Source organism: Esox lucius, chromosome 10 (assembly GCF_011004845.1).
Source record: "Esox lucius isolate fEsoLuc1 chromosome 10, fEsoLuc1.pri, whole genome shotgun sequence".
NCBI lineage: Eukaryota > Metazoa > Chordata > Actinopteri > Esociformes > Esocidae > Esox > Esox lucius.
Genome location: NC_047578.1, coordinates 22223713 through 22360880, shown reverse-complemented (window position 1 = coordinate 22360880; position 137168 = coordinate 22223713). Strand labels below are relative to the sequence as shown.

The following is a 137168-nucleotide window of genomic DNA, read 5'->3' as shown; positions in this document are numbered from 1 at the left end:
TGCCTGGTGTCTGCTGTGTTCAGCCGCCCCCTTACAACTCTTGGGTTGCATGTAATCTATGGCAGTTGCATGTAATCTATGCTCTTTTCTGCACATTGGGAAAAATACCAACTATTTGCCATCCAACTAGTTATTAACTTGAAAAAAAGAAATAATAATACAAAACAGTAATGTTAAAAATATTTAAAATGTTACTGCAATAGATGAAATAAGACATGTATCAACAGGAGAAACCACCAAGAGTGTTCAACACTCTAAAACAACATGACATTCTTGAGCTCTACTTGCATCTCATTACACTCCTGTAGGGCATTGTAACTAACAGCATTGAAGTCATCCTGGTGTATCAAGCATCAATCGGTATTTTGTTCTTACGCTGTAATTTATTGTTTTAGTCTTGATCAGTGATGACAGCCATGCTGATTGTTTCCAAATGTGGGCTTTTTCTAAACAGAATAGCAAGTTGTGTTCTTACTTAACGAGAGGCCTGGCCTACCCTACATTTCATATAAAATACAATGCAATGAAACTAAGAGCACAGTGGTATAAAATAGGTTTGACACCAAATGCACGTCATATCATCTGGCACGCCTAGCCATTCTATTGTGTAAAACTGTGCAAGCTCAAAAATAATCTGGAGCCTAATGGAATTCCACTTTTGTGGATGGTACATCACTGCACAATTGCATGAAAGGACCACTGAAGTATCAAATTGGCCCTTAAAATCTTCATATTTTACACTCTCTCAGCTATGGGACACTTGGTGGAGGGGCCATTGCTCATGCAAAAGAAAAGCTAAGTGTGGATTGGTTTCAGGGAGTGGTCCATTTGAGATTCATCCTTACATTGCTGGTCCCATGCTTCATGAGCTAATATAATTAAAAAAGTTCTGTATGCATTTTGTGCACAAACTTGTTTAAATTGTCAGTGAGCATTTCTCCTTTGCCAAAATAATCAATCCACCTGACAGGTGTGACATATCAAGAAGCTGAAACAGTATGGTAAAGCTTGGGACAAAACCAGCAACTCTCAAATGTGCTGTATTGTCACACAACGCAGTGCCATAAACGACTCAGATTTTGGGGGACATGCAAATTGTCATACTCCAGGTATGTCCAACAAAGCTGTTGCAGGAGAATTCAATGTTCATTTCTCAACCATAAGCCTCACAACCTCAGACTGTGTAACCACGCCAGCCTAGGTGTTCCATATCAGGCCAACAGGATGGGTCTGAAACCAGCCACCCAGACAGGTGAAGAAACAGTATGTTTGCACAACTGAAAAATGTCTTAACCAGCTGTCAGAAACACAGGAACGTGTCCTTGTCATCCTCAACAGGTACTTGAGCTGACAGCAGTCAGCACCTTAACCAATATTGGTGTGCAAATACACACCTTTGAAGGCCACTAGTAACATGCTTTCAAGTATCTCGTAAATAAGGTTGCAAGGTCTGCATGAATAAATGTTTAAATACATTTAAAATCAATACAATTAGGCATTAGTACATTTGTGAATATTCTTAGTCAAAATGCAATTAGATAACCTATGAAAAGAATGACGCCCTATTATGTAAATAAAACTGGGCGGAGATACGCAGGCGCAATAGTTATGCATTTCTTTGAAATTCAGTGGAGTACGACGACATTCCCAGTCGCCATTTTAGAACAGAAGAAGCACTGCTGAAACAATAGCATTCGGTTAACGTGAGCGATCCACATACTTCAATTGTTCGATTACTTGTATATTTCATATTTTTACTTTATCCTGTGATCTTGCATCGCATAAATGTCTCGGGACAGATTTAGAGGAAATAACCGTGGAGGATTTCAACGGCGTGGAGGTCCTGGCGGTCCAATGCGCGGTGGAATGGGTAACCTGAACAATTTTAGGCAAAACCAACACCCCTTTCAAAGAGGGCCTCATCCCGGTAACTTTGGAAAACCACCTAATCAGGTACCTCAGATGACCCCTCAGAAGCCAGTTCAACAGCATCTTGCCCAGCCAGGCGCTCAACCGATTCGACCACCACCTACTCCTGGCCCTGCACTAACCATGAAGGGCCCGGTACAACAGCAGCAGGCCGCGGCGGCTGCAGCAGCTGCAGCATCGCCGCCGGCAGCGCAGCCGAAAATCCAGGCGCCGCCACCGAAAATCCAGGCGCCGCCACCGAAAATCCAGGCGCCGCCACCGAAAATCCAGTCTCCGCCACCAAAAATCCAGTCTCCGCCACCGAAAATTCCGACCCCACCACCGAAAATTCAGTCTCCACCACCGAAGCCTGTTCTTCCCAAACCGGAGATCTCGTCGCCCCCCCCAAACCAAATGAATAATAGGAACCAACAAAGACCAGGACCCAGCAACAATAACAATGGTAATGGTCATAAACCTGCCCAGTTTAACAAAAAACCCGAACCACAGAAGGAAATTCAGAATACTGAAAAGGCCGAAGTCGAAGACCAGCATCCCAAGGTGAGTAGCTAGTTTGCTAAACGGGTTTCGTTACTGTACGTTATTTACTGCCAACGTTCGGTAAATCGATATAGATAGTTATATATTTCGGAATTTCCTCTCTTGTTGGTAGCGTTCCATTCGAACTGTAACGTTTACGCCATGCCAACAATAGCGACTTTACCTGGCAACATTTGAAATACGTCGGCCATTTTAAGTAAAAAGCTATCAAGCTAGCCAATACTAGCTATGCAAGCTTTTGTTAATGGCTTGCTAACCCCACACTCGGCTCTTTCTCTAAGTGATTGTTACAGTTTGACTTTAATAATGAGATTTTTTTGTTTGCATTGAAAAGATGCTGATTAAAATAGGCGTTAAGCAGAAACCTACAAAACAGGCCCAACATCTACGTCTCAATTTCCCCCTATATGAACCAGATTGGGGGATGGTAAAGCCGTCGATTTCTGTTAGCTGTTTGATACTTACGGTGTTAGCACTAACTGCATATTTAATTACCATCATTTATTACGAACTAAGCTGTGACTGTTCATTCGTTTTTCATTAGACTATTTTCTGCGGTATGTTACTTTTAATTGATGGTTTATTTCAGTGGTACTTGCTGCATTTTTCATTGACAACGTAACTACAGTGAGTGATATTTGAACCTAAACTAGTTTTTACGTTTCCATAGGAGTTGAGGGCGACTTTGTCCTTGCTGCGGAGACCAGGCGAGAAGACATACACACAACGATGCCGCCTTTTCATTGGAAATCTGCCCAGCGATATCTCGGATGACGAATTCAAGAAACTGTTTGCAAAATATGGAGAACCCAGTGAGATTTTCATAAATAAAAACAAAGGTTTTGGCTTTATACGTCTGGTAAGTACTTTGTGGTAGGGCTTCTTATGGTTCTTTTCGTGTTAAGGTTGTGTTCTTGGTTTTGATGTTAAGACCAAATTTAATTTCCTATATTTTAGGAATCCCGTGCTTTGGCAGAGATTGCCAAAGCTGAACTGGATGATGTACCCATGAAAGGCAGACAGCTTCGGGTGCGTTTCGCGACACACTCTGCTGCGCTATCTGTGAAGAACCTGTCACCTTTTGTTTCCAATGAGCTACTGGATGAGGCCTTCTCCCAGTTTGGAGTGGTAGAGCGGGCTGTTGTCATTGTAGATGATCGTGGGCGCTCCACTGGCAAAGGCATTGTTGAATTTGCATCAAAGCCTGCTGCACGAAAGGCCCTGGATCGGTGCAACGATGGAGTCTTCTTGCTTACCTCGTACGGTTATATACATTTTACATTTAACTCTTAACTAGAATGTTAAATGCAAATGCTTTCTCATCATGGCTCAAATGCTTCTAACACTTATTGATATTATTTAGGTCTCCTCGTCCAATTGTTGTTGAGCCTCTTGAACAATATGATGATGAAGATGGTTTACCAGAGAAACTCGCTCAGAAGAACCCCAACTATCAGAAGTAAGCCTAATCCCCGTATAAAAAACAAAGTTGCTGTGGACAGTTTTGGCTACTTAGTGTTTCAGACTATCGATCCTGAATGTTCTACCTATTTGTTGCTACTTCTCATTTCATTCCATTTCAGAGCCCGCAGTGATGGGTAATCATTTTGAACAGCAAACTTGAAATATATTGTATAATTACCTGTCTACAATTTGCCTTTTTGATATGTTCATTTCTGTGTGAAATGGTAATCTTGATGTGGAGAAGCTGCCAAACCAAGTGTTTGAGCATGCCATTTTAACTGCTAGTGTGTACCAGATGGTACTGAAAACAGTCAGTGGCTTGGTCAGCAGATGTCACAGCTATTAAAAAGCCAATCTGGCTTTTGTCCTTTACTGTTTGAATTTCCTGTATTGAATCATTGGCTTTTGTATGTTAAGAGTACAAATTTGGTTTTTACTAATGTAATTTACATTTTCAGGGAACGGGAGGAGCCACCCAGGTTTGCTCGTCCTGGCACGTTTGAGTTTGAATACTCTCAGCGCTGGAAGTCACTGGACGACATGGAGAAGCAGCAGCGCCAGCAGGTGGAGAAGAACATCCGTGAAGCCCGTGAAAAACTGGAAGGGGAAATGGAAGATGCTTTCCATGAGCACCAGGCCAATATGCTCCGCCAAGGTAAGTCTAGTTGGAGTGACCACCACTCATGTGAATGGCAGAGTAGAAATTATTTCACACAATAGACATTTGACCCTGGTTATGATCAGTTTTGGGTCACCAGAATTTGGATTTGCACTCAACTGTGTATACATAGAATTTGTTAGTTCATTGTCATCAAAGGTATAAACAAATGTTTTAGAATCCCCGTTTCCAAAAATGTTGGGACACCCTGTAAAATGCAAATAAAAACAGAATGCGATGTGCAAATCATTCATCCCTATATTTAATTGAAAGTAGTACAAAGACAAGTCAAATGTTGAAATTGAGAAATGTTATGGTTTTTGAAAAACACATGCCTGTTTTGAATTTGCGTTTGTTGCTCCAAAACCTCTATATATTGTTTCAGTGAGTATTTTCCAGGATCAGTGGTCTGAAATCTACTTGCCTGTACTGTTTATTTGCCCAAACTGGATAAAAAAAAACATGTATGCAGATATATAGTATGTAAATATCATATCAAGATTTGCATGTGATAAGAGACACGAGAGCTGATAAGCCATTGCTGTTAACATAAATATGATTACTTTTTAATAACGTAAATTATTATTACACTTTTCATCAAGATGTTTTATTTTATTTGACCCAAGCATGAAAATAAATTTGAGTTAATATCTTTATGGTAACAGAAATATAGCGCAATACAGTACTTAGCACTAGTTGGTTCTCTGGCTTCTTGTGTCACTGCTAGCTAGCGTTTAGGCGTCTTTAACCCTAAGTGGTCAGTGGGGATTTTGGCCGGATTTCACTACTTGGACATTTTGGGTCCCAGATTCATTTCTGTGAAAGATAAGACCTATTATGATGTATCCTGGTAATCACAACCCCCATGGCTACAATAAAAATAGACTTCTGGGTCACCATTTTAAAAACTCATCTATTGGAAAGGCAAAAAATAAAAATGTCGGTTAACATTTCTGCCATTCAGCATAAGGTTTTATTTTTTTTGAAAGCATTATAAAGTTGTCAATGGTATTCCCTCATATTTTCATGCCTTTACTATCAAATTACACTGATGGGTTGAAAATAATAGAAGGTAAAAAATATAAGCACCCACAAAAAATGTGGTTCTTCTACCTAGAAATAAAACACAATAAAATGAGAATTTTTATATCCCTTATTTTGGGGTGTAATGACACTAGATCACTAGTTACATTTGGACTTAAACTCAGAAAAATGACCAACTTCTTCCCAACCCAAAGTATACACTGAACGCTTCAAGAAAGTGGCTACAAATATGCCATTGAAATCGGACGATTATAGCAATATCTATTTTTATAAATATTTATGCAAATGAGCACTGTCCTTGGATGTCAACCAGACTGGGTTAACATGACAATTACTGTCGACAAGCCATGTTCGTTTGGTTTCTCTAGCCGTATTCAACGGACTCTTCACAACATGATAGGCGGTCGCAATTAGTTTTTCAATGGATATGCACCACCTCATTTATTGCAGACAGATGTTCTTTGGTTCAGCAGTAGGGTTGTAAACGGCACGTTTGGCTGCAACACACGCAACATGCTGCATGGACAGGTTTTTGGTAGTTCATTCCGGGGAGAAGCGCCACCTTTTAATGCAAATGTTTCAATACAATGCTATGAATTTCAATGGGGAATTTTAGCACTGGCCTGTATGGAGTTCTGTGGTATAGTGCCTAAAGACACAGCTTCTCTTATGGGCGACCCCTGTTCAAAATCCAGTGCGGGCAACAACATTCATCACTTTCAATTGTGTGCCAGCTGAACTAGGCTTGCCTGGTTTATTTTTCTGGTTTATACATCTTAACAAATTTCAAGTGGGCTTGTTTAGAACACCATGAGTTTAAAGGTTACTTTAGTTACCCATTAAACCCATACTGGATGTGGAACATAATTTGACCAATAAAAAAAAACACACATTAGAAATTGGTATAATTGTTAGTTAAATCTTAAATTGCGGCAGGGTATACAGGTGTGCTGGTCAAAAAAATGTGAATAAAAAAGTTGATTTTATTTCAGTAATTCCATTCAAATAGTGAAACTTGTATGTTATATTCATTACACACAGACTGATATATTTCAAATGTTTATTTATTTTATTTGTGATGATTATAACTGACAACTAATGAAAATCCCATAGATTTCCACTGAACAGGTGAGTTTTCTGGCCAATTACAAACAGGGATACCATGGTCCTTAAACCAGGTACTGTTAGCTTTGGCACTGTGCTGGGTCTGTCAAAATTCCTCAATGACGTTCGAATATTCCCTCTTAAAAAAACACATAATATTCGAACATCTGGTTGCGCATGCGCATTTTGTCAATGACGCACATTACGTAAATAACAGGACAAATTAATACAAAGACATAAATAGACTACCTATACAAGTAGTTACGTTTAAACATATTTGACAATGTATTACCTACACAAACAGGTAAATCAAATGATGACCAAGGCCGCAGACCTCACGCTCGCTCGCTCAAGCACTTTCTCTCTCGCCCTCATGCTCTCTGTGCAATAACTGTTTAAAATGAACAACAATACACACATTTTGAATACTGATCAAGAGTTTTGTGCAAGCAATATAACGTTGCGACTCTTTTTAACATTAATTGAAGTTTCACAGTTGTAGAAGTAGACGAATATCTTTCAAACTAACTTTTGTTGAGCTGAAATGAAGACAGATTCCGCAACTGCATGGCCTATTTCTCGCTTAAAATGTTTTCAGAAACACGTTTCAGTGAACTATTTTGGTAAAATACGAGATCGTATTCTCAACGAGCCGCCATGCCACTGAAATTCTCGAGTAGCCAGACCCACATCACGCGTTCATCCAATCAGCTGCTGGTCAGGGGCGTGGAGCATCAACCATGGCTGTATGTCGCGACACCACGCTTCAGTTGTCGGACATATGGATCTGTACCGCCAAGCGCGCTAGCGCACCCACTCGCAAAGCAGACAGCCAGACAACCTCTGCTACCGCGAATGTTTTTTTCCACTTTTTTTTTTATATATATTCGAATTTAGAATATTCGTTGACAGCCCTACTGTGTGCAGGTGCCAAGTCCTGTTGGAAAATGAAATCTGCATCTCCATAAAGTTGGTCAGCAGCAGGAAGCATGAAGTGCTCTAAAACTTCCTGGTAGACTGCTGCATTGACCTTGGACCTCAAACACAATGGACCAACACCAGCAGATAACATGGCACCCCAAACCATCACTGACTGGAAACTTTACAATGGACTTCAAGCAATGTGGATTCTGTGCGCCTCCTCTCTTCCTCCAGACTCTGGGACATGGATTTCCAAAGGAAATGCAAAATGTACTTTAATCCGACAACTCCGCAGCAGTCCAGTCCTTTTTGTCTTTAGCCCAGGCGAGACGCTTCTGGCTCTGTCTTGTTCAGGAGTGGCTTGACACAAGGAATGCGACATCTGAAACCCATGTCTTCCATACGTCTGTGCGTGGTGGTTCTTGAAGCACTGACTCCAGCTACAGTCCACTCTTTGTGAATCTTTCTTTTTTTCACAATCCTCTCCAGGGTGCGATTTTCCCTATTGCTTGTACAATTTTTTTTTCTGCCACGTCTTTTCCTTCCTTTCGCCGCTCTATTAATGTGCTTGGACACAGAGCTCTGTGAACAGCCAGCCTCTTTAGCAATGACCTTTTGTGTCTTGCCCTCCTTGTGCAAGGTGTCAATGGTTTTCTTTCGGACAGCTGTCATCAGTCTTCCCCATGATTGTGTAGCCTACAGAACTAGACTGAAAGACCATTTAATGGCTGAATTAGCTGATTAGTGTGGCCCCAGGTATCTTCAATATTGAACCTTTTCACAATTCAAATTTTCTGAGATACTGTATTTGGGGTTTTCATTAGTTGTCCTTTATTATTATCCTAATTAAGAAATAAATATATCATTCTGTGTGGAATGAATGTATACATTATACAAGTTTCACCTTTTGAATGGAATTACTGATATCAACTTATTGATATTCTAATTTTGTGACCAGCACCTGTAAACAAGAAACCTGGCACGCCTAGTTCAGCCGGTCCTGCGCTGTCTTTCAGTAGTGAACCCCTCCCTTTCTTTACTTAAGACTAATCCTTTCTGTGCTTTTTAACACATCTTTCCTAATTTGTTGCTTATTAAAATAATTTGTTGTTTCTCTCGATTAAATTTTATCAACACAACTTTCCTGTTATTTATTTCTCCTGTCCCAGCTTTTTTAAAACCTGTTTTTGGCATCTCAGCTCACACAGTGGCAGAAATTCCAACACTCAGGAACTGATGCGCTTGACGTTTCAAAAAAGAGCTGAGGCAGAAATAAGCTAGTGACTACTCAGTTTGTGGATCAGGCAGCAAGACAATTTTTAAAAAAAAAAGGAAGATCAAAAGAAAGCAAATCCGCCAAAAGGCAGATACCGTTCAAAAACAGGAGTGAACATTGGTGCAGCTGGATGCAATTGGGTGGTCTGCAGCTGGATGCCATTGGCCTATCCACCAGGGTCGGCTGGCAAGAATTGTTTCACGCGATAGGCATGCCGGCATTCCACCCTGCCTCCAATAACATCTGCATTCAATGCAGGGCCCTCAACAAACATTAGCATGAGGACTGTGTAACGTTCCCTCCGGGGTTTGGCCTTTGGAGCCGACGTCCGGCTCGTGTACCCCTGATGAATATTTGACATTCGGCTATGCTCCTCGCCTGGGCTGAGGAACACAGTCACTTGGGCCCTTGAGCGTAAACGAGTAGCCTGGTCTGATTTGTTTCCATCAGTTACGGGCAGATGAAAGGGTCCTTGTGGCGAGAACCCCATGGATCATGTCAACATGGCATTTTACAGGCAGGTGGGGGCTCTGTAAAGCTATGGGGTTGGTTTAGCTGGCATTCAATGGGACCCCTAGTATGTCTACAAACCTCTCTGACCGGTGAATGCGGTGTGTTGGTTTTGACCAGTTCATGTCCTGTGTCCATGTCTAGACACACCAGATTATGGTTAGAGGAGCACATCTGAGTTTTGGGTCTTGCCATTCCCACCAGATCTGTTATCGCACACGTCTGGCATGCCATGCAACGCGCTGTGGAACACAGAAATCCTACACTTCGGAATACAGCAGAAATGTGGACTGCTCTGCCGGAAGTATGGTGTTCGTTACCTATTTCTGCAGTTCTCAACTCCAGTGGGAGGCCTACCAAGTATTAGACTGGTGTACCTGTTTTTCTGGCATGTCAGCGTATATAGTGCTCTCCATTAATATTGGCACCGTTGGTGTACAGAAACAAAAAAGGCTGTACAAAAATCCTATTGATCTTTCAAAATATTAATCAAAATTTTAACCTGAGGCGGTATGTAACATTCTGGCTGTACTCCCAGCATAGAAATGAACCAAAAAGAGTAATGATTTTCGGAAATGCTTCAAATCTTTTAATGACACTCCCCATTTAAACTTTCTTTTCGGGCCGTCTCTGTTTGCAGTGACTTGTAATCTCCTTTTATTCACTTTAGACACTCGCAGTATTATCTCCCCTAAACCACCCTGGACTAGGTAGTACTATTCCTCCATATAGAATCTCCAGGTCCTTCCCTTGTGGATCTCAGAATCTTCAGCTCATCCTACAGGTTTCTACAGGGTTTAGGTCAGGGAACAGATTGCCATGGCAAAACCTTGATTCTGTGGACTGTAATGGTTTTGATCACTGTCCTACTGGAAGACCTGTCTTACATGTGTTCTTACCTTTTAGATCTGCTGAGGAGGCAGGAGGAGCTTCGACGCATGGAGGAGATGCACAGTGCAGAGATGCAGAAGAGGAAAGAGATGCAATTAAGGTATTCAAACTCGTTTGAATAATAGTTTAATCCAAACTCCATTTATTAATTGGAATATGTTTACTGACTCATGGTAATGTGCATAACAGGCAGGAGGAAGAGCGTCGCATGCGTGAGGAGGAGATGCTCCGCCAGAGGGAAGTTGAAGAGCAAATGCGTCGCAAGCGTGAGGAGTCCTACAGAATGGGCAACTTCATGGATACGGTAAGGGAAAATAAAGCTAATCAGTTGATTTTTACTCCTTGAAATTAGCATTTGAGTTTATGAATGTTGTTCTTTTTTGTCAGAGGGATATGCGAATGGGTCAGGGTGGAGCCATGGGTGGTAAGTAGCAATTTTTGTATCTTTAAGGAATAATCAAATGTGGGTAGACTTAAGATACAAGTAACATTTTAGATTTATCAAAGATTAAATGATCGTTTCCATAGAATTTGCATTTCCATTGGCAAGTCTGGGACGTACCACACAGGATTGTGGTTGTTAATCAAGGGAAATCAAACCTTTTGCGTGCACACTACACAAATTTGTTCGAGTTCCAACCAAATTTCTTAACTATGCTCACGTCTGCAGAATCTAGATCGAAAATGTGGCACACTACCTTGTGTTTACACAATAAAATGGTATCTTGAGTCTTTGATATATCTTGGAAAATGCATCAATGTAAACCACTCCTTTTGTTTTTGCGAACCATCAGCTTTTCCCAGAAATGTCTTGAACTGAGTCATGTTTTAAGGCAGCTTGGAGTTTTAACCTTTTCCCTAAAAGGGCTGGTTCAACCGTGTCTGTTTTTAGTGTGTAACATGTGCTTCATTTGTCACTGCTAGACAATCCTTTTGGCTCACCCAACCAAAAGTTTCCCATGGGACATCAAGGCATGGGGGGACCTAATGCTGGGGGCGCCATGATGCCCAATGAAATGGTAAGGTATCCAAACTAGTACCACGTATAACAGTCAGTGGTGGGTTTGTCCACTGGTTTTGGTACTTGGCTATGTTTACACTACTCAGCCACCCCCATTGGTGTTTTGACCAGGCACATTTCTTTGCATCTGATCAATGTCAGAGTGTCTGGTTAACATATCAGAATTTTCCTGCCTGTGTAAACACGGCCAGTGCGTCATTAGTGAAGTGGTTGGTTTTGCCCCAGTTGGCACAGTTCGGAAGTGTATGGCAGGAAGAAATGCAGGTTGTGTGCTGCAAATTTCTTCTGAGGTGTCTGCCAAGTCGAGGTAGAATTGTCTTCTATCGTTTTCAGCAGCTGCATTTCTCCTCAGTTCTTCAACTGTCACAGGCTGTAATTTCAACTTAAAAGATCCAACCTGTACTAAACCCAGTGAATTGCTTTTCATTGCTTTCGCAAAGCTCATTTGCCTAATGGACCGCTGTTGCAAGCCCTGTCTTGTCTGAGCTTGACAGGCACATTTTCTTGGCAAGAGGAAACACTTCAGCCGGCGGCAGCATTTGTTTTGTTTCATTGGCAGTTCGTGGAAATTTAGTCGTAGCAGTTTCCTACACTGTCATTACACTTCATGCTATAACATGAAAGGGTACGAATGTGATCTCCGTGGAACAAAGTTGTGAACGTTGTCCGTGACATAAATTAGCTACCTAGTTGTTGTAACTTTCCCCAGCCCCCCTGTGTCCAAGCAATTCAAATGAAGGGTTTTAGTGCAGGTTGACTTTTTGAAACAAACTTGTCATTTGACAAAACTTGCAACAAATAAGGATGCTCCTTTGCTCAATTTGCGCAACACAATTAGAAGAACTGAGTGTGACATGCTTTGCCTTTGGATGCTACAGGCGAGGGCCCATGATGTGATGTAGGCTTCAGCCTGTATCAGCTGTCAATGTAATTTCTGAATATCCTATACAATTAATGAATAAGCCTGTGATTTGCGTCAACAGTTTTTGTGCTGTCAACTCTATCAATTTTCTTTGACTTTAGGGTGATGAATACACTAGTCTGCTGCTAATGTATTGTATCGCTGGAAATGAATTCCAGGTGGTATAGTTGTTAGGATTGTACATTTAGATTTCCCGTGTTCTGTGCACGCAATGCACAGTCCATACTTTCATAGTGGTCCTTTATTTTGAGGTTATTCTTTTTGTTAAAATATTAGTTATTGGATAGGTGGACCACTGCAAACATCTCACTACACACTTGGAATTGCCTAAAACACAACTGCAAGTTAACACTAGTAAAGTTGAAATTTGGCTACAATGAAGTAGGCAAATTCCTATCAAATACAAAAAAATATTGAATTAAGTGCATTTAGTCACTTTACACTTATTTTAATAATGATAAACATTTTGGGCATTTGTTTTCTATGCCTTTACATATCTTTATCCAAACTGAAACACTGAGATGGTGTCATCAGTCGAGCAAATTAAGACTGCATCACTTGTAGTGCATTCTTTGTGTCAGGATGACTTGGCCTGCAGTGCTGTAAGTAGAAAAGCAAACTTAACCATGGTAACTTATGTTGCCCACAAAGCACAATTTTACCGCTCACTAGAGCAGGTTGGCTATGTATGTATGCATACTCAAATGTGTCCTTTTCAGCCAGGGCAATCTAAATTTGCCACAACATTTGACAGGGTTGACTTAACTGCTTGGTCCCCTACACACCCACCCTTGGCCTGTATATTTCCTAACAGCTGAATTATTGTAGGTGGTGTGGTTGGAAAGAGCCCTGCAGACTTCAAGTTACCTCAACTTTGTTTTGGTCTGTAACATGTGGACTTGTAGATTACATGAGATGTATAACAAATGTATTCCCGTTCTGTTCATCAAAGATGTGCATGGCAGGTGTTGGCAAATTGAAAATTATCCCTATTTTAACCTGCATTTTTACAGTGCCAACCATTCACTACAGAATTTAGTAGTTTTATCAAAATCAAAGTTTATCAAAGTTCCTGCTTGTGTAAGACAAGAATAACCAAGTTGATGCGAGACAATATACTGAAGCGTTAGTGATTTTGGAACGATAGACCTGGTAGACACCCTTTATTATTTGAAAGGTGTGGAACTGAAGCATGTTGAATTTTATTACCTGGTCAGTCTGGACTAGTCATGACTTTTGGCATCAACCTCACCTTCCTTCAACCCATAGCAAATTGACAGGTTTCCTCGAAGCTTTCCACCTGATGCCAGTAGAGATAAAGCCCAGCCTTTGGCATGAAATGCACACAACGGTAGGACCTAACTAACGAAAACATTACCCTTTTTTCCTTCTCCGTATGTAACCTGTGGCACCTGTGGATCTGCGTATTGGAACTATTTCAACGAACGTTTCCCTTGGACATGTCTCCTGCTGTTTTATTTGATCAAATGGCTCTCAAACAAAAACCCCTCTCTACCCCTCTCCTCATTTCCCCTGCATATGGACTTGAACTGCGTGCCATCGCACTGCCCACTTGTTGTGGCCATTAAACCCCATAGCCACGCAATGAGCGAAACTTCCCTCAGGGAGGCCCTAGGGGAATGGGTCCTAACAACCCAGGGTTTGGCAGGGTCCGTGAGGAGTTTGATGGGCCTGCCAAGAAGCCCCGCTTTTAAGTCTGTTCAGTGTCACTCATAGCAATTTTTGTGTAGATTCTCTGAACTTCTTGACAGTCTTGAGTCATTGTTGTATTTAAGTTGAAATAATTTTTGCATTTTACCCTGAAGACTCATTCATTTTATGGCAGGTTAGGTTTTGCTTTTCTTTTTTTTGTATTTGGAGTAGTGTGAAGTTGATAAATTGGTCACCCTCAGTGAACATATAGCTCTATTCAACCAATGTATAACTTCCTTTCCAGTTGTATCATGCTCTGTGACTCGTGTCGTAAATGGTGGTAATTGTAACGTTTTCTCACCTTCCTATGGCTGTGTTTTGTGCCATTTAAAATTTGAAGTAGAAACATGTAACTTTACAATAAAGACTTCAATTGGTTCTATCTAAACCCTCTTACATTTTATTTTAGCCCAATTAGATTTTATCACCTAAATAAGCCCAGCAAGCATTTTACAAGCCTTATTTTAGTAGTTAAAGTTGGTTGCTCAAAACCTGCATATAAATTGCCACAATGTAGATTTATTTACTGAGGGTGAACTGCAAATTTATAATTGAACTGATCAGCGTATTCTGATCTGACTTAAATGGGACCGCATAAGCAGGTGTCTATTCAGAATTTTAGGTCTATTTAGAATAGACATTTTTCTACAGGACTGAGTCTAAAGATTATGCTACTTCAGATGGGAGGTAGGTGTGTGGTTGACTTTGTACCACCAAGAAAGTGCAGTGATTTGGATTAATTCCCCATAACATGTAGAAAGGTTCTCGACAGTAATCCAGCCCATACAGTACCTCAGCTGTTGCCTAGAGCTGGTCCCATAACCGTTTATTGCAACATTTATTTAAAAAAAAACAGATTGTTTTTTGGTACACTTAAAGTACCGTATATAAACAACGTAATCATGCACTGCATTTTATACACTAAATCAGTTTTCTAATTTCACTGGATGGGGAAATATGCATACTTTAGGATTCACATGGTTTTCAAATTGAATGGAAAACTATATGGTTTGTTTTAAATATTAGGGTAATTTAAGTTCATTAGGCCTAGTAGATATTGTAGTTTTGGGCCTAATTTTGGGAGTTGTCAGTGTTCGTGTTAAACGTTACTAATTCTAGTGATGTTTGTTTATACACTAATATTTTGGAATGCCCGTGGAAAGGGAAATTTCAATGCACACTGGTGCAGTTGAGCCTCTTGCATTAAAGGGGTACATCACCTTTTTTTCACATGGCCTTATTTCCTGTGCTGATCTTTTAATCGTTCTAATTTTCTCTGTAAAGGTTTGGAATGCAACAACACAGTGAAAATAAGGCTTCATGTAAAAAGGGTTGAGTGGTTCTCTTAATTTCAAACATGCCAATTTGGCTAATTCAAGTGATAAGGTCTCTGACGTGCTGTTTTGTGTTGACAAGGACTCCAGCCAGCTACATAACATTGAATGGAGGTTGAAGGTCTTTGACCAGTTAATGTCGCAAAGCATTACATCATACATCATCTCATGACATTACATAATGTGTTCTGTTTCATTCCAGTGTATGAATTTATGTAATGTATCATACTACAATGTTTTGGGAAAATATCAAGAATGTGACCCTGAAGAATTCCAGTTCTGGGAAACCGTAGCCTGTGTATTAACCCTTCAAGCGGATATTGAATATGTAGCTAACACCTTCAGCCTACTTCAACACCTTTTGCTATTTTTAATTGGCATTTTTAGATTTAGAGGCTGATTAACAGTGTTGTGAACTGATTAATTTCACTAGTGAATACCACTAGCAATTTTCAGTTTCACACGAGCAGAGTTGGTAATGTCAGAAACAATCATTGGAACACCACTTTTAGAGATGGGTGTTTCTAACCATTATCTTTCCAAAATGAAGATGAGTGATATATCAGCCCCTTGCAATGCATTTAGGCTGTTAGAACAAATCTATTACAGTATTAAAGTTAGGACTTGAGAACATGGCAGTCAGAAGACGGTTAGTCTATTTTTCACCAAGTACGTTATAAGGAACAGAACTTCTTTGCTATTGGAATGTTTTTTTATTCCAGATTTTCGGTTCCTAACTTCGCAATATTTTTATTAATCTGGAAATTGCACCATTCCCTATGTACTTGGAACTCAATTCAATTTCATCTGAATTTCAACCGTTATAGCACAATGATTGGTCATGATTGTGCTGTATGTTGCTCAAATTACTAAAAGAGTTGGCTATACATTGAGTACCTTGATTGGATACAATGACAAAGTTATGTAAACCATAAAACTTTCAATGTTATTCCTGTGTGTTTGTTTTCTGTACGTTCCTCCTTTGACAGGTTTGGTCTCTTAAGGTGGCAAAGACATTTATAAACCACGGCATAGGCCTTAATGAGTGGACCTTGATACAGTTCATTCCTTTGACCTGTCCTAAACAGGACAAGCCAATTAAGACTAATGTCTTTGTGAAGATTTGCCAGTTACATTCAATTGCCTTTTTCGTAATGTTACAGGATGTCTGTGTAATGGCTACATTAACAGAACTTTAAGTGGTGTCCCACTGTCAGTGATTGGGTGAAATCCTATCTCATCGTAACATGCTGTTATTGCAAGTCTAACTCATTTGTATGACTGGCTAAATCCAGTTGGACATAATGGCTGATAACCAGGGGTGGGTAGAGTACTGAAAATCTGTCCTAAAGTAAAAGTACTGTTACTCATCCTAAAATGTGCTCAAAAATACTACTCCAGGAATAGTATGAGTACTATTGGTCAAAAAAAGTACTTGAGTACTAGTTACATATTTTGATCAAGTCATTATAACGCCATATTAACAAGGAAAAATGATTTAAAGAAAAAATGCAAACTGCATTTTTAGTGTTTGAGTTAGCATGTGTTTTCCAGAGTCCATAGCATTGCAGAATAGAAAGTTAATTGCAAAATAAATAATACTGTTTGTATTGTGTTGCAAATTAAGGCCATCATACATGTTACTGGTAAAAATATATATTCATCTTGTGTAGTAATGCTCTGTCTTGTCAATCAAATATTTGTTAGTAAGTTAGGTCTTGGGTGGAATTACTGACTGCATTGCAACTAAGCCACCTGGTTAGCAGCAATTGCTATCAACTAAAATCAAGCTAGCTAGATTGGATGCTAACTAAAGTGCATTACTAAATAAAGTTCAAGTCAAGCCCAATGAACCAATACAAATGTATACTAACAAGTTGTATTGTTATTATATATTGTAGGTTAGCCAGAATATTACATTATCAATAGGATATATTCCACTTCGTTATATTGTACGTGTTTGTTCAATGACAAAGTTGAATAAAAAAGGGCTATAATAGGGTTTAGCTGGCTAAACAGCACGCGCTTACCTCTGTGCTTGTGGAGCTATGATGAGTTTTTGAAAGCATAGATGGTTCCGTCTTTGGGAATAGACTTTCATGATGACTATTTGCCTATTTCAAATTTAAATCGAAACATTTCGTGCAACTGTGGCCATGAATTGGAATTTCCCCTCGTCAACGTCCTCCAATTGACAACTTTCCCTGTCGGTGTCTGTCATTTAATTAGCTACGTCTGTGCTCGCACTTCGATGCAAATTTTAAGGAGCGGGAGGCAACACCCAAACTCAAATCGCAAAACAAAAAAACAATATTTCACGAATGACTAAAGTCAAAATTGTTACGAAAGTAGATCAAAAGTAACTGAGTAAAGAGTACAATTTATTAAAAAAAAACAACTTGAGTAAGGCTAAAAAGTACAGCCACCAGAAAGTAACTAGAAAGGTACTTGTTCATCTGAAACAGTACTCTTTTACTCATTTGCGTTACTTGTAACGCATTTCTACCCATCCCTGCTGAAAACCAAGATTACCAATAAGATCTTGGTGTCTTGGTATGTTTTAGAGCTATGCTTGTTTTAGTCATATCTTCCTGGAATACTTAGTGTCAATTTGCCTTTCAAATGTAGAGTTATGGGCAACCTGTTGTGATGAAGGCCTTTATCTAAGTAATTTTTATAAGGTTTATAAAGTTTTATAAAATGTCTCAGATTCTATGATAAAGGAAGGATTCACTGCTGCTATGTTACTTCCTAACTATGGTGCATGAACTGAGCAGGCCAATGTCGAGTATTCCAGTCCCCCTTCCTTGCCAATAATGACCCATCCTTAAAGCTTTGTTAAAGATGCACTCTGCTGCTTTTGTATAATTTCAGCCATTCATTTGAAGTGGTGCTCATAAGCTAAGTTATATTTGTAAGTTATAGTTCGTTACTAAGGTTTTAAAGTATGATAGAATCTCAAGACAAATAATATCAAAACCTTAATTTTTCCAATTTTTCATGCAATATAACATTAATTCATTAATACTGAGGAAAGTCCTCTGAATTTTAGCTAGTTTTAGCATGGCTTATTACTATAGAGTTTTGGTAGCTAACGATAACATTGCAACCTGGCAAAATGTGACATAGGTGCAATCCTTGAAAAGGGTTATCAAGTTGTAGTGTCAAACAAAGTGAGCTGATGTTTGGGTGTCGATTTAGATGTCATTTTAATTAGTTTAAACCCTGTACTTCATGGTAATGTACTATATTCCTTCAATAATCACCTTTCTTACGTTTTCTGGCATTTTTAGCTTGCAATCCCCTGGCCATGGAAAATCGTTAGCTAATGTTTTCTGTTCTAGTGAGCAGTTCACTTGGTTCTTTAATGTAAGTATGATATATGATTCCTTAAATGTTGAAAACTTTAAGGTTCTTAGACACTTTGCGTGTAGTTCATTTTTAAAATTCAGATTTCCTTAACACAGATTGGTAGATGGTTGTGGTTATGGTCCTCAACATAAAGGTTAACATAGTAGGGGGTACTATGCTCCATCAGTTGTATATGTATTAAAATGTATTATGATCAAATCTACAGTCCTTTACAAGAGGGTCCACTTAAAAACATGATTATGACCATGTGAAGGGCATTGATAACTCTTAGACAATCAACCTGAAATTGGCTTTTGTTAGCTGTGGGAGTTTAAACCCCTGTGCCTTTTTTTGTTTGAAATAAATCTAATATTGCCCCAATGTGCTTAACATCCCAGAGTGCATCTTTAACAACTTTCCAGAGGTTTGTATTTGAGCCTCTTGGTTTCGTACTGTTTGCAGATAGAATAACCGATGAGACGAGAAATGAATGGTCCAGATGCAAGTCGTTTTTGCTCATTACGCACCTTTTAGTAGCAATGTAGACCACCCTTTAGTTAGTATCTCATTGCTGTCCTGACTCCACATAGACCATAAGTATTTCAAAATAGCTTTGCCTCAATGACATGTACATCCTCTGGAAGTCTACAGTAGAAAATCCACATATTCCTCGTCACCCTTCAGCAGACTCAGGAGACCTGCATACCTATGAGGAGCGAGAGGCTTGTCTTTGTAATGTGTCTTGAGTGCATGGTGGTGCAGTAGCTGTACAATAAAGTCCATCAGCCAGCCCGCCCCATTCCACAGTAGAGGCTCCAGCAGTTGGTTGCGTTGAGGATGAGTAGTTCTGCAGAAGTCAGTGGACAATAGAACCTGGACTTGTGTGCAGCGAGAGGTATGCTTGCAAAGACGCAGAAAAGGTAAGTGTTCCCGTTTATGATTTCTTTGAATGTCAAAACTGTTAACCGCTCTGCCTTCCTCTCACCTGATATGGCGCACAGGGGTCCTGGCATCACACTTCTGAAAAATGGAATCACAGTGCAGAACTTGTTCCTCCCTCTGTATGTGAACGTGTGGCAATGTGTGCGTGTTAGCCTGTGCAGTATCTGGCATTTTCCGTTTTGACTGAAGCGGATCTCTGTATGGAACGATGTATACGGACGGCTGTGTCACTGGCTCAACAGTAAGTAGTGTATGATGGCGTATCTCCAACTATACTTCAGTTCAGTCAAAGCAACTGCTTTTGCAAATGCTTATCTTCAAACTGTAACAATCAGAAACCAAGTGCAAAGACCTCGTAGATGTGCTTGGGGCTAATGTTTTTGGTGGATTTTGACGAGATTGTGGCACTGTAGGGGACCAGTTTGTAGTTAGAATAAATTCCATTTGGATGTTGGGTGGGGGTGGGGGGGCTGCTTAGTGGTGATCATGAGTTACATCAAGTAATGCGTGCAATTTGTCTGGTGTGTATATATACAAATATTAAAGTAGCATTCACTTTGTCTATACAGCAAGCCATGATGCATAATCATAAATCATGTAGATCTAGCCCTAAATGCCACAGGTAATGTGTATTGTGCAGCAGAATATGGCTTTGATCCAAACCGTATTTACCACAATGTGTCCCTGGTTTTTTATTTTTTTTATAGGGCAGTGTGAATCCTGATAACTTGATGTGCCCTTGAACATACCATGGACTGTTTTGACAGTTGGGGGTATTTGTCCAGTCTTCATTACCTCATTGGCAGCACTTCAGACCCTATGAAGTTACTGGCAGTGTATTTTGTAAGATATTCAGACTGCTTTCCCAGTGCACCAGCACTGCAGCAGTGAGTTTTATTAGTGATTGTTTTTGGCATGGCATTATTTATGCTTCTACTATACTAGCACCATTTGCCTTGTTACGATGAATACATGGCGGCTGGGTGTTTTTTTTTTTTTTTGTTGATGCACGTTTCCTGAATTTATGTGATTAAGATATAGGTAGTGGTTCCATTTTAACAAAGGACTTAAAAGTTCTATATTTTAAGGATCCTCCTCTAAATCCTTGCCTGATACAGATATTTGCTGTAGATTTATTTTATTTCAACAGATGCTAATTCCATATCTTGCAATCTATTTTAATTAAACTCTGACTGGAGAATGTTTAAACTAAATGATTCACATTCTGTAATTGTATATTTTAAAATGCCTGCATCAGACTGTAGTAAGATTTTAGACTCCAACCAATGAAAACAGAATTATGATACAATGGGACACTAGCAACAAAAATTGACTATAGCCTATTGAATGCATATTTAGATGAAAGAACAATCTGTCTGATTTAATTGTCGGAATTTAAAGCAATGGATACATACTTTTTTTTTTTAAACCATGCATTCTCATGTCCATGATTGCAAACTTTAGATGTTCAACTTATCGTGTCTCTATAGGCTATTTAATGTAATGTTATTACACTGAAGGCCTGACGCTGTATTTTATGGTTAATAGCATTGTTAATATTCCCAGCTCAAACATAGTTTCCTGAGGATGATCCTTATGTTGATTTTAGAAACTCCTTTGCTCCTCTGTAATTTAGGAAGATTATTAAAAAATTTTTACTGACTTCTAGACAAGGTTATGTGCAGTAGTGATGGGAATAACAGGATATTGAATTCTGATGAAGAAAGGGTGGTTATACTTGGCAATGTTTTAGTCAAGACTGGAAATGGCAACTTGTCAAATGAAACTTGTGAATTTCCAAGTTCAACTGCAAAATGTTCTTGTGTTAATCCATTGAAATGGACTAGACGGGGACTGGGTTGGGTTTGATCTGATGCATTCACTACCTAGCCATGATTAAAAAGCAAGTAGGCACTTGTCTCCAGTGTGGCATCTATCATGCAGCAATAGTGCTGTTTCTGTGATTCCAAAAGATCTGTGGCACTGTCCAAAAAAAATGGCAGCCCGTTTGTCCTCCCTTGTGCTGTTTGTCCTCTCAAGCCAGTGACCAGCCAGCCATTTGTAAAGTGTTATGTACAGTTCATGAGGACTGTGCCAACCATCTTTGTGTAGCAGCTTGTATGTAAACCGTGTCTCATGCGGCAAACGTGAGTGTTTTTCATTTTGGACTAAGCGTCTTGTGTAGAGCGCTACCATGAGTCGTGGAATCAGCCCCAAGGCTGTCGACTGTCTGCACTGTGATCCATTTCCCCTCGGAAGTCTCCTTTGAGTCGCCAGTCTTGTCCATATCATCTTCAGAGTGTGATGCCAGAACTACCCTTCAGGGCCTCGGGCCAATCCTGGAAGGGCACTACCCTTCCCAAACTCGTTCTGCAAGACTGCTGTCACAAATGCCCCTCATGATGTGTAAGGTGACCGCGTCATAGATGCAAATCCTGGGGGGGGGGGGTTCTGCAATAATATGCCAGTGTTGACCAAGTCAAGCTTACCTTGCTTTAAGTTCTCAGTCCTCACATTCCCATAAGTGTCATGGCTGTTATGTATTTGCCTGTTTTCCTCAGGAAATTGAAACATGACTTGAATGATGTAGTGTACATACTGTCTATATGCAGCCTTATTGGGGCTGACTCAATGTGTTAAATCTATCAAATTAATTGGATCATGCATTATTTTAGTGTGTCGGTTATTTACGTACAGTGCAGTATATTGTAATAAACAAATAGCCGTTGACTTTTAGACCGAAAATAGTTGTGTAGTTTAGCCTTCATCCAGTAATTAGTGTCTTGATCACTTTCCTCTGTTCCTAGCTGCAAGCTCATTTGCTCATTTGTCACTGCAGGGACTTGGATTGATTGAAGGAGGCTGAGGAGCTTCCCTGGTCTAACATGGTAAGCGATCTGCATAGAGGCTAGGTTAAACATTTGTCGTTGCAATGGGGAAATGCTTAGGAAATTCATGTTATGGTAAACATGTTATTTTAACTAGAACTAATTGTAACTATCATTCTTGCAGTTTAACAGAAGAGGCAGTCTGTACACACCTAAGCAAAGAGCCCCCCCATCCTAAAGCATGGATAGGGTCTATCCTAAAGCAAGGATGAAGATCTGCAGGTAAGTTTAACTAACCTGAAACATGATGGTATGATGTGTTTGCTTATCAACTGCAATATTTTAGTGACTTGTTTTGTTTCTTACTAACTTTCCTAAACAGAGCTGGACAGGAGGGATCTCTGATGCTGAACCAGTATCTAACCTGCAGAAGCACTGGACTTCAATGGGCAGATTTGACATTTTTTTATAATAAATGTTTAAACTAAGATGTTTCCATTTTATTTAAGTGCATATTGACTTATCTAATGGGGTATTTTGGCTTAATAGCAGTTTCATTGATGGTAGTGTTTCCATTTAATCTTTACTAGCAAAGTGTTACATTTGAAAATGTAATGTTGCCCCCTAAGCTTGTTAAAATCTTCAAATAGCTGAGTGGATGAGTTAAAGTAATGTAAAATAAATTACAGCCTTTATAAATTCTATGTAATCCTGTTTAAAAGTTGATTAAGCAGACTAAACATTGTAAGGTGTAAACCAACAGTACAAAGTATGATAGCGTAGTTTAAGATCTAACAGTAAAACAATGTCTTGAAAATCACCCGTCTTGGATGCGTAAGATTATGGCCTGTGTTTGCTGTGCTGGATCGCTGTTGTCCTGGTAGTTGGCTGTCAGTGTTGGAGTTGGTCCAGACACCCGTCTGCAAGCTGAGACGGAAGGGAATCAAAGGCATGGAGGATATGGGTCTGTTTTGTCTGACCTGCATTGCACTGTGGCTGACTGGTGCCGGTCTCCTGTAAGGTTATATGGTTAGTTTGTCAGAAATGCTGCCCCTACATGTTCTCAGTGCCCTTTGCTCCAGGACTGATTTCAATGTTATCCTTAATGCCAAATTATTTTTGGGATGATATAGACACATTATTTTAATGTTTATTCTTTATCATGAACTAAGAACAAAGCGTGGAAATTACTAACGTTCACATTAGAACACATTTAAGAGCCTTTGTTTAGCCTTTCCATTTACTTGAGTTATTCCACATTTCTGTTATTTGACATCTATCAAAAATCAACCTAAGAAAATGTCACCCCATTCCAGCAATTTATTTCCAGCCTGTTTAAAGTGTTGCTCATGTGCTATTGCTCTACTGAAATCATACTAACCCATAAAGTAGCCATTAAGTGTGGAAAGTAAGTTGTCTTAAAGCCTGAAATTCAAGTAGGCTTATGTTTTGTGGCGATGTTTACAGGTATACTTTAAAAACCACAGTTTTGGAATGGTATGCTAAACTTAAATTGCAACCTGTTATGGCTGAATGAACAATAGCATGAAAAGAACAGGGTCTGGTAGAAGAGTAAATCAACCCTATTGTTTTCAAGAGGTCCAAAAACCACTTGCCCCTGCCTGTGATCAACCTGTTCCCGGATACCGGCAGTGTAAGCTGAACCTAGACAGCCAGAGAGGGAGGGGGTATACAGTAGGGGGTGTCCACCTGGCTGGTCTTACCAATGTATCTTTAATGGGCATGCATGATTAATCAGCCTCAGCTGGCTACATGCGCCCCCAGGAGTGCCTAGTACACGCACTGAGACAGTGCTTTATAGTCTGCTGTTTCTACGGTAGGCATGAGCACCACAGGAGCCCCTGCTAGCTTTAGCCTAGACACCAGCGTGCTATGGCACCAAAGAGCTATGCACAGGAGCAGATCTCTTGTCCGAACCTACCTCCAGTCTACCTCTGTGCCCCCTTGCCCACATGCTAATGAGACCCGGCTCAGGGATGTTGTCCGGCTGCCTTCACTGGCTGCTGTCAATGCCAAGCACAGGCAGACCACCACAACTCCACTCAGGTAAGCCGATCCCAATAGTCGTAGGATATCCATGTGACCAATATTGGATTTGCAGGACTTGGGAACACTCATGTTTGTTGCGGTGTTCAATTCTTAGGTACAGTGTTATAAAGAAATGCATTGCATGAGTGTTTATTTTCTATCTCAATGGTTGTCTTTGTATCTGTGTTTATTGATATGGCTTCTTAACATTTTGATGTGATATGTGTGACCTAAGGGTCAGCTCTGTATATTGCTTCTAACAGTTTTATAATTGTTTTTCTATAATATTTTTCAATCACTTGTTCAAAAAACCTGTTAGCTAACCCATTAGTTTTGTTAAATACTATTACTGTGCTACTTAATCTGTTTTACAACGATCAGAGGTTATTTGCTCAACAACATTTGCTTTGGCAACAAGTCTTTCAGAAATGTCAGGTGTAAGGATATCTTAACTGTATGTGTAATTGTAATGTGGGTCAAGTACATTGGTTACACTCCATTCATTTTGGCCCTAGCTTGTGTTACACTCCATTCAAATTTGCTCTAGCTTTTGCATGGTGTGAGTAAGTTCATTCCCCAAATTTAACTGGGAACACATTCTTATTTTCAACAACCTGGGAGAAATAAAGGTTAACTGCCTTGCTATAGGACAGAATGAAAATGTTCTAACATCTGGGCCACCCTCCCACCTATTATTGTCCCTTTAAAGGTTGGACTCAGGAAGGTGTGTATTCTACACACACAGTAAACATAAGTGCTACAGATGTGGATACTAAAATGATGGCAGTAGCCTAAAAGCCATTTTGAAAGTTGTATCACAATTGTTTCCATCACCTAAATGTGTGGACAAGCATCAACCAATTGCTGTTTTTCAGAAAACATCTTTAATGATTTTCTTTTACTTAAACTGTCCCGATAAAGCAACAAGGCAAAGTTTTGCTGATTCCATGCACGAAAACGTTGGAGAATAGCCACACATGATCACATCACTTTCCATAGTTTGTTCAAAAAATGTAACTATTAATCAACCTGCTATTAAATTAAGCAAATGGACTGCATACAGTATGTTATTTAAATACTTTTATTAAACTCTTTAGGAGTAGTACTAAAACGCTTGTTTGAAAGGGCCAATTATATTACAGGGTATGTTTAAAAAAAAAAAAAAAAAGATTCCTTTGTTTTCTTTCATAAGCTGTATCTTATTTCCCTTGAAAATGTGTAACTTACTCAAATCCTCCGTCTCTGTCCGCCTCTGTAACTCTTTGCAGCATCAGTGAGCCCTCGCTCTACACTCTGGGGGAACGAGTGGCGTGCGGAGGGTTTTCCTGCAACCGCCAGCCACCTGTCGGAAAACGACCCCCGCCTCTGCCTCACTACAAATCGCATGACCCATCAGTGGGAAAGGGCCAGAGCGGCAGCAGACCAGCGTACACCCACTTTTCCTACCCCCTCAGACCCCACCCAAAGGTGGTGAAGCCTCGGTCACGAAGCCTGGCCCTGACAACTGATCAAAACAAGCTGCGTCCTCTGGTGATGCAGTACCGTCTGGCGTCTCAATGTGAAGGTCTAACAGTGAGAGGAAAGCCCTGCCTGAGTCTACCTAGCAAACCACCAACACCCATGGCAGCACGCACACAGCTTCACATATTCTTACCAAAAGAAGGAGCTGGGGAGGGTGATGAGGGTGACAATGAATCTGTGGATGAAGGGTTTATGGAAGAGCTGGATAATAAGATCACTTCCTTAAAAATCCAGCAGAAGGCCAAGATTCATGCGTACCCCAAATGACATAGTCATTTCAGCTAGTCAATTAATGGTTTCAAACAACTGGACTTTGCCTTTGAAAGAGTGGCTTTCCCGGATATTCTATAGAAGTTGACTGGGTTTCCTCAGGCAAATTATGTCAGACTACTTACTGTTATGCAAGACACTCTGGATAGTGTTCTTATAATTGAATCCAGCATTTCTCCTGAAGAGCATTGCATCATTCTGCCTTTTCACCAACAAATCACTTAGAATACTTTAGGTAGAAAAGTTTCCAAATTAGTGCAGTGGGATCACTGGCCAATGATATGTGGCCTCAGAATAGTTGAATGTGAAAAGTGCATATCAGAATAAAAACTCTATCATAATCTTTATATGTATATTGGGCTTTCATGTAAATCATTGTTAAATCTTCATATTCTTTCAACACCATTATTTTATTTGAATGTTAGTGGTATAATCCGTAAGGTTTATTTCAATAATGTATATACATAACACAATGTATGTGGTGCTTAGATGCATAGGGTAGACGAAGTGGAGTTTGCTGTGACAGCCTTACCTACAGCAGGTTGTTTTCAAAAAATACCATGCCGTAAGAAATTTACCTGGCTATAAGAGCAGTGGTAATTGTGACCTCCTTTAAACTAGGCAGATATTAAAAAGTCAGATATTTCCAAAAATGTATAAGGATGGTTTCAATCCATATTGCATAGCCACACAATATCTACTGCTGAGAAAATACATTTGAAAAAAACCTATGAAGAAAAATGAACACTGAACAATCTGAGTGAAATTTTATACCATTTATACTCTGCTCAAAAAAATGTCATCGTCATAGTCATCAAAGTATAACACCAAGTCAATTAAACTTCAGGGATATCAATCTGTCCAGTTAGGATGCATAAGTGATTGTGAATCAGTAACACCGGTTTTGGTGCAAATGAAAGTGACAACAGGTGCAATTGAGAGGCAGCAGAAAGACAAGACAACCCCCAAAAAGGGAATGGTTTTGCAGGTACTGGTCACAGTCAATTGCTCTCTCCTTATCCTTCCTGATGGATGAGATAACAGATGATGGGTCGTTACACCAGGAAAGCTGGACAGGGCCGTAGAAGGGCATCAACCCAGTAGTAGGACCGGTATCAGCTGCTGCTCCTTTGTGCGAGAAGGAACAGGAGGAGCACTGCCTGAGCCCTGCAAAATGACCTCTAGTGGGCTACTGATGTGCATGTTTCTAACCAAACTGTTAAAAACAGGCTCGATGAGGGTGGCATGAGGGCCCGACGTCCTCTAGTGGGGCCTGTGCTCACAGCCCAGCACCATGCAGCACGATTGGAATCTGCCTGCACATCATCCAGCATGACTGGTTTGGCAGTGGGTCAGTGAAGATCTGGGGAGGCATACCCTTGGAGGGTCGCACAGACCTCCATGTGCTAGCCAACAGTATCCTGACTGCTGTTAAATACTGGGATGAAATCCTCAGACCCATCGTCTGATCTTAAGTTGGTGCAGTGGGCCCTGGGTTCCTCCTGGTGCTGGACAATGCCCGGCCGCATGTGGCCAGAGTGTGTAGGTAGTTACTGGATGACAAAGGCATTGATGCCATTGACTGGCCCTCACATTCCCCAGACCTGAATCCAACTGAGAACCTCTGGGACGTTATGTATTGGTGCATTCGACGCTGCCAAGTAGTGCCACAGAATGTCCAGGATATTCCCCAGGACACCATATCGCTGTCTCATCAGGAGCATGCCCAGATGTTGTCGGCAGTGCATACAGGCACGTGGGGGGCAGTACATACTACTGAGTAACATTCTGAGTTGCCATGATGAAATTAACGCAGTTTGGAACAACCTGTGATTTCAATTGTTTACTTTGATTTTCGGTGTCTGAAAACTGCCCTCAATCGGTTGGTGATTTTGGTTTCCATTGACCATTTTATTCTCAACGATTTACACAATGTACAGTAAAGACTTTAATACATTTCGTTAATCGAGAGCCAATGTGTGATTTAAACAATCCCTTAATTTTTTTTGAGCAGTGTACATGCAGAAGTATACTTTGAACTAAAGTATTAAGTATGCACTATAACACAGAAATTGTGTGTATAAGATAAGACCAAAATATAATCCAGAGCATCAGAAACTGGCTTTGTAATTCGAAAACGGCATACAGTGATCTTGTAACAAAAGCAGTCAGCAATCTCTGGCAACATACGATGTGAGTGGTTCTGCTAATAGTTAAGTGATGAATAAAAGTCTGAAGAGCTTATTAATAAGTAAAAATAAGTAGATTAAAAGAATGAATTGCAGTAGCTAAGAGAAATATTAGAAAATAAGGGTACACAAACCATAAAAATAAAGGGTTTCATTTAGGATTCACAAATGACTCCTTTAAGGTTATATATACACTCACCGGCCACTTCATAAGGTACGCCTTTTCAACTGCTTGTTAATGCAAATATCTAATCAGCCAATCATGTTGCAGCAACACAATGCATTTAGGCATGTAAACGGGGTCAAGATGATCTGCTAAATTTCAAACCAAGCATCAGAATGGGGAAGATCATTTAAGTGACTTTGAACATGGCATGGTTTTTGGTGCCAGACAGGCTGGTTTGAGTATTTCAGAAAGTGCTGATCTACTGGGATTTTCCCACACAGCCATCTCTAGGGTTTAGAGAGAATGGTCAGAAAGAGAAAAAATATCCAGTGAGTGGCAGTTCTCTGGACAAATGCTTTGAAGGCAGAGGTCAGAGGAAAATTGCCAGACTTCGTTTGAGCTGAGAGGAAGGCAACATTAACTCAAACAACCACTCGTTACAACCAAGGTATGCAGAAGAGCATCTTTGAATGCACAACATGTCAAACCTTGAAGCAGATGGGCTACAGCAGGAGAAAACCACAGCAGATACCACTCCTGTCAGCTAAGAACAGGAAACTGAGGCTACAATCTGCACAGGATCAATGAAAAAGGAACAATAGAAGATTGGAAAAACGTTGCCTGGTCTGATGAGTCTCCATTTCTGTTGTTACATTCAGATGGTAGGGTCAGAATTTGGCATAAACAACATGAAAGCATGGATCCATCCTGCCTTGTATCAATGGTTAAGGCTGGTGGTGGTGTAATGGGGTGGGGGATATTTTCTTGGCACACCTAGTACCAATTGAGCATCGTTTAAACCCCACAGCCCACCTGAGTATTGTCGCTGACCATGTCCATCCCTTTATGACCACAGTGAACACATCTTCTAATGGCTTCTTCCAGCACGATAATGTGCTTTGTCACAAAGCTCACATAATCACGATTAAGCATAGCACTGCTTTCTGGGATGCTACTGGTGGTATAATCACGTCTAAAGTGAAGATGAAGAAACCTTTGCTTCATTATATTGCGGTGTCTAACTATTCAAAGCCATTTATTTCAGAGGTCTCAAACCGGTTCCACGGAGGGTCGAGTGTCTGCAGGTTTTCGCTCTCACCTTGTACTTAACTGACTAATTAGGTCACTAATTGGTTCGTTTCTACCCCCACCTGGTTGTTTAGGTCTGAACTGGGAACCAATTTAAAGGAAAACCCAAAAACCTGCAGACACATGGCCCTCCGTGGAACCGGTTTGAGACCTCTGATTTATTTCAATAGGGCAACAAATGCTAACCAGTCTCTTCTGAACTGACAGAAGATCTACTGTGGCATTAGTCACTAGTGTGTAAACAGACCGGTTAGAGTGCCTACGATGACCCATGTCCACTGTTGAAAGCGCATACAATGGGCACAAGAGCACTGGAACTGGACCTTGGAGCAGTGGAAGGAAGTCACCTGATCCATGTTCTGCTGGGAAACCCTGGATCCGAGCATTCATGTGGATGTCAATTTGGCACGAGCCACCTACCTAAACAAGGTTGCAGACCAGGTGCAACCTGGTGCAAACCCTTCATATCAATGGTATTCCCTGATGGCAGTGGCCTTTTTCAAAACACAGACCTTATTTGAAAAAGGAAAAAAAAAGGATTAAGGGCTGAATAATTAAGAATGGTCCGTTACCAGTTAAAAACATTTTTACTAGAGAATTATCAATTAGTGTTTGATTCAGCAGTGTTCTTTGGACATGTGAGACTTATGATATGTGAGATTTGTTGATATGGAAATCATTGAGTCACTTTGATTGAACTGACCTCTAAAGGAAGCAGACATTTTTAAATCAGCAGTGAGACTGTAAATGCTTTGGGACTCCACTTGTTGTTCCCAGGGATTACCTGCATCTGATTGGGGCAGAATACAACTGTTGTCCACACCGAAGTATAGATCTTGATTAGATTAGATCAGTACAACGAAATGCAGTTAGCATCTAACCAGAAGTGCAAACAGAAGAGGGCAGGAAATGTACAAGCATTAAGTATAATGTATATTACAAATGGGATGTATAAATGTGCAATGAAGACAAATGCAAGTATAAATGGCAATTCTAAATGTGCAATGAAGGCAAATGAAGGTAGCATGTGCAACTGAAATGCAGGGATAGCAACAATGAGGTTCTCGAGGTAGAATGTACATGTAGCAACTTAAAACATCCTTATCAGACTTTGAAGGCAGTGTCAGAGTCCAGTAGTGCAACAAGGTCCCTGAGAGTCAGCACTAAGCGGTGGCCGGGTGGTTATGGTGATGAGTTCAGCAGGGTTACAGTAGCTGGGAAGAAGTTGTTCTTGAGCCTGCTGGTGCAGGAACGAAGGGACCTGTACTGCCTGCCTGATGGTAGGAGGGCAAACAGTTTATGGCATGGATGGGAAGGGTCCCTGATGATGCCAAGCCCATTATGCAGACACTGCTTGCACTGGAAGTTGGCTGGGAGCTGGGCACCAGTGATGTGCTGGGTGGTTTTCCACACCCGTTGCAGGGCCTTCCGGTGGGACATGGAGCATCCACCAAACCACACTGTGGCCCAGTTATTCAGAATGGTCTTGATTGTGCCGCGGTAAAAGTTCACAAGTATCTTGGAAGACAGGCAGGCTTTCCTCAGCCTCCACAAAAAGTACAGGCACTGCAGCTCCTTTTTGACCAGGGTTGAGAGTCTAGGAGAGGTCCTCTGAGATGTGGACACCCAGGAATTTGAAGCTGGGCACGCACTCCTCCTCAGTGCCACTGATGAAGACTGGGGTGGGATTGCCGCCTTTAGACTTCTTATAATCCACAATGAGCTCCTTGGTTTTGTTGAATAACCTAACAAGTCAAAAAAACACATACTTCAATAACCAGTACATCTATATTCTGCATATTAGAATCAGAAAGAGTTTTATTAAAGTAAGTTTCACAACAACCACGGAATTTGTTCTGGCCTGTTCAAAGAGAAAAACAAATAAGAACTGTGGACTGAGCACAAAAACAGCAGACTGAAAAAAAAAATTTTAGTTGCAAGACTTGTTCAGTTGAGGGTTGTGCGTGTATGTGGGGAGCGGGCTATAGTCAGTTTGGTTCTGGGGTCATGTTCATGAGGCCTACGGCTGTAGGAAAGAAACTGTTCTTCTGGCTAGAGGTGTTGGTCCTGATAGACCTCAACCTTCTGCCAGAGGAGGTGAGAGGGTGAGAGGAATCAGTCCCTATCACAGCCACTCGTCTCCGCATCCTGGAGGTATGTAGGTCATGTAGTTATGGCAAATTGCAGCCAATCACCCTCTCTGCAGAGAAAGACAGTGATGGAGGAGGTCAGAATGGTAGTGTAAAAATGCACCATCATAGTTTTTGGCAGGTTGAACTTTTTCAGCTGTTGGAGGAAGTACATTCTCTGCTGTGCTTCCTTTGTAAGAAAGGTGATGTTCAGCTCCCACTTGAGGTCCTGGGGGATGATGGTGCCCAGAAAGAGAAAGGACTCCACTGAGATGACTGGGGAGCCACCCACGGTGATGGGGGGGAAAGGCAGCTGGGCTTCTCCTGATGTCCACTATCATCTCCACAGTCTTTAGGGCGTTGTGCACCAAGTTGTTCTAATGCTGAAGCACAGTGGCTAGGAAAAACTCCCTAAGAGGGGCCGAAACATAGGAAGAAACCTAGAGAGGAACCAGGCTCGGAGGGGTGACCAGTCCTCTTCTGGCGTACAAGTTGTAATAATTAGTAAATGTATTTGGACTGTGTCCAGAGTGTATAAAACCTTATCCAGGTCAGAAGCGTGACCAGATGGGGGGTATCAGACTGGCAGCTGGAATAGTCAGGTATCTTTTTGATCTGCAACAGCCAGGAGGACTTTGGTCAGTGGCAGCAAAGAGTCTTTAGAGCCTGGTACTCGGGAGGTGTGGGCCAAATCACTCCTATTAGACTTGCCTGAGACTAAACTATATTAACCCAGACAGGGAATCAATACCACAATCCTGTCAGGTTGCACGTCCTCCACCTACCGAAGTGCAGTAACCATTGCTACAAGTTCCACCATGTACACAGCCAAATCATCCGTAAGCCGATTGCATAACTGAAGACCAAAGTCTGGAACATACACACCCAACCCTGCATGCTCACTGACCGGGTTCTTAGACCAATCTGTGAACACCCTCTCAAATGCGTAGTATCTACCCTAAATATTGATCCACCTGGTCAACCACTACACACCCATCCAACCAATCTTTCCTTTGTTCCACCAAGTCCTTATCCACGATGGGGTCTGGAAGCAACCAAGGTGGAACACCACCCGTCACCACAGCAGGGCCAACATCCAGGTTTCCCAAACCACTCTCCTCCACCTGCTTCCCAACTGTCCACCCAAAACCCCTAACTCACCCAGTCCCATAGTCCCAACAATCATCCAATACATTAATGGCAGGGTGGCCAACCACACGCTTTCAGCCTAACCCAATAAACCAGTGTTTATTAAGCCCAATGTCCAGAGGCATCTTGCCCGCCTCCACTAACAAAGCCCTTACCGGAGATGATTTAAAGCACCAGTACAAAGTCTCATTGCACTAAATTGTATTCTGTCAAGCTTCCATAAACACATATCTTCTACTGCCCCATACACTATACACCCATAATCTATCGAAGTTCTGATCAATGCTCTATAGATATCCAACAGGGACTGTCTATCTGGTCCCCATTCATACCCAGATACTGCCCATATAACATTCAACACGTTACTACACTTCGTAACAAGTGTTCCCACATGCTCTCTCCACGAATGCCTCTCTGTAAACCACAGGCCTAGATACTTAAACTTAGTCACCATACTTAGGTGGACCATATACAGTTATGCTCATAAGTTTGCATACCCTGGCAGAGTTTGTGAAATTTTGTCATTGATTTTGTAAAATAGGGAAAAAAACTTTATTTAATCATATTTATTATCATCACATAGTTGTTTGGCTCCTTTTTAAATCATAATGATAACAGAAATCACCCAAATGGCCCTGATCCAAAGTTTTTATACCCTTGAATGTTTGGCTTTGTTACAGACACACAAGGTGACACACACAGGCGAAAATAGCAATTAAAGGTGAATTTCCCACACCTGTGGCTTTTTAAATTGCAATTAGTGTCTGTGTGTAAATAGTCAATCTGTTTGTTAGCTCTCATGGGGATGCACAGAGCAGGCTCCACTCCAAACACATCTGATAGGACAGATCCAACTTTAACCTGAAAGAAGTGATTAAACAGAAAATCCAACACCCAATTATACAACTTCCCTCCAATATCCATACCTTCCATTTTAATCAGCAGCCCTTTCCAACACACAGTAGCATAGGCCTTTTCAATGTCGAAAAAGACTAGTCATAACCTCTTTCATGACCATATTTCTCAACCTCAACGCTCACTTTTACCAATACATCCATGGTAGACCTACCCTTACGAAAGCCACTCTGACAATGACTCAACAATCCCCTATGTTCCAAGAAATACAACAACCTACTTACAATAATTTTTTACATCAATTTGCAGAGCGTAGCGGTCAAAGCCATGGGTCTATAACTACCTGCATCAGACAGATATTTCCCAGGTTTCAGGAAAGGTAATATTACCTCACAATTCCAACCAGCCCGCAGTCTCCTTTCCATACCTTATTATACAACCTTAACACCACCAGTAGGACCTCCTCTGGTAGATGCTTTAACAATACATAGCAGATCTGATCCTGTCCAGGTGCAGTACACCCAGTACCCATTAAGGCCAACTAAATTTCTAACATCGTAAAGTCTGCATCCAAAGCAGAGCCATCAGTATCACTTTTTTCACACACATTACTAAGTGCATTTAGAATCACACACCTGCACTGCCTACCTAATTCCTCCAGTGCCACTCCCACTAGCAAACACTTTCCCCAGCAGGTCTGACATTGCCTGCGTTCCAACATCTACCAGCACCGGGATGCATATGGACTTATTCCTTCCCGTTATTCTTCTCAACATACCCCAAACATCACCCAACTCAATACCCCTATCTATTGTAGAGCAGAACTGTCTCCATGCAGACTTCTTGGTACATTTAATTACCCATCGGACCAGGTCTCTTTTCCTTTGAAACTCAAAAAGCTTCTCTGGAGTCATATTGTTATGCAGGGCCCTGTATGCCCTATTCCTTTCCCTAACAGCCACTGTCCACTCATCATTCCACCAGGGAACCAACCCCCCCCCCCACCACCACCACACTGCATGAGACATATAAAGATGTAACCCCCAAAATCAATGAAGACAGAGGCAGCACACACCTCAACAGACGCCTCTAACGGAATGTCCCTACCAAATTCCACAGTGTGTCTCAAATAATTCCCAATCGGCTTTGTGAAGACACCATCCCCTGAACGATACCCTATCAGGCACCGCAACTTCAAGATTCAAAACAGATGCAACCGGTAAATGATCACTCCCTACCACAGACTTCCCCAGTAATTTCCATTCACACATCGCTGCCATGGAATTAGACACTACACTGAAATCCAAACACAACATTGTCCCTCTAATTACATCCACTCTGGTACCACTACCATCATTAAGGCACACCAACACACTCGCGGCCATCACCTCCTCAGCCACTACTCCATTAGCATCAGTATGAGCACTTCCGCATAAACCATTATGAGCATTAATATCGCCACACCATATCCACCTAACAAAGGCTCCTGCAATCACAAAAATCTCAACAGTCAGCAGCCAACTAGGGTTGTGAAATTAACCAACTCAAATCCAACCCCCACCCCACAGATTTCCACCACTACACACACACTTTCTGTCAACACAGGTAACCTTCGGAAAGCCAGTCCTTCCTTCAGAAACGAAGCACAACACCCACCATTCCCAACCATCCTATTAGCACTGACGGAACAATATCCCGGGATAACAAAATCAAGGTGCGGCCTAAGCCAAGTTCCTTGAACACCCACCACATCAGGGTTTATCTCCAAATCTCATGCATACATCTTTAACTCTTGGCTATTAGCTATGAGGCTCCTTGCATTCCATTGTAGGATGAGAAAAACCAAGTATCATACTGAGACATTGCATTAGCAGCATCACTACGATTCAGCATATCCACCACCATAGGCACTGAGACATCTGTAATACCCCAAAACTCAGCTGCAGCGTCCACAATTATCTTCAGCTTGTATTCTTTGTCACCGCTGTTAAACTGATCACCTTCCCAATAAATGCCAAAAAAGTCCACTTTCTTAACTACCAGTGAATCCCCAGACAACACACACTTGCGTGAACAGGACTGCACCACTACCCTACTCAAACCCCACATTACCCCACATTACCCCTAACGAGTGCCAAAGTAACAGTAACTCCACCAATCCCTCACTGTCCACTAACATGCCTCACAGCCTCCGCAGACGAACCACCATGTTGCGTTCTGTATTGTTGGGGCTCCTTTTGCACCCAACAACCCCCAAATGCTGCGCAACGATCACCCCCACAATTACAACACACAACCTTAAAAGTAGCCCCACACTAACGTTCTCCTCCACACCTCACACATCTCCTCTTCCCCTCACACTGTGCTGCTACATGGCCCATTCGCTGACACTGAAAACAGGAGCTGGCACAAACTCCCGAACCGTGAAACTCAGAAATCCTATTCGAACTATTGTATGCAATACCCCCTCAAACACCAGCAGAACCGACAGGGTCTCCCTCCACTGCCCATCCTTCCTACCGAACAATCTTCTAACCACACTTAACATACCCCCCTCCACATTTCCTTTAATCTCATCTACTGGCATCGATAACAGCCCCCCAGAAATTACTCCCCTTAGTCTAGAAGCATCCCCAGGTTCATGACTATTAACCTTCTGCCCACTGAGTGTTTCCTCACACAAAACCTGTCTCTGCTGATCCTGCCCCCTTACAAAGAATTTAACTGAATTCACCTCATCTATTTCTGACTTTACAGCCCTGGTAAGCAGGGGCGACTGGTCATTAGGGGCAGGTGGGGCACAATTTTTGAGGAGAAACTTGAAGTAAAGTGACTTGGTGCCCATCAGTCACAGGATATTGTCATCACTCAAACTGCTGGTAAATGGTGGTTGTTTTGCCTGACAATACAGTGACAGAGAGGTTTTTAGAGTTTGTGGAAGTCAAAGACAAAACTGGCCTCGGCCATAAGCATGAAGGGTGTGCTGGAACCACTGCAGCTGGGAGAAAAGCTGATCGCTCAGACTTATGATGATGTGGCTGTAATGAGTGGAAACATCCGAGGGGTACAGATGCTAATGAAAGAGACATACCCACATGCCCAGTTTGTTCACTGCTATGCTCACCAGCTGAACCTGACCTGGCAGCAACTTTGTTCAGCAAGGATGAGCATCCTGAAGGTGTTTTTTGCAGATTTAACTGCTTTTGCCACCTTTTTCTCTGGTGTTCCAAAACATGTTGCGTCACTTACTGAGGCAACACAGAGACGCATTCCAAGGCTACCCGCTGTACAATGGAACTTACAAAGTAGAACTGTCAATGCAGTTTAGGAAAACCACGCTGCGCTGCTCCTGTGTATGGAGGACATACGCAAACAACCAGGATGGGATGAGGCCACCATAAGTGAGGCATACGGCCTGTCAATAAAACTCTGGGACCGAGCCTTTCTGCAGCTGCTGGAATTTTGTTTCTTCCTTATGCCAGAAGTTGATGTTTTATACAATACTCTGCAAAAACGGAGCATCGATAGATCTGGGATTAGCAGTGCGCTCACCCATTTCAAGAAAAATTTCCAGAATATGCGGAAGCAAACTGATTAATGGACTGTCACCGTTCACGATGGAACAGACGAGCCAGGCCGATGAGTAACCAACACAGCACCGGTGATGAAGGAGGCATGCGACACAGTCATCTCCCAGGTGGAGCAGAGGTTTTCCCAAAGTGACCACCTGATCGCTGCCAAGCTGGTTGACAGCTCGCTCTTCCCACAATTTGTGCTGTCATTCCCTACATCTGAGCTTGACTATGCGGTGAAACTATGGCCTCTAGGAAACGAGGAAAAGTTGAAGTCTGAGCTGACCACTCGGTACCGCCACACTGAGCTTCACACTGGTAAGACGGCCCTGTCTCTGTTCAGATCCATCCATGAGAACAACCTAGAGGAGATTTTTGCTGAGACATCCGAGTCAGAGGGGAACTTTTCCATCTTGAAGAGGGTGAAAACCTTCACTCGCAATACCATGGGACAGCCGTAACTCAACACATTGGCCATGTTGTCCATCGAAAGCCAGCTGATTCAGCAGCTACATGACTTTAATCCCATCAAAATAAAGTAATGTAGCTGCTGAATCAATAAGTCATCAAAAAGTTTTCCCAGAGGAAAAACCGCTGTGCCACCTTTCTCTTCATGTGAGCCCTCAGCCTTGGTGAGTGAAAACGTATTTTATAATCCTGCCTTTGTGGTGCCGGTCCGTGCATTGGTCATATTTTTGTGCTGGATCGAATGATATAGATGGTGACGAGTGTCAGTGTGTCCATGCTTAAGGTTGTTGTCATAGAATGGATCTGTATCCCTAAAAAGTTGTCTTTCCACTTCGTTGTGGCCTTCAGTGGTGTTGAGCTCATTGCTGTTCGCGTATGGCCCTGTAGGCACAATGGTTCTGAGCTTGGTTGCATTCCTAATTTAGGTTTGTAAATGTGACAGTGGTAATTTTACATGTGTGTGAGAGAGAAGAAGAGCAATTACACAAGAAGGTCTCTCTTTCTCCAGTATGTGTACTACAACACCTGGCAGAAGCAAGCCACTCTGTCCTTAAAAGTGTTTTGTGGAGCCATGCTGTTTGTTGATGTATTAAATAAACATCAGTAGTAAGAGGGAGTTTGTTAGCTTTACTGGTATGTATCCTATATTTTGAAATGGTTTGTGCCCCACCAATATTTTACATATAAAAATGCCACTGCTGGTAAGATAGATCGGATGCAAATGCTGCCCTGGGGACACATCAAACACCACCACCACTTTCCATTCACCCACCTCCGTTCTTGCTTTCTTCCCACTCTCCACACTGCTTGCGCAGTTACCCCTGCAGCACTTGTAGTATCTTTACTTTTCTTTCTCTTACAATTTCCTTCTGATTTGGAACTTCCATCTCTGTCCTTTTCCCCATTCGACCTAACCTCCATGCCAAACCCGGTTGTTGTTATACCGCTAATACTAGTTATCAATCAAATGCTGTCAACTCTAAGTATATAGTAACACCCGAATTAGGAGCCTTTCTGTCGAATTTCCGCCTTCCACAGTACTCCCCTCCACTATGCTTCTGGTTCTGGTTTATATAGGAAAATGCGCAATCGAGTTGTTTGCAAAGAAACGTACTGGGGACCTTGAAGTGGGGATTTAAGGTTTCACGCGTTGCTATATAAAAATCCAGAGTTGTGCAAACTATGGCTTACTGCCATCAAGTACAATGATGTGGGAGAATCACTGAAGCAACTTTGCAAATGTGACCGAGTTGAAATCAGTTTAATATTCGAGATTCAACAGACATTCACATTCGTTCCTCCGTTCAGGCTCCCTTCCACATTTAGGGACCGAGTAAACCAGGTAAAAGAGTAAACCAGGTAATCGCCGAAATGTCTATAGACGAATATAGTATAATTATGGACTCTCGTCAACATCAATCCACATGCTAAATACTAAACCACACTTCATATTGTCAAAAAGATCTTTAATGATCTTTTAATCATCACTAATCAATAAATCAATTGAAGAATGTTACATTCTGTATTTCTTCAATATATTTTTCAATGATTGCCATAGGACCTTCTAACCTGATGTATATTATCCTAGAAATAGCTGGCCAACGTGTTCAACCTTTGTTTTGGTGGAAAAACTCTTTATTGGTTTTATTAATAATCAATCAATCAATGGAAACACCTCTAATTCAGTATTTCTTCAATATATTTTTCAGTGATTGTCATGGGAACTTCAAATCTGATGTATATTATTCTGAAAATATATGGCCTAGTTGTTCAAGCGTTGTTTTGGTAAAATAAAGTAATTATCGATTTATTAATAATCAATAAATCAATAGAAACATGTTTATTTCTGAATTTCTTCAATAAATGTTTCATCGATTGTCATTGGGACTTCAAACGTGTATATTATTATTGAAATAGCAGGCCTACCTGTTCAAGCTTTGCTTTGGTGAAAAAGTCATTATGGATCTATTAATAATCAATAAATCAATAGAAACATGTTTATTTCTGTATTTTTCAATATATTTTTTATTGATTGTCATAGGAACTTCAAACATGGTGTATATGATTCTAAAAATAGCTGGCCGACTTGTTCAAGCTTTGTTTTGGTGGAAAAGTAATTATGGATTTATTTATAATCAATAAATCAATAGAAAAAAATCAAATTCTGTATTTCTTCAATATCTTATTCAATATTGGTCATAGGAACTTCAAACCTCGTGTATGTCATTCTAAACATAGCTGGCCTACTTGTTCAAGCTTTGCTTTGGTGGAAAAGTAATTATGGATTTATTAATAATAAATAAATCAATAGAAAAAAATCAATAGAAAAAAATCTAATTCTGTATTTCTTCAATATCTTCTTCAATATTCAATATTAATTTTAGCTAGTAAAAGTGCCAAGAATCCTTAGTTATCGTGAACTGTCGTTAACACTTTTTTCCCCTCCGGATAAAGTTTAAGAATCTCCAATTGTTTTTTTTGTTATGCATATTCTGCCACTGTTGAGAGAGAGAGTAATATAGATATTCTACGGCAAGCCAGCGATTCAGCGATTCTGGGGTGTGACTGTAACCAGCGGCCACCAACCCGCAAAGTTGGTGGACTGCACGCTTTTAGATACATCATACAGATACGATTTATGAGATCTCCAACATTATTACACACTGCCCGGGTAGTGATTTAAAACAAGGCCTTTTATTCAACAATTAAACTTTGAATTCAACAAACCACGCAGGAACTGAACTGAAACTGAACTGAGTTGAGCATTGAACTATTGACTGGACTGATTTTTCTTTTAAACTGACCGACTATTTTGGGGGAATTTCTCATTGTTGTTATGTTTTTTATGTGTGATTCAAAATCTTTATGAAATGTTAAAATAAATGTTTTGATACTGCTTTTGCTATTCAAACAGTGGTCGTAGCCAATTCACTTGAAGAGCCAAACCTAATTCTGATTTCTAGTGCTTAAATAACTTTAGTACAAGTTATTGTGATATTCTCATTGATGCTTTAAGTTATGTTTGTTACATGGATTTATTAATAATCAATAAATCAATGGAAACACCTCTAATTCAGTATTTTCTATGTTTCAGTGATTGTCATAGGAACTTCAAGCCTGGTGTATATTATTCTAAAAATAGGTGGCCTACTTGTTCAAGCTTTGTTTTGGTATAAAAAGTAAATATGGATCTATTAATCATCCATAAATCAATAGAAACAATACATTTTTGTATTTCTTCAATATCTTTTTCATTGATTGTCATAGGAACTTCAAGCCTGGTGTATATTATTCAAAAAATAGCTGGCCGACTTGTTCAAGCTTTGTTTTGGTGTTTTTTTAACCAAAACAAAGCTTGAACAAGTAGGCCCGCTAATTTTGGAATATTATACACCAGGTTTGAAGTTCCTATGACAATCAATAAAAATATATTAAAGAAATACCGAATTAGAGGTGTTTCTATTGATTTATTGATTATTAATAAACCCATAAAGACTTTTTCACCAAAGCAAAGCTTGCACAAGTAGGCCAACTATTTTTAGAATAATGTACACCAGGCTTGAAGTTCCTATGACAATCAATTAAAAATATATTGAAGAAATACAGAATTACAGGTGTTTCTATTGATTTATAGATTATTAATAAATCCATAACGACTTTTTCACCCCAAAAAAGATTGAACAAGTAGTCCAGCTATAATGTTAGAATAATATACACCAGGTTTGAAGTTCCTGTGACAATCATTGAAAAATATATTGAAGAAATACTGAATTAGAAGTGTTTCCATTGATTTATTGATTATTAATAAATCCATGTAACTAACATAACTTAAAGCATCAATGAGAATATCAAATATCAAATACTGAATTAGAGGTGTTTCCATTGATTGATTTATTATTCATGAATCCATAATAACCTTTTCACCAAAGCAAAGCTTGGACAAGTAGGCCAGCTATGTTTAGAATAATATACACAAGGTTTGAAGTTCCAAAGACAATCAATGTAAAATATATTGAGGAAATACTGAATTTAAGATGTTTCCATTGATTTATTGATTATTAATTAATCCATAACGGCTTTTTCACATAAGCAAAGCTTGAACAAGTAAGTTTAGAATAATATACACCAGGTTTCAAGTTCCTATGACAATCATTGAAAAAGATATTGAAGAAATGCCTTATAGGAGGTGTTTCCAATGATTGATTTATTATTAATAAAGTGTTTTTCCACCAAAACAAAGCTTGAACAAGTAGACCAGCTATGTTTGGAATAATATACACCAGGTTTGAAGTTCCTATGACAATCATTAAAAAATATATTGAAGAAATACTGAATAAATGGTGTTTCTATTGACTTATTGATTATTAATAAATCCATAATTACTTTTTCACCAAAGACAAGCTTGAACAAGTAGGCCACCTAATGTTAGAATAATATACACCTGGTTTGAAGTTTCTGTGACAATCATTGAAAATGATATTGAAGAAATACCGAATTAGGGGTGATTCCGTTGATTAATTGATTGATAATGAATCCATAATGACGTTTTCACCAAAACAAAACTTGTACAAGTAGGCCAGTAATTTCTAGAATAATATACACAAGGTTTGAAGTTCCTATGACAATCATGGAAAAAGACATTGAATAAATACCGAATTAGGGGTGTTTCCGTTGATTAATTGATTATTAATTAATGAATAAAGAGTTTTCTACCAAAACAAAGGCTGAACGAGTAGGCCAGCTATTTCTAGAATAATAAACGAGGTTTGAATATCCTATGACAATCATTGAAAAAGATATTGAAGAAATACAGAATGTAACATTCTTCAATTGATTTATTGATTAGTGATGAATCATTAAAGATATTTTTGACAATATGAAGTGTGGTTTAGTATTTAGCATGTGGATTGATGTTGATGAGAGTCCATAAGGATACCATATTCGTCGGCGATAAACTGGTTTACTCTTTTACCTCGGTCCCTAAATGTGGAAGGGAGCCTGAACGGAGGAACGAATGTGAATGTCTGTTGAATCTCGAATATAAAACTGATTTCACCTGCAAAAGTGAAATACGAATATGTGTCAAACATTTTATAACCGCTTAGTCTAAGGGGAATAAAGGCAAATACAATTCCATCCCTTCACGAAGATAAACCCGTGGAGACAATACAGGTTGTAAGTAGTACTTCGATTGCTATGTTATAATACAGAAAGTTCTCATTAACTAAATGTTTGTGTATAATAATAGGCAGCCGTTATTAGTATTGTATCGTAATTTTCTGCATCTGACGCCTCGATCACACTTACAGCGTCAAAGCAGAAAGCCTGAAGAACGTTTTGCAGCTACGCAATTACTCACAACGCATTGATTGCATGCTTCTTTTTATTAAACGGAGAGAATCATTTTGGCTGATATTGTGTGTCAAGTAGCTACCTACTTAGGCTACTAATTATTGGCTAGATAGCACCTTCCTAACATAACCATATGGCCCTACCATCTGGAACAGTTGATTGTATTGGCCTTGGTCAAGACGAAAGTAGCAACGAAATTCCTCTCCTCAAGCCAAATCTCTTCAATCAGTCGGTGAATGTCCCCAACCTGTTTTCCGTTCTCAGCAATTGGTCTCATTGTTGAATAAGCCCATCAATACTATCTTATTTAGAACTGTAATAGCCTCCAAGCTAATTTTAAAGGGAGATTATATTACAGGCTGTCAAACGTGATATGCTTGCACAATACATTTTCATAGTTAGTGATTTTTATCTATCTATATATATACATATATGTGTATGTGTGTGTGTGTTTAAAAAAAATATAAGAAAAAGCTTGCTATAAGTGCAAAAAAGTTCGACATTCACCATTCCTTACTACCTCCGCCCTGCTTTCATGCATGTAATTTGAGGCACGCGTTTGTGACAGCGTCACCTAACGAATTGGATAACCATGGACCGGCACAAGTTTAACCAATAGCATGGTTATTTTCACTGCGAAATACTTTAGATTCGGTTGCACCACTAAAAACAAAGGATGTACGCAACAAGAAACTTGCTCCCTGGTACACAGACAATACTTGAGCACTCAAGCAAGCCTCCAGAAAATTGGAGCGAAAAGTGTCTCTCCACAAAGTTGGAAGTATTCAGACTAGCCTGGATAGACAGTACTCTACAATACCGAAAAGCACTCACATCTGCTCGATCAGCTTATTTCTCCAACCTGATTGAGGTGAACAAAAACAATCCAGAATTTCTCTTCAATACAATTGCAAAGTTAACAAAAAAGCAACGCTCAACAAGTGAAGTGGGTCTTCACTTTAGCTGTAATGAATACATTAACTTTTTTAAAACCATTAGAAAACAAATAACGGACTCCTCCTTAAATAGTTATAGTCCTCAAAATCTCAGTTGTCCCGAGAATGTCCTGAACCTCCCTGACCAGGTGTCAATGGAGACACTTGAATTTTTTGATCCCGTATCGCTCAACACATTTACTAAATTTTGTATGAGTTCTAAACCCACAAATTGTCAGCTAGACCCGATTCCAACAAAATTACTTAAGGAGCTATTTCCTGTGTTAGGTCAGCCAATGTTGAACATAATAAATTGTGCCCTTTCATCCGGATGCGTACCAAACTCACCAAAAATTTGGGAAGTTAAGACACTTCTTAAAAAAATCGAATCTGGATCGAGACTTATTCAACAATTATAGGCCAATATCGAACCTCCCGTTCCTCTCAAAAATCTTAGTAGAATTTGTTTCCCAACAACTGAATGCCTTCCTGAAGATAAATAACATTTATGAAATGCTCCAGTCCAGTTTCAGACCCCATCATAGTACTGAGACTGCACTCGTGAAGGTAACAAATTACTTTCTAATGGCCTCAGACAAAGGTTCAGCATCCGTTGTGTGGAATCTGAGCATTAACAATTACCATATGAATGTACATTTCATTGAAAGTGCATGTGCCTAGATAATGAGAACAACAGAAACCTCTCTGTTTAGATTATCTCTCTAACAGAAACCTCTCTGTTTATCTCTCTGTAGGAATGTTTACGATGGTCATATGGCATGGGGGGTTGACTTCTAAGACATGGTCTTAGTTAGAAACGCCCTTAATGTATAGGCTAGCTGGTAACCAACATTACAGTGAGAAGATAATGGAACGTTCACCGTATGACATCTGTCCTGCAATTTTCCAATAAACGTGAGCAAACTTCTCCCCCGATTTGATACGGGTTCTACATTATTTGACCACTATACGAAACCGACGATTTCTAACAGTAGCAAAGGTTCCTTTTGCTTCTTAATCTTAGTGCTGCTTTTGACACTATTGATCACTCCCTTCTCTTACAGAGACTGGAAACCCATATTGGGCTTCATGGACATGTTCTAGCCTGGTTTAAATCTTATTTATCTGAAAGATATCAGTTCGTATGTGTGGATGGCATATCCTCTGACAAATCAAAAGTATGTTTTGGTGTTCCCCAAGGCTCGGTTTTGGGCCCATTATTGTTTTCACTATATATGCAGCCTCTGGGTGAAGTAATCCAGAATCACAATGTACATTTTCACTGTTATGCTGATGAAACACAGTTATATATTTCAATAAAGCATGGAGAAGCCCCACAATTAGCTACTTTGGAAGCATATGTTTCAGATATTAGGAAGTGGATGACAGAGAACTTGGTGCTTTTAAACTCAAGAAAAACAGAAATGCTCATTTTAGAACCCAAGAATCAAAGAGCTTTGTTGGCAGATCTCACTGTAAACCTCGACGGCTGCATGGTCGTATCCCAAAAAACTGTAAGAAACCTTGGCGTTACACTTGATCCTGACCTTTCCTTTGATAAACATATAAAATATGTCTCAAGAGTTGCTTATTTTCATCTTCGAAACATTGCAAAATCATAATCTTTTTATCAAAAACTCATGCAGAAAAACAAATCCATGCTTTTGTTACTTCTAGATTAGATTACTGCAATGCTCTTCTTTCCAGTTACCCTGACAAAGCAATAAATAAACTTCAATTAGTGCTTCACACGGCTGCACACTCCTTCCCAGGAAGGCGTTCCGGAGTCATCCGAAACAGATGCCCAAGCCACCTCAGCTGACCCCTCTCGATGTGGAGGAGCAGCGGCTCTACTCTGAGCTCCTCCCGGGTGACCGAGCTTCTCACCCTATCTCTAAGGGATCGCCCAGCCACCCTGCGGAGAAAGCTCATTTCGGCTGCCTGTATCCAGGATCTTGTCCTTTTGGTCATGACCCAAAGCTCATGACCATAGGTGAGAGTAGGGACGTAGATTGACCGGTAAATCGAGAGCTTCGCCTTGCGGCTCAGCTCTTTCTTCACCACGACAGACCGATACATCGACCGCATTACTGCAGAAGCTGCACCGATCCGTCTGTCAATCTCCCGTTCCATCCTTCCCTCACTCGTGAACAAGACCCCTAGATACTTAAACTGCTCCACTTGAGGCAGGCACTCTCCACCAACCTGAAGTGGCCAAGCCACCCTTTTCCGATTGAGGACCATGGCCTCGGATTTGGAGGTACTGATTCTCATCCCCACTGCTTCACACTCGGCTGCAAACCGTCCCAGTGCATGCTGAAGGTCCTGGTTTGAAGGGGCCAACACGACAACATCATCCGCAAAGAGCAGAGACAAAATCGTGTGGTCCCCAAACCTGACACCCTCCGGCCCCTGGCTGCGCCTAGAAATTCTGTCCATAAAAATTACGAACAGAACCGGCGACAAAGGGCAGCCTTGCCGGAGTCCAACATGCACTGGGAACAAGTCTGACTTACTGCCGGCAATGCGGACCAAGCTCCTGCTTCGGTCGTACAGGGACCTGACAGCCCTTAGCAAAGGACCCAGGACCCCATATTCCCGAAGCACTCTCCACAGGATGCCGCGAGGGACACAGTCGAATGCCTTCTCCAAATCCACAAAACACATGTGGATTGGTTGGGCAAACTCCCATGAACCCTCCATCACCCCGTAGAGGGTATAGAGCTGGTCCAGTGTTCCACGGCCCGGACGAAAACCAAACAATAGTCTTTCTCCATGGCCTCACTGAACTCCTCCCAGGCCCGAGTTTTTGCCTCCACAACCACCCAGGCTGCAGTCCGCTAGGCTTGCCGGTACCTGTCAGCTGCCTCAGGAGTCCCACAAGCCAACCAGGCCTGATAGGACTCCTTCTTCAGCTTGACGGCATCCCTTACTTCCGGTGTCCACCACCAGGTTCGGGGATTGCCACCTCGACAGGCACCGGAGACCTTACGGCCACAGCTCCGAGCGGCCACTTCGACAATGGCGGTGGAGAACATGGTCCACTCGGACTCAATATCTCCAGCCTCCCTCGGGATCCAGTCGAAGCTCTGCCAGAGGTGGGAGTTAAAGATCTCTCTGACAGGAGACTCGGCCAGACGTTCCCAGCAGACCCTTACAGTACGCTTGGGCCTGCTGAGTCTGTCCAGCTTCCTCCCCAGCCATCGGATCCAACTCACTACCAGGTGGTGATCAGTTGACAGCTCCACCCCTCTCTTCACCCGAGTGTCCAAGACATACGGCCGCAGGTCAGATGAAACTACAACAAAGTCGATCATCAACCTGCGGCCTAGGGTGTCCTGGTGCCACGTGCACTGATGGACACCCTTATGCTTGAACATGGTGTTAGTTATGGACAAACTGTGACTAGCACAGAAGTCCAATAACTGAACACTGCTGGATTTAAAAAGATGCACCACATGCTGCAAGGACGTCCACTGCCCGTTCTGTCACTCAACTGTGTTTCACCCAAAAATTTTGAGCAAGGTCACAGGCCATTTAGAGGGCCATTTCAACCATGCAGTTTTCCATTAAGGTAAAGTTTAAGTTTCAGTGTGATGCATTAAAAGCAGCCTGAATGTTGAATCAATATAAGTCTGTCTCTGATTTGTTTGCTCTGACCACATATTTGTTTCAGACACATTCAAATAATATATAGACCTAATAATACTTCTATCATTATGTGTTTTAGGATATACCATTCACAGATGTGTTTTAAATTGCTGACTGCAGTGACGTTTCCACTGAATATTGAAGGGTCAGGAAAAGTCAGATGTCAATAACATGTTTTTTTATATTTGTTTTCTTGCTTCTCTGTCTATCTCTCTGTCTCTCTCATTGAAGGATGAAGGTGGATGGGGTGATGTGATGTGGGGGGGTGATGGATGTTGTTCTGGATTTGGTGTAGAGAGGGGTTATTGTTTTTTTTTTGGTTAACATTCAAAAAATAATAATGTATATATAATCTTGAATCTGTCCCCAGAGTTGTCCTTGTCTTGCCTCTCCAAAATGACATACAGTGCCTTGCGAAAGTATTCGGCCCCCTTGAACTTTTCGACCTTTTGCCACATTTCAGGCTTCAAACATAAATATATAAAACTGTAATTTTTTGTGAAGAATCAACAACAAGTGGGACACAATTATGAAGTGGAACGAAATTCATTGGATATTTCAAACCTTTTGAACAAATAAAAAACTGAAAAATTGGGCGTGCAAAATTATTCAGCCCCTTTACTTTCAGTGCAGCAAACTCTCTCCAGAAGTTCAGTGAGGATCTCTGAATGATCCAGTGTTGACCTAAATGACTAATGATGATAAATAGAATCCACCTGTGTGTAATCAAGTCTCCGTATAAATGCACCTGCTCTGTGATAGTCTCAGAGGTCCGTTTAAAGCGCAGAGAGCATCATGAAGAACAGGGAACACACCAGGCAGGTCCGAGATACTGTTGTCGAGAAGTTTAAAGCCGGATTTGGATACAAAAAAGATTTCCCAAGCCTTAAACATCCCAAGGAGCACTGTGCAAGCGATAATATTGAAATGGAAGGAGTTTCAGACCACTGCAAATCTACGAAGCCCCGGCCGTCCCTCTAAACTTTCAGCTCATACAAGGAGAAGGCTGATCAGAGATGCAGCCAAGAGGCCCATGATCACTCTGGACTAACTGCAGAGATCTACAGCTGAGGTGGGAGACTCTGTCCATAGGACAACAATCAGTCGTATACTGCACAAATCTGGCCTTTATGAAAGAGTGGCAAGAAGAAAGCCATTTCTTAAAGATATCCATAAAAAGTGTTGTTTAAAGTTTACCACAAGCCACCTGGGAGACACACCAAACATGTGGAAGAAGGTGCTCTGGTCAGAAGAAACCAAAATCAAACTTTTTGGCAACAATGCAAAACGTTATGTTTGGCGTATAAGCAACACAGCTCATCACCCTGAACACACCATCCCCACTGTCAAACATGGTGGTGGCAGCATCATGGTTTGGGCCTGCTTTTCTTCAGCAGGGACAGGGAAGATGGTTAAAATTGATGGGAAGATGGATGGAGCCAAATACAGGACCATTCTGGAAGAAAACCTGATGGAGTCTGCAAAAGACCTGAGACTGGGACGGAGATTTGTCTTCCAACAAGACAATGATCCAAAACATAAAGCAAAATCTACAATGGAATGGTTCACAAATAAACATATCCAGGTGTTAGAATGGCCAAGTCAAAGTCCAGACCTGAATCCAATCGAGAATCTGTGGAAAGAACTGAAAACTGCTGTTCACAAACGCTCTCCATCCAACCTCACTGAGCTCGAGCTGTTTTGCAAGGAGGAATGGGCAATGATTTCAGTCTCTCGATGTGCAAAACTGATAGAGACATACCCCAAACGACTTACAGCTGTAATCGCAGCAAAAGGTGGCGCTACAAAGTATTAACTTAAGGGGGCTGAATAATTTGCACGCCCAATTTTTCAGTTTTTTATTTGTTAAAAAGGTTTGAAATATCCAATAAATTTCGTTCCACTTCATGATTGTGTCCCACTTGTTGTTGATTCTTCACAAAATATTACAGTTTTATATCTTTATGTTTGAAGCCTGAAATGTGGCAAAAGGTCGAAAAGTTCAAGGGGCCGAATACTTTCGCAAAGCACTGTATTTCAGGTTGAGACCTAGTGACAGCAAAAGCCATAGTAAATACAATAGAATATATCAATATATTTTTCCTGAGGGAACATTGTTTGTGGTGTCAGACACATACAAAATGTAGTATGCGCACAGCTTTGTACTGTATTTACAGGTATATACAAGATGATCCGCTCTACCGACATGCGGTCAATGTTGGGAGGCATATCCAATAAAACAAAGTTCATCCCAGCATGCCCATTCACATGAAAGGAAACGTCTTCAAGCAGCCCTTCCATCCTGCCATTGAGGTTCAACACCAGCAGAAGAACAGATGGAAGATCCATCCCACATCACCCAAAGACACGTTTCGTTACAATGATGACATGAAATCAATTACAATATAATAGATTAGAGTTTAATTGATTTCCTCAGAGAACTTAGATTTATATATATATATACACTCACCTAAAGGATTATTAGGAACACCTGTTCAATTTCTCATTAATGCAATTATCTAATCAACCAATCACATGGCAGTTGCTTCAATGCATTTAGGGGTGTGGTCCTGGTCAAAACAATCTTCTGAACTCCAAACTGAATGTCAGAATGGGAAAGAAAGGTGATTTAAGCAATTTTGAGCGTGGCATGGTTGTTGGTGCACAGGCGTGTCAACCAAGACAGCCCCACAACATCCAGAGACTTGAGGTACTCAGGGCGGATCTCATCCACCCCCGGTGCCTTGCCACTGAGGCGTTTCTTGACTACCTCTGTGACTTCAGCCCAGGTGATGGACGAGTCCACCTCTGAGCCCTCATCCTCTGCTTCCTCAATGGAAGACGTGACGGCGGGATTGAGGAGATCCTCGAAGTACTCCTTCCACCGCCCGACGACATCCCCAGTTGAGGTCAACAGCTGCCCACCTCTACTGTAAAAAGCGTTGGTAGGGCACTGTTTCCCTCTCCTGAGGCGCCTGAGATAAATTGAGTTTATTAATTGTTTGAGAACATGTACCTCTCAAAACATTGACAACAATTCAAATATGATCATATTTAAGAGTAATTTCGATAAAAAGTGGGTGTTAAAACACGTTCCAAGGGTAAAATTCAGACAATGCCAATGACAGAATATGGAATACATATTGCCTCATAACTCATAAACTATTGAATATTCAACAGAGAAAGCAGTGTAGAAAATGTCCAGGAGAATGTGTAGAGTAAGACAAACCTGTCTAATCATGGGGAGCGGTGTGCTACATCTAGCAACACAATATTTCCACACCCACTTTTTCCACAATGTAACTTGATGCATATGAAATACATATTGGCCTATAAAAAAAAAACTGTTCTATACGCCACAGTGAATGTATTGTAGGAAATGTTCAGGAAAGTGGATAGAGTAATTATATGCAAAGAAATCAATGGGCACTGTGTATTTGCAATTGTTGCTGGTGTTTTACTCCGCCCACTTTCCTACAATACATTCACCGTGGTGTATAGAACAGTTTTTTTTTTCTTTTCATGTACATTGAGTTACATTGTGGCCAATGGGGTGGGCGGAGTGAAACACCAGCAACAATTGCAAATACCCAGTGCCCCTTGATTTCTTTGCATATAATTACTCTATCCACTCTCCTGAACATTTCCTACAATACATTCACTGCGGCATATAGAATAGTTTTTTTTATATAGGGGAATATATATTTCATATGCATTGAGTTACATTGTGGCCAATAGGATCTAGGATGGGTGGAGTAAAATGCTAGCAACAATTGCAAATACACAATGCCCCTTGATTTCTTTGCATATAATAATTCTATCCACTCTCCTGAACATTTCCTAAAATAAATTTTTACCATACACACTAAGCAAAGTGTCAAAATCGATACATTTAATATTATTAAAATCGCGTTTTAATGTGGACTTCTATTTTGAAGGCAAAATCCGAAACCCGAAAATCTTATTGTTGCTACGGAATCTCTAATGTTGCCAGTATGACGCTAATATTTTCAGGAGCGTTCTCCTAGGACCGCATTTCTAAGACCCTAGTTTTCCGTGACACTGCCACCTACCGAATTGGAAACATAAACAAGATGGACGACAATCAGTGTGAGTAATGTGAATCAAGTTTTGTTTGTTTAACATTAAAACAATTCTGGTGTATTGAATTGGACAGCAAATGAAACGCTATCTAGCCGAGGTGTCATACAGGCACTAGTACAAACAATCATAGGTTAGCTTAGGATAGCTTGCTGGATAACGAACTGTTAGCATGTTTATTTATTTTTTGAAACCATAGAGCGAATTTGTCAAGCCCAACAAGGTGTCTATTAATTGTTGACTTAATGACTTAAAATTTAGATTGTGAGTAATGTGATTCAAGGGTTGTTTTTGTTGAAGGTAAAAACTGTTCTGGTAACTTGAATTGGACTGCAAAAATAACGGTAGCTAGCCGAGGTGTCATATAGGCACTACAACTGTTAGCTTGTGATATCTTTCTGGAAAATTACCTGTGTTAGCATGTTCGTTTATTTGAAACCCTAGTGCGGTTTTGGCAAGCCCAACTATCTTGGTGATTTATATCAATTGTTGAATTACAGATTATAATTTATTCCAGACACCACATTACATTCCATTCAAAAGATGATAAAAGAATGTCGATATGATCTGTCTACATTAAATCAGCAGTAGCCTATCTTCAGTGTAAATGGGTCAATCTTTATTATGTGGTGTCTTTTGCGTCCCCGGTACAAATCATGTTTTATTTTGTCTATGCTTGGACAAATACTAATTACATTTAGTTTTTCATGTATGGTCAATTGTTATTTATAATGAATTAGGAGTGGGACTGTATGAGAATTTCATGCCAAGATTAATAACAATCCCAATTACAAATCTGGTTTCTAGCTCAAAACGGCTAATCAGATAATCTTTCATTACATAAATATTGTTCTTGTGCATTTAAAAAGCCATTACAATAAAATAATATACGATTTTTAATAATTAACAAATACTATAATAACATGTAAATCTCTAAATGTATATGGTTGCCAGCTTCATTGACAATACATTGCAGAGGATGTTTAGTGGCATTTAGAATTGCCATTGGTACTGCATTTTCCTTCATTGCCCATCTATACATTGCATATCTGTATGTCACATCTGTAACATACATTATACTTGATGCAAGTACATTTTCTACCCTCTTCTATTTGCACTTCTGGGTAGATACTAACTGCATTTCGTTATACTGTACTTGTTCAATGACAATACAATTCAATATAACCACCAGTTAAATAAAAGAAGTAGTCAGGAACACTTCGGTTACTGGCAAGAACGTTTTCAAAGCACTTATCTGAGAATTGGGGGTGAAAATAGATTTCATTCTTACTGGTACTGACCTGTGGGTGCATGCACTTCCGTGCGCATTGAATGTGACTTATTAGCTAAGGATAGGCCTATTTGATGTGTCGATTCTTTATAATATATATATAATTCATTATAACAGCTCCCCGTTTTGTGCGCATCATTTATTGTGCAGCAGATCGAAAATTTTATTTTGGCCCGCGCAAATTATATTCTATTTATTTTCTCTTGTCATTTTCAGTAGGAAAGCATTAAAAAAGTATAATTAGAAAGAGATGTATTATTATACTTGTACAGCTCTGGAAAAAATTGAGACCACTGCACCTTTCTTTCCTTTCCAAAAAAGTTGATAAGGAACGTTTTGAGAGAGGAACAGAAGCGTTCAATTTGCAGTGGTCTCTTTAATTTTAACCCTTCTGTTCCTCACTCAAAACCTTCCTTTTTTACTTTTTTGGAAAGGAAAGAAAAAGGTGCAGTGGTCTTTTAATTTTTGCAGGACTGCGTAAGCGGAGATAAAAAATAGCGAATGTCTCTTACTGAGTGACTGACCGATCGATCGACCGACCTTTGTTAAATAGTGTAGTGTTTAGAGAAGCGGACTTGTGAACTATAAGTCCCAAGTTCTTATTTCCTAGCGGGCGAAGCGATGTACATGTTATGACTTATTCCGTATAGAAGGAAACATCGCTGACTAAAACCGTTAGTATCTACATTATAGTAAACCTGGAATAATACATTTGACGGTTGCGACTGTTTCTGGTGGAATTTCGAAGTACGCATCTGTACATTTGGGTCAGGATAGACGAACACGTTTGCTGGCTTAACATACAGTATACGTAAGCCTTAACTGAAACTGAATATGGTTATATTGTGACTGTTTCTGGCATATTCAGTCTCGCTATCAATTGTTCAATTCTTATGATTATTCCTAGGAAGTTAGTAGATACTAGTAAGCCTATTACTGGCTAATAAGCTGTTATTACAGCCAGTGGTAAAAGCAATACAGTTCATAGACGCTACGTGGAGGTACATTTAATAAGAAACGATAGTCAGTTTAAAGAGCAATGTGCATGTTGAATTCATAACTGAATTAATACTTAATGGTCTGAAGAGGTCTTTTAATAACACATAAGTAGAATTGCTATGTTACACTGTAGATTTAGTGATTGTATAAGTTAGTGAACTGTTATAAGCTGTTGTAACCAATGAAACAAAATATTAAATGTTTGTAATATGAACTGAAACTGAAGGAGCAAGTAGGAGAATAGGAAACCCTGTTCAAGCGGTTGCCGGGGAGAGAAAGATTTAGTATGTCTGTCTTGTGAGAAACAGGTCACAGATCAGAGACACACACACATAGTCAATTGCAATTATCCTATAAGGAATAGAACTGGGATTGGGCCAATGGCACACACTTTGTAAGTTAACGCCATCTTTTTGGGCGTAGTAGAAGTATAAAAATGACGTTTTGACTGTTGATCCTTAGACATTGTGCGGCGACACTTGTCTCCAAAAGCTTTTGTAATAAACGGAATATGCGGTACGGTAATTGACCTGACTCCTGGTGTTTTATTCTCCTTTCCAACAAACCAACTCGGGGAAGTGTTAGACTTCAACAACACAAACCCTAAAGCAGAAATGTTGATGAAAGAGTGTCCATTTTAAGCTAGGCTCTGAAATACGCCTTTCCCGCTAGCAACGCGTCATATGACGTAGGCAGAGGCAAACAATAGGTTGTGCTTCCGCTCTGCTTCTTACTCTACAGTGGTGAGAGAGAGCGAGATATAGAGAAAGTTTTAGAGAAGGCAAGTCATAATGGTAAATTATTGTGTTTGTGCTGGTTGCACAAATTCCAGCCTGTCTGGAAATCGTGTACATCATTTTCCTTCTAGGAAAAGCAAGGTCTTTCGTTTTTGGGTGCGTTTTGTGCAGGTGAAGAGAGCAGACTTCACTGCGGGGTCTGTCACCACACACTCTGTGGTTTGTGGCGCTCATTTCACTCCGGAGAGTTATAGACCTGGAGATTTGTTGGAGTCTCGGATGGGATTTCGGAGTAAGGACCATGTGAGGCTGATTACCGATGCTGTTCCCTCGGTGCACTCGATGGAATCAAGTCCACCACCATCAAAGCTTTCACCTGAACCTGGCGCGGGCAGGACTGGAGGTCCAAGTGCTTCCATGCACCGAAAAAGAGCTCTTAGCAGAGTAAGTCTTACTTTTAATTATTTTAACTCTTAATTTGGCTGATTTCGTAATGTTTTTGTCTAATAATTTCAGAATAAAGAAGTGATATGAGCGTGTATGTATTGGGCAATGCACCATCTAACTAGTAACATAGCTACATGTTAGCTTGGCTATTGCATTAGCAAACATTTGTAGCTGTTGATGACAGGAGTAGCTAAAATTGCGTCTGAAACCATTCCCTCATCTGGATTAAAAATGCGCTGACTGCAAGTTCCTAGCATCAGGGCTTCAGTATACAGCGAGAGGAAGAGACTGAGCTTTAAAACAGGGTTTCGCAATTGTCTGCCTTGACATCAATGCAATTTGCACATCAGTGTCTTGTGAGCAACATTAAAGAAACACTTCCGGGTCACGAAAATCTGGAATTTTTCAAAATAAAAGATGCCAACGAATTACTTAAAAACTGAGATAAATTGAGTTTATTAATTGTTTGAGAACATGTACCTCTCAAAACATTGACAACAATTCAAATATGATCAAATTTAAGAGTACTTTCGATAAAAAGTGGGTGTTAAAACACGTTCCAAGGGTAAAATTCAGACAATGCCAATGACAGAATATGGAATACATATTGCCTCATAGCTCATAAACTTTTGAATATTCCACAGAGAAAGCAGTGTAGGAAATGTCCAGGAGAATGTGTAGAGTAAGACAAACCTGTCTAATCATGGGGAACGGTGTGCTACATCTACCAACACAATATTTTCACAACCTCTTTTCGGGGATGGAAATGAACATTTTTGTCCACCGGCCACTGTGGCTGGTGGATTTCAAAATCTACCAGTCACTCAATGTTTTTACCAGCCACTTTCTTGTTTTTAACCAACAACGTGAAGCGTGTTGACGACATACAGAGCAGTACATTATCAGATTTGTCTCGTCGTAAACTAACCAATCGCGGGACTCCCCATTGTCTGTTTTTCTCCATCGTTCTTTAAAAAAAAGTTTTTTGACTTTCGCCTCTTTGTCCACTGGCTCCTCCTGAGATGTTTTCTCAGCGGACCTGCGATGTAACACCACATTTTTTTTTTCTATCTATAGAGTCTCCTGAACATTTCCTACAATCCGTTGTAACAATATACACTAAGTAAATTGTCAAAATCGATACATTTAGTATTATTAAAATCTCGCTTTACCGCAGACTTCTATTTTGAAGGCGAAAACCGGAAGTCGTATTGTTGCTATGGAATCTCTAATGTTGCCTGCATGACGCTACTCCCGTTTCCCCGCATTTTATTAAGCTAGCTATGAGCTTTTGGCAGCTAGCTAGCCCAAACACCCCCGTTTCCCCCGCATGCTGTTGGCAGGCAGCTAGCTAGCCCAATACTCCAGTTTCCCCCGCATCATAGGCATGCTCGCCGAAGTTGGAGAGCTTGGTTTCTTCATCCACGTCCATTGTAATTTGAGCATGAACTTGACCAGACTCCCTCGCGTTACGTCACTTCCGGTCAGTGATAGATGGATGCGGAAGTTATTTTATCAAAATATTGTTAATGGCGGTTATATATTCCTCCAGTTTTTGAAAATCTAGTTGTGTATAATTAATATACACTATGCTGTATAGGGGTGTCCAACCTGCACATTGCTCTTTATCACAATCCTCAATGGAGTCTAGCGACTGCTGATATTATGTAATGCCGTGGCATAGTGGTTAAAGACAGTGCCTCATGTGGAAGACCTAAATTTGAATCTATTGAGAGCACCGACATTTATTAATTATTTCTGGTAGATTCCACCATTCTCTCGTCTTTTCACTTGATGAAAAGGTTAGTTATCGTTGCCTTTATTGATAGTTACTGTATCAATGTCATTCATGAATGAAAGAAAAGTGTTGTTTTGCCATGAAAGAAAAAGACGATCTTATGGCATTGAATGAAATAGTATTGGCAGGCTTTTGCTGAATTCTTATGACTTTTCCAGTAAGTTAGAAGATACTGGTTAAGCTTATTACTGGCTAATAAAATGGCCTGTGGCAAATGGCATACATAGACGTGGTGGAGGTAAGCTTAGTAAGAAACGTTAGTCATTTTAACTTTATCAGTGTCATTCACGAATAGCCAATTAAAACGGCCAGTGGCAAAATAGGATTTGTTCAGGATAGAGACAAGACACTTAGCAAATGTACAGCTCCGTGGTGTAGTGGTTAACAACACAGCCTTTCATGTGGGCGACCCGGGTTTGACTCTCTACATGGCAACAATCTCTAATGCGGGCCGTCTAAACTAGGCTTGGCGGTTTGGAGAACCGTTAAAAAAAATTTGAATCTAGGCTATATAATGCAATTTGTGAGAGATGTGCCCCACCAGTTAAATAAAACAGGTAGTCAGGAACACTTCACTGACTGGCAAGAGCTTTTTCAAGAAAAAAAATTTCTGCATGAATCTCTGATAGCTGCATGTCTCCTAGGATAAATATAATTGTTTTGTTAGTTGTCAACAATGTTGAGCTCAACTTACAGATATTTTCCTCGGTAATGGAATGGACAGGTATTTGCATATAGTGGGAAGTGGAGACATGGTCAGAAGCTTTTTTGTAAGCTACAAAGTGTAGTGGTTTGACTAATACTTTTGTGAAGGAATTGGAAAACTAGTTTATTCTTTATAATTACATTACAAACCCAACTCATCACGACATTTAAGAATTTATTTCTGATTTTCATTGTAATTGACAATATTTTCCTATTTACCATTCGTCTTCATTGACCATACATTGCAGAGGATGTTTAGTGGCATAGTAGAATGTGAGATGAGATGTGCGCTCCACTAGTAAAATAAAACCAGCAGTCAGGGAAACATCAGAGACTGGCAGAACCTTTTCAAGTCACTCATGAGGATTATCCCCATTTACGATTATCCCGATTGTGGAATTTTGCCCCGATTTCATAATTGTGAGTATTTTCCATCGCGATTAGTACTAAAATCGTCTATCGTTCCATCCCTATTATGAATACAATGATATGGGCTTTAATTTATTTTTATTTTAAAAGCTTTGGTTATAGAGGTAAATTTAATTTTGAGTAATGTTTATTCTGCTTTGAACTAAAAAGAACTAATTAAAAAAACATATTTCCAAATGATTGATTATAATTTTATTTTCCCGGTCTAAATACATTTAATTGTTAATTAAATGTTGATTTTATGAAGATGGTAACATTTTGTAAAAAAAAAAAAAAAAAAAAAATGATTTTATGATTGTCCCCGTCAGTCACTGTCCACCCTGTTGAGCCTTTAAGTCCCTTTTAGAAAAAAATAATTTCCCAGTTACATCATTGTTATGAGGTGACATCACATCAGTGGAGGGAAAATCAACTGGTAAGCTCATTGATCTGCTTCACTTACTATCAGATTTTTATGTTTATATTAAGTGATTTTTGATGTCTGAACATAATGTGTCCAACCTGTTAGGCATAAATATAGTAGGGATCAATCAAATTGAATCATTTCAAAATATGTTTGTGGAAATATTTTAATTCCTCATGAAGTATTGGTCATGCTAGCCATTATGCTAACACAGGAAGCCTAAAAGCAAATTTTAGCTGATAATGGCAACTAGAGGTCGACCGATAGTGGATTTTACCAATACCGATAGCTAGTTTGGGCCGTATTTGTCGATAACCGATTAATCGACCGATAGTATTTAGAATTTATACTGGATAAAAACAAACATGACACTCCAAGTAAAACAGTGCAGAACTTTATTATAAAAATTTAAAAAACTGTATTGAACCATGAAAACATACTAAATTAAATAAATATATAAATAGAAATAAATATTGAAGTCAATAAAAGACATTCATTCAAACTGAAACAAAAAGGTATACGCTAAATAACAAAAAACAGAAACTCAACATGTAACTTTTTAACTGTACTTTTTCAAGCCAACTTAATGAATATTTCATATAAATCCAAACAGTCATGCTTAAAGATGGCCAACTTTCAATATCTACAACGCCAGAGCATTGAAATGACATAAATATTACATGTATAGTCTCACACTTCTGTTTTTATTTTATAACACTTAATGATTATCTAATCAAAATAACAGAATGTATTACAGTGATGATGAAAAAAGAACCAAAATCAATGATTTGATTTGTTTATATGTCGGCTGATAAAAGTGACCAGCTGGATATAAACTAATGCAAATAGATGGTAACAATTGTGACATTAAACATTTGGGTCGGACTTGCGTTTATTTTTCAGTGTTTTAACTGCTTGAGGTAAGTTAGCCTACTTTTTAGCGTCATCTCAGCCTCGAAAGCAAACAAACATACTGTTGTGCTGTTCTCTACTAATGCAGCATCTATTCAACAATGTAATAACTTTATAATGATATGACAAAATGTACTGTATACATACCTTTTTGCCTTCGATGCTTTAAACGTGCATCTGATGTCAGACTTCTCCGCACAGCATGTGCTCTCCGTGCAGCGCGCAGTAACGTGTCGAAAAAAAACAACACGAGGCATCAATGATAGTTTTTATTTTGCCTCTAGAGGCAGCTATAGACTCTGTGCACCAGCGTAGTGAGGAACTTCCGCTTTTGTCTAGAAGTCGGTATTGCAGTTTCCGGTTTACTTACTAATACTCATCCGCATTAGTAAACACCTAAACTCACAACAAGATGAGTGATGCGGTTGTACGGAGAAAAAAGAAATATAATGTACGCGACTCATTTAAGTTTCAAGGTACAAGTGGAGCATCATTTTAATCAGGAGAATGTCCTCTTTTTAATAAAATATGGCTTGCGCCATTCAATGACATCAAACGTTAGACTAGAAATAGTCAGAAAGGTGAATTTTTTTTTTTTAATATATATATATTTTTATATATATACTTCCATGTAACGCAGGTTTAAGCACAATTAATACCATATAGGGCCAGATTTTTACTTCCTATGCCAGTTGTTATTTTTCAGTTTCGTTGTGAAATTAGGTTACAGTAGTAAAATAAAAGAGGAGCCCTGTTTTGGTGCTTTTTTGAGGCTATGGAATTTTAAGCTTCATTCAGGTTAGAAGAGGCTGAACGAAGGTTTGTTTCAATTCACTTGCTATGGGGACGCGCTAGCGTTCCAGCTCAGCCAGCGTTCCAGCTCAGCCAGCGTTCTTTTGCCGTTTTTAAGGCTAGGGTGGATTTTTATGCGTTCTATTGTCCTGCCTAATACTACACTAAAAAGGAACACGTCGCTAACTAGCTTAGCCGATAGCCGGCCGGCACACCACAGTAAACTACTTACCCTCGTAGTTGTGCAGATAACTCGATACGTAGAGTTTGAATCCCTTGTTCCGCTTGCTTGTTGGAGCAGGGGACCAGGCATCAACAATTTGATGGACATCACTAATGCTTATTTTAGGCAGGTCTTGGAGACATCTGCTAAAAACTGAAATTTTGGGCGACGCGGGTGATCGCCTTAAGTAAACCGGAAAATGATATGCCGACATCTGGCTAAAGCGGAAGTTCGTCCATACGCTTGTGCACAGAGCCTATTGTAATGCATGATGCCAGCAGACCCTTCTCAGCTTTCACGTACTGTGTAATGAATGACAGCGCGCGCTTCTCAGCTGCTCCAGCAACTGCCGCAACCAGGAAAAACTATCGGTATGGATTTTTGCCGCTAACGATAGTTCCATCAATCAACTATTGGTGCCGATTAAACGGCAAAACCGATGAATCGGTCGACCTCTAATGTCAACCCTGTATTCAACTAACAGGGTGGACGTGTATATATTAATGTTGACAAGATTTATTGCCATATTCAGTGTTTCCCCTATATGCATTCAACAGCAAAACAATTGTATATATTTATTGATATTCCAGGGCCCACTGCACCAGTGTAAGGTCTCACAATGGGTCTGAGTATTTCATCCCAGTACCTAACAGCAGTCAAGGAACCGTTGGCTAGCACATGGAGGTCTGTGCGATCCCTCCAAGGATATGCCTCCTCAGACCATCACTAACCCACTGCCACACTGGCAATGCTGGATGATGTTGCAGGCAACATAACGATCACCACGATGTCTCCAGACTCTTTCACGTCTGTCACATGTGCTCAGTGTGAACCTGCTCTAATCTGTTAAGAGAACGGGGTGCCAATGGTGGACCTACCAATTCAGTTTTTTCTCTGGCGAATGCCAATCAACCTGCTTAGTGATGGTCCCACTAGAGGACGTCGGACCCTCATGCCACCCTCATGGAGTCTGATTATGACAGTTTGGTCAGAAACATGCACCCCAGTATCCCGCTGGAGGTCATTTTGTAGGGCTTTGGCAGTGCTCTTCCTGTTCCTTGTTAAAAGGAGCATATACCGGTCCTGCTTGGTTGATGCCTTTCTATGGCCCATCTCCTGGTATCTCATCCATGCTCTTGACTGTATTGGGAGAAACAGCAAACCTTTGTGTGACGGCACGTATGGATGTGCCCTCCTGGAAGAGGTGGACTACCTGTGCAACCTGAATGGGTTGCAGGTACCGCCTCATGCTGTCAGTAGTGACAAGGACACTAGCAAAACAAAAAACTAGAGAAGAATCATTCAGAAAGGATAAGGAGTGACCAATTGTCTGTGGCCACCACCTGCAGAACATTTCCCTTTTTGGGTTTGTCTTTTTGTTGCGTCTCCAGTTCACCTGTTGTCACTTTCGTTTTGCATCAAAACAGGAGACATTGATTCACAATTGGTTATGCTTCCTAACTGGACAGATTGATATCCCAGTTTAATTGACTCTGTGTTAGTGTGATGATTGTGTTCCCTGAATTTCTTTGAGCAGTGTAGTTACACTGCCTTGCCCAAAGAAAGTTGAACAAGTTGCAATATTTCGTTGGACCGCTTTTAACTTTGATTACAGTGTGCATTCGCATTCTTACTATCACAACATTATTGCATTATTTTTTGAGATCTTGTATTGATGACGGGAGAGACGAACCACTCCATGAAGTCTTCTCCAACCCATCCCAAAGACTTTCAATGGGGCTAAAGTAAGGACTCTGTGGTGGCCCATGAATGTGTGAAGATGATTCTTCATGCTCCCTGAACCATACTTACAATTTAAGCCCAATGAATCCTGGCATTGTTGTCCTGGAATATACATTCAGATACTTAGCTGACTTATTGCCACTTAACGTTGCTGAGCCTAGACCTAACCAATTAAAGCAACCCCAGGTCACAGAACACCGCCTCCAGAGTGGTCACTATGCACAATTGGGGCATTGCTTTATGTGCTTCCCTTCTTACCCTGACATGCCCATCACTCTGGAATAGGGTGAATCTGGACTCATCAGACCACATTACCTTTTTCCATTGCAATCTTTACGATATCTAGCAAATTGAAGCAATTTTTACGATTAGTCTCACTAAGTGGTTTTCTTGTGGGCACACAGCTGTTTACTCCCAATTTTTTGAGTTCTCATAGCATCATGTGTGTGTGGAAGTGCTCTTACTTTCACTAATCAACATGGCTGTGAGTTCTAATGTTGATTATTATTATTTCTTTTTTTTTTCACAATTTAACTTCACCAAGCGACAGTAATCTTGAATCACAGTCATTCAAGATTACATTCCGTCCACATTTATTCCCGAGAGGTTGACCGTTCACCAGTATACTTCCAAGTTTCAATAATGCGTTGGACAGTTCTTAACCCAATTCCAGTAATCAGCAAATATTTGCTTCATGCAGGCCAATTAGTTCACCCTTCTGAAACACAATAACATAGTTTCCACCAGCACGGGATACGTCTTTCCGACATGGTTGTTTTAGAAATTAGGAGTGAAGAAATCACAAATGTTTTGTCCACCCCTGTTAGACCTCTGTCCACTCTGTTAGACCTCTGTCCACCCCTGTTAGACCTCTGTCTACCCTATTATGTTGGTAATCATAGTTGAATGAAATTACCAAATATCAAGTGTATTTGTAGTTACACAAAGAAATGGAAGGGGTTGATTATACATGCTAGAAACATTGAATTATGTTTATCATAACTCACTCTTCTTAAGAAAAACTTGAAGAATTTGTCCCTTTCTTGTAATGTGCACCTGTTTTTTTTTCATTATGTTCAAAATAATTTTATTTTAAATAATATTGGATTGAGGGATATGTGATTCAGAATATAACTTTAAAAAGTTATTTTAATATCAATCGTGCAATGAAAACACATTTAAACAATTAAGTGTATGTCCTTAATATGATTAAGTGTATGTTGTTAATATATCTGAGTATAATACAGTTTAGTTGCCTGAGCTCGACCAGTGTTCAGCAAGTTTTCAACAAGTCCTTTGTTTAATTAAAATATAGGTAAATCAACTATTTATCCCAGGTTATGAAGTCCAAATGGCACCCTATAAAACATTTACCCAACTTCTTGTCTAATCTTCATTGTTTTACCTCTTCAGGTTACAATAATTTTAATAATTCAACTGTGTTATCAGCCAGTCACTTCATTTTGACATTGTTTTGTAATGTTGGATGAGACATTTGGCATTTTTAATAGTCAGTTATTATTTATGCCTATTCTGCAGGTTACCACTTGTTGGATTCTGTCATGTACTACCTATTTAAAGTGATTTCATGGACATGGATTGAGATCATTCCAGAACAGAAAGTTAACAATGTATTTGCATCCAGTACCAGTCTTAGTCCTAATTTATGTCTTTGAAATTATTTTAATCTCCTTTTCAAGATTCATATAACAATCAAAGAAGGGAGATCCTTGCCCAATTTAAAAAGATGCAACACATGCTGCAACGGCTTCCACTGCCTGTTCTGTAGCTCAACTTTGTTCCACCCAACAAAGTTGAGGCATTTCAACAGAGCAGTTCTCCATGGAGGTAAAGTTTGCAAAGATTCTCTCCATAATTAATTCCATTTGAGCAATGAAAAAAAGTCCCTCTCTGATTTTTGTGGTGACCAGTTACTTGATTCAGATTTTGGGTATTCATAATTTACACTTAAATAATATGGTCATAATAATACTACAATTCTGTGTTCCTTTGTTTTAGGGTATACCATTCACAGATGTGGGTTAGCTTGCCAACCAAAATGGCATTACCACTGCATCCACTGCCAGTCAATGCTGTTACGTAAACCAGACTTCATTAAACACCTGTCTTTGTGCAAGGAGAAGCACCCTGTCATAACCCCCACCACCCCAGCTCCAGCAACCCCCAGCACCCCAGCTCCAGCAACCCTCACTATGCCAACCCCAAGTGGACAGATGCAAATGGTCCGTGTGAAGTCAGTACTCCAGAAAAAATGTCCCATATGCCAGGTTCTCATTAACAAAAACAGTTTAAAGTGTCACATGGAAAGGAAGCACACAGGCAAACACAAGGACATAACAGTAAGTTCCCACCTTCAGTGTGAATGTATGGGTCCCGAAAATGGAATTTATACGGTTTACAAATCTTTTCATGGAGACCATTCAATTGGTAGGTAGTGCTGTTACCTATTTCACAATCTGGGGTTTGAATATTCGAGGGTCAGGAAAAAGTATATTGTCAATAACATGGTATACAGTGGATATAAAGTCTACTCACCCCTGTTAAAATGCCAGGTTCTTGTGATGTAAAAGAATGAGACAAAGAGAAATCATGTCAGAACTTTTAATGTGATACATAATGTGAACAATTCAATTGAAAATCAAACTGAAATCTTCAAAGGGGGAAAATGAATAATAACCTGGTTGCATAAGTGTGCACACCCTCGTATAACTGGGGATGTGGCTGTGTTCAGAATTAACCAATCACATTCAAGCTCTTGTTAAATAGAAGTCATTACACACCTGCCATAATTTAAAGTGACTCTTATTAATCACAACGTTCAGCTGTGTGGGCCAAAATCCATGCTGCAGTGTGTGCAAACCTGGTCAAGAACTACAGGAAACGTATGATCTCTGTAATTGCAGACCAAGGTTTTTGTACCCAATATTAAGTTCTACTTTTCTAATGTATCAAATACTTATGTTATGCAATAAAATGCAAAATAATTATTTAAAAATCCTACAATGTGACTTTCTGGATTTTTGTTTTAGATTCCGTCTCTCACAGTTGAAGTGTACCTGTGATAAAAATTACAGACCTCTACATGCTTCGTAATTAGGAAAACCTTCAAAATCGGCAGAGTGTATCAAATACTTGTTCTTCCCACTGTATATTGATAGTTATTGTATCAATGTAATTCGAGAATTAAAGAAAAAACTAATGTTGTTGTGCCATGAAATGAAATAGCTTTGGCAGTGTGAAGTTCATCTTCAGTCTCTAGCAATTGCTCACTTCTTTTGACTATTCCAAGTAGTACAGTGGGGCAAAAAAGTATTTAGTCAGCCACCAATTGTGCAAGTTCTCCCACTTAAAAAGATGAGAGAGGCCTGAAGTTTTCATCATAGGTACACTTCAACTATGAGAGACAAAATGAGGAGAAAAAATCCAGAAAATCACATTGTAGGATTTTTAATGAATCTATTGGTAAATTATGGTGGAAAATAAGTATTTGGTCAATAACAAAAGTTCATCTCAATACTTTGTTATATACCCTTTGTTGGCAATGACAGAGGTCAAACATTTTCTGTTAGTCTTCACAAGGTTTTCACACACTGTTGCTGGTATTTTGGCCCATTCCTCCATGCAGATCTCCTCTTGAGCAGTGATGTTTTGGGGCTGTCGCTGGGCAACAGACTTTAAACTCCCTCCAAAGATTTTCTATGGCGTTTAGATCTGGTGACTGGCTAGGCCACTCCAGGACCTTGAAATGCTTCTTACGAAGCCACTCCTTTGTTGCCCGGGTGGTGTGTTTGGGATCATTGTCATGCTGAAAGACCCAGCCACATTTCATCTTCAATGCCCTTGCTGATGGAAGGAGGTTATCACTCAATTCCTTCTTTTCTTTACACGGATCAGTCGTCCTGGTCCCTTTGCAGAAAAACAGCCCCAAAGCATGATGTTTCCACCCCCATGCTTCACAGTAGGTATGGTGTTCTTTGGATGCAACTCAGCATTCTTTTTCCTCCAAACACAATGAGTTGAGTTTTTACCAAAAATTTATATTTTGGTTTCATCTGACCATATAACATTCTCCCAATCCTCTTCTGGACCATCCAAATGCTCTCTAGCAAACCTCAGATGGGCCTGGACATGTACTGGCTTAAGCAGGGGGACACGTCTGGCACTGCAGGATTTGAGTCCCTGGCGGCGTAGTGTGTTACTGATGGTAGCCTTTGTTACTTTGGTCCCAGCTCTCTGCAGGTCATTCACTAGGTCCCCCGTGTGGTTCTGGGATTTTTGCTCACCGTTCTTGTGATCATTTTGACCCCACGGGGTGAGATCTTGCGTGGAGCCCCGGATCGAGGGAGATTATCAGTGGTCTTGTATGTCTTCCATTTTCTTATAATTGCTTCCACAGTTGATTTCTTCACACCAAACTGCTTACCTATTGCAGATTCCGTCTTCCCAGCCTGATGCAGGTCTACAATTTTGTTTCTGGTGTCCTTTGACAGCTTTTGGTCTTGGCCATAGTGGAGTTTGGAGTGTGACTGTTTGAGGTTGTGGACAGGTGTCTTTTATATTGATAACAAGTTCAAACAGGTGCCATTAATACAGGTAACGATTGAAGGACAGAGGAGCCTCTTAAAAAAGTTACAGGCCTGTGAGAGCCAGAAATCTTGCTTGTTTGTAGGTGACCAAATACTTATTTTACCAAGGAATTTACCATTAAATTCATAAAAAAATCCTACAATGTGATTTAATGGATTATTTTCTCTAATTTTGTCTCTCATAGTTGAAGTGTACCTATGATGAAAATAACAGGCCTCATCTTTTTAAGTGGGAGAACTTGCACAATTGGTGGCTGACTAAATACTTTTTTGCCCCACTGTAAGTAAATCCTAGTTGGCCTATTGCTGGCTAATACAAGTCAAACAGTTCATAGATGCTATTGGTGGTGTAAGTTAACTTAGTAAGAAACGTTAATCAGTTTAACACAATGATTAAAGGTGTTTAGCTAAATATTCAAACTTGGCATGATGTTAATGCGTGACAAAATTATCTAATGTCCAGATGCAGGTAGTATATCCCAATTGGTCCCAATACTGGCATACTATATTCAAACAGTCCGTACTTCACTATCATCCGCGACGTACGTACTTGTAGTATGCAATTTGAGATTCAGCCAATGCTTTTGATTTCCTTGTAGTTCACATAGTGTTGTGGTTATTTATTCGACTGTTATTGTATGACAGCCATCTACAGTAATCTTTGTACAAGAGTAAACTTTCGTTCCGTTAATAAACATTCTCTTGCCCATGTTATTTCAGCAAAAAAGGTAATGTCTGGGATAAAAGTTGCATTTGTACGGAGGTGGACTGAATACTAGCAAGCCCTGCGTCCTTCTATATTTTGACCCTGGTTCGATTCCCCCTCAGACAGTCAAATCTTTGTCTCTCAGAAATATTTATCCACTCTGTACTTTTCAGCCATTGCACAACAATATATATTCACTCTGTAATACAATGACTCTCATATTTAAATGAATAATTGTATAATGTGACCCTTTTATCTATATAACCCCAGATGCTAATTTTAAACTAGCCATGAAAGAACTGCAGGCTGCCATTAGCAAACAGCAGACGGAACACCTGAATGGTGTTTTTGTGGTTGCAGGGATTTCAACCATTCAAATCTGAAAAGTTTTTCCCAAATTCCACCAAAATGTCTCCTGCCCCACCAGGGGAGACAAAACACTAGACCATGTGTATACACACATTCTGGAGGCTTACAAAGCCATTCCCCTCCCCCACCTGGGACAGTAAGATAATCTTTTACGGTTCCTACTCCCAAAGTATTTACCCGTCATTAAACGTGTGAAACCGGTAATGAGGACAGTCACTGTGGGTCAGACTCACTACTACAGCACCATTTTCAACACACAGACTGGAGTTTGTTTGTTCACAATCACGAAGTGCTACAAAAGAGTAGTTCTGGCCCACTTTAAGTCCTGCCTCCCCGCAACACTGGATCCCTACCAGTTTGCCTACTGGCTGAAAATGTCTACAGAGGACGACCTCTCCAAAGCTTTTCATTCTGCCCTGACCCACCTGGACAAAACCAACAACTATGTGAGAATGTTATTCATAGACCTTAGCTCAGCATTCATCCCCTCTAGGCTGGTCAACAAACTCCATGACCTGGGGATCAGCCCCTCTATCTGCAACTGGACTTTGGACTTCCTAACCAACAGACGCCAGTCTGTCATGTTTGACAACTTCACCTCCTCCACCCTGATCCTGGACACTGGTGTTCTACAAGGCTGTGTGCTGAGCCCCCTCTTGTACTCACTCTTCACCCACCAGTGTTCCTGTACACAGTTCCAGCACCACCGCCAAGTTCGCAGACGACACCACGGTTGTTGGCTTGATCAGTGACAATGACGAGTCCGCCTACAGGGAGGAGGCCAAGTGCCTGGTGGAATGGTGCGCTGACAATGTAACGGTTTCATACAGATATTTGTCCCAAGCTTTATGGTTGTTGCATACATAAGCGATCATGACATGAAGGTACGATTAATCCTCTCTGTCAGATTGGTCTAGGAATGATAAGTTGTTGTTAGCTTCTGTGAAGTTCCACTCCTTACACATCTCCTGGAACACAGAGGACTCAAACTGGGACCCTTCATCAAACAGGATGTAATCCAGTACTCCCCAATGAGTCAAGATTTATTTGGTGAGGAGTCGCTTTATCACCTCTGATGTAGCTTTCCGTAATGCAAAGAGTTCCACCCATCTGGTGTAGTAATCCACAAACACCAATAGATAGCAATGCTGGTTCTTGAAACCTCTTGGGAAAGGCCCCATCAAATCGACAATGAACATTTCCCAAGGTCGGTGGACTAGTATCTGCTGAAGTCTGCCTGCAAATGTTCTGCTTTCAGGTATATATCTCTGACATACTTGGCAGTCCCGGATGTAATGCTTCACATGTTGGCTCATGTTAGGCCAATAAGCGAGGGCCTGAAGTTGTTTATAAGTTTTGAAACGACCCATATGGCCTGCCAAGGGATTTTCATGGAAAAGATGCATAAACTGAAGATGTTAAGAGGCTGGTATGAACACTTGATATAAAGTCCTGTAAGGGAGCTTCACCACCCAAGACTTTGTCTTCCTAGATGTTGAATTTGGTGGTGGCGTTCTTGGTGTCATCTTTTTGTTCCAGAAGTGTCGGTCTGTGACCGTCAACAGGGGCTTTTAATAGGGCATCAGGGAGGGTATTGTACTTACCTTTACGATATTCTACATGGATGGTGAACTCCTGCAACCGTAAGGCCCATCGGATGAGTCAGATGCTAGGCTTGGTCATTTTAAACACCCAAACAAAGGAGGAATGATCGGTGACTATTGTGAAACACTGTCCCTTTAGGTAATACCTCCACCTTTCCAACACCCAGGCGACCGCAAGGCACTCCTGCTCTGTTGTTGAATGATTCCGTTCAGCCCTGTTCTTCAGTGCCCAGGCTTGTTCGTTGGACTAGCACTGCACCAAGCTCAACATCACTTGCATCCGTTTATACTATAAGCGGGTAATCAAAGTTAGGGTGGGCCAAAATAGGAGTGATCAGGTGTTGCTTGAGGTTGTCAAAAGCTTCCTGGCACTCACAGGTCCATATAAATGTAGCTCCTTATCTCTTCAACGCATGGAGAGGTTCTGCCATGGTGAAGTTTGGCACAAATCGGTGGTAACACCCAGCCACCCCAATTAATCGTTGCAGGGCCTTGTGGTAGGTCCCGGAAATTCTTGGACAGCCCTGTTTAATTCCAGATCCACCTGGACGCTGTCTGAGGACACAACATGCCCAAGAAATTTCAAAGAAGTCTGGCAGAAGTGGCTTTTCTGCATGTTCACCGTCAGGACCGCTTGAATGTCCTCATGATGTTGTTTCTTGTTTTGGGAGTAGATTATTATGTCATCTCAATAGACAAAACAAATCTTTCCTCTTATCTCCCCCAAGGCAGTCAATCTTTGGAAGGTATCTTCAAACCAAAGGGCATTACCTTAAAGGTAAACAAGCCTTCAGAACAGACAAACGCGGTTTTGTCCTTACTGTCCTGGTCCATTTTCACCTGCCAGTAACCACTGTTTACAGAGGGTGGTGAACACGCGTGCCCCGGAATTGTTGGAAGTGAATAAGCATCGGTCTCTGAGATGATGTTGATTCTCTGTAATCCACATAGAAATGTAGTCAACCATTATTTTTGGGGATGAGAACCGCGGGAGTGGCCCAAGCGGAGGTGGACCGTTCAATGAGATCGTACGCCTGGCCCTCAATGCAAAGAAGACCAAGGAGCTCATTGGGGATTACAGGACATCTAAAGGCTGCAGTCACGTCCCCGTTTGCCCAGGGACCTTGTTGCACCACTCCCTTGTAATACTTATCTGCCTCTGGAACCTCATTGCTTCTATCCCTGCATTTTAGTTGCACAGACTACCTTACACCTCCAATTTGCTCGATTGCACACTCATAATTGCCATTTGTATTGCATTTGCCTCATCGCACAACTATGAATTCCCTCTTGCACATACATGTACTTAATACTTGTAGATGTTCTTCCCTCCCCTATTTGCCTTCATTGCTCATCTAGAAATACCATTTTGCATTGTATTTGCCTTCATTGCACATCTATACATTCCACTTGTAACATACACTTTACTTAATACCTGTACATTTCCAGCACTGTTCCATCTGCACTTCTGGTTTGATGCCACCTGCATTCCGTTGTACTATACTCATCCTGTTCAATGACAAAGTTTAATCAAATCTAATCTTTTATATTTGTATTGTTTTCTAAATAAACAAACCAGCCATGGAGTAGTCTCATGAGGCCACACCTCCAATCTTGTCTGGCCACCTTGGAGTTCTGGAAACTTGCCAATGAAAAAAAAGTTGCTACTGATTCTCAGCCGAGTTTATAAATCGTAGTGATGTGCTCTGTTCTCTTGGTCCTAGTTAAAATTCTAGAAGCAGCATTCTGAATGAGCTGCAGCTGTTTTACAGTCTTTTTCAGAAGTCCAGTTAAGAGGCCATTACAGTAGTCAACCCTACTAGAGATAAAAGCACCAAACCTGTGATTCTGGCTATATTTTGTAGATGATAGAATGCTGTTTTGGTGATTGCTTTGATATGACTGTTTATTGCGAGGTCTGAGTCTATCAGAACACCAAGATTATGCACTTGATCCCTGGTTTTAAGGGCCAGAGAATCCAGCTCTTTATTAATACTTGTTCTTTTATTTTTGTTGCCAAACAAAATCTCAAAATTTTGGTTCATCCAGGTATTTATGTCCTCTATACAGTGACACAGAGTCTATTGAGCTATTATCATACGGATCGAGAGCCATATATTTGAGTATCATCTGCATAGCTGTGGTAGTTAATAATGTTGTTCTGTAGAATTTGGCCCAGAGCTAGAATATATAGATTGAACAAAACTGGTCCGAGAACTGATCCCTGTAGAACTCCGCATGTCATAGCCACCCTATCAGATTCATGATTACCAATGGTGACAAAGTAACTCCGGCCATCTAGATAAGATCTGAACCAATCAAGGGCTGTCCCGGAGAGTCCTACACAATTTTACAGCCTATCTATAAGTGTTCTATGAGCTACAGTGTCAAATGCTGCTTCCTTGCCCAGAAGCTCTGTAATTTATAACAGGAGGACATTCGCCTTGTCCGATGACATCATTGTCTCCACTATTCCTGAAAAGGAAGGGGGAGGCTTGCGAAACTGAATCAGATAACCCGTTCTGATTGTGCGATCGAGCCAATCTGAAAGAGTACAATGACACCGCCATTCCCAATAATGCTCTGACAGTGGAAGAGCACAGAGTTGGGGGGGCATTCAGAAACGTCTCGTATTCCTCTTCTGCCCCTGCCGCCGCCAAGCTCAACCGGAAAGGGAGAGAGACGGCCCATGGGGGGTGGGAGTCAAAAGGGATTTGTGATGAAAGGAGAAGCACTCACACTGTCAGACGGCATAAATTCGCAAGACGGGGGGGGAAACCAGCATTTGCATGGAAGGTAGTTTAGCCACTCGCAAACAAACGTTGTCATGGCGGTGCCGGCAAGAGCTCTCTACGATGCGTTGCAATGGGAACTAGATCCTTGCAAAGTCTGCAGCGGTGCTGTGCTAGTTTGCGAACCTGCTGCCCAGTGCTTTTGTCTATCTGCACGAGCAGGATGTGAGGTTGGAATAGTTCTATAAATGAACTGTACTAAAAGACGACAGGGAGTTCTAGTACCGGTGACCAAAGAGGCAAACTGACCCAGGCAGTAGAAACAGAAGGTTTCACAGACTCAGACACCACCATTTACAGAAGTGCAACTTAAACCATAAGAGTAGTGTTCTGAAGATTTATTAATAGAAATAAATGAAGGGGCCAAATCGGTGAAGCCACGTGATTCAGAGAGGGGCCAGTTAGGTAATGGGGGCTAGGTAGGTAATGCTACTGTCCACGGCTGACGCCACACCTAGTCATGCTTGTTTGTGCTCCTTAGCAGGCCAAGGAACAGCAAATCTTGGTCCAGGGGTCCGGGACCTGGTTCTGGTCGACATAGGAAGAGGCGCTGCCTGTGGCCCACTTCAGAAGAGGCCATGGCTCATCCAGCGCAGACTGTCTGGGCCTGGGTCAGGTGTAGAATGGCCTTCATGTAGTTGGCAACCTCCCCTATCTCATGTTAGGAAAGGGTTGGTGTGCCTCCACGATCTCAACAGCTGGAGAAGCTAGGATAGCCACACTGTCGCAGTGAAAGCCTGCGCTCCTAGCACCTAGGTCTTCTTGAATAGCTGAGCAGTTAACTTGAAGGCAGGAGGGGTTTCTTTCCGTACAATCCGGATCCAAGGTGGGGTGGGCAGCGCTAATAGCCTACCCACCACCTTAATAAATGGAATGTAAGACCTACAGGATCTCTAGCAGAAAGGGGAGAGGACCTGGAACACTCTGCGTATTCTTTGAAACCCTGCATTTCTGGGGCGGGAGCATCCACAGCCTTCAAGGACTCGGCCCAGGAACCAAAGGACGGGAGAACTCCACTCTCAGAGGGGGAGGTCGAGTAAGGGAGGTAGCCGAAGAGATGTCATCATCCGCCTCCATCATAGAGAGAGCAGGAGGAACAGGAACAGGACCATTCGCCCCACTCCCCAGTAGGTCAGGGCAGTTAGTTCCTGAGAAGGACCTTCTTCTCCTTCCCTAGGTTTCTGACAGAAACGTTGTCTTCACTGGAGGAATCCAAGACGCTATCAATAATGACATCCTCCTCTAAATAGTTGGCTCTAACTGCGCATGCAGAGGGAGACAAAGGCGCAAGCACTGGAGACCAGGTCGGCACAATGGCAGATGGAGGCCTGGTAATTCCAAGATGTTGGTATCAAGAAAAAACGGCAAGTGAAGTTCAGCTGTGCTGAAGAAAAAGGAGGATGGGCTATGAGCTGATGATCATTTATAGGGGTAGGCGTACCCCGATTGGCTGAGCCATATGCATAATAATTTTTCAGTGCCATGCGCTGCCACGGCGGGGTAAACCATTAGGAGCTAAGCCCTCTAGGGGGCCACTGGTACAGTTAAACTAAGTTTTTACTAAGTTTACCTCCACCACAAATAGCGTCTATGTATGGTGTTTGCCACTGGATGTTTTAACAGCGTTTTAGCCAGTAATAAGCTTTACCGGTATCTACTAACTTACTGGAATAGTCATAAGAATTGAGCAATTGCTAGCGAGTCTGCCAAAGCTATTTAATTTCATGGCATAAGAACGTATTTTTTCTTTCATGGCAAAACAACGTACTTTTTTCTTTCATTCGTGAATGACATTGATACAATAACTATCAATAAAGATGACGATAACTAACTTTTTCATTAACTGAAAAGACGAGAGAATCGTGGAATCTACCAGAAATAATTAATAAATGTTGTTGCTTTCAATAGATTTGAACTTAGGTCTTCCACATGAGAGGCACTGTCTTTAACCACTAGACCACAGCATTACACGTTTCAACATTCACCTACTCCATTGAGGATTGTGTTGAACTAACGTTTCTTACTAAGTTTACCTCCAACATAGTGTCTACAAACTGTATTGCTTTTGCCACTGGGCGTTTTATCAGCTTATTATCCAGTAATAGGCTTACTAGTGTCTACTAACTTCCTAGGAATAATCATAAGAATTGAACAATTGCGAGTGAGACTGAAGATTAACTTTTCCATGCCAGGACTGTTTAGTAACCGTATACAGTTTCAGTTAAAGTGCCCATATTATGAAAAATCACCTTTTCTGGGTTTTGGGGTGTTCTTTTGTGTCTCTGGTGCTTCCACACGCATACAAACTTAAAAAAAAACAAAAAAAAAACATCCATGTTGTTTTGAGTGAGATATGGGTTTCTGAATGTCCTCTGTCTTCAGTCTCTGGGAGAGCTGTTAGAAAACTCCTCGGACTGTGACGTCACATTCCGAAAAATTTGAATATTCCCACCCTCCACCCCCTCCCAACAGAGCATACCTAATGTTTCCACCGTCTATAGGCTCCACCCACCAGGTACAGCAATATCTTCTCTGATATCCTCCATGTTGTTACTGATTCAGAAGCACCATGTCGAAGCACCACTTAAACTGTACTGTTGTTGGCTGTAAAGAGCAGCACAAAACACTCCATCGCGTCCCAGCCGCAGAGGACAGAAGAGCGGCATGGCTTGAATTCATTTTTGAAGGCAATGTCCCTGCTACAGTTGTCAAAAAAGTGTCGGTCTGTGCTAACCACTTTGAGACGGCCTGTTTCTCCAACTTCGGTCAGTACAAGGCAGGATTAGCCAAGAAACTTTTGCTAAAAGAGTGCGCAATTCCAACTTTGCGTGGAATACCTGCAGACGAGGGACATGTAAGTAGTTCTATACAATTAGCTGTCTTTATTTTGCAATTCTACACGGACTAACCAAGAAGTGTTTTGGCAAACTAACATTTTAGCTAGCTAGTGTTTTGCCACATAGTACAAGGTAACGCAGAGTCTCAGGTTCTGGAGGAGACTCCCCTCCTTCAAGATCCGATTCTGGTTCGAACATGTATGGTTGAACCATGTAGGGTTGAACCATGGATGTAGGATGACAAGTTACTTCCGCCATAACTTTCTCCGATGTGTGCTGAGATCCGTTATGCGCATGCGCAAATTACGTTAGACCGTTACTACTACGCTCTTCCCGCTACCATGGTAACAGTTAGTGGGCGTGGACAAAGGAGCAGCAGCTAATGAATATACAATGAGCAACAGAACTTTGAAAGGGATTGAAATAGAGGGTGGTAAGAATCTTTTCCTACAAGCTATTTCCAGCAAAATAATTTAAATAGAGCCAGGTGTGAGGCACACGTGTGTGAGCGCGACTTCAATTTGTCTATGCGATGAGGAGGGGCATCATGGCTTTTGAGCGAAGGAAACACAATAATTGCTCAGTAATAGGATGTAGAGATGAGCAACGAAGCCTTTTTTTACTTCCTTCGTACATGCCACAGAAGAACCAGTGGAATGATTTCATTTTCTCCGGAAAAGCGCCGACACAGCGTCCCAAAGTTTTGCATGTCTGTGGCAAACATTTCACCGACGACTGTTTCCTCAACTTGGGTCAATTTAAAGCTGGGCTTGCCGAACGCCTCAAACTAAAGCCTGGATCAATACCAACTCTCTTTGGCTCAGCTACACACCTCAAACAAGTAAGTCGACTAACGATATATCATTAGTGTGTTGTTTTACTGTTTATGGTTAGGCTAGCTGCTACCTAGCTTGCTACACGTAGAATGTGGCTGTAACATTAGCACTGCTGCCAACTCTCACGCATCGGCCGCCGCCGCAACATTCACGCATTTTATTGGTTTCACACGCTCAAACGTTTCACGCGCTCAAACGAGTGTGTGAAACCAATAAAATGCGTGAATGTTGCGGCAGATGAGTGAGAGCATACACACACAAGCTCTCACTATCCCTATCCCCATCATTTGTAAGAAGTTTAATAAACAACTGATGTAACATAATATGTAACACAATAATCCCAAATGTAACTGACTATGTACATAATGTTACACAACAATTATTTACTCCTGCGCGCACATAAATATATATGCTTTATATATCTTGTGTAACGTGACTTCATGATATGAAGGGAGAATTTTTACATTTAAAAAAACCCTCTTCTCTAAACTAGAATATTTACTGATATAGATGCTAACACAGCTTTAAAATCATCACAAATCAGAGAAACATGAAAAGGCAAAAGCAGATTAGCTTTAGCTTTAACTTACATGATAATCAGACATCCTAACAAAGGATCATATAGACATAATATTTTTAACTAACCATTCGGAAACATCCTTCTGGAGGCGCTGAGTTGCAACTTCTTCATCCGGATTCTGGGTCAAACTGAAATGCTTCAATGTGTCTTCGTGCCATTGCAATATGATCCAGACATACCGGTAAACATGCACGTTACCTTGGCCGCAAGATAGTAAAGGCCACGCCCACCCACCACCATGCCCCGCCCACCCACCACCTTGCCCCACCTTTTTCATCCTCATTAAAATTTAAAGTCACAGACACCAATACGGGCCGTTTGAAGGAAGCTCATTCTGTGACTGTTTTGTAGTGGCTATAATTCTGCAGCAAGGCTGAATTTTTGAAAAAAGATTTCAGATACAGTACTAGGGACCACTATGGCCTATATTAAAGCCTACAAAAAGTAGCATGTCATGGGACCTTACTATAACGTAACTACTGTATGTTAAGCAAGCAAATGTGTGTGTCAATCCTCAAGTGGCCATTCGATGAATTACAGTTTTGGGCATTTCCGGGTAGGCATTTTTCAGCCTCAGAGTTTGCCCCTCGCCTCTAGCGACGATTTACCTTGGAGAAGGTTATGTTTGCTTCTCAAAGACTTCTGTGGTTCACCACAAACGCGGCATACGTCCACATATTTCAATGGGATTTTGCTGCCATTTTCACTTAGCTAGCTACTGTTGCACTGATTGTCGTGAGCACCCGTGTAAGCCCCTTTCATGTAATGCATTTGACTGGGTTAACGTGTTTTGAGACGTCCCATCTCTTTTCAAAAAAAATCCTATAGGTATTCCCCAGGCCAAGCGACGTTCTAGGCCTTTTTTAAGAGGCTTGTCTGTAGTCTATCCATCTATGAATGAAGTTTATAGACATGCCTTTGATACTGCTCTCGAATATTACAGCCCACTAAATTCAAATGCTATGGAAATAATTGTGCTAACTAAGTGTAGATATTGTTTTATATTTCTCGTAGTCTAAAAATACCCTAAATGTGATGATCTAGATTGCATTTTATTTGAATAATATTAGCATCTGTTATCATTAAATGTGATGGGGCTTTGATTCTTTTTCATGAATCTACTGAAATAGTATGTCATTATTCCCAAATCTTTGTAGGCCTTTGCTTAATTAGACCATTAATTTCATCCACAGGGGATTTTTACGTCCACTATAATCAGGTGTGGGATTCGTGTATGCTTACTATACGACCTCAGCCTTTTGATAACTGTAAATATAAAAAGGACAGGGTGACTTACTAATATTCGCCTATATCTAGACTATATACCTAATCCTTTTGCACTTCGCTTTTACCTTTTCTTGTTTAGTTATTATATAAATCAGAGATAAACATTAGATAAATGTTTCGCTATAGTTTTGTACATATCTCTTGTAGTAATGTGAATAATATTCTTTAGAATATATAATAACTAAATAAGAAAATGTAAAAGCGAGGTGTAACTTTGCACTGGGAATTTTGGTGGTCTTACTATTCCAACTCTTACTTTTACATATGTTAAATGTTACCAACCCTTTAAAGAGTGTCACAGGAAATTACATAGGTCGTCCATGTGTACGCAGGCGCGTGTCTCTCTGAGGAGCTGTGTAGATCGAAAATGCAACATACTTGACTTCTGCAAAGTTATAAGTCAATGACATTGATATAAACGAAGTTAACGTAATATGCATGGCAAAGCTGAAGAACTATATTCGTTAATTCATAGAAAGTATCGTTTTAGCTTGCTTCCTTTATATGGTTGCTAGCTAGCAGCAGCAGCTGGCTAACGTTAGCTACCTGTTAGCTACAGACAGTAGTGTAGCTAGCTTTCTTCACAACAAAAAAGCGTGCGGAAGTAACGCACGTAAGCTAATTCGTTAGCCTCTGTTTTGTTTTCACTATTGGTTGGCCGATATTGTCAGTGAGTGGCAGAAACCGTTAGCCGTCTTTCGCCGTTACAAGCAAGCTATGGATGAGTCACAGGAAGTGGCCCATGCAGAGGTAATTAATGTTTTGAGTAAATGCTAGACAACTCTCCTAAGATAATGTAATGACCTATTCCGCAGCTAACTTTTATATTGACCCTCCCCTTCATTTCCCGCGCAGATTGAGTTAGCGCTAGCAAAACAACAAACACTCGCCAACTTCATTTTGTTCTGATAACATTAATTCAATATGACAGTGTGCTTGATATATATTCGAAAGTTTTAAGTATTTACCTCAGTAACGATTACGTTTATGAATCAGTAATCGCATTCTCTACTTTTTCTTGTCAGATCACGTGGTAATAAAACTCAGGGCCGTACTCACATAATGTTGTCTTTCCTCAGCACACTGGTAAACCAGAAAAAGATTCATTTCACCCTGCAGCATCTGGCAGCGGTGTACCAACAGCCTCAGCAGATGGAAGGGAGTATGTCACCAATCCAGTCAGTGGAAATTACACCTTGAATACAGACGGGGCAGAGGAAGCTGGTACCCCTGAAATAAAGGAATGCGCAGAGGATTCACAGACCATGGACGACACAGGGAAAGCAGTTGTCCTGCAGTCGTTGGGAGAAATAGCCACTGCCGACGCTTTGCAGACCGAAAGAGAGAAATTAATTGCAGATGCTTCACAGACTGAAAGAGGAACAGCCAATGAAGAGGTTTCCCAGACAGAAAAAGAAATAGATTTTGCCAGTGCATCACAGGCAGTAAGAGAAACTGTTTGTACAGATGCACCTAGTGCAGATTCTTTGCACAAGGAATGCGAAAAAGACAGCTCAAATCCTTCACAGACAGTGAGAGAAGCAATTTGTATGGATGCACCCAGGTTAAATCCTTTGCATGTGGAAAAAGAAACAGCCAGTGTAGATTGTAACACAGAAACAGCCAGTGACGATGCTTTGCAGATGGAAAGAGAAACAGCCACTGAAGATGCTTTACTGACAGAAAGAGAAACAGAGACTACAAATGTTTTACTGACTGAAAGAGAAACTGCCAGTACAAATGCTTTGCCAGAGGAAACAACTTGTGGAGACTCTAAAAGAGAAACAGCCAGTACAGATGCTTCGCAGACTGAAAGCAAAACAGTTGGTACAGATGCTTTGCAGACTGAAAATGAAACAGCCAGTGCAGATAATTTGCAGGCAGTACGAGAGACGGCCTGTGTCGATGCTCCACAGACTGTAAGAGATACCGATTCACCCCAGGCTGTGAAAGAAACGCTCAATACAAATGCTTCACAGTCCAATGGAGATACATTGAGCACAGATATACCACTCGACATGGGAGTAGTGGACGCTGATGATGAGATGGAGGTCAGTGCAATTAAGGTGGAGGATGATCAGATGCTAGAAGAAGACAATGTAGAGGGGATGCCTGTGATAACTGCCATGGCTGAGGGAAGCAACATTGACTCTTTAAGCAGCAACTCCATGGATCACAGTAACGATGTGGACAAAATGGACAGTGGGACCGATGCCTTGATGGAAGTGGACATAGAGGAGTCAAAGACCGGGAAAGTGGACAGCAGTGATTTCATGCCCTGTATCATGGATGCTGGTAAGATGGCATCGCTGCATGTGTTTGTTTGGCTGTTTAGTCTCCGGATCAGCAGAGTTATGGGCTATTTAGTCTCAGGATCAGGACAGTTATGGGCTATTTAGCCTCAGGATAGTATTGTCTCTGTGCATTTCTGATGCTGCCCTAGACACCTGGCCTTTTGATCGAAACTGTTGCTACTGTGTCAAAAGTTGTCAGTGTTCAAACGTTTTCACCTTAAAAACAATATTCCCCCTTTCCTACAAAGTCTCGATGACAGAAGAGACAGAGCATCCTGCTGAGCAGGACAGCTTCCAGAAGCCCCGTGGCTCATCTCCAGCTATGGAGGCGGACCAGTCTGAGGATGTCAAACCTATTCGACCCAGTTCCACCTCCTCCACTGAAACTGTTCCCACACAGAACAGGAAAGGTGAATGGTCACCCTTCTTTTTTTTGTTATGAATACACTGCTATTGGTCAGCAATGATTTTACAGCTTGTTTGGTGTTTTACACTCTTAACCTAAACAACCTGTTTAATCCCCCTTGTTCTACAGGCAAGGACAGTCCTATAGGGCTGAAGAATGGCGTGGCAGGAAAGACAAACAAAGTTGTTGGTGTGAGTGTTAACTTTCAATCGCAACCAACAAAACAGATTTAATCTACTCTCATGAGAGTATTGGGACAACACGGCCGAAATGTGGCTACTGCTTATGTGTCTTAGCTGTCATAATGTGAAAACGATGTCCTGTTACCGCTCACTCTAACGTTCCATCTACAACCTTCTGGTTGAATGTTTCATGCTGCTGTTAACGTTCCCTGCAGTCCGCCCAGCCGGAAGCTGATCCTGCGGACAACATCTCTATGGTTAAGGTGAAGGATGAGCCTGTAGACGAGGAATATGATCAGGCCCTGGCTCCAGCTGTTGGAACAGAGGGGGTCAAGGACGAACCAGACACAACCGAGGTACTATCTCTAAACTCACTGGTCCTCACTAAGACCAGAATTTAGATGTGGAAACTTTTACAAGCAATTGTTATAATGAGGAAAGTTATCCGTCGTCATAAATGTAGGCTTGATATAGTTGTGGGTGTATTTGAACCGAAGTCCTGTGTGCATGTTGGTAGTTCAATTTATGTTGTCTTTGATATTTTCAGGAATTGAAAATCAGTAACGTCTTTTCGGTGGGCGGTGCTCCTACCCCGATCGGTGAGCTGGCCATTTTTATGTTTAATCACATCAGGACAAATTAATGGTTGCTCCACAGTCAAAGCGAAAAGTTGCAAAATGAAATTGGTGTCACTATTCATAGCTTAATTGCAAGCTCACCAGGAGCAACATTGAGTTGTGAATCATGACTTCAATCTCCACCCGTCCCGGCACTGTTATCCACAGGCACATCTGGGGCCACGCTCCCTAAGACCACACTGCCTTCCCTGGCTCCGGCCTCCTCCTCCATCCCCCCGCTGATCCCCATGGCCATGCGAGTGGCCTGTTCAGCCTGTAAGAAGGTGCTGCTGAAGGGCCAGACGGCCTATCAGAGGAAGGGCTCCTCAGACCTTTTTTGTTCCACCACATGCCTCACCTCCTACAGCCCCCCTCAGCCCGTTGTCAAGATTGTATCCTCCAGCACGGCCAAGAAATCCTGCCACTACTGCCTCAAGTGAGTCCTGTTGTTGCGAGTCCAAAGGACATTGATAAACTATCATGCCACTATCATTTACTGTCATTTTTCCACTGCTAATATATTCCAAATTATTCTCAAAGGGTTGTTTTTAACTCCCAAGAGTCCGATAGATGTACTAGATTTGTTTGACCTTTGCATATACAGAACCAGTTATGGACTCACACACTCATTAATTCAAAGGTATTTCTTTAGTTTTACCATTTTCCACATTATTGGGTAATAGTGAAGATAACAAAACTATGAAGTAGCACATGAAATATGTGTTAAACAGATCAGGGTTTTATATTGTGGATCCTTCAAAGTAGCCACCCGTTGCATTGATGACAGCTTTGCACTCTTTGCATTCTCTCAACCAGCTTCATGAGGTTTGTCACCTGGAATTAATTTCAATTAACAGGTGTGCCTTGTTGAAAGTGTGTCTCAGGAGGATCACCATAGGAAAGGAAGACAGAGTTACCTCTACTGCAGAGAATATTTTCATTAGAGTTACTAGCCTCAGAAATCTGCAATTAACTGCACCTTGGAATGCAGGCCAAATAAATGCTTCACCATAGGATACTGCTGGCATTAGGCCTTTATGGTCAAATTGCTGCAAAGAAACCACCACTTAATGACACCAATGAGAAGAAGAAAATTGCTTGGGCCTGGAAACACAAGAAATTGAGATTTGGCTGGTGGAAATCTGTCATTTGGTCTTAATTTGTCTGTCTCCAACCGCCGTGTCTTTGTGAAGACACTGAGTTACCCAGATGATCTGCATGTGTGGTTTCCACTGTGAAGCATGAAGGAGGGGTCCTGGTTGTGGGGGTGCTTTGCTCGTGATGCTGTCTGTGATATATTTAGACTTCAAGGCACACCCAACCAGCGTCACTACCAAAGTATTCTGCAGCGATACAACATCTCATGTGGTTAGTGCATAGTGGGACTATCATTTGTTTTTACAACAGCTCAATTACCTAAAACCCACCTCCAGGCTGGTCAAGGGCTATTTCACCTGATGTGATTGAAAAGGTTTGGGGTGAGTTGGACCGCAGAGTGAAGGAAAAGCAGCCAACAGTTGCTTAGTATATGTTAGAACTCCTTCAAGATTGTTCGAAAAGTCCAGGTGACTACCCCATGAAGCAGGTTGAGTAAATGCAAAGTCTTCAAAGCTGTCATCTAAGCAAATGTTAGCTCACTGAACACTCTAACTGTAAACTATTTATATATGCATTATGTTTGGAATTTATCATCTCCATCCTGCCCTCTCAGGGAGATTGTAAACCCCAAAGATGTCATCACTGCTCCTGTTGACGCCATGGGCACAGTTAAGGACTTCTGTGGCCAAACGTGCCTCTCCTCCTTCAACTTCAAGAGGAACTCCGCCGTCTCCACCCTCTCATCCAGCTCCACGACAGGGGCTGTGAAGTGCAGCATGTGCAAAAAGGCCTGCGTTGTAAGGGACTGGCGCCGATTAGCTGTCAGGGGTGAAGGGTTTGAGTATTGTGCCTGGTAGTCACTAGCGTTGCATACGCTGAAAAAAAAAAAAGAAATGGTCTAAACATAAGTGCAATTGTGTATGTGGAAGGGCAAGGATTTTTCTGGCTTTGCCAACTGCATTACTGAACACGCTTTGGTAAACACACAAAAAACAAGGCTGACCAAAAAAGAGACTTGGGCTTTCAGCCATATTGATTGTTGAGTTCAGCAGTAGAATGAATGATGTTAGCCCAACCTGGTTGGCTAATCAACACCTATTGCCTTACTGGCAATGAACCTGATTAGGAGGAGAGGGTTTATAACAGGTGTGTGTTTTGCATTTGAATATACTTTTTTTTCATTATTTGAATATCATTTCAATATGAATTTGACAACCTATTGCCATACAATGGTTTTAAAATTATTCACCTCCCTTGGGCTTCCACTATTTATTCTTAGAACAATGGTTTTAATTTGGAGTTAATTAGGGTGGAATTGATTTAGGAAAGTACAAAGAAATCCACACAGGTTTCTTAAAAACGAAAAGGTAAAAATCTTAGAGTGGCCTAATTAAAGCCCAGACCTTGTTGCAAATGCGAATATGTTGAAAGAGTTTCTGTTCACTGAAGGTTCCCATTCAAATGTGAGAATTTTTCAAAGGAGAATGGGGGAGGAAATGTTGTCCAGATGTGAGAAGCTGGTAGAGATGTATCCAAATTGACTCAGAGGGCCTCTATGAAATATTGACTTACGCAGTTCATTATTTTCTGTTTTGTATTTGTAATTATTTTAGGACAATTTGTAGATTGGATTTTTCACATTGATATTATGGACTTTTGTTGTTGATCAGCAGGAAAAAAAAGTTACATTTTTATTTAATGTGACAAAATGCAGCAATATTACATTGTCTTTCTACTTTTAAGAGATGCCGTAATATTGCTAAAAATGGATGAAGTTGACATGATTTATGAAGTGTTCAAAACTCCCCCAACTTTCGCCCGCAGAGTAAACATGAGGTGATCTTCCATGGCAGCATACACAGGCTCTGCAGCGAGTTGTGCTTCATGCGCTTCCGCACCACCAACAAACTGACCATGAACAGCTGCCAGACATGCAACAAATACTGCTACGGCAAGGTCTCCGTGCTGGTTGTGCAAGGGTCCAGTAAAACATTCTGCAGTGCCGGCTGTGTAACCACCTACAAACAGGTAAGAATTTATCCTGGCTGCCTTGGCACTTCTCCTCCAGTGCCAACGTACCATCTACCTGTAAGGTAAAGCCAGCCCAAAAAAAAAAGTCTCTCCCTTTGTCTGTGATATTTTTTTTCTCCAGAAAACCAAGAAGCCTGTGGCGTGCACTATGTGCCGCAACGTCCGGTCGATGGTGGATATGGTTGACAGCACCGACTCCGACGGCAAGCTGGAAATGTTCTGCTCTACTGGCTGCATCACGGCCCACAAAGTCCAGACGGTCAGCTCCTCAGGTATAGCTACCCCGACCGCCTCAGCAGAGTGTGCCTCACGCACGCATGCACTTACACGCATGTGCGTATCGTTTCATAACCCTATGCTCCTCATTGTCGCCCCCAGGGGCTCAGGTAGTGTGCAACACCTGTGGTCAGAAGACCGTACCTTCCTTTCACCTGGCCATGTCGGACGGATCAATCCGGAACTTCTGCACCATGAGCTGTGTCGTCACCTTCCAGGTACCTCTGCCGGATTGCTCCGTTAGCTCGGCTCAGTTTGAGCAGACATTTTCAAAAGCAACGTCCTCTGAGTGTTTTGGGGACTTTGATTTTGTTCTGTATTTACGCCACGTGGCCCTGAGACCAGTCGCTGCTCTGTCTTGCGCTGACGCAAGTGTTACAATGTTTCCGTGGCCTGTAGGAACAGTTCAATAAGAGCAACACTCAGAGCCCCATGAATGTGGCGGCCAGCACAGGGACCCCAGCTCCCTCCGCCACCCCCGCCGAGACCAGGGAAAGGGGACCCCAGGGGACCAGGCTGCCCTGCTTCCAGTGCCACCGCCTCTTCTCCTCCAAGCCCGAGCTCATTCAGTTCAAGGTACCTAATGGGGTATTTCATTTCTCCAACTCATTGCCTCTTTGTCTGTTTTTGTTTACCTTTTTCGCCTCTCACCAACACCTGTTCCTGTCTATTTACTCTAATGACCTCTCTGGTAACGCTGCAATCAACTGTGTGTGTTTTTCCGCCCGCGCACGCCATTTTACAGGATAAGATGGTATTCCTCTGTTCGGTAAACTGCTCTGAGGAGTACAGGAAAATTAACTACGAGATGGCGCGCTGCGAGTACTGCAAGATTGAGAAGCCAGCCAAGGAGGTGAAAAGAATTAACAAGAAGGACTACATCTTCTGCAGCGAGGGTGAGAAGGGAGACGTGTCCATCCTTCATAGGCCTGCTTTTAGAGGAGTTCGGCTCTTGGTGAATAAATCCTAATTTACCGGTCTTTCCTCCATCCAAACCCAGGCTGTAAGCTGCTCTACAAGCACGACCTGGGAAAGCGCTGGGGAAAACACTGCCGAAACTGTGCCTACTGTGGCTCCACGGCCCAGAAGGCCATAACAGGCCAGTACGGAGGCAAGATGGAGGAGTTCTGCTCCGATGAGTGCAAGTCCCACTACACCCTGCTCTTCTGCCAGGTAAAAGGAGCACCCACACAGAACGAAACGCCAACGACTGAATGTTCTAGAACATTTATTGTATATCATTTAGCCAATGCCATTATGTGGAGCAACTTAGTCATGCACTCACATGCTCTACCGCCAGAGGCATAGCCGCTTTTTGCATTTCAATCTGATCTAGAAAATACTGTTCAAAACAGACATACAGATTAATGGGGCTGCGATTGCTTCGCTGTTTTCTCATGGGGGTAAAGAAGGTAAGGATAGGCAAACACATTCTAATGAATATCTCCTGAATGGGTTTTCCCCCTTTGAATATTAAAATAGAAGTGTACCATCTAGAATAAACCTGCCTCTCCAACATGTAGAATTTGAGATTACCCTTGTAATCGCTTATTTCATTGAATATATTTGTTATGCAAATATACGTCTTACAGGTGAGCTGGTTCAGGGTTTCAGTACCCTTCACAGCAGATGCACTCCAACAGCTTCTCCTGATTCCTCTCTCAGGTGGCCAAGTGTGACGCATGCGAGCGCCAGGGCAAGCTGATCGAGACCTTGCCTATATTAGGCGAGGTGAAACACTTCTGCAACCTCCAGTGTCTCCTCCACTTCTGCAGCCTGCAGACACAGAACCAGGGAAAGGCACCGAGTCAAAAGGGTAGGACCTATTTTGTGATGCATTGTGTTGGTGTTGGTTGAAGCTCCCAGAGTAGATGCTAGACTTTGGTATGTTTAAAGTGTTTTTGTTTCTGAATAGTGGTGAAGGTTTGGGGACTGGGAGTTAAAACAGGGAGCAATTCTAGTGTGTCGTAGTGTATGCCAAGTTAATAGGTCGCCTGTTTCTGCTCATGTTTTGAAAATGAGTAAAGTTTTAGAGTTTTACAATTCCCTAAATGTTTTGGGAGTGGAAGAGGAATTGCTTTAGTTTGTTAGAAGAGAATTTCCTTGTTATATCCCCACAGCTTTTGATTTTGTCAATTGAACATCTGCTACTTCCTTTTTTGTTGTTGTATGTTATTGTTTGTCAGTGCTTAGTTGTGTTACATCCCTCTCCATTAGAGTTCCTTGCATATGTCCTCAAATCCAAGACCTGATTCAGGATCCAACGAAGTTGGATATGAGATTACATAGTTAACTGTCAGATCTTTGGTCAGATCACGCACGGTGGCCATGGGTATCCGTTCTTTAATCAAATCAAAAAGATATTTGAAGATAACATCTGAATGAGATTTGTAAATTCTATATACATTGGCTGCGCATTGCAGTTGATTCAAAACTCTTCTCTAAATGTTGTCCTATCCTTGTCTGGTTTGAGTAATGCATTACATGCAACTGGCTGTTTACCGTGAGCTTGGTACAGCTTTTGAGATTGGAGAAGTGTTCAGGCAGCTTTTTTGTTATGAGGGGTTGTGGTTAGGATTATATCAAAGGATTATGAAATTAAAATGATATATCAATTCCAGTGCGTATTAAACACTGATTAAGCTCTGTTGTCAGGGGAGTTAAAATGAGTGGTCTACTATCAGACATCCCTAAGATTCTTCTATAGACCTACATTTGAGAATTGGCCACTTCATTCATGCTCAAACCATTAGGCTATTAAAATATGTGTGTGTGTGTGTGTGTGTGTGTATGCATAAATTAACTAAAATACTAAGACTAAATGCTAATTCTGGAGTGAGATGCATACCTGTGCATTGTACCCCATACAGACACCCCGCCCCCTCTGTTCTTACTAAGGTGTACACCTCAAGCCAGATTTGATACCAGACTACCTACTAAAATGCATATTAACTGTGAATTTCACTGTCATACAATTTCTGGAAAATGAGGGTCAGATTGAAATTAGGCAGACCTGATTGTCCCTTACCTCTGACCTTTTCACGTGGATGTGATTTACCTCAGTCTGGGATTTAATTGAGATTTCCAAGACTTCGACAGTGTCTGGTGGGTGTGGGAGGAATGCCTTTTTGGGTCCAAGGAAGACCTCTACCCTGAATATCACAATGTTTGGAGTAGTGCAACACACTGTTGATTTGTGCACCACTCTTCCTTGGTTTTTGTGGTTACCTTTTTTAATATTTCAAGTTTACTGATTTGGCCAAACGGCAATGTGATTTAGTCTTGTCCTGATATGAAACTCTATAAATATGTGTGAGCCACTCTCAACTTGTATGTGGAATCATGGTTGGCAGTTTATTGTTGCCCAGCAGTTGGTCCTGGGGTTACTGACTCCGATGAGAGATTTATTTTCACTTAACAACTCAAAGCTGCGACACATTAAAGATTAAAACCTTCTGTCACCATTAGCATTGGTCACAAATCTAGAATGCCAATACGGAAGGCATTTACTAAAACACTATTAAAATAGCTTGATCAACCTGGGTAATATTTTGTCCTCTACAATTGCTCAATTAGGTCTAGCATTGATGCCATTTGTACCAAAAGAGACACATGTCCTGGGACTCTTAGCATAATTACAGATGTAAAGTAAAGCGTTCTAAACAAAATCAAATCTAATTACTGATTTCATCTTTATCTAGAAATGAACTAATATGCCAAATGTTTTCTTTACTCCTCTAAAATATGATTATTTATTAATCAAAACCCTAAGCTGGGGTTGCCTACTTATTCAATGGTATCAGGACCACCAGTGAATAATGTTAGGCAGCAGCCCTGTCGAGTCTAGGCTGCATAGTGGTCTGGTTTCAATTAGTTGTCCCTCCACAGAGGAACCCAGTCTCTGCCTAAACAAGAGACATCCCGGAGAGCATTTCAACAAACATTCACACAAGTGTGCCGATCTTTAACGTTCATCTCCCTTGGCTCTCCCGTCTGACTTGGGCTAGCCCTTCCTGCAGCGGTGTCCATTGCTCCGTCCCCCGCCACCACCACCACATCTAGCAGCACTTCTGGTCGCTCCGCGGTGGAGAGCAGTCCGGTCATCGCCAACGTTGTCTCGCTAGCCAGCTCCCCCACTGGCCAACCCAACTACGCCAGCACGGCCCTGCAAGGTATGCACACACACCGTTGTTCACACACACAAACACACACACTGTTCAAGCTAACCGGAGAGTGTCGTTGTCATTTATCACTATTAATTCCGATGTGTGCCGTCAAATGTAATAGCTTTGGCAGTGTAAATTTCATCTTCAGTCTCACTTGCAATTGCTCAATTCTTATGACTACTCCAAGTAAGTAAGTAGATACTAGTAGGCCTATTACTGGCTAATAAGCTGTTAAAATGGCCAGTGGCCAAAGCCATATAATTCATAGATGGTATTTTGGTGGAAGTAAACGTAATAAGAAATGTTAGTCAGTTTAACACAATGCTTAATGGTGTTAAATATTTAAACTTGGCGTGATATTAATGCGAGACAATATGATCTGAGGTCGAGGTGCAATTTTATGACGAGGTAGTATGTCCCACCAGTCGGTCCCAATACTGGTATACTAACTTACTATATACAAAACAGTACATACTTAATCCATGCTTCCTTGAAAGACAGTTAAGTCCAGAAAAATTTTGACGCTGACAGTTTTTATAATTTTGGCTCTGTACGCCGCCACAATGCCACAAATAAAACAACCCAGATGTAATTGCAGTGCAGGCTATCAGCTTTAATTAAAGGGGTTGAACAAAAAATCATGTATGAAACATTTAGGAATTGCAACCATTTTCATGCAGTCCTCTTATTTCAGGGGCTCAAATGTAATTGGACAACTGAACACAATCATAAATAAAATGTTTATTTTTAATACTTTGTTGAGAATCCTTTGTAGGCAATTTCTGCTTGAAGTCTGGAACGCATAGACATCACCAAATGCTGTCTTCAGTTGTTGTTTGTTCGTGGGTCTTTTTATGTCCTTAGCAAGTGAAATGCGTGCTCAATCAGGATGAGATCAAGTGATTGACTCGGTCATTGCAGTAGACTTAGACCTGGATAATGACTGTAGACTTGGATAATGATATGCCTACCTCATGGAGAGTGTTTGTCACTTGGCTGGATGTTGTGAAGGGGTTTTTCTTTACCTTGGAAAGGATCCTACGATCATCCACCACAGTTATCGTCTGTGGGCGTCCGGGCCTTTTTGTTTTGCAGTGCTCACCGGTGCTTTCTTTTTTCTCAGAATGTACCAAACTGTTGATTTGGCCACTCCCTAATCCTAATCACTTGTTCATTATTATTATTAAGCCCATGTTCATTATTTAACTGTAACTTGAATATATTGTCGTAAACAGCCAAAGTTACTTGACAGTGTCCAATTATATCCAGACCTTACTGTACGTACTTGTAGTATTTGAGATTCAACCATTGCTTTCGATTTACATAGTAGTTCACATAGCTTAGTGGTTGGCTATTCAACTTGTTGTGTATCTAGCCATCTACAGTAAACTCTTTCTAATTTAATGCGTTGAATGTAGTGTAGCAACCAAGTTAAACCAGTTTTCTGTTTAGATTTTAGCTATAGGTTCAATATCTGTGGAGTTTAGACTAATTGGCTTAACAATGCTGAAGTATACCGACACTACATCTCTGCTTTGTGATGTAGTGGATAAAGACACAGTCTGTCACATAGAAGACCCCGGTTCAAATCCAGGGAGGACAACAGCATTACACCCTTTTAATCGTGGGCCGACCGAACTAGGCTTGCCTTCCCTTTTCTTGTTTTTTTTAATACTGACTCTTGTTTTATCACAGGTACTCTTCCTGGCAGACAAGTGAAATATGTTGGAAATGTAAGTTGGCCATGTGTTTTTATTCACCATCTAAATATTTGCATATTATGCATACGGGTGTGAATCCCATCCTCCCCGTCAGTCCGATGTTTCCTTATTCCTTGATTGACATCAACGGGAGGTGACGTGAAAATGGGACCTGAGTGGTTTGGCCCGTGGTCGGCAACAGTCTTCTGTGATTTCTGTGGCAGGCCAGCACGCAGACACAGGCCCCACGGGCCCCTCCGCCCAGGGCTCAGAAGAACAAGGCCCTACTCTGTAAACCCATGGTCCAGAACAAGGGCGTCATGTGTAAACCCACCTTCACCACCACCGGGTGCCAGACAGGTACAACAGAACCGGATCTGCAAGTGCAGACACTGGTCAAGCATTCACAGACTGATTGATGCTTTGATACCAATGTATACATCCATACTTGGGCTTCTCCTTTTGAAGACAGTAGAAATGTAACTGTATGCCTGTAATTTATTCAAGCTTCTTTGTCAGCCTGTTCGCAGGTGTTACGACACTGTCTATGTTAGCAATGCACCTGAAACAAGATGGCCGAGGTGCAAAAGGGCCTTTTTGACTTGTTTCCTTTGATCCCACAGAGGTTAAATATCCCTCGGTGATCATCCTGCCTGTCCCAGTTCCCGTGTTTGTCCCGGTGCCCATGAACATGTACTCCCAGTACACCCCCTGCCCTGTTGGACTCCCCATCCCGGTATGTTAACACCAAGCACCACCTGACCTTGGCCTCCGTTCACCACACACACCTGCGTTTAAACATGCAGCCGCATCTCAATGTTTTTTCGCTGATTATTCTTTCGACCAATCAAATGTGATTAGTCACAACACCAATTTGGGGGGTGGGGGGTGTTGGGGGTTTCAACATTTGGTTGCCTGTACGAAATGAGGCAGCAGTCCCACATCTATGTTAAACTCAAATAATTCAGAAATATTTAAAGAGCAGACTCGTCAGCATATGAGGATGTTTCTTATCAAATCATGTTTGAGTCGTCGCTTGAGGTGGGCTCATGCAGGATTTTGCATCCACACCTAACCGTCGTCTTTTCCATTTCCAGCTGCCCGTCCCCATGTTCCTACCTGTGACCTTGGACAGCGCCGAGAGCATTGTGGAGACAATCCAGGATATCAAGCAGAAGATCCCCTCGGACCCTTTCGAGGCCGACCTGATCCTAATGGCCGAAATGGTGGCCGAGGAGGGCAGGGAGAAGTCCCCTGAGCCACCCGCTGAAAAGCCCCCCGTGGTCCATGATGGTAAACAAGGGAGACTGGAAGTCTCTAAAGAATTGGTTGTAATTGTATTCTCACAGCCCTTACACATATATGGAGGGTTCAGATCTCTTGTCCTCACCAATTTTTGTGTGTGTTGTTGGTTAGTTAACTGGGAACACATTCTTGTTTGTGGAATGGTTAAAGGAGATGGGAGGAAGGAGTTTGAAAGCCACGGTTGATCAGTTGGCCATGCTGATACGTGTGCTATATGTGGAAGTATTTGGTCGTAACCATTCGAACAAGCAGGTCCTAATTAATTGTCTTGTAAATACCAGTCTATGGAATAAAGGTTTACCAATTACTGTCTTACGAGGGTTTCCCATATGCAATATATGTATATGTGTGTGTATATATATTTATGTGTATATGTTTGCCCGTTACTAGATCAAGGAAGCAATTACAGTGGAGACCTGGATACAGACGAGCTGACCAACTTCCTCACCACCTGGGATGACGAGCCGCCTCCCACGCCCGGCGTTTCCGCGTCACGCCACAGCCGGCCCTACGCCCCGGAGATGCTCCGACCCCTCGTGGACTTTGTCGTTCTCCCCAGTCCCCCACGCCCAGTCATGGACCTGGAGGCTGACTTCCCTGTCCGTGAGTGGCGGTCCACTTTAACGGCTGCTCAGGGTTGCACCTCCCCAATTATCAGTTTTCTATTTTGAACGCCGTCTCGTAAATGTTCCTTTAGAGCAGATTCAAATTGACTTTTTTTGCAGCCAATAAGTAAAGCCTGAACTACAGTGGGGAGAACAAGTATTTGATACACTGCTGATTTTGCAGGTTTTCCCACTTACAAAGCATGTAGAAGTCTGTAATTTTATCATAGGTACCATCATAGGTAAAAAAAAATAAAAATCCAGGAAATCACATTGTATGATTTTTAAGTAATTAATTTGCATTTTATTGCATGACATAAGTATTTGATACATCAGAAAAGCAGAACTTAATATTTGGTACAGAAATCTTTGTTTGCAATTAGAGAGATCATACGTTTCCTGTAGTTCTTGACCAGGTTTGCACACACTGCAGCAGGGATTTTGGCCCAGATCCTTTAGGTTTCGGGGCTGTCACTGGGCAATAAGGACTTTCAGTTCCCTCCAAAGATTTTCTATTGGGTTCAGGTCTAGAGACTGGCTAGGGCACTCCAGGACCTTGAGATGCTTCTTACGGAGCCACTCCTTAGTTGCCCTGGCTGTGTGTTTCGGGTCGCTGTCATGCTGGAAGACCCAGCCACGACCCCATCTTCAATGCTCTTACTGAGGGAAGGAGGTTGTTGGCCAAGCTCTTGCGATACATGGCCCCATTCATCCTCCCCTCAACACGGTGCAGTCATCCTGTCCCCTTTGCAGAAAAGCATCCCCAAAGAATGATGTTTCCACCTCCATGTTTCACGGTTGGGATGGTGTTCTTGGGGTTGTACTCATCCTTCTTCTCCCTCCAAACACGGCGAGTGGAGTTTAGTCCAAAAAGCTCTATTTTAGTCTCATCAGACCACAAGACCTTCTCCCGTTCCTCCTCTGGATCATCCAGATGGTCATTGGCAAACTTCAGACGGGCCTGGACATGTGCTGGCTTGAGCAGGAAGACCTTGCGTGCACTGCAGGATTTTAATCCATGACGGCGTAGTGTGTTACTAATGGTTTTCTTTGAGACTGGTCCCAGCTGTCTTCAGGTCATTGACCAGGTCCTGTCATGTAGTTCTGGGCTGATCCCTCATGATCATTGATGCCCCATGCGGTGAGATCTTGGATGGAGCCTCAGACCGAGGGAGATTGACCGTCATCTTGAACTTCTTCCATTTCCTAATAATTGCGCCAACAGTTGTTGCCTTCTCACCAAGCTGCTTGCCTATTGTCCTGTAGCCCATCCCAGCCTTGTTCAGGTCTACTATTTTATCCCTGATGTCCTTACACAGCTCTCTGGTCTTGGCCATTGTGGAGAGGTTGGAGTCTGTTTGATCGAGTGTGTGGACAGGTGTCTTTTATACAGGTAACGAGTTCAAACAGGTGCAGTTAATACAGGTAATCAAATTTCAATCAAATTTATTTATAAAGCCCTTTTTACAACAGCATTTGTCACAAAGTGCTTTACAGAGACACCCGGCCTTAAACCCCAAGGAGCAAACGACAGTAGTGTTGGATTTCAGTGGCTAGGAAAAACTCCCTAAGAAGGCCAAATTTTAGGAAGAAACCTAGAGAGGACCCAGGCTCAGAGGGGTGACCAGTCCTCTTCTGGCTGTGCCGGGTGAGATATTAAGAGTCCAATTGGAATAATTTATAAATTTCTCTGGGCTAAATCCAGAGTCTATTTGATTTTAGACTAGGTCAAAAGTATGACCAGGTGGACAAGGACAGGGACAGCAACGGGCCCCCCAAACCAGGTACTCCGCAGGTGTGTACCAGGACCTCGTCTCCTCCTAAAATGTAAAACTGGAGGAGACTGAGAAAAGTTAGAAAGTGCATTCCTCATGTCTCCCAGCACAATAATATAGTAGCATAACACCTTGGAACTGAGACGGGGGGGTCCGGCGACACTGTGGCCCTACCCGGGGGAGGCCCCGGACAGGGCTGAACAGGCAGGAAATCAATCCACCCACATTGAGTGATGAATGAAGAACAGGAGGGCTTCTTAAAGAAAAACTAAAAGATCTGTGATAGCCGGAATTCTTACTGGTTGGTAGGTGATCAAATACTTATGTCATCCAATAAAATGCAAATGAATTATTTAAAAATCATACAATGTGATTTTCTGGATTTTTGTTTTAGATTCCGTCTCTCACAGTTGAAGTGTACCTATGATAATAATTACAGACTTCTACATGCTTTGTAAGTAGGAAATCGGCAGTGTATCAAATACTTGTTCTCCCCACTGTACCTGTCATGTTTTCAATGTATCACTGCCATGTTCTAGATGGACCTATGGGCCGTTTTTGTCTTGAGACTATGATCCAGGTCTAAAACATCACTACACATGTATTATTTAAAACCTTGCTTAAATACTATAAACTGACTATTATGCTGCGGAATATGTAAAATCAGTTTACAAACTTAAAATCACTTAGAGCTCCTACAATTGTCTTTGACTGTATTTTATGTAAAAATTACATTCATTTTTATTTCCACAAAAGTTGTTGGAGGATATTAAATCCTGGGCCTGTTATTTGGGGTATCCTGCAGTACTGAAATCAGGCTGGCCTCTGAATATATCTGTTGTTCTGTCAGAAACCCTGGAGCTCATGGCCCATTGGAGGGACCAGGAAAGAGATAAAAGTCCCAGTCCACCTTCTCCTCCACGAAGAAAAGGCCGCAAGAAGGCCCGGGATGGCTTCCCACCAAAGAAAAAGGTACAAGCCCAAGAAAGGAGAACAGATATCTCAAATACAATAGTCTAATGAGACACAAAGGAAATGCAGTATTCCATTATGTACTTTGACCGTTGAACTCTGTTTACCCAGTTTTTATTTTTTTTAATTTACCTATTTGTTTGTCCTCAATGTTCTGTTGCTGCCCAACATTCTAGAGTCGTAAGTCGAAAACCGTGGCAAAAGCGGTCGAAGAGCCGCCCGTGGTGGAGTCACAGGGCGTGGCCCGGAAAGACGTGATGCCTGGCGAGCCCCCGAAATTGCAGCACATGTACGGGGTGGACGCCTGGATGAGATGGGTGCAGTGGAGGAAGACCCAGCCTGACATGGAAAAACCCCGATTCGGCTGTGAGTCTTATTTACTGATACTCCGGTGCCCACACATACATACACAATCTGACACTAGTACACTACAGACAAGAATGGGATCATTAGTCTGGATGACACCTGACTTCAGAATTTAGTCTGTAAAGGGTCTTTTTATTTTTTCTTATTTTTTGGGATTTGCCCTCATTCTAGGTCAGTGTCTCCCAACCTTTTTCAGTTACTGTACCCCCAAAATGTTTTTGCACTGCTTTCAGTACCACCTCATGTTAATTTCACTAGTAAGTCTATGGTGTCATGAGTGGAGAGGCCAAGTACCCCCAGGAGTCATAGTACCCCTGGTTGGGAACCACTGTTCTAGGTGATACCCAAGCATCAGAAGACTATCCCCATTGAATAAGTCATGTTTCATAAGTTTTAATAAATCAACGCCACTAAATCACAGTCACAGGATTACGTTCACTTCGTCAGTTGAAGAGGGAACTTGAGGCATTGCGTGTCTAAATAATAATTGCAAACCACTTCTTAGTTGTATATGATGCTTATTTGACCCAATTAATCTTGCCGCTCTGTTCTGCCCGGTAACAGCGCGGCCAATGGAAATCAAAGAGGACATTTTAAAGTGCACTACAGCAGAGCTGGGCTACGGCCTCTGCCGGTTTATTTGTGAAGTGAAACGACCCAACGGAGAGGCATATACCCAGGACAGCCTGTTTTATCTCTGCCTCGGCATCCAGCAGGTTGGTCTCTGTCTTTCTTGGTCGGTGTCTGTACCTTTCGTCTTACAATTGGTCTGTTGCAGTATTTGTGTAACGGCCCATCCTCTATCCGCAGTACCTGTTCGACAATGGGCGCATGGAAAACATTTTCACTGATCTCTTCTACGGCAAGTTCACGATGGAGATCACCAAGCTGCTAAAAGGGTTTCAGCCGATTATAACGGCCAGCGGTACGATCTTTCAAACACTGTTTATTGAAATAAATCCATGTAAAGCAGCCAGGAGTGTCTGCTGGTATGCTGTAGTTCTGGTGTTTGGCTGATATCTCCCCTCCACCCCCCAGGCTACATCCACTCGCGGGTGGAGGAGGAGTACCTGTGGGAGTGTAAGCAGCTGGGGGCCTACTCGCCCATCGTCCTGCTCAACACGCTGCTCTTCTTCTGCACCAAGTTCTTCCAATTCAAGACCGTGGCGCAGCACCGGCAGCTCTCCTTCGCCCACGTCATGCGCTGCTCCAAGTCCATCTACGACAACACCAAGTCCAACTTCCTGCGCTTCTACCCACCCATCCCCAAGAAAGACCTGGCTACAGAGGCGACGGGTACTTGGGTCTAGCTTTCTCTCTACTTTTCCCTCTTGATGCTTAGCATTCAGGCCAAATCATTCAGTCTTGGTTTCCTCTGACCAGATAATCTTGTATCTCATCATGGATTTTGCTCTGACATGCCAAGTCAACGGTGAGGCTTTAAATAGACAGGCGTCCGATCAGTTGAATTTCGCACAGTTGGAGTCCCATAAAGTTGTAGACTCTCAAGGATAATTAATGGAAACAGGATGCCCCTGAGCAAAATTTTTGGTGTCTTAGCAAAGGGTCTGAATACTTATGTAGATGTGATATTTCACATAACTTTTTTTAGATGTGCAAACATTTATAAACGACATTTTCCTTGGTCATTATCAGGGATTGTCTCGAATAAGGCTGTGACGTTACACAATGTGGTTATTATGAAGGGGTCTGAATACAAATGGTTTAATTTTTTATCCTGGATGTGTGGTTGTACCAGATGCAGAAAGTGTGGCAGCAAAACGGAAGAGGGAGGAAGAGGAGAAGGAGGAAGTGCTGGAGATGATGGAGAACAGTGAGAATCCCCTCCGCTGTCCTGTGCGACTATACGAATTCTACCTCTCCAAGTGGTGAGTAATAAACACTCCCTGCAGACCCTTGTTCTGTCATCCTGGCCAGTTTAACCAAGTAGTCTCACTCGGTTTTTTAACCTGATTTGTAAGACTTGTAATTCCGGCTATAATCCAGGTTCTCTGAATGACAGAATACGGTTACGGCACTATCGAGTTGCCGCCTTAATGCATGCACAACCTAAATACAAAAATTACTCATGCTTTTCAAGGCATGTTTCGGCCTGGAAATCTGCCTTCCAAAGTGATGAAGCCTCCAGAGTAATTGAAGATGAACAATTATTTCCTTGTATATTTATTCCTGTCAAGTAAATAAGTTACAATACCTCACCTTGTTACATACAAGCAATATTCAGTGTCCTCCTAAATCATATGGAAGTCTATAAAGTATAGTCCAAATTAAAAAAGATACTTTATCTTGCACAAAAATAGAGGGTGTCAATAAAAGGCGCACTATAGCCTATTATTTGAGAAACAAAGAACAATATTCATTTGGCTGCAATGATGCTCAAATGTTAATGTGCCAAAAAACAGGTGCAGATAAATTTAGGGCTAAGGCTCGCACACAGCACTTATTTTGAAAACACATTTGTTTTATTGTTGAACCATTTTTCTTAACATTACCATACATAATATCTGTAGCCTGCTTTTGTAATAATTCTTTACTGGACCATCCCCATGCCTTCAGAAATGGAGTGGTCACCTGGCGCATGTGGGAATCAGAGCCGTGGCACTTGGCCATGCGACTGCTAGACCAAACAAATCTGTCAACCAACAGCCTAGTGGCCAAACAATCAACTATTCAAGTGAATGTGGTCAGCCCTAACAGGTGGACCATTCACACCAAGGACAGGTGGTAAAGGATAGTTATGAGGTACAAATATTTAAGGTCTTCTGTTCAGCGTTGTTTTTAGGGTCGGGTGAGGATTTTATCCCCCGGAAGCAGGGTCCGAAATGAACACCCGCCAAGCGCCCAAATGCGGATGGATTTAGTTTTTGGCGAGTAAATCTCAGAAAGCTATCTGCCACACTGTCAGGTAAATGTTTGTACCCAATGTTTCCTTCTAATTGTAACCAGAGGCAGGGAGTGGCGCTTTGAAGTATCAAGCTAGTGAGTAAGGTCAGTTAAAAGTAACTGTTTATGTTGAACAGTCAGTAATTGGCTGTCACATCACATTGATATAAAGAAGGTAGTCATCCTCTGAGCGACCACCCAAGGTTAGAATATAGCTAGCTAACTGTCACAACTCGATTGCTACAATAGATTTTCGCGTCATGCAGGCTACATTAAAGATTCGGCAGCAACAATAAGACCTCCGCTTTTCTCATTTTGCCTTCGGAATACAATTCTGGGATGAGTAGTGTGTATTGTGTACATTTTCAAAGGAAAAACTACATGGGGTAAAATATAAATGAAACAAATTACTATTTAAATAATTTTACAAGTTTATAAGGTAAAGAAGGTTAAAGTGGAGCAAACAGTTAGAGCTTCAAGTTAATGTAGATAACCTTTCTGATAAAAAAATGTATGATTTTTTTTTAATGTTATTGTTGTTAATTTGCTTTTGCTCATTAGCTTTGGCAAGGGATTGTGTTACAAAAATGGGTGGTGATTTTATGAACAGTTTTAGAGAATGGTTAATTGAGGGTGAGTACTGAAATGTAATGTGTATGTGACACAAAAAGGCAAATTATTATTTTGGCTGGTAAAAAATATGCTTGGCTGGTAGATGTTTTCATCTACCAGTCACCTTGGCAGGTGAGCCAAAAAGTTGAATTCACACACTGCCCAGAAGACTGGATTTTCAGGCCCACTCAACCTCCTATTGGATATTAAAGGTGTGATGGAATTGTGTGTCTGTGTGTGTGTGTGTGTATATACAACCCTTTTAGTGACGTACCAACCGGAAGGTTCTCTGGGAGCTTTGCTGATATCACTAAAAACTCCCCCTGGTGTCTTTCCAGCTCCGACTCTGTGAAACAGCGCACCAACGTTTTCTTCCTCCACCCGGAGCGCTCGTGCGTCCCCAACAGCCCCATGTGGTTCTCCTCCCAGGGCCTGGACGATAACACCATGGACACCATGCTCACGCGCATCCTCATGGTCCGGGAGGTCCACCTGGTGGAGAACCAGAAGAACCAGAGCAAGTCCAACGACCCTGAGTGGACCCCTGACCACGGCAGCGATGACTCAGACTGACCGCGGGGGGTGACGCTCGCCCACACACACTACTTAAGGATCCATAAGATCAATAAATCCTCATGAACTCCTCAGAACCGCCTTCAGCCCCGTCAAGAGGGTCTTTTTCACACTTGTATATACATTTTATAAATACTTGTTTACTGAGAATGTGTCATGTATTCACAACGTCTAGGTAAGGGGTTCTCATTGTCAGGCCTCAGGACCCAGAGTATAAGTCAGTTCCTTTCTTGCAGTCTTACCCGGGACTGATTCAGTCTTGGGAGACAAGAAAATGCCGCAAATGACCAGGTTGAATGGTAAGCTAACAGTACCCTGGTTCCTCCTGGCTTGGTGTGGAGAACCCATGGTCTGACTGATGTGTGTAAACTGATGCTCAACCGCACAATTAAAACTACAAAGATACTGTTTATGTTGTTTGGTCTTTCCAAATCAAATGGAGTACACGATACGAAGAATCACTCTATGAAGAGTCATTGTACTGCCTTTGTGAACATTATTGGGTCACTGAGAAGTCTGGTCAACAAGCTCCTTCCAAGTATCTTCCCTAGCCCTGTTCGGTATGTACTGATTGGGAGGACTATACAATGCTGTTAAGTTGGCAGTCCCATTGACTTCACTACTTTATCCGATCATGTCTTTTCTACTGCAGTTATTTCTGGTCTCCTGTTTCTGTGTTGGATCACTATACAGAAAGGAGGATGTTATTAAAAAGGATGCCAGTGATTATAAATGTAATTCAGCCATGTTGGAAAAGTTGTTTTTGTGACATGTTAAAGGAAAATATTAAGACTATTTCTGGTATTAGCCTTGTTGTTTTTTTTAATGGTAGGATAGTGAATGCACAACGTAATGTCACTGTTGTACAAGTCCATTGCCTACTTCAATTGATAAGGCTGACACATTCCTTGAATTGACTATATTTAGGTTAAATAGGGAGTGATTTCAACTTGCCAAAAATGCTTGATGCCACATTAGTGCTCCCATGCATACACAAGCAAGAATGTATAGTGTTGTTAAGGGGAAAACATTGTCAGTCTGTGTTTCCTGATGTAGTACATTCAAGCCCAGGAATGAGAACAATCCTCAGGAGTGGAATTCTAAATGAATATTGTTGCAGGCCATTTTGACATTTCTTTTAGAAAGGCTAGCAAAATTAAGGCAGGACTTCCCAACCTTGTTCCTGGAATGTTGTGGTTCTGTAGGTTTCCCTCCTACGAGTTGTGACTAATCTGATTATAGCTTTTCATCTGGCTCATTGTTGGATTCTGATGTGCAAAGTTTGGGTTTGAGGGAACCTACAGAGTAGAAATCATACAGGTTCCGGCAGCCTTCTTGTAAAGTGTCCCCATACTGGTTCTTAGCGGTGCGTAGCTTTGATTTTTGTTTTGAGAAATTTTTGTATCATATATTCTTTTTAAATAAATGCTGGAAAACAAATTTTTACCTTTTCAGGCTTTATTAATACAGCCAATGCAAGATAAAAATTATTTTAGAAGGCATAGCTTTTGGATCTGGTCATGAATGATGACATGAATAGTTTCAAACTACTGAATAGTTTGCCACATGGCTTAATGTAGCACATAACACTGCTACTAGCTTCTCCACACTGGCTGCCTGTTTAGATTTTGCTGTTAACCAATCAATCAATCAAATGTATTTATAAAGCCCTTTTTACCACAGCAGTTGTCACAAAGTGCTTTACAGAGACACCCGGCCTTAAACCCCAAGGAGCAAACAACAGTAGTGTTGAATTTCAACCTACAAAATCCTACATGGACCTGGTCCCACTTACCTCTCTTAATTAGCCATGCTGCACATACCTACACATAGGCTACAGTCACAAGGCCCAGGCATCTTTACTCTACCTAGAATTTCAAAACAAACTGCCCTTGGCAGTGCTTTATCCCATTGACCTCCATTATCGTGGAATTAATCTGCTGATTTAATGTGGGAGATGCACACTCATTCATAACTTTTAAGTGTTTACTAAAAAGTAATGTCTTCAAAAAGGTCTATGATTAAGTCTAGTCTGGCCATGAGTGTGGAGATCAACGGCCAGGCACTGGATTTGCAAATCACCCCTGCTGTGTTTGCATGGCAGGCTCTACTCCAGTGCCGTTAGGGGACAGTGTCGCAAATGCGTTTGAAAATGGAAATGTGGTTGTCGTAGATGCAAATGCTGTGGTAGAGAAGAGGAGGTGGAGGTGATGGAGAACAGTGAGAACCCACTCCACTGGCCTTGGTGACAGTACCAGTTCTATATATGTTTTAGGAGTGATGCACTCCTAAAACATTTTCTTTCTGCAGGCCTGGCTAATTTGACCTGCTCACTTTATATTCCTATGTTTTTCAGTCCCATAATGAACTAATTTTATTTATGGCAAATTTTGGGTTTTTCCCAAACTGAATCCACATGCAAAAATGTTCTTGGAAAATATGCTGGTCAAAAAAATTAAGGGAAAACTGAAATCACACATCAGGTCTCGATGAACAAAATATTTAAGTATTTACTGCACATTGTGTAATTAATTGAGAACGAAATGATGTAACAACAGTCAATTGAAACCAAAATCACCAACTGATTCAGGGCTTAATTCAAATTCACACCGAAAATCTAAGTTAACATTTGAAATCACTGGCTTTTCCAACTTGCTTGAATTTTATCACGGCAACTAATGTGACTGAATATTGTCTATGGCCCCCACGTGCCTGTATGCACTCTCGACCACATCTGGGCATGCTCCTGATGAGATGGGGGATGGTGTCCTGGGGGATCTCCTCCTAGACCTGACTCAGGGCATCAGTGAACTCCTGGACAGTCTGTGGCGCTACTTGGCAGTGTTGGATGCACCGACCCATAACATGAGGGCCAGTCAGTGGCATCAGTGCCTTTGTAATCCAGGAACTGCCTACACACTGGTCATGTGAGGCCAGGCATTGTCCAGCACCAGGAGGAACCCAGGGTCCAGGGTACTAGCGTAAGGTCTGACAATGTGTCTGAGGAGTTCATCCCGGTACCTAACAGCAGTGACGGTACTGTTGGCTAGAACGTGGAGGTCTGTGCAATCCTCCAAGTATAAACCTCCAAAGACCATCACTGACCCACTGCCAAACCGGTCATGCTGAATGATGTTGCAGGCAGCATAACGTTCACCACAGCATCTCCAGACTCTTTCACCTCTGTCACATGCTCAGTGTGAACCTGCTCTCATCTGTGAAGAGAATGTGCGCCAATGGGAGACCTGCCATTCTCTGGTGAATGCCAATCAAGCTGCATGGTGCTGGGCTGTGACTCTTCAAAGGTTTGGGGTCACTTAGAAATGTATTTGGTTTCGATAGAAAAACTCATGTGACCAATAAAATAAATGTATCAGAGGTACAGTGTAGACACTGTTAATGATAAATAACTATTATAGCTGGAAATGGCTGATTTTCAATGGTATATGTAGATAGGTGTACCGAGGCCCATTATCAGCAACCATCAGTCCTGTGTTCCAATGGCATGTTGTATTCAGTAAAAGTTTATCATTTTAAAAGTCTAATTGATCATAAAAACTGGCCTTTAGACCAGTTGAGCATCTTAAGCATCAGCAATTCTGGGTAAGATAACTGGCTCAAAATGTCCAGAAACAGATTATTCTTCTGAAAGTCATCAGTCTATTCTTGTTCTGAGAAATGAAGGCTTTTTCATTTGAGAAATTGCCAAGAAACTGAAGATCTCATACTACACTGTGTATTACTCCCCTCACAGAACAGCGCAAACTGGCTCTAATCAGATTAGGTAGTGGGAGGTCCCGGCGCACTACTGAGCAAGAGGACAAATACATTAGTGTCTAGTTTGAGAAACACACCTCACAGGTCTTCAACTGGCAGCTTCATTAAATAGTACACACAAAACAACTCTGCGTCTACAGTGAAGAGGCCAGGGTGCTGGCCTTCTAGGCAGAGTTACAAAGAAAATGCCCTATCTCAGGCTGTCCAATAGAAAAGATTAAGATGGGCAGAATAACAGATAAATCTAAGTTTGAGGTGTTCGGATCACAAAGAACATTCCTGAGACGCAAACCAAATTAAAAGATGCTGGAGGAGTGCTTGATGCCGTCTGATAAGCATGGTAGAGGCAATGTGATCGTCTGGGGGTGCTTTGGGTGGTGGTGAAGTGGGAGACTTTTACAGGGTTAAAGGGATCTTGAAGAATGAAGGCTATCATTCCATTTTTCAACGTCATGCTGAACCCTGTAAACCGCACTTGGTTGGAGCCAATTTCCTTGTACATGACAACGACCCAAACTACAGCTCCAAATTATGCAAGAACTGTTTAGGGAAGAATCAGTCAGCTGGTATTCTGTTCATAATGGAGTAGCCAGCAGTCACCGGATCTCTACCCTATTGAGCTGTTTTGAGAACAGCTTGACCTACGGTACATAAGAAGTGCCCATCAAGCCAATCCAACTTGTGGGTGGGAGGTGCTTCAGGAAGCATGGGGTGAAACATCTTCAGATTACCTCAACAAACATTGACAAAGAGAACGCCAAAGGTCAACAAGGCTGTAATTGCTACCAAATGGAGGACAGTTTGAAGGCCACAATATTTATTTCAATTAAAAATCATTATTTCCAACCTTGTCAATGACTTTATTTCCTGTTCATTTTGCTATATTTCCTATTCAAACTCATTTCATGTATGTTTTCATGGAAAACAAAGTAATTTCTAAGTGACCCCTAACTTTTGAACGGCAGTGTATGTGGGAGGAGATTAATGTGGCCCATACTGTAATATTTCCATCTATTTTGATACATTTCAATATGTACATGTATCTATGTATTTTAATATTTGTCATTCAAATAGATGTCAATACACTCACGCACATTTTGTGAAAATATATTCCAATATATTTGTTTTGTTTATGGAATGCACTGTCTTCCAGGTTTTAGCCAGATAAACCTTCAGCTCTTTGTTGCACTGAATGGAAGTTCTCATGCCTTTTCAAAAAAAATTGACCTAAACAAATCTCCCAAACTTAACAACCCAAACAAATCTAGACAGTGCCTGACTAGATGAATGAAATAGCAAAACAGCATAATCTGCTGGCCTGAAGATATACAAATAATGCAGTACATTTTGTGCATGCTTTCTGAGAAACAGTATCTACTGAGTTCAACAATGAAAAGTCAAGACAGCCAAACATCAAACACATGAGATAAATAATGGGGTGCAATCTTGGAAACATTTTAATGGAGCAGTCATTGTGCAAATGTGAAGCAAATACTAGACAACTTTTCATTTTCAGAATTTTATGTTTATGGCTTGTGGGATAAAATAGTTGAATCTGTTTCCTTCGTTTGTGGGCTCTAAAACCATAACCTAATGGGATGAGCACCAAATCATAAACGAGAGCGGATCAAGACAATCTAGACTATGTGTATTATAATTAATGAGCAATCACTGGACAAACACGACTGATATTGTAAGTTTCCTACCCACTAGAGTACAACCAGACAAGGTGACCAGTCTGACATTCTATCCCCCCACTCCAGACGGTACTGAGCCAGTTGGCACCACCCTCTGCAGGACACCCTGGACAGGATGTGAATTCCTGGCAGCAATGACCCGTTAATATCGTGAGGCAGTGACTATGACATTGAATTTAGGAGGCCCTAACATTTAAATAAAATGTTCATATCACTGTCAATTAAAAGTCTGAACACATTTTCTGCATTGTTTATGTTCATAATCCATTACTATAGTGGGGTAAGAAATACAGAATATTATTATAAATATTTTCAAAACATGTTTTATTAATGGTTTCCATATGTGTACATAGATACCCAACTGGGTAAGAGCATCAGCTAATTGACTAAAGTAAAATATAACAATGTTGCTTTCAAATTAGGATAAACTACATACAACACTAAAGTCTACCACAGTCCACTGACCTCCAGTTGAAGCTCACAACCACTTCAAGACCCTGTTGCTTACCTACAGGGCAGGAAGAAGAACTGCTCCTCTAGTGTCAAGATATATTCGATCTTACAACTTAACCCAATCACTTACAGCCTAACCCAAGCACTCTAGCCTATAGTATTTTGCTAAAAGGGATATCTTGGGATTTTGGCAGAGGCAGTTACGCTACATCTGTAGATTTAAATGAACTAACAAACTCCATTTTCCAAGTTTCTAAAGTAGCACCATCATAAAATAGATTTACAACTCATTAGCAATGAGTCGTAAAACGTACTCTAAGTTCCTTTTTAACTGAAGTTAATTTAACTCTAGGAAAGTGCTTGCAAATGGCCAGAAATCCTACAGAATCTCAAAGCGTCTGCAAAATTACTAAATGTAAATGCTAAAAAACTAATATAAATGTAAAAACAATATTAAACGTTTTCAGTCGTCAACATGGTTTGTTTTAAAGCAAAGCACAAAAAGCATAAAATGTCAAATGCATGAAAGCAGCAAGCAGTCTATAAGTTCAGTTGCCCATTTTCAATTAATTTCATATAACCAAAGCAAGCACGAAATACAATGTTTATAAGTTCAGAGCAAAATGAAAAACAATATTGAGTATAAAGTACCGTTTCATGCAATTGCCATTGTCTCGCATATTCTTTTTTTTGGCTGATTACATTTGTCTTCAAACAGGTTAGTGCCATTACCATCCTCCTTCTTTGTATAACAACATAATTTATTTTCTTTGGAAACATCAGAGTGGTGGTTAATCCTTTTAAGGAAGCTAGGGAATTAAGACAAAAACACAATTTGAGGAATTACATTATGATGAAAACATAAATCTATGTCCATTTATAGGTATCATAAAACATTAAATTTTCACCTTATTATTTGTGCTTTATCACAGAACCCCATTACAGTACTTTTACATTAGCAGCAGTAACAACAATCGCTTCATCTACATGTATAGTAAGTGTTAACATTTGAAATGTATTTGAACAAGAACTTCCAACCTTGTGTTGTCTAGCTGTTTGTTGTCCATCCATAACCAAATTCTCTTTTCTTTCTCCTGCCTCAGTCCAATCCAGAAACTGTGTTCTTTCTTGGAGAATATTGATTCTAAAAATGTCTTTACCCAAAACAGAGAATTAATAATAATTTTAAGATGCTACTATGGGTAAATATACTGTAAAGTTTTGACAATACTTAGTTTAAATACAGAATATGTAAATGTTGTTCTTTGTTGAATACATAATACTATAAAGGGTAAATACATACATTGTTAAACACTTCGTGATAATTCTCATCTACTTTGAAATTGAACTCCTCTGTGGTGTCTGCAATGTGAAAATCACTCATTCAGCTAGTTTGAATAGAGAAATTGACTCATTGTCCTGTTTTGTGTCACTGTGCACCGCAATAAGTGAAGAAAAGAAAACCAGAGAATTGTCTGAGGTCAGACACAAGAAGGACAATCTTAAGGCTACAAATCCATCTCCAGAAACCTTAATGTTTCTGTTTCCTCTGTAATGAGGATGTTTAAGGAACATGTGGCTGCAAGATAACATTTGATAAACGATGACAGTAAAGAATTTTTAGAATGATGGAGACCTGTCACACAGATTCAAGCTCATCCTCAGATACAAGGTACTGGACAGCAGTTTTAACTCTGATCATTCGTCACCAACTCAATGAAAGTTTTTTTAAACCCAGTGCTGAGAGTGAGACATAAGAAAGCATGCCTGCAATTTCCCATGCCTTGAACATGTGAAGGGCATCTTGAAATGGAGAATGCAAAGGCATTTTGTGCATAGTCTTGTCTTGTGTAAAAAAAAAGGTCATGGGTCTTCCAGCAGGATTACAACCCCAAACATATGTCCAAAAGCGCCCAGGATTGGTTCAGAACAAAAACTTGAACTGTTCTGGTGGCAATGAGTTCAGATTTTTTTTTAAACAGTGAAGAAATCTTGAAATAGCAGTTGGGGCACACCCTTCAAATCTGGGAAAACAAATTTGATTGCACTTATTTTGAACGAAGGCTGTGCAACCAAATATTCAAGTGTAATAACGACAAATCTAAGACCTGCATTTTCTGTTTATTTTCTGATTTAAACAGATATATTAGGATCTGAATAAAAAGGTTTTGTATTATTAATATGGGAATAAAGAACTGTGGAGAACAAATATGTTTGCTCAATTTCAACTTATTTGTAGAAACAATTGTGCAGGGTCTACGTGGTCATTCCATAGTCATAGCTACCTGCTCTTCTGGGCTGTTTATGATGACCAGGTGCCCTCCCACGGAGACACAATTATCACGACTCTGAGTCCAGTTCAGCTTGTCAGTGGAGAAGTAATAGCATCTTGACCCATGATTTGTCCAGTTATGAGAACATTTAGGACAACTTCCATTTTCTGTGAAAATAACAAACCTGATGTCATAAATACAGATATCTAAACATTGTTTTAAAATTACAATTTTGTTTATGGGACTGATTAATTCAGGAGTGTAGTTTTAATTAATGACTGTATTGTTATGATAATAAAAAAAATTCTTAATAATAAAATGTAATCCACTTAAATATTATTTTTGCACACTGCCTCGGTTCTGTCAGCAAAATGTGGATTATTGAACTATTATTATTGCCTGAGTTCCGTGGGTGATGTTTGGACTGCCTCAGACAGGCTTATCTCTTGCTTAGGTTGAGGCCTTCATAAGGAGTTTGGGCTTCTGGTTGAGGCCTTCATAAGGAGTTTGGGCTTCTGAACAGCTACAATCCTTAGAATGCTGTCATACAAGTCCTTCTGTCATGCAACTGCTCAGTGGGATATGGCACCATTCTTAAAAAATAGCCTTCTTACACTAAGCAATGCATCGTCGTGCGTTGGCCTTGATTATAAATGGTTTATGAATAGGAGCCCTGCCATGCATTCCAGCTGTGTGCTCACAGCATACAGTTTTTGTTGAGACTGGGTCACAGAGGTGGTTCATTTTAAGGCTGTGCGTTTGGGGCATTGAGCAACTATCCTATCTTTGCCAATGCAAGATGTTGGCATATGCTATCTTAATTGTTGAGACTTTTCCCCTTGGCACATTAAATAATTTAGCGGTTTTTGTGACCGATGCACCTGCAATTCAGGCATAGATAATTTGCCGCCTTAGGAACTTGAGAATTTTGCTTTGAAAACTAAAATATCAAAGTGTTTGTCTGACCTATTTTTTGTAACTTGGATATTGTACCGTCTCTGGGTTGTTGACTTGTTGTGTCTTGTTTTGTTTTTCCAATCTAGTATGTTGTGTTTTTGTGCTTGATTTGCTTTCCATTATTTCTTGGTTGTTTTCACTTTTTGGCTCTTTAGCACTCCCTATTTAGTTCTGTTCAGTCTGTATTATACTTAGTGATGTATTGTTTGTTTCACATACATTAGTGACACGTGTTTTCTCCGTACTTGATATTGATACGGATCGTGGTTTTGGATTTTGCTTTTTGACCTTGATTCTTGCCTACTCCTTTTGTACTTTTGCCTTCTCTCTGGGTATTTTGGATTAAGTGGACCTATTTCCTGCCTTTGGAATTTTTATTCCGCCTGAGCCTACTGTACCTCAGCCGGTCAATAAACCCTTGCCTTGAGTGCATTCACTACAGATATTGTGGGATACTGTGTGAAAACTAAGTCTGAACTATTCAGATTTTTACGTGTTTTTATTTCAGACTTTAAGGCAGAAAAAGGTTTTGAAAGTGGGTGGTGAGTTTTCGTTACAGATATTGTGAAAACTTTTCCTTCAAAAAATAAAACGATAATTTAAACATTGAATTTTGTGATTACTCCAGTTCTGTCTTATATTACATTTTGTTTGAAGATCTGAAACCAGTGAGAAGAAAATGTAATAATACAGTTAGTGAAAAAAGTATTTGATCCCCTGCTGATTTTGTACTTTTGCCCACTGACAAAGAAATTATCAGTCTATAATTTTAATGGTAGGTTTATTTGAACAGTGAGAGACAGAATAACAAATCAATCCAGGAAAACGCATGTCAAAAGTTTTATAAATTGATTTGCATTTTAATTAGTGAAATAAGTATTTGATACCCTCTCAGTCAGAGATTTCTGGCTCCCATGTGTGTTTTATACAGGTAACGAGCTGAGATTAGGAGCACACTCTTAAAGGGAGTGCTCCTAATCTCAGTTTGTTACCTGTATATAAGACACCTGTCCACAGAAGCAATCAATCAGATTCCAAACTCTCCACCATGGCCAAGACCAAAGAGCTGTCCAAGAACACAAGGCTGGAATTGGCTACAAGACCATCGCCCAGCAGCTTGGTGAGAAGGTGACAACAGTTGGTGCGATTATTTGCAAATAAAAGAAACACAAACGAACTGTCAATCTCCCTTGGTCTGGGGCTCCATGCAAGATCTCACCTTGTGGAGTTGCAATGATCATGAGAACAGTGAGGAATCAGCCCTGAACTACACGGGAGGATCTTGTCAATGATCTCAAGGCAGCTGGGACTATAGTCATAAAGAAAACAATTGGTAACACATTATTATTATTTATCTTCGTTGTCTGATATTAGAATGTTTTAATTTCATGCTGTAAGGCCACAAAAGGTGAACATTTTGAATGGGGGTGGTTACGTTCTATGCCCACTCTATATATCAAATTTAATAAAATTAGGTTAAACTAGGAAAAGGGAGTAGAGTGATTTTGATATGTGACATATCTTTAATAGCTTCATACATATGAATTCTGATCCACAGTCCCTTCCCCCATTTATTTGGAGAACAAGCATTTGATTCACTGCTGATTTTGCAGGTTTTCCTACTTACAAAGCATGTCTGTAATTTTTATAATAGGTACACTTCAACTGTGAGAGACAAAAATCCAGAAAATCACATTGTATGATTTTTAAATAATTAATTAGCCTTTTATTGCATGACATACGTTTTTGATCACCTACCAACCAGTAAGAATTCCGGCTCTCACAGACCTGTTAGTTTTTAAGAAGCCCTCCTGTTCTCCATTCATTACCTGTATTAACTGCACCTGTTTGAACTCGTTACCTGTATAAAAGACACCTGTCCACACACTCGATCAAACAGACTCCAACCTCTGCACAATGGCCAAGACCAGAGAGCTGTGTAAGGACATCAGGGATAAAATAGTAGACCTGCACAAGGCTGGGATGGGCTACAGGACAATAGGCAAGCAGCTTGGTGGGAAGGCAACAACTGTTGGCACAATTATTAGAAAATGGAAGAAGTTCAAAATGACGGTCAATCTCCCTCGGTCTGGGGCTCCATGCAAGATCTCACCTCGTGGGGCATCAATGATCATGGGGAAGGTGAGGGATCAGCCCAGAGCTACATGGCAGGGCCTGGTCAATGACCTGAAGAGAGCTGGGACCACAGTCTCAAAGAAAAGCATTAGTAACACACTATGCCGTCATGGATGAAAATTCTGCAGCGCACGCAAGATCCCCCTGCTCAAGCCAGCGCATGTCCATGCCCATCTTAAGTGTGTCAATGGAGGTGGAAACATCATTCTTTGGGGATGCTTTTCTACAAAGGGGCCTGGACGACTGCACCGTATTGAGGGGAGGATGGATGGGGCCATGTATCGCGAGATCTTGGCCAACTACCTCCTTCCCTCAGTAAGAGCATTGAAGATGGGTCATGGCTGGGTCTTCCAGTATGACAACGACCCGAAACACACAGCCAGGGCAACTAAGGAGTGGCTCCGTAAGAAGCATCTCAAGGTCCTGAAGTGGCTTAGCCAGTCTCTAGACCTGAACCCAATAGAAAATATTTGGAGGGAGCTGAAAGTCTGTATTGCCCAGCGACAGCCCGAAACCTGAAGGATCTGGAGAAGGTCTGTATGGAGGAGTGGGCCAAAATCCTTGCTGCCGTGTGTGCAAACCTGGTCAAGAACTACAGGAAACGTATGATCTCTGTAATTGCAAACAAAGGTTTCTGTACCAAATATTAAGTTCTGCTTTTCTGATGTATCAAATACTTATGTCATGCAATAAAATGCAAATTAATTACTTAAAAATCATACAATGGGATTTTCTGGATTTTCTTTAATCAAATACATGTTCTCCCCACTGTAGACTAATAATTTGGTTTGATGTTGTCTTGAGTTTAATTCAGGTATGTCTTTTTAAATGTGCTATTTGAGTTATTACACATGTTAAATATTAATTGGATTGTTGTTGCAGGAATTTTCAAAATAAATACTTTTATTTGACTGAAAGTCATTCACTTTACTACATTTACCTTTTCCATGGCATACAATTGTAAGAGGACAGGACATTAGACAAACACAATTTCTGTACCAATTACACGATATGTTGCTCAACACATTAACAAATTGATTCGGCAGTCAGCAGGTGCATTGATCTGATAGTTACTTGTTTTTGTAGTTGTGATGTGAGTCAAGTTTTGTTGTGGGACATAGCTAATAAATCACCTAGGCTTACAACTGGTTTGACGTGGCCTTGAATTAAAATAGGTACCTCTCTCTCAAAGGACCTTAAGTGGCGTTTAACATGTCTGAGAGATTTCTAGCACCTGTGAGATGTTTCACACATAATTGTTCAGAACGATCAAGGTTTACTTTTTGCACACAAAATAGCACACATGATTACGTCACTGTATACGTGTTGAAGGGTGAGCAAGATCTGAAAACAGAAAAACGAATGCAGTCATGTTTTGTTTCTTTTCGCAAAGACTCCATGTACCGATTGTACTGCAATTCAATTCTGTGTAGTCATGGTTGTCCTTTATCGATAGAGACCTGGGGATGTCTTTAAGCGATGTTCCTATCATTAGACATGATGATAAATGTACAAGATATCAAGATTTTTTGTTGTTGTATTTCTAATACTTCAACTCTTAAGCCATAACTTCCAGCACTGCCATAGTCCCTCCCCTTTCCACTTGGCAGGTGGGTCATTCCTGGGATTTGGTAATATTTCAACTTTGACTTTTTGAACTACATATGATAAAATTTCTGAATACCCCACATTATTAGGCACATATCAAACCTTCAAAAAATCATATTTTCCCATCTCAGGCATTAAAGACTTTATTATTTTCAGTTTATTTTTCAGATTTTTTCTCAACCCCGTAACGGACAAAATGTAATTAGTTTATACAGGATTTTAAACAAAATTTGTTATAGTCAGTCCAACATTGCATGAAAATGCTGAGTATGTCACATTAAACACTTTTTTTGTTAGCCGAACCCCCTTGACCTCAAATATTGATATGAAGAACCCCCCGATTCTCTGATGTTGGTTAATAGTCTCATGGCATACAGATAAACAAATTTAATATTTAAATATTTTTAGCAAGTGATTTATTTTAACTCCTCCACGAACTGCCACCTTAACGTGGTGGAGGGGTTTGAGTACCCGAGTGACCCTAGGAGCTATGTTTTCTGGGGCTATATGCTCCTGGTAGGGTCTCCCAAGGCAAACAGGTCCTGGGCGACGGGTCAGACTAAGAGCGGTTCAAAAACCCTTTATGATGGAAACATTTTTGAGGGCTGTGACATCGCCCGGTTATGGCGCAGCCGGGGTCCCACCCTGGAGCCAGGCCCGGGGTTGGGGCTCGTATTCGAGCGCCTGGTGGCTGGGCCTTTCCCCGAAGGAGCGACGTGGGGCCACCTTCCCGTGGGCTCACCACCTGCAGGAGGGACCATAAGGGGTCAGTGCGTAGAGGATCGGGCGGCAGTCGAAGGCGGGGCCTCAACAACCCAATCCCTGGACACGGAAACTAGTTCTAGGGATGTGGAACGTCACCTCGCTGGCGGGGAAGGAGCCTGAGATTGTGCGTGAGGTTGAGAGGTTCCGACTAGAGGCTTGGGCTCTGGAACCACACTCCTTGAGAGAGGATGGACTCTTCACCACTCTGGAGTTGTCCATGGTGAGAGGCGGCGGGCTGATGTGGGTTTGTTTATAGCCCCCCAGCTCTGCCGCCGTGTGTTGGAGTTTACCCCGATGAACGAGAGGGTCGTTTCCCTGCGCCTACGGGTCTCTCACTGTTGTTTGTGCCTACGGGCCGAACGGCAGTGCAGAGTACCCAACCTTCTTGGAGTCTCTGGGAGGGGTGCTGAAAAGTGCTCCGACTGGGGACTCCATCGTTCTACTGGGGGACTTCAACGCCCACGTGGGCAACGACAGTGACACCTGGAGGGCCGTGATTGGGAGGAACGGCCCCCCTGATCTGAACCCGAGCGGTGTTCAATTATTGGACTTCTGTGCTAGTCACAGTTTGTCCATAACGAACACCATGTTCAAGCATAAGGGTGTCCATCAGTGCACGTGGCACCAGGACACCCTAGGCCGTAGGTCGATGATCGACTTTGTTGTCATTTCATCTGACCTGCGGCCGTATGTCTTGGACACTCGGGTAAAGAGAGGGGTGGAGCTGTCAACTGATCACGACCTGGTGGTGAGTTGGATCCGATGGCGGGGGAGGAAGCTGGACAGACTCGGCAGACCCAAGCGTACTGTAAGGGTCTGCTGGGAACGTCTGGCCAAGTCTCCTGTCAGAGAGATCTTTAACTCCCAGAGACTCCTGTCAGAGCTTCGACTGGATCCCAAGGGAGGCTGGAGATATTGAGTCCGAGTGGACCATATTCTCCACCTCCATTGTCGAAGCGGCCGCTCGGAGCTGTAGCCGTAAGGTCTCTGGTGCCTGTCGAGGCGGCAATCCCCAAACCCGGTGGTGGACACCGGAAGTAAGGGATGGCGTCAAGCTGAAGAACGCAGCTGACGGGTACCGGCAGGCCAAGCGGACTGCAGCCCGGTTGGTTGTGGAGGCAAAAACTCGGGCCTGGGAGGAGTTCGGTGAGGCCATGGAGAAGGACTATCGGCTGGCCTCGAAGAGATTCTGGCAAACCATCCGGCCCCTCAGGAGAGGGAAACAGTGTCCTACCAATGCTGTTTACAGTGGAGGTGGGCAGCTGTTGACCTCAACTGGGGATGTTGTCGGGCGGTGGAAGGAGTACTTCAAGGATCTCCTCAATCCCACCGTCACGTCTTCCATTGAGGAAGCAGAGGCTGAGGGCTCAGAGGTGGACTCATCCATCACCCGGGCTGAAGTCACTGAGGTAGTCAAGAAACTCCTCGGTGGCAAGGCACCGGGGGTGGATGAGATCCGTCCTGAGTACCTCAAGTTTCTGGATGTTGTGGGGCTGTCTTGGTTGACACGCCTCTGCAGCATTGCGTGGCGGTCAGGGACAGTGCCTCTTGGATGACAAACCGGGGTGGTGGTCCCTCTTTTTAAGAAGGGGGACCGGAGGGTGTGTTCCAACTATAGGGGGATCACACTTCTCAGCCTCCCCGGGAAAGTCTATGCCAGGTGTGGTTTTCGTCCAGGCTGTGGAACACTGGACCAGCTCTATACCCTTTACGGGGTGGTGGAGGGTTCATGGGAGTTTGCCCAACCAATCCAACACGACAACCAATTGCGGATGATGTTGTCGTGTTGGCCCCTTCAAACCAGGACCTTCAGCATGCTCTGGGACGGTTTGCAGCCGAGTGTGAAGCAGTTGGGATGAAAATCAGTACCTCCAAATCCGAGGCCATGGTCCTCAGTCGGAAAAGGGTGGTTTGCCCACTTCAGGTTGGTGGAGAGTTCTTGCCTCAAGTGGAGGAGTTTAAGTATCTAGGGGTCTTGTTCACGAGTGAGGGAAGGATGGAACGGGAGATTGACAGACGGATCGGTGCAGCTTCTGCAGTATCGGTCTGTCGTGGTGAAGAAAGAGCTGAGCCGCAAGGCGAAGCTCTCTATTTACCAGTCAATCTACGTTCCTACTCTGCTCTTAATGTGGCCACATGGCAGCCAATGAAATAAGAATATTTTAGATTTTTATTGATTAAAATAAAATTTTGAAAAGTCATCATTTTTCATCTTAATTGTATGTGATGGGGTTGAGTTGATAAGCTTGAGAGAACCCTCCCTGACTATAATAGACCTCAAAATATTAATACAAGTGTAATATCACTCACCTTCTTCTGCACCATGCTGTTGAAGAGAGCTGAATGATGCAACTTCCTGTAAATTATGTCACATATGGGTGCAGTCTAAATTATTATGGGCGCATAAATTATTATGGGTTGGTGTGACGGGGTTGAGTTCAGACTGAGGGACATAACTTTTATAAGTAGTTTTTTATCAAATATCTTGCTTTTTTTTATTACATTTTTTTCAAAAGCAAAGAACACAAATAAATACTTGCATTATGGCCAAAAATTATAGTCACTGTGCACATTTTATAAAATTATTTTCCAAGTACAAATTCAGCGAAGAACCTCAGGGACAAGACAAAATGCTTGATGTAAGACAGAAATAAGATTTTTTTTTCAGATATATATTTTTTTAATGTAATAATTATTTGTATTCATTATAAAGGACATACCAAAGTATTGTGAAAAGCTTTTAACATTTCATTTAGGTGAACCACCACTTTCAAAAATCTAGAGGACTAAAATATTACCGAATCCCAGGAATGACCCAAGTTCTTTAAATCAGCGGTAGACTGGACGAGACTGGATAATGCTATCTAACTAACTAAGCAGCACAATGGCTTTTCGTCATTATTTGAAGGATTAATTCAAATCATGGACTACTGTACAATGGACTTTAAAGACAGTGATAGCTGGATATTAAGGGATTTTTTCCTACCTGGTGAAAGACGTTCAATATGGATTGAAGAATGTATTTATTAATTTGGCCTACACTATCACAGTTTAACAAGACTAAAGTGTCAAATGAGTTAATTAATTTGATTCTTGCCTTGCTTTGGGATAAACAAACTATGGGAATTTACTGCTTATTTTGACTAGCTTATACGATTACTATCTCGATCTGAGGCTCGTAATCTACTGTATAGCCTACTCTTTATATTAACCTGGTTACTGTTGTTATAACGGCAATAATTTGAGCCTTGCTTATTATAAAACTATGCCTGTGGAATTGACTATATTGAGATCTGTGGTCAGCATTATAATGTATAATGCATTAACAAATGCGATACAACTGTCTGAACATTTAGGACAACAAACAAATGGTGGCGTGCCTAATAGAACAAACAGATTTAGTGAGTTAAGAAAGAATGAAGTCTTAACTATTTCTACTGGCAAATATGTGTTTTTGCTAACTAGCTAAATTTAGTGAATCTTTGGTTTTGATTTAGTGAATTTTTGGTTTTGTTTACTTAAAACTCCAATTGATTTGAGTGCCGCTATGGAAATGGCATTGTATAATCTACAGTACAATGCCAAATACACTGCTCAACAAAATTAAGGAAACACGTAATTATCACAGTATACACCAAGTCAATTAAACTTCAGGGATATGAATCTCTCCAGTTAAAAAGCATAAGCGTTTGTGAATCAATGTCACCTGTTTTGGTGCAAATGAATGTGACAACAGGTGCACTGGAGATGCAACAGTAAGACAACCCCTAAAAAGGGAATGGTTTTGCCACAGACAATTGCTCTCTCCTTGTCCTTCCTGGGTGATTCTTTGTCACTACTGGTAGCATGAGGCGGTACCTGCAGCACATTCTGGTTGCACAGGTAGTCCAGCTCCTCCAGGATGCCACATCCATACATGGCGGCGCAAGAAGGTTTGCTATATCCCAGTACAGTTTCCAGAGCATGGAGGAGATACCAGGAGATGGGCCGTTACAGGAGGAGAACTGGACAGGTTCGTAGAAGTGCATCTATCCGGCAGCAGGACCAGTATCTGCTCTTTTGTGCGAGGAGGAACAGGAGGAGGCTGCTGGTGTGCATGTTTCTGACCAAACTGTCAAAAACAGACTCCATGAGGGTGGCGTGAGGGCCCCACGTCCTCTAGTGGGACCTGTGCTCACAGCCCAGCACCGTGTAGCTCGATTGGCATTCACCAGAGAACACCAGAATTGTCAGGTACGCCATTAGCACCCCATTCTCTTCCCAGATGAGAGCAAGTTCACACTGAGCACACATGATAGACGTGAACAAGTCTGGAGACGCTCTGGTGAACGTTATGATTATTTCATGGATGACGAAGGCATTGATGCCACTGACTGGCCCTCACGTTCCCAAGACCTGAATCCAATTGAGAACCTCTGGGACATTATGTATTGGTGCACCCGACACCGCCATGTAGTGCCACAGTCTGTCCAGGAGCTCACTGATGCCCTGATCCAGGTCAATAATCCCCCAGGACACCATCTGCAGTCTCATCAGGAGCATGCCCAGACGTTGTCGAGAGTGCATACAAGCATGTGGGGGCCAAACACACTACTGAGTCACATTATGAGTTGCCATGATGAAATTCACGCAGTTTGGAACAGCCTGTGATTTCAATTGTTTACTTAGATATTCGGTGTGAGTTTGAATCCAGCCCTCCATTGGTTGGCGATTTTGGTTTCCACTGGGTGTTGTTACGTTATTTTTTTCTCAAGAAATTCCATAATGTACAGTAAAGATTTTGATCTTTAATATATTTTGTTCATCGAGACCCAATCTTTGATTGAAGTGTTTCCTTAATATTTTTGAGCAGTGTATTTTTAAACAAGGTTACTTTGCTTTTCTTGCAACAAATGGTGTCCCATTCTTTAAGCATGGTAATGAAGTAGTTCTGCTATTAAATCAGATATGCCTATTTAAATATGCTATTTGGGGTATTACACGTCAAACAGGGTTGAATTATGTACTGGGCAAATGAGGCTACAAGTCACCCCGTGACTCAATTAGTCCATGCTCCCTGGGACAATCTACTGTGAATGCAAAATGTAGAAAGATAGACCAATGTCGCTTGAATATGTGGACCCTTCAGTTCTGGGTTTGGGGATCCAAAGACACTCATGCCCAGTGTCCTCATAGAATGTAGATTAGCCCTCAATGAGACATTTTGATTTGATTGTTGTTGCATGAATTGTCCAAGATTTCCAATTCCCACTTTAGTATTTCAGACACGATTTGCTTTAAATACAATTTATTAAATTCATCCAAAAATATGTGTAATAACACAACGTAATTATTTGCATTTCTCGTTGCTCTACGATATATTTTCCACTGTGGGTAAACACTAAAACATGTTCAGTTGAAGATATGCATCTGTCATACAACCGATCACACTCACCTTTGTTGGCAGGTTGACCCTTCCCAGCTATTATGAAAAAAGATCATCGTTATAGTGTGGTATCGGAATGCTCAACTCCGATACCATTCTCATACCATTGATATGGTGTCATCCATAACAAAAGGTGCACTGTTTGTATCCTGTTTCATTTGTAAATATACAATGACTACTGTATGCTGCTTTTTAACAATCACACATTACATTTTTTGACTTAATTTGTAAAGTCAAATTAGCAACATGCTTCTGCATTTGAAAATAGATGGTATATTAATCATTGTGAGACAATGTAACTATTGATTTACAATAATTCAGTAAACACTACCACTATATTTTCTCAGCAAGACATTACTTTGCAAGTTACATGATAAATAATTGCAAAAATGCATTTATTTTAAACATAAGTCTGACCCCAATATTTCTCTACATTTGCTCTAAGTCACCTATTAAACACATTTTTCAACGGGGCCTGTCATCCATTCTGTTCTGTTCTAAACATTGTCATTCAGTTAAATTCATTTTAGAAATTCTATAGTCACTCTGTCCTTGATACTCTGCTTTCAACTAACAACCTCAATTAACTGGGTTACTCACGGAGAACTCCCAGTCCAATGACAGCACCCATCAGAAGAACACAGAGAGTCAACAGGACCACTGTGACAGGGTTGCATCTATGTGGTTTGTCCTTTATCTTTGCCTGACAATCCGCTTCACCAGCTTAGGAGAGAGAGGGTATCAACTTCACTGACATCATCAGATCTGTCCTTCGTATGCTTATACAATAAAAAATCTGTTTAAACAGGTGAACATCTAACCCACCAATGCATTCACACACGGGCTAAGCAAGCCCCAAATGTATTGTGATTCTTGCAACGCCTCTGGTTCCAGTTGCATTGAACTTCTTAATAATTAATTTTAGGGTTAGCAAAATGTAACTTTTTTCACTATGCTGTCTTACGGGCCAAACCGGTAGGCGAGCTATTTTATGGACAAGAGCTACCTCCCACCTCTAGGTCATGAGGCATTACTTTGTCTATTACTGTTTAATTGTCTGGCTGACAGAAGACATCATTCTTGTTAATTGGTGTAACACTTCAACTGAGTGAGGTCAAAAAGATAATCTAATTATATAATTATCTAAACAATAAAGCTAATTATCTAAACAATAAAGCAAAAGGGGCTGTGGTATATGGCCAATGTACCAAGGCTAAGAGAGACACAGTGCTTAGCTGTGGTATGTTTAGGGACAAAATTAAAATGTTTATTCTTGCCAGCTTGGGATTTGATCTGGAAACCATTTGGTTACTACTGCATTAACATTCTACAACCACTAGTCTATCCGCTTATACTTTTGCTTTAATTTGATTGTCTGATTTCAAAGAATGAGCGGAGTTGCTTTAAAATCAGCCTATAAAGCTGCATTGCCTCACACTCAGGGTCCATGGAGGTTCTGCAGGGGTTCTGCAGCTTGAGCAAATATATGTCAACATTTATACTTATACTGTATTAGCAACAACCCCAGATACGTTCGGGCTAAAGGATCATTGAACTATGTTTACAGGATGTAATATTAATTGAGAGTGCAGTGCAAATTGCCAGCGCTGTCCAGGTTTGGGGGCTTAGTGATTGAATATGGTTGCTGTGCATCATTAATTCCTGGTGTGGGAGATTGTGAGCTCAATTGAAGTTGAAGACAGGATAGTGTATCTCTTCCTTTGCTTAAGTATAGACTTCCTGTTGACATTTCAATGCTTCTAAGTTCTATTTTTGCCTCAATAGAATTGTGTTTTAATGAGGAGGGAGTGAAAAAGTAGGTACTACCCCTGGAAAGTTATGATTTTTGGACATGGATATGTAATCTTTACTTCAACACAATAAACAGATGAATGTAAACTAATTTTAAAAATGACACTGAAAGAAAATACTTGGCAATCATTTATTTATCACTTTGTTTATATACTGTTTCAACTGTGTCATATACAGCATTCTGGAATTTCTAACTTTAGGAAAACTTTGTTCTGGTTCCTTTTTTAGGCAAAAGAACAAGCCTTGATGGACATGGTTTAATAGTCTAATATGCAATTTGTCAGTTCCTGCTCTTATTTTATCCCAAGTCAAGCGCTGGTCATATACCAGGGCCTTCTTGCATGCATGACTCAGGTTTGAGTCTCCCATTTCATAAACGCCAATTTCTTATTTTTCAGCAATTCTGTTTTATCTTTGCTTGTATTTTTGGATCATATTTCTTTTGACAGATTGACTCAAGTGCAATCAAGTATTTAATCTCTAGGTGATTTTAATCTAATTTTAGAGGCATTTTAAGAAATCCAGCACTAACCTGCTAGTGCAGGTTAAACACTGGATGTTGGTAGCAAACCCAACCATACTGTAGTTTAAACTATTTACCAATCCCATATTGCCCTTTAAAAGGAAAGATCATATATCGACAGATACAGTAGAGGGAGAGATAGAAGAAACTTTTGGATTAACATTCTGGACATCCTCAAGATACCTCATATTTACACAAAAGAAATGTTTGCTGGTATAGAACTTACCATTATCTTTCCTTTCAGTCCTTTGGTGCCTTGTAAACTTCACATCAGCGTATACTACATTTCCAGACATGATTAGCTACGTCTATGTGGTGAGTGGTGACTAGTTTTAAACACTCAAACCCTTACTACATCACTTCACTGGACACCAAGCATACAACAGAATGGGGACTGAGGTGCCGCAGATGTTTTGCATGATAATACACAGGCCCATGTCACATGGATCTGTACACACTTCCTGAAAGCTGAATATGTCTAGGTTCTTACATCGCCTGCATTCATAGGCAGGGCAGAAATATTATTCATTGGATTACTCTTACTAGGAACAGTGTAAAAACTATCCGCAAACACAATTCTAATAATATAAAACACCTTGATACAATTAAATGTTGCTAAAATAAATTAAAGGGGCTTTAAGAGCAATTTACTACATGACATCATGCACCTACTACATCTGTTTCAATATCTACTTTCTTGAATGTTTTACATAGCCTTATATGTTTTATATTAACACTTTGTAAACATTTTATTCATAGCATAGCTCAGAAGACTAGCATCAAATAATTTTCTTACATGGTTACCTCGGTGAAGAGTCAGAACATAATGTCTCCCTACCTAACTGTGTCATTGCTGCATGGAAAATAAACTCATAAGTTCTTGTTTCAGAGATAGCTTTCAATTCAGAAAGGGTCTTTGCTGATTTTTTTACTATAGTGGGATTGTCCAGGGCAAGGGTTGATAAAAAGAAACCAGAACGGCAATATGTAAAAGAAATTGAGGGTCATTATGAACATGATATTATAGCTATAATGTTAAATTATTTTCCTGATCCACTTTTCCATTGTAACACCTGCCTTGCCCCCCCTCCCACTCTGGCATCTGGCGTCACTGGTTTACTAGCTGCCACCGTCCCAATGCTCCATCACTACTCACACATGGAATCTGTCCTTGTCATTCTCATTACACACACCCTGTTCTGGTTCCAGGAGTCAACCCATGCATATGTAGCCCACAGTTACCCTGGTTCATTGTCAAATATATTTGTGATATTCCAGTAATAATCATTTGTTTTCCCACAGCTGCATCTCATTGACTCCTTGCTACAATGTGACTAAGAGAGAGATTTTCTCTTTCTAGAACGTTAATGCTTTTGGACATATTGGTTTAGGACGTATTGGACAATAAAGAAAGTAGACATACTACATTTTCTCTACCAATGAACACCCAAAGAAAAAGGCATACATCACCTCAAAAATTATAATTTAACATTGACTTACATTGGTGACAAATGTTTACCAGTGCAGATCTTCCTACTTCTGTCCGGGTCAGCATAATGACGTTCCCTATATCTCCTTGCTATCTCAGCTCCACTTGGACTCATTCCTTGAAAAAGACTATGTAAAACATTCCCTTATAAACCACTCACTCACCCTTTAATTGGTGGTCCGGCTAAACTAGGCTTGCCTAGTCTTTTTCATTTACATCTGCACAGCTATATTTTATCAAACAAGCGATGGAATCCATTATATGGACTTTGTTTTGAGAACAGTCTGTTGTTGTTATTACATAGAAAAAAAGATTTGTAGAATATCGTCAAATTATCATCAACATCAAAAGGCCTGCTGATACCGACATTGCCAAAAAAGTCAAAATTGCCTACTCCTATCATGTATAGCATCTATTGTTATAATGTACACTCACCTAAAGGATTATTAGGAACACCATACTAATACTGTGTTTGACCCCCTTTCGCCTTCAGAACTGCCTTAATTCTACGTGGCATTGATTCAACAAGGTGCTGAAAGCATTCTTTAGAAATGTTGGCCCATATTGATAGGATAGCATCTTGCAGTTGATGGAGATTTGTGGAATGCACATCCAGGGCACGAAGCTCCCATTCCACCACATCCCAAAGATGTAGCTCTCTCAGTTAAAGGGATTTAGACATGATAGGGTTTTATTTCTCTGCCTTGTCGAGATTTTACACTGTTTTCAAAACGCCAAGCAGGGTTAAGTCTAAACAAAACACAGACCTTATTTGGAACAGTTTTTAAATGACTTATGGGATAACTGAATGCCTTCCTAAAGACAAATAACATTTATGAAATACTCCAGTCCGGTTTCAGATCCCATCATAGTACTGAGACTGCACTCGTGAAGGTAACAAATGACCTTCTAATGGCCTCAGACAAAGGTTCCGCATCCGCCCTGTTGCTTCTTGATCTTAGTGCTGCTTTTGACACTATTGAACAGTCCCTTCTCTTAGAGAGACTGGAAACCCATATTGGGCTACGTGGACATGTCCTAGCCTGGTTTAAATCTTATTTATCTGAAAGATATCAGTTCGTTAGTGTGGATGGCATATCCTCTGACAAGTCAAAGGTATGCTTTGGAGTTCCTCAAGGCTCGGTTCTGGGCCCATTATTGTTCTCACTATTTATGCTCCCTCTGGGCGATGTAATCCGAAATCACAATATTAACTTTCACTGTTATGCTGATGACACACAGTTATATATTTCAATGAAGCATGGAGAAGCCCCTAAATGACCTACTTTGGAAGCATGCGTTTCAGATATTAGGAAGTGGATGACAGAGAATTTCTTGCTCTTAAACTCAGATAAAACAGAAATGCTAGTTTTAGGACCCAAGAAACAAATAGTGTTGTTAACAGATCTCACTGTGAACCTCAACGGCTGTATGGTCGTATCCCAAAAAATTGTAAAAAACCTTGGCGTTACCCTTGACCCTGACCTCTCCTTTGAAGAACATATAAAATATGTCTCAAGAGTTGCTTATTTTCATCTTCGAAACATTGCAAAAATTATAAACTTTCTATAAAAAAACTGATGCAGAAAAATTCATCCATGCTATCGTTACTTCTGGACTAGATTACTGCAATGCTCTTCTCTCTGGTTATCCAGACAAATTAATAAATAAACTTCAATTAGTGCTTCACACAGCTGCTAGAATCCTAACTAGAACAAAAAAATGTGAACACATTAATCCTGTCCTGGCGTCCTTACATTGGCTGCTTTTAGGGCTGATTTTAAGGTTTTACTCTTAACCTATAAATCAATACATGGACTTGCTCCTACTTACCTTGCTGAAATGTTCCAGCCATACATACCTACTCGTAACCTTAGATCGCAAGATGCAAGCCTTTTAATTGTACCTAGAATTTCTAAACAAACAGGTGGCGGCAGGGCCTTTTCTCATAGAGCTCCACTCCTGTGGAATGATCTGCCAATTAAGGTTAGAAATGCAAACTCAGTGCAAACTTTCAAGTGTCTACTAAAAACTCATTTCTACAGCACGGTTTATAATTAGTTGTAGCCTGGCCCGGGGGCGTGAAGGTGACCAGTAGTCTTGATACTGTCCACCCTTGCTGTCTTGCCAGGTGGGCTCTCTTCGCCACTGGGATGCCCTCCATCCAATGCCTTTCGGGGGAAGAGTCACTGGCTTGTTGTTGACTCTCTGTTGCGCACTTGTGCAATTGGGCTGTACGCTGCTGGCAATACTCGGCCCTCATTCAGGGGGGTTGTGATTGGTGGGTGTCCCTTTGGTTGATGCCTGGCAATGTGGGTGGACTGATTTCCTGCCTGTTGGGCCCTGTCTGGGGCCTCCCCCGGGTAGGGCCACAGTGTCACCGGACCCCCCCGTCTCAGTTCCAAGGTGTTACGCTGCTATTTTATTGTGCTGGGGGATATGAGGAATGCACTACTAACTTTTCTCAGTCTCCTCCAGTTTTAAATTTTAGGAGGAGATGAGGTCCTGGTCCACACCTGCGGATTACCTGGTTTAGGGGGCCCGTTGCTGTCCCTGTCCACCTGGTCATTCTTCAGCCCTAAAATCAATTAGACTCTGGATTAAGCCCAGAGAAATGTATTTATAATTCCAATTGGTCTCTTAATATCTCACCCGGCACAGCCAGAAGAGGACTGGTCACCCCTCTGAGCCTGGGTCCTCTCTAGGTTTCTTCCTAAAATTCGACCTTCTTAGGGAGTTTTTCCTAGCCACTGAAATTCAACACTACTGTTGTTTGCTCCTTGGGGTTTAAGGCCGGGTGTCTCTGTAAAGCACTTTGTGACAACTGCTGTTGTAAAAAGGGCTTTATAAATACATTTGATTGATTGATTGATTGAATCAATGAATGGTGAAATGCGAAAAGAGCCAGTATCACATTTTGCTTGGATGTTTTACAGGGATTATGACGTGTCCGCCATTTCACTCGCTGTACAGTATAAACCAGGCTCATTGTCAACGTAATAAAAACTTTCTGGCAAACGTCACACTGAACCGAATATAATATCATGAGCGAAGGCGATCATTCATCAGTAAGCAATATGGATCACAACGATAAGATAATTAGAAGAGCGTTAAGGCGGCGACCTTATTCGGTAAATATCAAGTAATATTCAAGGGTTTCGGTGTGTTCCATGTGTATTATTCAGTTCTTAAGGTTTATAATCGACCTGAGAAAATTCGACCTGAAAACAATACGTTACATTTATACATAAAAGTCTATAAACTGCATTTTCATCACAAACTAAACACAAATAGTAACCTCATTTGATATTGTCATCTCCACAGTCTGCCTGTGTGATGACCCACAACAGGCCTGTAAGTACATTCAATTCCTTAATGATTTGAGTTATTTGAATATGTGCAAAACTATGACAAATATGTTCATATTTTGTTCACAGCCCATCATCACAATTTATGGTCAATCTGGGGTCAGATTTTTGCAATTAAACCAGTGTATCTCTGCCATTATACCAGAAACTCCCTGCCAGGTCAGACTTTTCTATTGTACCCATACTGAGACACGCCAGATAGATCCATCTTTCCATTTAACCAAACTATCCCCTAATGTTGTGGAAGCTTCAATACAAATGAACATTCACTATCCACATCCTGGCCAATGGCTGTACATTATGGTGGTCCTGAGCACTTGTCTTTGTCTATGTCCTCAGTCTGGGAGGTTGACTCGGGTGATGGGGACATCACGTGAAGAGAGGTGCTCCTCAGTGCGATCTAACGACTCCCAAAAGACTTTCATTGTCTGTGCACGTGAGGTAAGAGAGTTTTACCATGTCTTGTTTTACGCCACTGTAAAGAAAATTATCTATAAGTGACTAGCTGGCTCCTCTGGTCCACAGAGCAACGATGAGGTCAATGAAAGCAGGTCAGCATCAGAGAACATGGTGGATGAACACAGAATAGGAGCAGTTTTGGACCAGAATGATCATCTTTCGATCAGTTCCATCAATGAGTCAGACTTTCTTGTAAGTTCGGTAGCATGTATTTAAGTAACTCTCTGAGTGTGGAGATTGGACGGTGACCAATGCCCTCTGACCTACAGAGTGATGATGAGGATTATGAAAGCCGGGCGGCATCTGAAATCGTGATAATCTTTCGCTCTGTTCCTTCAATGAGTCAGACTTTCTTGTAAGTTTGGTAGCATGTATTTAACTCTCTGAGTGTGGAGATTGGATGGTGACCAATGCCCTCTGACCTACAGAGTGATGATGACTACAATATCTGTGAGTACAGTTCATATACTCCAGGAAAGTCAGACATAAACTCAGCTTCTCTGAAACTCCCTCAACTGGTAGGCTTTAACATTTTGGCGTGTGTGTAGATATGTAAGCATCCAGACGTGTTTGTGTCTGTGTGTGGCCCCAATCATACCATGTCATACCTCAACAACTCAATGTGTTTGATTGCATTTTTTAAACAGATTTGTGTGGCAGCAGCAAAACAGCCCAACAGTGCTTTGCCTGCCTTGGTGAGAACCCTGAAAGAGGTGTCCCTCCAGACGGATGTGGTCCCTGCTGGCCAGCCCTTGGAGGAACACCTGGACAAGGAGCAACAGTCGACCGAAACCCAGGAGGACAGCCTGACGAGGGTAATGAGAACCTGATCTCCATCGAGCCCTTCCCGGATGAAGGCCTGAAGAAGTTCAGCGGTGGGGGGGACATCTCCTGGTCTCAGGGAGAAAGGCAGAAGAAGCATGGGGGATCCTTCAGATGGATTGGGGAGTGGCTGTCTAAGAGGAAGGGCGAAGAGATGAGAGACAGAGGGAGGATGGACCAGAAGACTGGCGCTCTGATCGTCGTAATGCCCAGAGACTTCAGCATCAGGACTGATGTGGAGGTAGGAGACCCCGGGGACTGTCTGCCTGAGCTGGAAGGACGCAATCAGGTTTTAGACAAATGCCAGAACACACTCAGTCCTGAGAACACCAAAATGGTCCAGAGCTTTGTGAGTTACTCCTTCTCAGAGCCTTATATTTATAGAGTTTATCTGTATGTATTTCAAATTGGAGACATTCAGTTGAATAGCATAGGTTTTGCTCCCTCCCCACAGGATATCCCCTGCCCAATGACCCCTCCCAGCCACACCCTTGCTTCCTTGGCCACTATTGAGTACGTCCCTCACCCAAATAGGGCGTGCCTGGCTCCCATCACTAATGTGAGTGAAAAGGGCAGGAAGCTTCTTCTGGAACAGAGATTCCCAACGGGTGAGTTCCAGGAAGGAAAGACGGGTTGTCATGGATGGTTGTTATGAAGTTTTCCCTAGATGCGGGTCTTGGATCAGTTTTATATTGTCTCACCAAATGGTTAAGGTTAGAAACGAGGCAGGGGAAACTGATCCTAAAACTGTTCACCTAGGGGAACTGACAACTTCTGTTGTTGTGAGTTAACTGTGGGTTGAGTATGTTTCTTTTCTACATCTAGCCCGATGAGACAAACCGAACTGTCAAAGACATCAAGAAGGCTAAAAACACAGAAAACGAAAGAAGGAGAAAGCCATTGAGAGACAGCAGGAGAAGGTTGTGGGGGCCAAGGAGAAACAGCACATCAAAAAGGACAAAATCAGTCTGAGGAAGAGGTGAGGACACAAACAGAAAATTAGAATTGCAATATAGGGGACATTCATGCTGAATATGAACATTTGATGGAAAAAAACAGGATTTTTTCTACAGGATTTTCATCCACATGACCTTCTTCTGCTTTTTGACAGATTCCTTCAATGGCTGCTACCTAAGATGTGCTGTATGAGGAAGTAATGGAGAACGGCTGCACACACAAACACACACACACAAATATACATACACAAACGTATACACACAGCACACATGCTATTCATACGTTACATTTATTCTTCCACTTATTTTTGATGGTATACTACAGAGATTCCCAAACGTTTTGCCTCAGGCCCCCTCCTGTACATTTGAGTCACAGCTTGCGCCACCCTCCCGAATCCCCTGTCATACGTGCTCTTATATATTGCCCTAACACAGGCCTATATGTCTTGCGCTAACACATAGGCCTTCAGAAATTGGTTAGCGTTTTACTAAATACATTTTATTTCACAATTGGTAGGCCAAACCTAATACATTTCTGTACTTAGAATTAATAAAATGGATAAGCCTTTCGCTGGGAACACAGCATTTGTATTCTGGGCTAATACCTGTACACGTGTAAAGTAATTGACATTTCACTTCACTTATTTAACTATGTAGGATAAATGCTAGAACAACTTAATGTATAAACATAGAGTGTACATAGAGATAACTCAAACTAATGGTTATGATGTACAAGACAGATGTGTTTTTGTGCTTTTGTCTATTATTTTCTTTATTATATATTCATGGTGTTGTAGTGTGTTGAGAGAAAGGTTTTTGTGGGTTTTTACAATAGTGTAACATGGGGCAACCGCCCCCTGGTGTAAGACACCCCACCCCATGTAACACTCACAAAAACCACAAAATGTCCCCATTCTTTTTTTCAACACCACCTCTGGCTGCCACTAGTCTTAATCAACTACACATTTCCTCTGTATCATCACACCTGCTCAGCCAATTATTAAAAATGTTTTCTTCTGAGTCTCATTTTAAAGAATGCTGGGATAAAAAATATTGCCTTATTTAAACAATAATACGATTAGTTTACCCCTCCTTGAACTGCCACCTTAACGTGGTGGAGGGGTTTGAGTACCCGAGTGACCAACATGCACAGGGAACAAGTCTGACTTACTGCCGGCAATGCGGACCAAGCTCCTGCTTCGGTCGTACAGGGACCTGACAGCCCTTAGCAAAGGACCCGGGGACCCCATATTCCCGAAGCACCCTCCACAAGATGTCGCGAGGGACACAGTCGAATGCCTTCTCCAAATCCACAAAACACATGTGGATTGGTTGGGCAAACTCCCATGAACCCTCCAACTTCCCGTAGAGGGTATAGAGCTGGTCCAGTGTTTCACGGCCCGGACGAAAACCACACTGTTCCTCCTGAATCCGAGGTTCTACTATCGGCCGTATTCTCCTCTCCAGAACCCTGGCATAGACTTTCCCGGGGAGGCTGAGAAGTGTGATCCCCCTATAGTTGGAACACACCCTCCGGTCCCCCTTCTTAAAAAGAGGGACCACCACCCCGGTCTGCCATCCCAGAGGCACTGTCCCCGACTGCCACGCGATGTTGCACAGGCGTGTCAGCCAAGACAGCCCCACAACATCCAGAGACTTGAGGTACTCAGGGCGGATCTCATCCACCCCCGGTGCCTTGCCACCGAGGAGTTTCTCAACCACCTCAGTGACTTCAGCCCGGGTGATGGACGAGTCCACCTCTGAGCCCTCATCCTCTGCTTCCTCAATGGAAGACGTGACGGCGGGATTGAGGAGATCCTCGAAGTACTCCTTCCACCGCACGACGACATCCCCAGTTGAGGTCAACAGCTGCCCACCTCTACTGTAAACAGCGTTGGTAGGGCACTCTTTCCCTCTCCTGAGGCGCCGGATGGTTTGCCAGAATCTCTTCGAGGCCATTTGAATTATGGAAAAAAGGAACTTTTCCACGATATTCTACGTTTTTGAGATGCACCTGTACATCAATGGAGTTGAAGTAGAGAGAGTCTCTGACTTCAAGTTCCTCAGTGTGTTCATCAAAAATGACCGCACCTGGTCCAGGCAAGCAACACATAGTGGTAAAACTGCCCAAATGCGAATATCCTTCCTAAGGAGAATCAAAGGTTGGCATGTCGGCAAAAACTCTCACCAACTCTTCCAGGTGCACAATTGAGAGCATCCTCTCAATCTGCATTACTGCCTGGTACAGCACCTGCTCCACTGTTGACCGCAAGGCCCTCCAGAGGGTGGTGAAGTCAACGGCTGCCATCTCCCTACCGTGCAAGGCATCTGTTAAGCTTAACTACATCCAACTACAAACACAATATGATTAAAATACTGTACTTGCAGCAGTTGTTTTAACATCCATTGGTGGTGAGGTGATTTTCCTAATTACATCAGACGGTTTCGTAAAGGGCCAGTTACCTCATAATTACAGGGTGAACCGCAATTTCAGGCACACATGAAAAATGTGTTAATATAATTATGAAAATAGAATATAAATGATCAAAACATGACATGACATGTTTAATCAAATAAGTTGTTGAGGACAATAAGAGCATTTAATGTGAGTAATATATTTATTTATTTCACGCAGTGAAGTTAGCAAAGCAGCATGTGGACATCATGCACCAAAATCATATACACCCAATAAAATAAAATGGTATAAAATGAGGGAAACACATTTCAAGAGACTTATCATTGTACTGATATGTGTGTAAATGTTTGGCCATTTATAATGAAAACCTCAGAATTTCATTATTTTGCAATATGTTCGACTACAGACTGACCAATCACAGGATTTAATGAAGGTAGTTGTGAAATGCTCTCTGCACAGTTAAAAGAACAGATAACGTTGTTCCACAATTGCAGTTCCGTTGTATGCTTTTGCAGTACTTTTGCGGTGGTTAATATTTTTTTTAACTTGAGCTGTACGATTGCACCGGATTGCACATTATTTACAGAGACACAATAAAAAAAATGCAGTGTGGAGGCAGGTGTCCGATATAGTTGGTGCTGGTGGGTTTCACTTACACATAACGCCATTAATAGCTAGCTAGCTACATTAGCTGACTAGGTACCTCATTCTAGCTAGCGTATTTTCTGTCATTGATTGTGCCCAAATCTGATAACATTAAAATCGTTGGTGATTTTAATTTTCTTGTTTTTGTCCATCGAAGCCATTGGTTAGTCAGTTTCTACAACTTGTGGACTCATTTAATTTGCTCAGTCAGTAACTGGCCACACACATGAACATAGCCATACACTTCGTTTTGTTTTGTCATTAGGTTTTCCTGTTTTAAATGTTGTTGGATGATACTTGTCTATCTGACCCTAAACCTGTGATTTTTAATGCTCTTGTCCATTACCCAAAGCTCGTATTACAGATCACTACTTTCGGGCGCTTAATCACTCCACTGGTAGGCAGTTTTCTGATGCCTTCATAGCTTCTCCGTTTACTAGCCTTACAGAGACAACCTCCTCCTCTCTGGGCTAGTTATTCTGTTTAATACCACCGTTACAGACATTCTTGATACTATTGCCCCAATCAAACTGAAGCGACCCATAGTCAAAGCTCAACCCTGGCTTAACAGTGAGACTCGTGCCCTAAGATATGAGTGTCGGAAAGCAGAGAGGAAATGGAAAAAATGTCCTATGATATACTGATAGATTGCCTAGTATCCTACCAACATATTTTCAAAGCATCTGAAGCAAAAAAAATCAGATATTATAGCTAAAAATGCGCACAGCCCCAAATCATGGTTTAGTGTAATGAACACTGCATTAAACCTCTAAACACTGCACAACCCCCAATCTAGGTTGAGAGAAGCAAAACCCTACAGATTATAAAATTTTCTAAATGATAATGTAATTCTTTCTCAGTTGTCTTTTTTCCAGACCTACCTACAATTTTCAGTCAGGCTATAGAGTACACCGTAGCACAGAACAGCACTTCTTAAAGTACTGAATAATTCATGGCTGTTTGGTGATTCTGCTATTTTACTCTTGCTTGACCTGAGTGCTGCTTTCAATACTCTTGATAATGTCAATCTCCTGAATTGCCTCCAGCAAGAGGTTGGTATCAGTCCTTGTTCAAAAGTCTGCATATCCTTAGTTCTTTTATGTTTGTATGTTTAATTATTATTATTATTAGAGGGCCAAGCAACGAAGTTGCTGGAACCCTTTTATGTTTGTATGTTTTATTATTATTAGGCGGCCAAGCAACAAAGTTGCTGGAACCCTTTTATGTTTGTACGTTTTATTAGGGGGCCAAGCAACGAAGTTTTTGATGTCCCAAATGGAACATCAAAAAGCTATGAAACGAATCATACTAGTACATGTGTCTCTCAAGAATGAACAGAAAAAGTCCCATACAGAAATACCTCTTGGGGGCCTTATAAACATCACTGATGTTTCTCACGATTTTGCCGTTAATAAAAACACACTTAAACGACATCTCCTCCGAAACCACTGAACAGATTTGGTTGACAATTGGTGTAAAGTACCACTGGACCATAGTCTTTAAAAGTTATATAAGAAAAGTTTTTAAATAGATAAACATTTCTCTAGTGAGAGCATGCAGTGAGATGCTTCCTGTGCCCTGCTTGGCCCCCTGAAACGCTGCTCGCAGCTTTAATATTGTTTATTGCTCCCTTTAGAATCAATGACAGTGTGCAGTCTTTTGTAATAGTTGTCTAAGAGGCCCTAAATTCTTGCAGGTGGTAAAGCTGCCCATTTGTCTTGGCAAAATGCCTCCAGGTCATGCAAAATCTTTGGTCGTCTTGCATGAACCACACATTTGAGATCTCCCCAGAGTGGCTCGATGATATTAAGGTCAGGAGACTGTAATGGCCACCTTTTTCTGATGTAACCACTGGAGGGTCAACGTGGCCTTGTGCTTAGGGTCAAGAGCATCCAAGACCAAGAGCGTCCCAAGAGCAGCTATCGGGCAGAAGAATGCTAATTGTCTGCCAGTATTTTCTTTTAACATTCATCTTGCCATCAATTTTCACAACTCAACCTTGCAGCTCATTTTTGTTCAAGTATTGTCGTATTGTACTCCTTGAAACAACCACACCGTCTTTTTCCAGTGCAGCCTGTATTTCTCTTGAGGTAACCTGTGGCTTTTTCTTTCTATCCTGAACAATTCTTATGTCAGTTTTGGCTGAAATCTTTCTTGGTCTACCTGACCTTGGCTTGGTATCAAGAGATCCCCACATTTCCACTTCTTAATAAGTGATTGAACAGTACTGACTGGCATTTGCAAGGCTTTGGATATCTTTTTATATCCTTTTCCATCTTTATAATGTTCTATTACCATGTTACGCAGGTCTTTTGACAGTTCTTTTCTGCTCCCCATGGCTCAGTATCTAGCCTGCTAAGTGCATCCATGTGAGAGCTAACAAACTCATTGACTATTTATACCCAGATACACACTAATTGCAATTTAATAAATTGATTTGGTAGCACAGTGTTTGCCCTAAATAACAATAAAACACTTCCTGTGCAGTCAGGCTTTCTTACATCCCCCTCAACAGTGGGTTTCCAACCATGCAACCCCCCTTTCACTGAGTTGGGGATTATGATTTCAGTTGAAACTCAACATGTGCCTGAAGGTCACCTTGACTCTGAAACTATCTCAACTTGTGCCTGAAGGTCACCTTGACTCTGTGGGGCAGTTTCTTAACATGCTTTCAGCCATCATTCAAATTATCTTTCCCTGCGATCCCTTCCATCATGTTTTCTCTTTGGCCACATCCAGGGAGTTTGGATACAATACCAGAGGCCTTAAACATCAAAGTTAAAATGGACACTGTGGTTCTTTTTTGACATTGTCAGAGTTTTCTTCCTAGCAGCCCTCCCATGAATTCAAATGTGATTCTTATTATTTTTTAAATAACCTGATAAAGCAACGGAGGTCTGTAGATCTGAAATTATATTGGGCTGGTATTTACCTGATTTATATTTGGGTACATTTTGGAAGGACATCCACTTGTAAGCAGAGTTGATGTCTTGTTAAATGCTCTCCATTTTTTAAATTATTTTCCTCACTGTGTGACTTATAGAGCCCAAATGAAATGGTTGTATATGCAAAGCGGATTGACCTAGTTTGAGTTATATATTTTTTTCACAATATATTTTTTTCACAATAGATAAAAAAAATCTACAGGCAAATCTAATGTTCAATCAGAGCTAAAATATGCAATTGGGGAACCCCGAATCGATTGACATACAGTACCAGTCAAAAGTTAAGACACACCTGCTCATTCAAGGGTATTTCATTTGAGTAGTTTCCACATAGTACAATAATAGTGAAACGTGACCTCCCTGCCCTTTTTAATCTCTAGGTTGTAGTCCATACATTTTTATGATATGTCTCAATTACTGAATGATGCAAGGCAACATTTAATGAAACCAAGATCACTGTAAAAATAGCATATAGACAGCAGTGCATAGGCTACATACACCACAACAGAGGTATTCAACCATGTATTGTATTCTTCCTGGGGTCAGTTAGGATTTGAAGAAAAGTTATTTATAGGTGGTCTGAATAGTTCGATAGGTAATTACTCTTCTGAGGACCTGCATAAAAAATGCAGACAAATATTGTCCTATTTTTTAAATGAGATATGGCTAAAGTTTTATTTTTAATTAATAGAAAAAGTTACGTAGCGTATCTACTTTATACAAAATGAAATTATTAAACACATTATTAATTTTGGCTCTGTACACCACCACAATGGATTTGAAATGAAACAACCGAGATTCAATTGAAGTGCAGACTTTCAGCTTTAAGGGGTTGAGCAAAAATATTATATGAAACGTTCAGGAATTGCAACCATTTTCATACACAGTCCCCTTACTTCAGGGGGTCAAATGGAATTGGACTAATAAACACAATCATAAATAAAATGTTCATTTTTAATACTTTCTCGAGAATCCTTTGCAGGCAATGACTGCTTGAAGTCTAGAACACATGGACATCACCAAACGCTGGGTTTCCTCCTTTGTGATGTTTTGCCGGGCCTTTACTGCAGGTGTCTTGAGTCGTTCTTTGTTCGTGGGTCTTTCTGCCTTATGTTTTGTCTGCAGCAAGTGAAATGCATGCTCGATTGGGTTGAGATCAGGTGATTGACTCGGGCATTGCAGAATATGCCAGTTCTTTCCCTTAAAACCTCCTGGGTTGCTTTCACGGTATGTTTTGGGTCATTGTCCATCTGTGAAGTGAAGCGCCGTCCAATCAACTTAGTTGAATTTGGCTGAATCTGAGCAGACAATATATCCCTATACACTTCAGTATTCATCCGGCAGCTTCTGTCTTCTATCACATCATCAATAAACACTAGTGAGACCCAGTGCCATTAGAAGCCATACATGCCCATGCCATCACACTGCCTCCACCGTGTTTTACAGACAATGTGGTATGCTTCAGATCATGAGCCGTTCCAAGCCATCTCCATACTATATTCTGGTACAGGTTGATCTTAGTTTCATCTATCCAAAGAATGCTGTTGCAGGTGGTCTGAATAGTTTATAGGTGGTCTGAATAGTTCAATAGGTAATTACTCTTCTGTAATTACCTTCTTCTGTAATTAAAAGTCTGTAATTAAAAGTTACGTAGTATATCTACTTTATACAAAATGAAATTATTAAACACATTATTAAACACACAGTTGATGTCCATGAAATTCTAAAATGTTTACTTTCCTGCCCGTTGACAGGGCTTTTTATGTGGTTTCTGATGTATGGCGTAGTTCACTGGACCAGCATTACATTTTGATGTATTATTTGTTTCTCCATCATATCTTTTTTTCTCTTTTTCACAACCTTGCATGCATTCCATATCTCGCTTGACAATTTTTTGTGGTCTCTGTATCGTCACTGTCAGAAAATTAAACTAATAAAATCTAGTTTCAAAACTTTATCTGAAGACTGATGTCTCGCGTGTGGTAAGAAAGAAGGAACTCAGTTGCAAAGGAAAATAAATATTTTGTAAGAGTGCAAATGAGATAAGAAAAGGATTCAGTTATTTTGAAATGCTGTTTGTTGTTCAGTAATGGTAATAGCTTTATTTTGTGAACCCCATGCCAACCCTTAAGCAATAAAGGGTTGATGTTATGGAGGTGCATTAGTGCACATGGCATGGGTGACTTGCGTATCTGTGGCTCAACAATACAGGTAGGTCTGGAAATATTTGGACACTGACATAATTTTCCTAATTTTGGCTCTGTAGACCACCACAATGGATTTGAAATGAAACAACCGAGATTCAATTGAAGTGCAGACTTTCAGCTTTAAGGGGTTGAGCAAAAATATTATATGAAACGTTCAGGAATTGCAACCATTTTCATACACAGTCCCCTTACTTCAGGGGGTCAAATGGAATTGGACTAATAAACACAATCATAAATAAAATGTTCATTTTTAATACTTTCTCGAGAATCCTTTGCAGGCAATGACTGCTTGAAGTCTAGAACACATGGACATCACCAAACGCTGGGTTTCCTCCTTTGTGATGTTTTGCCGGGCCTTTACTGCAGGTGTCTTGAGTCGTTCTTTGTTCGTGGGTCTTTCTGCCTTATGTTTTGTCTGCAGCAAGTGAAATGCATGCTCGATTGGGTTGAGATCAGGTGATTGACTCGGGCATTGCAGAATATGCCAGTTCTTTCCCTTAAAACCTCCTGGG

General features: G+C 41.2%; 2 protein-coding genes and 1 long non-coding RNA gene across 8 annotated transcripts; 2 read left to right on the top strand and 1 right to left on the bottom strand.

Moving 5' to 3' along the window:
* Positions 1–1636: 1636 nt before the first annotated feature.
* On the top strand, positions 1637–23268 carry sfpq (splicing factor proline/glutamine-rich). 2 transcript variants are annotated; one of them, XM_010865870.5, is made up of 12 exons: positions 1637–2469; positions 3140–3328; positions 3427–3728; positions 3833–3928; positions 4392–4588; positions 10353–10437; positions 10527–10641; positions 10725–10761; positions 11262–11356; positions 22460–22508; positions 22633–22730; positions 22831–23268. In XM_010865870.5, exons 1-10 carry the CDS (start codon positions 1786–1788, stop codon positions 22484–22486), a joined length of 1827 nt encoding a protein of 608 aa, XP_010864172.3. In that variant the 5' UTR covers positions 1637–1785; the 3' UTR covers positions 22487–22508; positions 22633–22730; positions 22831–23268. The 2 variants fall into 2 exon arrangements, with proteins under 2 accessions (XP_010864172.3, XP_019905811.2); XM_020050252.3 differs by having other exon boundaries at positions 13879–22508; positions 22831–22936.
* A 28616-nt stretch (positions 23269–51884) lies between these two features.
* LOC105007085 (zinc finger MYM-type protein 4) lies at positions 51885–100333 on the top strand. Of its 5 annotated transcripts, none has more exons than XM_013135649.3 (28): positions 51885–51953; positions 79121–80336; positions 80584–80745; positions 80871–80932; positions 81139–81279; positions 81471–81522; positions 81709–81976; positions 83252–83435; positions 84463–84666; positions 84791–84941; positions 85048–85163; positions 85345–85521; positions 85691–85841; positions 85946–86118; positions 86611–86761; positions 88953–89117; positions 90807–90844; positions 91036–91171; positions 91435–91547; positions 91909–92104; positions 92507–92719; positions 95347–95468; positions 95645–95834; positions 96399–96550; positions 96645–96759; positions 96873–97130; positions 97594–97723; positions 99689–100333. In XM_013135649.3, the coding sequence occupies exons 2-28, from the start codon at positions 79307–79309 to the stop codon at positions 99921–99923; spliced, it is 5085 nt and encodes a 1694-aa protein (XP_012991103.2). In that variant the 5' UTR covers positions 51885–51953; positions 79121–79306; the 3' UTR covers positions 99924–100333. The 5 variants fall into 5 exon arrangements, with proteins under 5 accessions (XP_012991103.2, XP_019905867.2, XP_019905866.2 ...); XM_020050308.3 differs by lacking the exon at positions 51885–51953 and adding an exon at positions 54975–55415 and having other exon boundaries at positions 88965–89117; XM_020050307.3 differs by lacking the exon at positions 51885–51953 and adding an exon at positions 54976–55415.
* Positions 100334–106529: 6196 nt separating this feature from the next.
* On the bottom strand, positions 106530–108275 carry LOC109616201. The gene is made up of 3 exons (XR_002197300.2): positions 108136–108275; positions 106889–107004; positions 106530–106659 (listed from the first exon to the last, which is right to left on the bottom strand). It is a non-coding gene; the product is annotated as an uncharacterized LOC109616201 (long non-coding RNA).
* Positions 108276–137168: the final 28893 nt, after the last annotated feature.

What these genes read in the sequence shown, in the direction of transcription:
- sfpq (XM_020050252.3), top strand. Translation starts at nt 1,786, where the DNA reads ATGTCTCGGGACAGATTTAGAGGAAATAACCGTGGAGGATTTCAACGG. An exon ending in GTTTTGGCTTTATACGTCTG is followed by an intron (nt 3,329 to 3,426) that starts GTAAGTACTTTG and finishes CCTATATTTTAG; the next exon opens with GAATCCCGTGCTTTGGCAGA. An exon ending in AGGAAAGAGATGCAATTAAG is followed by an intron (nt 10,438 to 10,526) that starts GTATTCAAACTC and finishes TGTGCATAACAG; the next exon opens with GCAGGAGGAAGAGCGTCGCA.
- LOC105007085 (XM_020050307.3), top strand. Translation starts at nt 55,026, where the DNA reads ATGGTAAATTATTGTGTTTGTGCTGGTTGCACAAATTCCAGCCTGTCT. An exon ending in ACACCCTGCTCTTCTGCCAG is followed by an intron (nt 86,119 to 86,610) that starts GTAAAAGGAGCA and finishes TTCCTCTCTCAG; the next exon opens with GTGGCCAAGTGTGACGCATG. An exon ending in TCTGCCTCGGCATCCAGCAG is followed by an intron (nt 96,551 to 96,644) that starts GTTGGTCTCTGT and finishes CTCTATCCGCAG; the next exon opens with TACCTGTTCGACAATGGGCG.